At 45.8% G+C, this 144179-nt stretch overlaps 1 protein-coding gene across 7 annotated transcripts; it reads right to left on the bottom strand.

The window, feature by feature from the left end:
• Window positions 1–39626: 39626 nt before the first annotated feature.
• NR4A2 (nuclear receptor subfamily 4 group A member 2) lies at window positions 39627–101125 on the bottom strand. Of its 7 annotated transcripts, none has more exons than XM_069225158.1 (8): window positions 100821–101125; window positions 54051–54171; window positions 52484–53334; window positions 50096–50225; window positions 46292–46455; window positions 43822–44024; window positions 42693–42871; window positions 39627–41022 (listed from the first exon to the last, which is right to left on the bottom strand). In XM_069225158.1, the coding sequence occupies exons 3-8, from the start codon at window positions 53330–53332 to the stop codon at window positions 40766–40768; spliced, it is 1782 nt and encodes a 593-aa protein (XP_069081259.1). In that variant the 5' UTR covers window positions 53333–53334; window positions 54051–54171; window positions 100821–101125; the 3' UTR covers window positions 39627–40765. The 7 variants fall into 7 exon arrangements, with proteins under 7 accessions (XP_069081259.1, XP_069081260.1, XP_069081263.1 ...); XM_069225159.1 differs by lacking the exon at window positions 100821–101125 and adding an exon at window positions 61672–61774; XM_069225162.1 differs by lacking the exon at window positions 100821–101125 and adding an exon at window positions 61672–61774 and having other exon boundaries at window positions 52484–53317.
• Between the last annotated feature and the right edge of the window lie 43054 nt (window positions 101126–144179).

Below are 144179 nucleotides of genomic sequence, written 5' to 3'. Positions count from 1 at the left end.
GGGGCCACCTGGCTCACACCCCCCAGACCCGGGGACCACCACCTCCCCAGGTCTCCCCAGGTCTCCCCAGGTCTCTATTCAAATACATTACAGGGGGGCCGCCCGGCCACCCACCCCGGCCACCCCGAGGACTGCCACATTCCAAAGGCCCTAATGAAAACCAATGTGGGGGGTTGTCTGGACCTCCTGCAGCCTTGGAGCCCACCACCTCCCTGGGACTCTATTGAAATACATTGCAGAGGGGCCACCCAGCACCCCCACAGCCCCTGGGCCCACCACTTTCCAGGGGCTCAAATAAAATAGAGTGCTGTGCCTGCATGGCCACCTGCAATCCCAGGGACCACCACCTCAACGGGGTTATTTCATGTTGGAAGGGGGCTGCGCGGTCTCCCTCAAGAAGACATTAATGACCCTGGGGACTGCCACTCCCCAGGGCAAGCTCCTGCTATGTCTTGGGATGCCCACCCCCCCCCAGACATAGCTGTCTGCTGAGACTTGGTGGGAGCTGGCAGCTCCCACCAAATCAGAGTAAACACTTCACTCGGATGAAGTGAGAGCTTTCAAACAGCTCTCACTTCATCCGAGCTGAGATGCAGGCAGCGAAATAGAGGGCACTGCTCTCACAGAGGGAGAGCTGCTTTAGCAGGTCCCTCTCTGTAACAGCAATGTCAGCTCTCACAGGAGGTGGGGAGCCGGCTGGGACCATGGAGGCCTTTAGGTTCCCCTGCGGTCCCCATCCTTGTCACTGGGTGCCCAGCAGTAAACCATGGTTGGATTAACATGTAGTAATGAAAATGACTTTTCATTAAAAGACATAGAAAGTCAATAAAAAAGCCAAAGGTTACAGAGATGTTATAGTTAGGAAATACAATTTTGAAAAAAACATAGAAATTCACTTAAAAAAGCAAAGGTTACAGGGACATCATAGTTAGGCTCACATTTTAAATGTACAAAGCCATAGAAATTTGCCTGTTATAGTTAGAGTTATCTCAAGTGACTATGACTCAAGCCCAAAGGTAGCTATACCTGGTGCCCTCACCATGCACTGCTAATTACCCCACAAATAACAGCACGCATGACATCTTTGATAACATCATAGATAATATCAACGTAGTATCTGCAGTAAAATTTCTGACAAAAAAACTGTGCATGGTGGGGGTGCGAGTTATAGTTACCTTAAGGCACAAGTTATAGTTACTTGAGACAACTATGTAACAGGTGAATTTCTATGGTTTTGTACGTTTAAAATGTGAGCCTAACTATAAAGTCCCTGTATCTTTGGTTTTTAAGTGAATATATAAACATATAAACATGCATATATATGTGACCTACTGGCGTTTTTTTTATAGTTACGACATAATTTCTATAGGGAAAGCATGTTTTGTTTTGTCAAGAATTTTGGTGCTGTTTGACAAATCTTCCCGAAATTATAAAAACTGGTTTGTCACTTATTTCAGCTGCTGTCTTGAAAGTTTTGGGGTGCTTCATCAACTGGGGGCTGAAAAAAGTGGGGGTCCCAAAACGTGTTTTCCCCATTTATTTTCCCATAGGGTCCTTAGACATGACTACAGCCCGATACGCTGAACGGAATTAAACCAAAATTTGCAGAAAGGTAGATTTTGGTACACAGATTGTGCTTTTTGTGATTTTAGGTAAATCTTTTTGGCAGTTTTATGAATAATAAAGGGAAAGGAAATTTGTATATCTAGGGACAAAGATCCTTCGCATGTCCAATGCAGCTGATTCGTGAATCCATGTACCAAAGAAAGGGCCTTATTGGCTGGCCGCACCCTGATAGAAAAGTTGAGGTTGCCATTTTGTTGGACGGCTCTGTATGGTGTGGGCAAAATAACAGTGAAAAATGAGATAAGGGGTCAGGACAGAGGTATCCTGACCCCATTGAACATTGCCCAAATTTTATTTCAGTCGATTTGTGGATGTGCGGATCTGCCGCGGGGCTCAGAGAGATGCCCCCATGTAAGTCCACCACAGAAGCGTAGACCCACTCTGGAACCATGAATCCGGAGCAGATCCACAAATCTGGATCCCAATGGAAAAGAAATCACACACACTCCCTCAACCAACCCCATATGGGGTTGGCAGCACTTGGGGGCTTGGGCGCAGGGCATGGCCACAGGCCAGTCTTGTCCTCTATGGCGTGGGGTTGGCAGTACATGGGGGGGTAGGGACAAGCACTGGCAGTAGGCCAGGCCATGCGGGCAAGCCCCCACTGCATTTTTTTTTTTAAATCACTGAAAAAAAACAAAGGTTACAGGAAAATTATAGTTAGGAATTAGCATTTTTTTAAAACATCAAAATTCCCTGGAAAAAAACAAAGGTTAATGAGACGTTATAGTTAGGTTCAGAATTTACATGCATAAAACCATAGAAATTCAGCAGTTATAGTTACAGTTATTTCAAGTAACTATAACTCGTGCCCTGAGGTAACTATATATCGTGCCACATCAATTATGACACGTGTTATAGTTACTTGAACTAACTCTAACTATAACAGCTGAATTTCAATGGTTTTGTGCATGTAAATTCTGAACCTATCTATAATGTCCCTGTAACCTTTGTTGTTTTCAGTAAAAAAATATATATATATAAATATGTGTAAAAATCACTACAGAAATACATAGATGTAGGTAGAATTCCAAGAAGCCTTAGGAACTTCACCATCCCCACCTATGAAGACCCAAACCCTGAAATGCTGCATGAATGATACAATACCAGTAATTGCTCAATGGTCTTGATGCACATTTTAATAAAATATGCATTACAGGAAAGGACACGACTATTGGAGGAGATTGACAAACTGGGGGATGAACTGTTCAAGGATGATTCCAAAGAAGACAATGACCTCTACATCACAAAGATGCAAAAACGAAATGGTAAGTCAGAGGAAGAAATTAAATTGAAAAAGCAGCACAAGTTTGCATGAGACTTTAAATACTACCAGGCTGGTAGAATTCTTACATTCAACAAAAAACATGACTACATACGCAAGGAGGATCTGGGGAAGGGTGTTACATCCTGTAGCATTGGTGGAAGCAAACTAAAGTTAGACACCTTTACAGGGAGCAATGCATCTAGCAGCAATTTATCAGGAACATCAGATGTCACACTTACTAGTGAACAACCTGCAATGGGGATACATTTTCTTCGGGAAGTTCAACTCCTCAACAGAGGGAGGACAGAGCTGAAAAGAGGGCAAGGCTCTCAAAGAGAAAGAGGTTCAAACAGATCACAAAAAACAAACTGTAAGACAAACAAACCCTGTCGGAATGCAAACATGGGGCAGGAAGAAGGCATCATGAATTTAAAACATACAAATGTGATAAATCTTTCCAAATGTGTTTTAATTGATGATGAGATTCAGGCTTTATCCTTGGGTCTGTCTTTCTGCCCCTCCTCTAGCCTTGACTATATCCAAAGTAGAATAGACTTATTCCACTTCACTTGTAAACTGAAGTTTTAAAAAAGGGTGTGAACAGAAACCTCATATGCAGGAAAATGCATATGTGCAACAACCATTAGGAACTCTATGCATTGGAGACATTGAGTTACTTCATACTTTATCTTCTCAAGACTCAGAGTGCTTGCACCGCGAAGATCCTTTCATGAGTCTTCATAATTTGAATATTTATGTTGGAGCTAGTTGTGACAGTGGTTTTAAACCCAAATGTGTGCTCACCCCAAACATTTATTATGATGTTATTGAGTTATTTGAGAAGGGGGTTGTCCAGATTCTTGTGAAAATTAGGTTTAAGCCCACCTCCTATAAAAACAATCTGAACCAAGGTCAATTGGCAGCCTTAAAATGTCTTAACTCTGATAATTGAATTGTGATCTGCCATTCAGAAAAAGGTGGAAATGTGGTGGTATTACCCATTGATTTTTATACCCAGGAAGGCATGAGACAACTGAGTCTGACTAAAGTCTGAGATCCTTGAGTCTAACCATAGGTATTTGGGTAAACTAGTTCATTGGAAGGACCAGGGCCTTTTGGAATGGGATGATTACTTATTTTTAAATGTTACCATCCAAAGATCTATGTCCTTTACCTATTACCTAAGTTACATAAGGTCATGGTAAGTCCTCCCCAGGAGATCAATTGTTCTGTGATTGGGTCTCTGTTGGAAAAGCCTTATAAATACATTTATTATTATCTACGCCCCATTGTGACTGTCTTACCTGTGTACTTACAGAACATATACCATTTTCTGTCCATTAATGTCCCTGCAATAAGCTTTTTGTGGGTAGTATGATCCATAAAGCAAAAAGAAGTGTATATTGGAACATATGAGAGTCATTAGTCACAATGATAAGCAACATGTATAAGACATGATCAAGGGGTTGCAGCTTGCAGATATTTTTAAGAGGTAGACCTCTGTTTCTTCTCATACACACTGAGGTGATCTTAGATATAATAACATTTTGGCTGAAGAATAATTTTTCATTTTCAATGGTGACTTTTTCAGACAACATCAAGGTACAGCAATGGGCATCTGCTTCACCTCCAGCTATGGAAATCTATTTGTGGGCTGGTGGGAGGAGCAGATGGTCCAGAACTCAGCCATGTGTGATGAACACATTATACTATGGTTGAGATACATTGACGATATTTTCATTATTTGGAGAGAGAGTGAACATTGTACAAGGTCATTCATTGATGATTTAAATAGGAATTAGTACAATCTGAAATTTCCTGCCTGTATCAGTGACAATCAGATGAAGTTCTTAGATGTACATTAGTGTCTGCAAAAACACCTTAGCCACTAAGCTTTTCTAGAAGAGTACTGCCGGAAACAGATTATTACAAGCTTCTAGCGCCAAGCCAGCCACCTTGATATACAGTATCCCCTTTGGTGAACTTATTAGAGCCAGGAAAATATGCAACACTGAGGCAGACTTCAATCGCGATTGTAAGGTGATGGTGAAGAGATTTGAGGAAAGAGGTTTTATCCAGAATACTATTCGTTCTGCTGTAGATAAGGTTTACAACCTTGAGAGATCCACCCTTCTCAAAATGGATAAGAAAAGGGAGATGCAGGAGGATTGTGTCAGATTTATAACTACATTTTCTAACAAACAGGAACAGGTCAGGAAAATCTTAATGAAACACTGGCATGTTCTTAATACTGATCCCATACTTGCTAAAAATGTCGGTGAACACCCGAAAATTACCTTTGGTAGAAGCAAACCATTGAAGGATACTTTTTATCTTAATTTGTTGCACAGCAAGACAATAACTAATGTTATTTGCAATGTTCAGGGATTCTTTAGATGTTTGAGGTGCACGGCATGTAGATTCAGCAAAATTGTTTCCAACTTTGTAATTCCATTTATTGGTAGGACTTTTATTATAAAGAAATACTTATCATGTAATTCAGATTACTGTGTATATTGTATCAAATGTCCTTGCAACAAACCTTTTGTGGGTAGTACAATCCATAAAGCGAAGAAACGTATATTGGAACAAGTGAGAGTCATTAGTCACAATGATCAGCCATATCCGGTGGCTAGACACTTCATTGAATTGCATCAACAGAACATTGACTGTTTACAGTTGTTTGTGATTGATTGTATTGACATCAATATCAGGGGTGGCAATAGAACTCATGTAAAGTGTACATTGGAATCTAAATACACTTTGAACTTTGATACTCTGATTCTCAACGGCCTCAATCCCAGTGAAGAGATGGCAGTCCCTCTAGGATAAAGAATGTGTACCAATAAGTTGTTCCTATTTAACTGATTGTGTTTGTACTTTCCTTCTAGGTTTTTATTGGCATAATATTGTTTATGGCTTGATACAATTCATATTTTATCTTTTATGCAGGTGTGTGGGGTGCACTGCAGACCTGTTTCTAAGAGCAGCTGAAGCTAAGATTTCAATTTTCTTACTTTACTACATAGTTGTGTTACTTATTGACACTGACTGCATGTTGTTGTTATTTCTTTTTATTTTCAATTCATGCATGCCCTGTATGTTGCCCATTTGGGTTTGTGTAATAATTTATTTATTTTATATTTTTTGTTTAGTTTTGGTTTGTCAAGCTGTGTATATTGTCCATTTGGGTTTCGTTGTTACTTTTTCCTGGGGTCTACCTTACTTTCTAGTAAGGGTTATCAGCATATGACTGGCATCAATTGCTAGTAAAATTCTTTAGTATTATCAATTAGCATCACATTATCAGACTATTAACATGAAGGGAGTGTAACGCTGATGTCAAACTTTTTTCTAATGGTTACGCTTTATTACTGCCTATGTTTATAAACTCATTGTCCAGTTCTATTTGATTAATCTATTTGGGGTTTACTGTCTCCTGTTGAGTTAGAACCATCGGTATGCAACTGGCATCAATTACTCACAATTATTTCATCAATCAGCATGGCATTATTAGCCACAGCTCCTGCCAAGCAAAAGCAAACAGCTATCTCCTGAGGGTGTGCACTTTGGGAGCTAGAAGAAGCTGGCTTTGGGTGGTGTTTCCCAGTGTCATTTATGGCTCCAGGAGGGGTGTTACGCAGCCTCCCTTCTTTTCTCTGCATGTGCCAGCCCTAGGGAGGTGGTCGTCCCCGGGCAGTATATGACCCTGGAGGGTCAGACATGCAGTCCCCCTCTCTGTTTTTAAAAATGTTTATGGTCAAGGGAGGTGCTGATGACTTACTCTGGTTTATATGTGTAAAATCTGAACAGAACTATAATGCCCCTTTAACCTTTGGCTTTTTCAGTGATTTTTTTATTTCCTAACTATAACATCCCTGTGACCTTACTTTCTAGTAAGGGTTATCAGCATATGAGTGGCATCAATTGCTAGTACAATTCTTTAGTATTATCAATTAGCATCACATTATCAGACTATTAACATGAAGGGAGTGCAATGATTATATCAAACTTTTTTCTAATGGTTACGCTTGATTGCTGCCTGTGTTTATAAACTCATTGTCCAGTTCTACTTGATTAATCTATTTGGGGTTTACTGCTGTCTTCTGTTGAGTTAGAACCATCAGTATGCAACTGGCATCAATTACTCAAAATTATTTCATCAATCAGCATGGCATTATTAGCCACAGCTCCTGCCAAGCAAAAGCAAACAGCTATCTCCTTAGGGTGGGCACTTTGGGAGGTAGAAGGAGCTGGCGTTGGGGTGGTGTTTCCCAGCGTCATTTATGGCTCCAGGAGGGGGCAACGCAGCCTCCCTTCTTTTCTCTGCATGTGCCAGCCCTAGGGAGGTGGTCGTCCCCAGGTAGTATATGACCCTGGAGGGTGGGACATGCAGTCCCCCTCTATGTTTTTTAAAATGTTTATGGTCAAGGGAGGTGCTGATGACTTACTCTGGTTTATATGTGTAAGATCTGAACCTAACTATAATGCTCCTTTAACCTTTGGCTTTTTCAGTGATTTTTTTATTTCCTAACTATAACATCCCTGTGACCTTTTTTTTTTTACAATTAATTTCTATGTTTTTTAAGGATATTTCTTAACTATTACATCCCTGTAACCTGTGTGTGTCAGAAGTTGTGTGGGTGTGTAAGTGGGTGTGTGAGTGGCTGTGTGAATGTGTATGTGTGAGTATGTGGTGGGTATGTGAGCACATGTATGACTGGCTATGTGGAACTGGTAGTGGCTGTGGGAGTGGCTGTGTGGTTGTGTGAGTAGCTATGTGGGTCTGTGAGTAGTTTTGTGGGTCTATGAGTGGGTGCGTGAGTGGCTGTATGGTTGTGTGAGTAGTTGTGAGGGTGTGTAAGTGGGTGTGCGAGTTCGTGTGTGAGAAGATGTGTGGGTCTGTGAGTGGCTATCTGTGTTTTTTTTAAATGAGGTCTGGATCCACTGATGTACCTGAATGGACCCAAATCTGTGAGCATCCACAGATTGTGAGCAATACACCATGGCAGCTGTCATGGGTCACAATTACCTGATTTATGGGTCCTGTACCATGCCAATTTTTTAGTGGGGGTGTAGAATTTACAATGATCAGGTGGAAGCTCAGGTCAGGAAGCCAATGACCTCGACTGTTGGGTAATGGCAGGTGTGACAGGTCCACAAGAAGGATATATCTAAGGCTTTCTTGCAGGCCTAAAATGACAGTATTTTAGGTGAGTTAGCCAAGGACATAATCAGTGAGATTAAATGAGGAACATTGCCTGAGGGGAGGCATTAGCTCCCTTCTTCAGAGGAAGGCAATGGTTCCAGTGACACACAAAGAACAGGTTTAAAGTCATTTTGCTTGTGCTCAGTTTTTCTGGCTGGAGGGGCAGACTTTTTTTTAATATAAAGAAAATCAATACATGGATTTAAATGATCTAATTCTGGAAAGACTGTCTAAAGGGAATCATCCCTGTGATTCAAGCACGAGAATTTATAGCAACTCTGGATCTGCAGCCTGCCTTCTTGTAGTTTCTGATTCAGGAGACACACCTGAAACCTACAGCAGACGTCATTATTGAGATACATACATCCTAAATGGGACTGGTGCACGGCCATGGTATCCCACTTCATCAATACTTCAGGGTCTGGCTAATTCATCTTATTATAGAAATAAAACAATAAAACATGAATTGGAAATGCACTTATTCCAGGCACATTGGTCCCTTGTAAAATGGAGTCCATCACTCATTCTAGAATTCCTTGTGGCCAGGTTAGAGCATTCCTAATAGATCCTTGAGCCAGCCATATTCATGAGCATGTTGCCTACCTTCAGTTTCTGGTAGCTCCTGAGTACTAAAATGGATGCAGAAACTAATGGGCATGGCAGCAGGTGGCAGCAGTTCTGCCCTATTTTCCTTTGGTCAGGTGGCATGTGTGGATTGTTGTTTGCATAGATAAAGAGATTTTAGAGATTATAACCATAGTAATTTGAGAGAAGGATTACAGTCACTCCAGTACTGCATGGCATACCTGAATCTGCTCAAAGGGATCTCACTGAGTCCACATGCTTGAGTGACACTGATAATCAGTGTCAGTTGCCAAAGATGGACAGCAAGCATAAGGGAACACGTATTGCAAGGATTGTGATCAGGATGGGGCCAGAAATACTATTTAGATCGACTAATTACAATTACGTGAACTGCGTCACATTAGCCCAGCATCTCTTGGAATCATCAATCCTCCTTCAGACAGGCAGCAGTACAGCAAAGAAGCAAGAAGATGTGCAAGACATGGGGTATTTTGCTAATGGGTCTGTCTGTGAGACATGATAATGCTCTGCTTCTTTGTTTCTGTACCAGCACGCTGGATAAAGGGGTGAGGGCAATACCGACTATGTCCTTTCTTTGCCAGAAGGCTTGTGGTACGCATTTCCAGTCTTATCTAGTGTCACCAACGTTTTGGAGAGGACTAGGAGCGAGGTTTGACAGTTAAAGACGATTGTGCCTTCCAGGCAAAACTGCAGTTTTCCTTCTGCATCTTTTGACAAGGGAAGCAGAAGAACTACTAAGATTACAAGTAACTGGACTCACAGTCCTATCATGCATCTTTTCTACTTATAGCCCTGGTGGCCTAAAGAGTAACATTACAACAGAAAGGGTTACCTCTGCACACATCTATGGGTGTTCAGGAGCCCAGAAAGCTGTATACTCTTTACTCATAGGCACAACATTAGGCAGTGTTTCATAGGTGGTTGTATAATGTGGCCTTAATCCTAAATTGTGTCAGGAAATTAACACATCCATCCTCCTCCCCTCCCTTATCCTCCAGTTGTCATCTCCTTTCTTGAGGTTTTCATTTGTGTGCAGTGGGGAAGTGACAACTATCAAACTGTATGCTCTCAGGCTGTTAGAAGTTTTTTACTGTATGTCAACTTTCATGTAGGGTGTTGGTGCTTAGCTGGGATCTACCTCTGGTGTTGAGAACTCTCCAGGGAGCTCTCATTAAAAAAAAGAAAATCACTTTGAATTATCTGGCCTTACAGTTTTTTCTTGTCAATTAATGTAAACCGTGAGATTAGGAGAGTTCACTGTTGTGAGTCCTTCTTGGGACACTCTTGTTTTCCATCTTAGCTTAGATATTGTTCTGGGAAGACCCCATACATGTTGCTTGTTTTCAGAAAGCTTTTCTCAATATGTAATCTGTACTGTCTGTTCAAGGCTAGGAACCAAGAACAAGATATCCTAGTGCTTGTGTTGCCTGTTCGGAGACAGCTTCTAACATCTAGACTTATCATTGCATCACTGTTGTGCCTCTAACACTGTGTGGCTTTTATTATATAAATGGTGCACTGCTCTAGAGGGTCAGGGGAGCACTGCGACCACTACTGCCTTGAACAAATCCTGTGTTCAACATGCAGCTCTGCTGACACTGATAGTCCATCTTGCATAGAAGCATTGCCAACTCCTCTCTAAACTCCCTGGCTCAGCTCTTCAGGTATGGGGTCACAGACTATCCACCCAAATCAGGCAGATAGTACACCTGCTATGCTCTCAGAGTGTAGGTAGTGATAGGTAAGAAGATATAGATCTAAAATTACCATGGTTGGACTGTTTATTCTTTTGACCATGTTGGAGATGCTCTTTACAAAGCTCTGTTTCATCTGCCTAATAATCACAACTTTTTCTATCTATGCAAGAATATGACTTTTTCAATAAATGTTTGAAAACCTTTAGTCATATCTTTCTTGTGTTTATCCTGGCATGCATGAGTAAAACAATGAAAGAATAAGATAAGTTTTTACAATTTCCTTGGGAGTCAGAGTGTCATGATCAAGGTTGCCAAAATCATCTGTTACCCTGGTAAGTTTTGGGGTTCAGGTGAGGCACTGTGACCTACCTAGGAATTCAGTCTATAGTTTCTGATGGTGTAGATGGACTAAGTCATCTCGTCCTTAAGTTCTGTCACCCTAATATGCAGTCCTACATTTTTAGCGGGAACCGTATAATAGTGCTCTTCATTGTATAATGCTGCCACAATGAGGGTTTTTCTAGTCAAGTAGGCTTTGAGAGTGGACTTATCCTTTATAGCTTCACCACTTGTTTTGGAGGATATGACATTGTTAACAAAATTATTCCTCTTCAGAAAAAGAGGCATTGTATACTCTTGAGGTCAAAAGGTTTGATCCGAATTATTTGACATGGTTGCATTATTATAGGCCAATCGGGCATAGATTATGCCCTCTACTCCAATTGAGCCTGCAGATGGTATCTGGTTCCTCACATTTTTTCTAAGGTATGAGGTATCCTGTGCCAGCAGGGCCTTAGGCCAAATCAAGCGAGGGCTTTTTAGCCTAATGTTTCTGAGGCTCAAGAGGCTCCTCTGGCTGAGGTCTGAAAGAAAGCCTCATGGGCAGGCTAGTTTAATTTTGTGCTTTATTACTGGCCTTAGCTAGATTGGTCAGATATAAGGAATTTTGTTTAAGAGTTTTATTCTGCGTTGAAACATGAGTATAAAGGTTTGCATCTGGTTCTTTTTAACACAGTAAAAATCAACATTGGGTCACATTGCGTTTCATGTCACTGTGTTCCGTTTATTATGTATTTTCTGAAGGACTAACAGATTAGTTCAGTAGTTTTTCTTGTGTATACTACATTGAGTTACTGAATGGGATGAGCAAGAACAAAAGGAGGTAACAATCATTCAATTACTTTATGATAAATCTATTACTTTGAATGCAGTCTTCCTTCTTACACTCATTCTATGCCTCCATTTTTTAACTTTCTTTTCAAGCCTACCATTTTCGGCTTCACAACAATGTATGCTGTCTGGGTAGATTGTCCTTTATTGTGCTTCCTGAGGCTAAACAATATGGCAAAGGGTGCATGTTTTGGAGGGGTGCAGACCTAAATCAATCTTGTAATAGTTGTAAAAATGAGATGAGACTCAGATTAATGGGATTAATGGTAAGTAGTCAAAGAAGTACTCTTAGTCTTAGTCTGCCTCATCACGGTCCTAAAAATAGGACAATACTTGTCTAATATAAGAAGGGGTCGCTTTGGACCACTAGAGGCTTTTTAGCCATGGCCAGTTCTGAAGGGGAAACCAAGCCTACTGTCAGATTTTAGCATTGTGGACCCACTAAAGCCCCTGCCGTCCTTTGTTATCTATGTTGATGAATAAGGTGGAATGTTAACACAAAAAGAGGGACTGGGAGAGTTATGGTCCAGTGTACAGTCTCCCTGTGATAATAACTATATATAGGTACACTGTTCCATACAGAAAAAGAAGGAGGAAGCAGGGAAGCACCTGTACTCTCAGGAGGTGGAATGTATCACCAGACAAAGCAAGTGGGGGGGTGGGAGAGAATGTCTTGACTGGTGCCCACTCTTTAAGGTTTTGAGATGACCCGACTCTGCCTGAATGTCACCAAAGGTAGTAGATATGACCAGCTGGGAGACAGAGGACATACAGTAAGTATACTATGTCACCTGAACAGCAATAACAAATAATTGAAACAAGGCAACCAATGTTGCTATGATGACTCAGGAGTCGACTTGGAATCCAGTCCAGACCCTTGGACGTTATGAACAGACACAGCTAAGGCTCTACATGAAATGGACAAGAGACAGCATAACCAATACTACAAAGCAGGGAACCTACTAAGGGAACACAAGGGACTGAATAGGGGGGAAACAATAAATAGTGAAGGAATGCAAAAATCGGTGCATATTGAGTGAAAATCTGAAAACCAACTCAACCACACAACACATTCCAAACCACAGGACTGAGTTCCCAGGAAGACTAAATATGGCTCTACCCTTCATGCCTCGGAAATTATCCCACCCCATGAAGAATGTGACAGGAAGCCACCAACAGTTAGTGAACTAGGGCTAGATGTGTGACTTTTTGCTTTGCGACTTGCAATTCAAGATTTGTTTGTGGATCACAAATTGCAAGTCATAAAACAAAATGTACAACAGTGTTAACCACACTGTTTGCGATTCCCAAATGGGTTGTAAGGGACCTGCCTCATTAATATTCACGAGACAGGTCACACTTCGTGAACCATTTAGAAATAGCTGCATTCACATGGATGGTGGCCTGCTGGGCACAGCAGACAACCAGTTTATGACTACTTTTTCAATAAAGCAGTTTTTTTTTAAATGTAGCACATTTTCCTTAAAGGAAAACAGGATGCATCTCAAAAATGAAAATGAAAGTTTCACTTTTATTTTTTCAGAGCAGGCAGTGGTCCATGGGACCACTGCCTGCTCTGAAAAAAACATTTACACTACCATTCACAAAGGGCAAGGTTTGCGAATGGGTAAACTCCAATTTAAAATTGGTGTTAACGGAGATTATTTACGACTTCATTCACAGTCACAAAACAATCAGACATGGGCCTGTGAGTTGCAAATAGGAAGGGACGCCCTTGGAACACCCCTTCCTAATTGTGAGTTGCAATCCTATTTCGCAAGTCAGTAAGTGGATACCGACATGCCAAATAAAGATGGTATATTGTAAAGATCATTTTGTGGTCGCAAACGGTGATTTTCGCCTTTTGCAACCGCAAAATCGAGTCGTACATCTGCACCTTAGAGTTCCTTACATAGCCTCGATTGAACGGTTCTCCAGCAGCTACAGCCTCTGCTGGCTTGTGGTCTCGCATTGCACCTCTGTTCGTTTCAATGTTTTAAAGGGGCTTGTTGGTCCAGTTCTGCTTAAATGCCTCACTTGCACGATAGAATGGCTTGGGCTACTTAAGAGTATATGGGGATAGATAGCTAGTCAGCAAAAATGGACATGTTTATCACACCCCTCCGCATCCACAAAAAACAGCAGGGGTATCTAGTAACACTCTTACTACAACAAAAGACAAATAGTGTAAACTTCCATTACAAGATAAGTAAGAGAACGAACTGAGTAAAACAGTGAAATGAGAAGAATTAGAACATATATTTTAATAGTGGCTTGCAGAGACAGCTCCTCCGCTAGGGCAGAGGAGTGGCACCCCCCCGACCCCGCCAGCAGCAGCAGCTGCAAAGCTTTTACTATAAAACGATAATAAACTAAGTTTAGGGGGAGGGGGAGTGCACGCCACTCCCCCTCAGTCCGTATGTATGTTTGGCTGGCCATCTTGGGCCGGCCAAACACACATGCGTAATGGGCTCTCTCCAACGCAGCAACGCAGGTACTGCGTTGCTGGGTTGGAGACAGCAGGCAGAGACTTTCACTCTGCCTGAGAGCGTCCTGGCTGGGCGTTCCTTCCAATCCTAACGCTGCTCTCATGCGCCCAGCAACATAAAAGGAGCGTAGGGACTGGACGCAGGGCAGGCTGGTAGCCTGTGCCTGCAGCCCAGTCCAGTAGCGGATCAGAGAGTTGAGGCTTTGCGCAAAAGGTAAGTTTTATTTTTTTATTATTATATATATATATATGTGTGTGTGTATATATAAATATATTTATATATATGTATATATATATATATACTTCTCTTTGTTGTGCCCCCCTATGCCATGTGCTGCGCCACCCTGCCGCTTTTCCCTCCCACGATCCGCCACTGGTGGCTTGTACGTTTTTTTCCTGCTGAGAGGCCATTCCTAACCTGCTGCATTATTTGAAAAATAGATCAAGAAAAAGAAAAGAAAAGTAATGTTGCATCATGACATTGGGTAAAATAAATGACATGCATTGGATCATCCTGCTTCATTCAAAAATATTCATGTGCATGTAGATGGATGTATATGTCAGCATTTTGCCTTCTGTAGGAATCTACGAGTAACGAGCTGAACATTATTTTGAATCCCAGAAGAGGGAACTCAATATTTTATCCTTCTGAGAGTGATAAAATGAGTATTTCTGAGCTGACTAGTAGAAACATATGTTATTTACTGTGCTACAAAATATCAAAATATGTTGTGGCAAACTACATATTTTTAAAATAAAATAAACTATGGTTCCCATGGAAGTTCCAATTACAACGTTGTACGTTGTAACACATAAAACAAGCACGAGAAAGTCAATAGGTCTAATTTTAGTATGCTAATGCATGAAAACATAGGCATACATGCATGTTGCGTGCATGTGTTAGAAAGCTATAACTATTACCTTTGCCAGTGCTTGTGTTTTAATGTATCAATTACCTTTGACTTCACATGTCGCCTAAATTATCAACTTGATAACTTCAAAACGATTGAAAGGAGCTTAAATAATGCACAAACTTCTTAAAATAATTTCTGCGATTCCTAGTATATAAAATTGCACCGCAGCTTGGCACAGTTATTCATTGTTTCATAGTATATAAATGATTAAATAATGTATCGGTGCCGGCATTATCTTTAAATGTTAACTTATTATATTCACAGACCATTATACATGAATATGTGTGTATTTTGAGGCAGGAATACAAAATATTTACATATGTTTATACGCTAAATACACTCGTTCGTTTTCAAGTTAGCCATATGACGTCATAATAAAATACGTCCGGGGGGTTTACGACCCATATCCCAAACTATGTGTACATTATTGCCTATATGAAAACGGGGGAACGTTGGAGGGGGGTTGATTGTGGAATTGGGAGAACTGCCTCGACAGCACCGGACAATATGACATGACAGTAAGGTGACATCACTTCAGAAGTTACTACTTTGTGTTGTCACATATTTCCTTATTGCCAATGTTTATTTTAATTCTCTGGTTTTAATGCTAAATTTATATAAACGCTTTATTCAGTCAGTTCCTACCATAAAAGTTTGCATAAAAAACTTTAATAAAACTTTTACACCTTTACAATAAAATGCAGAGTATAGTGTGCAAAGCAGCAATTCTAATACAGACTTTGGAATAGGAAGGAGATGATTTAAACAAAGGGGGCGAGGATGATTATTATCCCATAAACTATGCAGCTGAAGTCCACCATCAAGGAGCTCAGGTAGTGTCCATTTGTAATCTCATAAAAATACACATAAAACACAGAGGAAATAAAAATCCATTACATATATGCCGACGTAGCACAGGGTGTGATGAGCTAAAAAAATGGTGGCACAAACGTTATAGTACAGGTGGAATTTGGATTACTAGGCAGAAGTAGACAAACGGGCTTCTATCCAGCAGAATAATGTGCACACGCCTGTCAACAAAAACCTCTGAAAATGAGTCTGCTATGCTCACAGGGGAGTTTACATCCACCTTATAGACCACCATGTGTTTCACTGGGTATATCTATTTCGTTTGCGTTGAAACATCTGCATTATCAGACCATCATGGGACAGTTCTTCCTGGTTTCCTGTATGCCTAATTACTCTTGGGACCACTGGGACTACAGAACTTATGTCTCAGCATTCATGCCTTCTGCAAATATTTGGCCACTGCACACACATATAGTTAATTACTATCTGTTCTTAATATCCTGAGAGCTACTTCAAAATTCTTCACACCAATGTTCCTACACACAGGTGTCAGCCAAGATCTCCTAATGCCAACATAAACTGAACAAAAGAACATCAAATGAGCTACTGTTTCACAGGGGAAAGCACAATCAGGACTTGTCGGTGATACTCATAGCAAGAGACACCACCTGCTTTGGAACTTGTTGACAGGAAGAATGCTTTATCGGAAACTCAAGTATAAAGCTTTTGCTTCAGGTAGCTCAATCTTATCAAGAAACTAAAAAGTGGTAAGCATTTTACAGCAAGAATTTTTTCTGTCAAACTACCCTCAAGGCACTCCATGTAACACTCTTTGTTTATAAAGCCCAGTACCTGGTCTTCAGATGTTCAACCATCCCTATACTACTTGAAAGCGGATTGTCCTATAGTGAGCTCATATCTAAATTGTTAAGCCATGCCCTATTGTGTTTGAACCAGGGTAACTTACAACCTGCATCTAAATCTTTTAGCTTGATGAAGGCCTCTTATACTGATCTAGCTCTTGCTTGCTAGACCCGAAGTTTACCCTATACCAAAAGGGTTTAAGATTCACAATATGCACGGTTTTCTTGCACCGGTTCTAATCATAATTGAATCAAATGGGCATTTTGTGGGAGCTCAAATGTATCTATTTTCGATTATTAACAGTTGTGATAAATTACCAAGACCCCAAACATCAGAGCTATACAGGGCTGCACTAACTGCTTTATCTCGGTAGAACTCCAAAGCTGTCAATAGCGGTAGATAAAAATAGTTTTTTAATGCCCTCACTATGGCTCCAGCTCCGTGCTGTAAAAGTACATTGCTTTTCTTAATCTGCGCTGTCCAAGACAATGTTTTTTTTTTCAGCCAAACACTCAAACATTTGAACTCCTTCTCTCCCTCAAGGGGACACTTAGGGTCTAGCAAGCAAGACCTATATCAGTATAAGAGGCCTTCATCAAGCTAAAAGATTTAGATGCAGGAGGTAAGTTACCCTGGTTCAAACACAACAGTTAAAATTAGCAATGTTGATGCTCCTTGGAGGATTGCACTCTTGAACTTTCTAATGTAGTTCTCAATATAAAGAATACTCAACAAGGGAGAATTATGAATGTACAGAATGCAGATAATACACTGTAAAGACCACTATATGAAGTTTGTGTGGGAAGATAAAATGTCAAAATGATGGCTGATTTGGGTTCCCATCAAAATTGTGTCTGACATTTGTTTTTTCAACAATTGGGGCAAGAGCACAAAATTGGAAAAACCTAACATAACACCAAAAGCATTTGGTGAACAGCACGTTGATTTATTGGGGCATTTCCATGATTCTGTAAGCTGTTTCGGCAGAACTACCAATACTAAAATATATGTTGCAAGTAAAGGGAGAAATCTGGTAGTCTGGGATGATCTTGCCAAACTAGAACTAATTCTGATACCAGGAGCACAAACACCCATTGTGGCCATTGAGAACTTTATAACCAGCATTCAGGAAAATGTACCATTGGTGAACAACTCTATGACCCGTGCTTTTCAGTCAGTTGTAGGTTCCTGACAAACACCTCTTATCAGTATGCAAGGTGGTAATAATGGGTTTGACAAAAATAGTAACACAAAAAGTGCAACGTTAATTGACAGATTCACATAGATGTTTAAAGATGGAATAGGGACCATTAAAAATATTTAGCACAAAATTAAATTTAAGGCAGACACCCTACCTGTCATTCATAAAGTGAGGTCAGTGCCCCTCAATGTCATAGATGACCTTAACAAATTAACACATTTCTACAAAAATGTGTGTCTGACCAGGTAGTTGATCCCACAGAATCTGCAGAATGGGTCAGTCCCATTGTGATCATACAGAAGAAATCCGGAGAGATCAGAATGTGTGTGGACCTGCGCACTCTCAACAAAAATATTGTTATTGACTGTCACCCCCTTCCCAAAGTTCAGGACATGATCCTAACATAGGTAAAGCTAAATGTTTCAGTTTGATTGATCTCCGTTCAGCCTACCATGAGATTCCTGTATCAGAGGACTATCGAGACCTAACTATATTTGTTACACCTTTTGGAGCATTTAATCTTTTACATTTAGCTTTTGGGGTGGCCTCAGCTGCCAGTGTTTTTCAAAGGTTTATGGATATAATTTTGGAAAAGGTAGCTGGGGCACAAGCTTTTCAGGATGGTGTGTGGATGGTGTGATATGTGGAGACTGCAGATACACACATCTTATCTGGATCACTGCATAACGCCTGAACATATTATGCTCAAGTTTTCACCAGTGCAAGCAATTCAAGAGGCATTTCCACAAAAGGATAAAGATACACTTCGCTCAGTTCTTGGATTTAGTGAATATTATTCACGGTTCATTAAAGAATACACTTTTGTTGTTCAACCTCTCTGTGCTCTTCTCAAAAAAAGAACAACTTTCAAGTGAGATACTGTGGCTGACAATACATTCAAAATCATTACGGAAAAAATAATGTCACACCTGCTTTGTCCCCTTTTTAGATACAATGGTAAATGCCTATTAACTGTGGATGCAAGTCAGATAGGAATGGGAGCAGGTTTTTCTCAGTGGGCTAGGACAAAGAACACACTAGCTTTTGCTTCTTGTTGTCTTAAGCTGAGAATAACTATTTCACGATTGAGAGAGAGGCTTTAGCTTGTTGTAGGGTGGTAGAGAAGCTTAAAACTTTTTTGTGTGGCAACAGATCACAAGCCACTTATATACATGTTAGATGGGAGTAGAACTGGTAAAGTGTCCTCTGGATTAGTTAGATTGCTGCCATGTTTACAAGAGATTGCCTTTATTGTTAAATATATCACTGGTGGGAAAAACAGCAGAGCAAAGTATTTATCTAGAGCACCCATGCAGGAAGCAGGTAGCATAGATTTTAAGAAGGATGTTGAATGTGTTGTACATCTTGCTCTTGTGGATAAAGTGTTACAGGGCAAGGAAGGTGTTAGGATTTCAAATAACTCCAAATGGGAGGATCAGATAAGTAAGAGCGCCTTTATCAGGCAACGTAGATCAGGTGCTATTCTGTGGTTGCATAAGAGCACTGGTTCAAGGGCTGTATCCCCCGGCCTTGAAGATTTATACAGTGTTGGACTTTTGCTTATGCAGGGTCATCCCCAGACTTTTTTGCCTCCTGCCTCCTATTTTTTTCTGACATGTTGCTGTTGGCTTTTCAACTCTGAGCACTTTACCACTGCTAACCAGTGCTAAAGTGCATATGCTCTCCTGTTTAAATTGTATGTAAGTGGTTTATCCATGATTGGCATATTTGAATTACTAGTAAGTCCCTAGTAAAGTGCACTAGAGGTGCCAGGGCCTGTAAATCAAATGCTACTAGTGGGCCTGCAGCACTGGTTGTGCCACCCACATAAGTAGCTCTGTAATCATGTCTCAGACCTGCCACTGCAGTGTCTGTGTGTGTATTTTTACACTGTAAATTCGACTTGGCAAGTGTACCCACTTGCCAGGCCTAAACCTTCCCTTTCCTTACATGTAAGGCACCCCTAAGGTAGGCCCTAGGTAGCCCCAAGGGCAGGGTGCAGTGTATGGATAAGGTAGGACATATAGTAATGTGGTTTATATGTCCTAACAGTGAAATACTACCAATTTCGTTTTCACTGTTGCAAGGTCTGTCTCTCTCATAGGATAATATGGGGGCTACCTTTAAATATGATTAAAGTGTAGATTCCCCTAGAGAGTAGATGGACAGGTGGAGTTTGGGATCCCTGAACTCACAATTTAAAAATGCATCTTTTAGTAAAGTTGATTTTGAGATTGTGCGTTTGAAAATGCCACTTTTAGAAAGTGAGCATTTTCTTGCTTAAACCATTCTGTGACTCTGCCTTGTTTGTGGATTCCCTGTCTGGGTCAGTTTGACAGTTGGGTTGTTTTTCACCTCACACCAGACAGTGACACAAAGGGAGCTGGGGTGTAATCTGCATTCCTGATTAGCCATCTCTGCTAGGAGGGAGGGGTGGAGTGGTCACTCTCATCTGAAAGGACTGTGCCTGCCTCTGACAATGCTGTCTCCAACCCCCTGGTGTGTGTCTGAAGCCTTGCCTGGGCAAGGCAGGATTTCACAAGAAGGTGTGAGTCCCCTTTGAAGGAAGGTGACTTCAAAGACTAAAATGGGTATAAGAAGGGCACCCAAACTTACAAACTTTAGAAACACTTCTGGAATCAAGGGGAACCTCTGCCTGGAGAAGAGCTGATCGCTGAGGAACAAGTGCTGCCCTGCCTGTGACTGTGCTTTGTGGAGCTTTCCTGCAGTGCTGCTTCTGCCAGAGTAAGAGGGCAAAGACTGGACTTTGTGTGCCTTCCATCTTGAAGAAGAAATCTCCAAGGGCTTGATGTAGAGCTTGCCTCCTGTTATTGAAGTCTCAGGGATAGCAAAGACTTCTTCCTGCCAGCACCTGGAGTCTCTGGAGAGACCCCTACTCTGCTCTGTGGTGCCCTTCCAGTTCCTGGGACCCTGAAAGGAGAGGCTGGCAGCCTAAGGACAAAAATACACGCACCGAGCGCCGTGCGGAGAAAAGATCGACGCGAATCCGATCGCGGCTGAGAAAACGACGCGACGCCGGCTCCGCAGCTGAGAAACGACGCCGCAGGAAACGCGACCGGAGAATCGACGCCCGGAGCAGGAGAAACGACGCGCAGCATCGCTGACGAAGGCTGAGAGATCGCAACCTGCGCCGCGGGACTTTCGGACAGTCGCGTGGCTGGCTGTTTCGACGCGCATCGCCGTGCCGAGTTGTTTTCGACGCATATAACCGTGCAGGGTTATTTTCGACGCGCACAGCCCGTGCGGGGTTATTTTTGACGCAAACCAGGTACATTTACACGCTAGCAGCGCTAGTGTGTTGTTACAACTACCTAAAGACTCTTTTTATTTTAAACCTTTAAAAAATCATAACTTGACTTGTGTATGTTGGATTTTTGTCGTTTTGGTCTTGTTTTGTCTAGATAAATATTTCCTATTTTTCTAAACTGGTGTTGTGTCATTTTGTAGTGTTTTCATTAAGTTACTGTGTGTGTTGGTACAAATACTTTGCGCCCAGCACTCTGAGGTTAAGCCTACAGCTCTGCCAAGCTACCAAGGGGGTAAGCAGGGGTTAGCTGAGGGTGATTCTCTTTTATCCTAACTAGAGTGAGGGTCCTTGCTTGAAAAGGGGGTAACCTGACTGTCAACCAAAGACCCCATTTCTAACATTGGTGGCAGCGGTCGGGATTTGGACTTGTATTTGTGCTTGACATACAGTAATTAAGTGTACACTACTGTTTTGATCTCAGACCACTACGTGACCACATACTACTTGTCTTGTGATTCTGCTTTTTGATCTCTGATGTCCTCCTGGAAGTATTGATAATATTTTTGGACTTTGTTTTTGGTTGTGAAGCCTTTGCAGAAATGGAAGTCAATTTCTGGCACCTATCTATGTATAAAAAGTGGCAGCTTAAAGCATTCTGCATGGAAAGGGGACTGGCTGTGAACAAGGAATCCAGAAGGGAGGATCTTGAGTCAGCCCTGTTTCAGGATGAATTGAAACGTTGTCAGGCAACACCACCAAATGAGTCTGAGGAGGATAACTACTCTGAGGAGGAGGACTACTCCAAAGAGGAGGGCAGTGGCCCTGAGGAGGGAACAGAAAGAGATGATAGGCTCCTAGCTCGAATCCGGAGTCTGGAAGAGCTAGAGGCAGAGCTTAAGAGGGCCGAGGAGAAGAGAGCCTTAGTCCTGGCAGAAAGGAGGAGGGACTTAGAGATTAAAAAAATGATTTATGCTTACGAGCTTAAATTGAAAGAGCTGGAAGTCATGAGGGCTGAGTCCAGCTGGAATGGTGGCAGCAACAATTGTATATCCAGTGATGCTGCAGAAGTACACATGCCCAGAGAGGTGGTGCCCTACTTGAAGGAGGGAGTTAACACACGCCAGGAGGTTCAGGGGTATGAGGTAGCTCCAGTGATGCACAGGGTCTCTGAGGTGGATTGGGGAACTGGCATGGGGAGTCATATTCCTACTGGTGGGAGGGACACTCTACTGACTCTAGTTGAGAGTGACAGGGAGAGGGGTTCCCCCCAGGTAGAAGTCCTGGTTATGGAGTGTGAAGACATCCCAGAAGAGTGTGGGTTGAATGTCAGGGACAGTCAGGTACTGTCTCACCAGTCTCAGGAGGGTGATGTGGGGTGCTTTTTCAAAGCAGAGTCACTGGATGGTTGGGTGAAGGGTACTTTGGTTAATTCATGTGAGGGGCTGAGTGATGTAATTGCTGGAGAGCATATGTCTAGTCCTTATTTTCCAGAGCTATGCCAACACCAGGTGGAGTGTGAGTTCTCTGACCCCAGGGAGCTTACAATGGAGGCAGACTTCTGGGTGAGTACCAGAGAGTCTGAAGAGGCATTTGGGGGTGCTCCTGAGAGGAGTGGTCTAGGTAGTTCCCAACCAGGTGAGGTAGGGAAGGATTGTAGTGTCCCAGGTAGGTCCCAGTGTAGTGGGATGGGTGAGGGACCCCATGTCCAGTCTCAGAGGAGAGGGAATGGGGATGGGTTGAGGCCCAAGGTGCCCAAGATCCGGTCCCAGGTCCTGGAGGGTTCCCTGCGGGAACACCAGGAGGGGAGCCTAGCCTGTACCATAGGGCCATCTGTTGAGGGAGACCCCACAGTGTCAGGAGAACTTGGGGGGGCGGCTGTAGCCAGCGTCCCACCAGTTCTGGTGTCTGGCAGTACCACTCCTAGTGAGGGGGTGCAGAAGTCCAGACAGAGGGTTGCGAGGGGGTTGCGGACCCCAGTGGAGAACCTGGAGGGTCAGGGGTCAGCTCTGAGTGCAGAGCCCCCCAGGAATGACCTTGGTGAGACCATTTCTGGGCTGGGGGGAATCCAGACTCTGTCAGATGGGCAGAGGTCAGGAGACCTGCGCCAGCCAGACTCTTGTAGGGCCCTTGGGGAAAGTGTTTCCCTTGTGGGGGGTAGGTGTGCCCCCCAGGAAGTCCTGGTGCGCCAGGCAATGATTCAACCGCAGGATGGTGACTCTGGGTTGAATGATCAGGTTCAGGGGGTAAACTCTGACCTGATGGGGAGTACGTGTGCTCCCAAGGAAGTCCTGGTGCGCCAGGTAGTGGTTCAACCGCAGGGTAGTGACTCTGGGTTGGATTGCCAGATTCAGGGGGTAAGCTCTGATCTGGTAGGGGGTAGGTGTGCTCCCCTGGAAGTCCTGGTGTGCCAGGCAATGGTTCAACCGCAGGGTGGTGACTCTGGGTTGAATGATCAGGTTCAGGGGGTAAACTCTGACCTGATGGGGGGTAAGTGTGCTCCCAAGGAAGTCCTGGTGTGCCAGGCAGTGGTTCAACCGCAGGGTGGTGACCCTGGGTTGGATGACCAGGTTCAGAGGGTAAACTCTGACCTGGTAGGGGGTAGGTATGCCCCCCAAGAAGTCCTGGTTTGCCAGGCAATGATCCAGTCTGTGGGTACAGGCCCTGGATTGGGAGGCCAGGTTAAGGGTGTCCCCCCTGACCTGGAGGAAGGGGCTACTGCTAACAGTGCCCCTACCATGTTGTCTTCTGGGGGGGCCGCTCCTAGTTGGGTGGTTCAGGACCCCAGAAGAGAGGGCAGGGGGAGGGAAGCCTCACCCCTGGCCCTGGTCCAACCTGAAGGTACAGACCCCAGGTTGGAGGATCAGTTGCAGGTTAACATCCCTGCACTGATGGAAGAATTGTGCAGGACTGCTTCTACAAGCACCCTGACAGTTTTTGACTCTGGGGGTGCCGCTTCTGCAGGGAGGGTACAGAGCCCCAGAGGGGAGGACCAGGGTCAGGTTGTCATCCCTGACCTGGTGGAAGAGAGAGTGGTCAAAGGGTGCCAGGCACCTGGGGTTACCACCCCCCACTCTCCACAGTCACAGTGGTTAGAGAGGCCTGAGGTCGGGCTCTCATCCCTGACAGTTGTCTGGGGCCACTGTGGCTTGCTGTCCTGGTGGACAGAGTTGCCCCTGGGGGGGGGGAGGACGAGAGTCACACCCCGGGGGTGGAGTGGGCAACACCACTGTGTTGGCCCTGGTGGTACTATCTGCCCATTGCAATTCATCTGTGAGCAAAGTAAAGTTAGGTGCTGCACAGATGGTGTCTGTAGATGTGGAGAAGGGTTCCCCATGGGTTAGCTTAGTGGGCCCTGAGAGTATGGACAGAGGGATCCAACTGGAGTCAGGAAGGCGTAGAACTGGAACATGCCCCTGCTGTTGTGGGCCTGGGTCCTTGTTCTATCGCCCCAATCAGGGAAGTACATCAAGGTATTGATTGTTCTCCCCTGGCTTTAGGCTGGTAGGGGGTCGTGTTGGACTTTTGCTTATGCAGGGTCATCCCCAGACTTTTTTGCCTCCTGCCTCCTATTTTTTTCTGACATGTTGCTGTTGGCTTTTCAACTCTGAGCACTTTACCACTGCTAACCAGTGCTAAAGTGCATATGCTCTCCTGTTTAAATTGTATGTAAGTGGTTTATCCATGATTGGCATATTTGAATTACTAGTAAGTCCCTAGTAAAGTGCACTAGAGGTGCCAGGGCCTGTAAATCAAATGCTACTAGTGGGCCTGCAGCACTGGTTGTGCCACCCACATAAGTAGCTCTGTAATCATGTCTCAGACCTGCCACTGCAGTGTCTGTGTGTGTATTTTTACACTGTAAATTCGACTTGGCAAGTGTACCCACTTGCCAGGCCTAAACCTTCCCTTTCCTTACATGTAAGGCACCCCTAAGGTAGGCCCTAGGTAGCCCCAAGGGCAGGGTGCAGTGTATGGATAAGGTAGGACATATAGTAATGTGGTTTATATGTCCTAACAGTGAAATACTACCAATTTCGTTTTCACTGTTGCAAGGTCTGTCTCTCTCATAGGATAATATGGGGGCTACCTTTAAATATGATTAAAGTGTAGATTCCCCTAGAGAGTAGATGGACAGGTGGAGTTTGGGATCCCTGAACTCACAATTTAAAAATGCATCTTTTAGTAAAGTTGATTTTGAGATTGTGCGTTTGAAAATGCCACTTTTAGAAAGTGAGCATTTTCTTGCTTAAACCATTCTGTGACTCTGCCTTGTTTGTGGATTCCCTGTCTGGGTCAGTTTGACAGTTGGGTTGTTTTTCACCTCACACCAGACAGTGACACAAAGGGAGCTGGGGTGTAATCTGCATTCCTGATTAGCCATCTCTGCTAGGAGGGAGGGGTGGAGTGGTCACTCTCATCTGAAAGGACTGTGCCTGCCTCTGACAATGCTGTCTCCAACCCCCTGGTGTGTGTCTGAAGCCTTGCCTGGGCAAGGCAGGATTTCACAAGAAGGTGTGAGTCCCCTTTGAAGGAAGGTGACTTCAAAGACTAAAATGGGTATAAGAAGGGCACCCAAACTTACAAACTTTAGAAACACTTCTGGAATCAAGGGGAACCTCTGCCTGGAGAAGAGCTGATCGCTGAGGAACAAGTGCTGCCCTGCCTGTGACTGTGCTTTGTGGAGCTTTCCTGCAGTGCTGCTTCTGCCAGAGTAAGAGGGCAAAGACTGGACTTTGTGTGCCTTCCATCTTGAAGAAGAAATCTCCAAGGGCTTGATGTAGAGCTTGCCTCCTGTTATTGAAGTCTCAGGGATAGCAAAGACTTCTTCCTGCCAGCACCTGGAGTCTCTGGAGAGACCCCTACTCTGCTCTGTGGTGCCCTTCCAGTTCCTGGGACCCTGAAAGGAGAGGCTGGCAGCCTAAGGACAAAAATACACGCACCGAGCGCCGTGCGGAGAAAAGATCGACGCGAATCCGATCGCGGCTGAGAAAACGACGCGACGCCGGCTCCGCAGCTGAGAAACGACGCCGCAGGAAACGCGACCGGAGAATCGACGCCCGGAGCAGGAGAAACGACGCGCAGCATCGCTGACGAAGGCTGAGAGATCGCAACCTGCGCCGCGGGACTTTCGGACCGTCGCGTGGCTGGCTGTTTCGACGCGCATCGCCGTGCCGAGTTGTTTTCGACGCATATAACCGTGCAGGGTTATTTTCGACGCGCACAGCCCGTGCGGGGTTATTTTTGACGCAAACCAGGTACATTTACACGCTAGCAGCGCTAGTGTGTTGTTACAACTACCTAAAGACTCTTTTTATTTTAAACCTTTAAAAAAATCATAACTTGACTTGTGTATGTTGGATTTTTGTCGTTTTGGTCTTGTTTTGTCTAGATAAATATTTCCTATTTTTCTAAACTGGTGTTGTGTCATTTTGTAGTGTTTTCATTAAGTTACTGTGTGTGTTGGTACAAATACTTTGCGCCCAGCACTCTGAGGTTAAGCCTACTGCTCTGCCAAGCTACCAAGGGGGTAAGCAGGGGTTAGCTGAGGGTGATTCTCTTTTATCCTAACTAGAGTGAGGGTCCTTGCTTGAACAGGGGGTAACCTGACTGTCAACCAAAGACCCCATTTCTAACATACAGCTAAAGTGCAGAATGTTGCTACCTATGGTGCAGAGGTGTGGGGTTATTGTGAGGCTCAAAGATTGTGTGTTTGCGAGATAGTTTTGCTAGAGGATTACTTGCATGCCCACACAGCACTCCTTTTGTTCCCATTTACCTTGATCTTGGTCTTAATCGGATTTTAGATATAATAGTTTTGAAATCCTTGTTATATTGGATAAGTATATGGACAACGCTGGAACTTAGTACCTATAGAAATTAACTTACTGCCTTTTCAAATGAACCTAATGCAGCTTCTATCACATGGTTTAAGCATGTGTCAAACTGGTTTTGTATCTTGGGTCTTTGGAGCTTTTGGGAGAATCCTCGGGATTAAGGAAAGCCCAAATGGTATTGTTGAAATCAGTTTATTGGGCTTATGTTAGGTGCAAACAGTTTTTTATTACAACTCATGGGCGACTGACCAATCAATTTCTTGACCATAAGTGGTATCCTCAATATTTGCCTTTCCTAAATATTATTCTTGATCCCCTTGCCAAAAGCTTATATATTCGTTTTCATTATGGGTCTTTGACAAGTAGTTGGAGGGCAACGCCTGTATCAAATACATGCCCAGCTTGTGATGTAGACCCTGAGACCGCTGAAATTTTTTTGCTCTTTTGCACAGCTTATGTTCTCCCTCGACGCAAATGGATAAAACCCATCTGCCGGAACCTGGGCACTCGACAATATGTTAATGCTTTTAGGATCCTAAAAAGTGATACTGTTGTGGAGAAGTGTGGCTCAATGGTTAGAGCGGCAGACCCTAAAGCAGAGATCTGGCTCAAGACCAGGGTTCAAGTCCCGCTTCGGCAGGTCGGCAGGTCTTGGGCTCAATTCCCCTTGACCAGATAATTCTCGCCTCGGTGCCTAATCTAATTCATGGGTCCCACTCTGCAACTCTGGGCAATAGCTTGCTTAATCTCCACAACGGCCCTAACAGCGCTTGGATGCCTGGCTTCACCCTGGGGGTGCTCAGGAGTGGGCGCCTCACAGGGAAAAGCCAGGAGGGGTTCCATAGTGGTATGAGTACAGTGCCTTGAGACCCTAACGGGTGAGTAGTGCGCTATACAAGTGCTAATTTACATACTTCTTCTGTTGTGATACTGGCAGCTGACAAGTTCCTTGTGGCTGCATGGCATATACACACACCCCTCTTAAAAGACTGTATATGAACTCTGTTAACAAATAGTGCTAATCTCTTATGTACGGTGCACACATGCTAGTTTTTTTTTGTTTTTTTTATCGCAATCAATCATGTTATTAAGTATGGAACTATGTATGCTTAGCACCCTGGGATTGCAGTTTGACAGGGTTTTATTTTCTTTCCTTGTGTTTTTATCTTGGCTTTTATTCACTGTATTTATTTCTGTATTTATATGTGCTTTTTGCTTGTTGCTTTGATGGTTTTATGACTGAATAAAGCTTGTTGTAACGGAAGGAAGCATTTTCTAAAAGAAAATGGATTGATGCAGTTGGATCTAATCAGGTTTTGAAAAATGTCATTAAATTTATTAAGAAGGGTTGGCCAGAAGAAAGGAAACTGCAGGATGAATTCAAACCTAACAGGAAGGTGTGAGAGGAACTTTCGGTAGTTAATGGTCTTTTGTTCAGAAATTATTTATGTGTTCCTTCTATTGTTTTTCGAGACAAGATTGTTTGTTTTGCTCATGAGGGTCATTTGTGCATAGCTGCCCCATGCAGAAAACTAAAGCAGAATTATTGGTGGCCCTCTTTGGATGCTCAGGATGTTTAACTAGCCAATTCATAGAGTATTTGTCTTCACTCAGACAAACACTGGAAGACATCTGAATCACCTTTACATGTTACCCAAAAAATTGCATTGGGTTTTGCTGGGCCTTTTGAATTGCTGCCATATGAAAAGAGGTTTCTCATAGTGCTGGTTGATTATTATTCAAAATGGGTGCAAATGTTATTGAGTTTTTGAAGAAAATGTTTTGCACTGAAGGTGTGCCCTCAGTTTTAGTGAGTGACAGTGGGACACACTTCACATCATCTATGATGAGGGATTTCATCATAGTTAATCACATTTCATCTAAGAGTGGTGTTATATTCTCCAGTGGCTAGTGGTTTAGTTGAAATAATGAATAGGTTCCTAAAGGGGTGCATACAAACCGATTGCCAATGGGTTGGATGTGGAAGAGTTTCTTAAACAAAAAACATGGACATATTTAATCTCACCCCATAGCAATGGTGTGTCACCTTTTAGACTGTTGAGGAAATGTGATCCAAGATCATACCACTTTCCTGATTGGCTGCAAGCTGAAGAAAGTTCTGATGGGGATATTCATAAATAGGTATTCATATCTGTGCAAAAATGTCAGGACGTGCAAAGAGGATGTTCGATAGAAAGAAAGGGGTCAAACAGTTAGTATTTGTTAGAAATGAGGTCTTTGGTTGACAGTCAGGTTACCCTCTGTTCAAGCAAGGACCCTCACTCTAGTCAGGGTAAAAAAGAATCACCCTCAGCTAACCCCTGCTTTCCCCCTTGGTAGCTTGGCAGAGCAGTAGGCTTAACTTCAGAGTGCTATGTGTAAAGTATTTGTATCAACACACACAGTAACTTAATGAAAACACTACAAAATGACACAACACCAGTTTAGAAAAATAGGAAATATATATCTAAACAAAAGAAGACCAAGATGACAAAAATCCACAATACACAAGTCAAGTTATCAATTAAAAATCAAAAAGAGTCTTTAAGTAGTTTTAAACACACACTAACGCTGTCAGCGTGAAAAATTACCTTGGCCGCGTCAAAAATAACACTGCACGGGCAAGTGCGCGTCAAAAAGGGCTTGCGAGGCGTTGATTCCACTCACGAGCGGGACCGTGCGTTGTTTCTCCTTTCGCCGGGTCGGGCGCGTTGTTTCTTCTCTCTGCAGGAGAGCGATGCGTCGATACGGTCAGCACTCTCGGGTCCGGGCAATCCTTGCGTTGTTTTTCCACACACAGCGGTACTTGAGTCGGAAATCCAGCCGCACGATGATCCGAAAACCCTACAGCGCGGGTTGTGATCTCCCAGCCTCCGTCAGCGATGCTGCGCGTCGTTTCTCCTGCTCCCTGCATTGATTCTTTAGTCGCGTTCCCTGTGAGTGTCGTTTCTCAGCTGCGGTGCAGGTGGCGCGTCGTTTCTTCAGCCGCAGATCAGAGTCGCGTCAATCTTTTCCCCGCACGCCACTCTGTGCGTGGATTTCCTTGTCTTAAGGCTGCCAGCTTCTCCTTTCAGTGTCCCAGAAACTGGATGGGCACCACAGGGCAGAGTTGGAGTCTCTCCAGAGACTCCAGGTGTTGGCAGAGAGAAGTCTTTGCTGTCCCTGAGACTTCAAACAACAGGAGGCAAGCTCTAAATCTAGCCCTTGTAGATTTGTTCTCAAGATGGAAGGCACACAAAGTCCAGTCTTTGCCCGCTTACTCTGGTAGAAGCAGCAACTGCAGGATAGCTCCACCAAGCACAGTCACAGGCAGGGCAGCTCTTCTTCCTCGGCTCTTCACTTCTTCTCCAGGCAGAGGTTCCTCTTGTTTCCAGAAGGGTTTCTAAAGTCTGTGGTTTTGGGTGCCCTTCTTATACCCAATTTCTCCTTTGAAGTAGGCCTACTTCAAAGTAAAGTCTCTTTTGAATGTGAAATCCTGCCTTGCCCAGGCCAGGCCCGAGACACTCACCAGGGGGTTGGAGACTGCACTGTTTGAGGGCGGGCACAGCCCTTTCAGGTGTGAGTGACCACTCCTACCCTCCCTCCTACACAGACGGCTCATCAGGAAATGCAGACTACACCCCCTTTGTGTCACTGTCTAGTGTGAGGTGCAACCAGCCCAACTGCCAAACTGACGCAGACAGGGAATCCACAAACAGGCAGAGTCACAGAAATAGTATAAGCAAGAAAATGCTCACTTTCTAAAAGTGGCATTTTCAAACACACAATCTTAAAATCAACTTTACAAAAAGATGTATTTTTAAATTGTGAGCTCAGAGACCCCAAACTCCACATGTCTATCTTCTCCCAAAGGGAATCTACACTTTAATCAGATTTAAAGGTGTCCCCCATGTTAACCTTTGAGAGGTACAGGCCTTGCAACAGTGAAAAACGAATTTAGCAATAGTTCACTGTCAGGACATATAAAACACATTACTATAAGTCCTACCTTAACCATACACTGCACCCTGCCCTTGGGGCTACCTATGGCCTACCTTAGGGGTGTCTGACATGTAAGAAAAGGGAAGATTTAGGCTTGGCAAGTGGGTACACTTGCCAAGTCGAATTTACAGTTAAAACTGCACACACAGACACTGCAATGGCAGGTCTGAGACATGATTACAGAGCTACTTATGTGGGTGGCACAATCAGTGCTGCAGGCCCATTAGTAGCATTTGATTTACAGGCCCTGGGCACCTCTAGTGCACTGTACTAGGGACTTACTAATGAATCAAATATGACAATCATGGATAAGCCAATTACATACACATTTTGTAAAGGAGCTAGCAGTGGTAAAGTGCCCAGAGTAACAAAACCAGTAAAATCAGAGTCTGGCACACATCAACAACCTGGGGAACAGAAGCAAAGCGTTAAGGGAGACCACGCCAAGGATGAAAAGTCGAACAGTATTCAATGTTAATGACTGAGTACTGAGCAAGAAGCCACAAAAACTTTGCAAGGGAGCATCACAATTTTCGCTACCAGCGAAAGTTGTTGAAGTATCAAAAGGTGCAGTTTTAATTGAGGGGAAGGGTTAGTGGAGCAGAAGACAATTAGTCAAAATCTCTGAGGGACAAGCAGAGATCTTACTAAGAAGCAGGCCTAAAGACTCATTAAATGGGTCTTGGTGGCTTACTCTTTATGATTGTGCTTACAATTCAAATCCTACAGCTTCTGGAGGTGATCAGGGAGGGGTGACTGAGACAGATATGGTCATGGTTAAGGGTAGCTTAGAAAATACTCAACGCAGAGCACGTCACACTGTTGATTATTCATCCAAATTTAAATATTTCTATTTGTATTAACTTAGGACTGTGATTTTACTCAATATTATATACATATTGTTTTCTATTTATTTATTTATGTTTGTTTCATTTTGGAAAAAAGGGTAGATGATGTAGTCATAGCTTTGTGCTTTCTTAGGTAGTGTGCTGTAGTGCTGGGGCCGGCATGCTCATCTGAGAGTGTTTGTCCTTGCGATCAAAGCCTTATTCAAATTGCAGAACTGTGTGTGCTTCAACTTGCTGTTATTTGTATTGCAACTCGTGTTCAGCCACGAACTGACGGGAGAGATAGTCACTGTTGGTTGCAGTTGTCTGAGCGCTCCCGAAGGTGTTAGGCTGCATTCATGGGCTCTGAAGAATAAACATGTAAACTCTATGCATCGGTGTTTGGATGTTTTATTTACACCTTTACAAGCGGTCCTATCCATCTGACAAACGTTGCCAAAGACATATAATCACGGCTGCTTAGACATGACAAAACTGGACAGATGTCAGTGTCTAAAACAGAAGCTTTCTGGATAACCTTTGCTGGTTTTTGCCAGCTGCCTCGTGCATGTTCATGGTCTACCTATGGATCCTCAAGACTCTGATATCTAGAATCCTAAAGCAAGGCCTGCTTTTATCGCTTCATAGGTAGGAGGCCGAGCCAAGAGGTGTGTGTTTTACTTCTTTACCAAGTGACTGTGGTTTCTGTCATGGGGATGCCCAGCTCAGCGAGAAAGTCCACTCTGCTACCCCAGAAGCTCTGCCATCATATTCAAGTAGGCAGGGGCGTGAGGCACAGTCGAAGACCACTGCAGCTTTGGGACAATGAATCTATCTGAATATATCTGTGAAATTTGGGAGTCTAAGGGAGCCTTCAACACATTCTGCAGGGGGCGTCATTAATTTATCCTACACTACTGTAGACACAAGGTCGGACTAGTTATGGAAGATGAATACGTCCCACTTGTAATCCTCGAATTATTAAGCAATCCCGTTTCCGTGACGTGTTTACTCTTTGAAACCACTGCCCAACCTCCCAAAAACCAGCCTACGAAATTGTGGACACCTGGGCGTTTCAGGCAGTGCATCTGGAATCATGCAGCGAGGGAAGTCCAAATTATTAGGCAGGGTTGATTAAATTATGCAGCAACAAAAGACGAGTTATGTTGAGTACAGCGGCAATTTTTATGATAGTATTACTTCATTTTTTTATTATAACACCTGCTATTGCCATCTGAACAGTTGTATTACCCAATTATGACCAGTTTGCCACCAAACTAGAGCAATAAGCAATGGAAAGGTGACAGGTGAACTTTTGAAAAGGACCTTCCACTGCGTGGCAGCCCGTGCCCATGCGTCTTCAGAAATTTTTGATCGGTATGAACTAGAAACAACATATTTGTCAAAATCTGCAGCTTATTTTGCAGATGATGGAAAGTGTGGCATATGCGGCAAAACCATAATTATGCGGGAAAAGTCGCGGCTTGAATATTGCATAATTTAAGTGGCCTTGCTTTCAAGGCTGCGTCTCTCAGCAGGAAAGGGCGTTACTCATGCGCCTGTTAATGTAATATACTGCTAAATTGTAACATTGTAGCCTCGCCTACACGAATACTTGCAGGTGAAATGCAGACCGCCATGATACTCCGCTTCCAAACGTGTTTATAAATATTGGCAGCGAGGCGCTAAAGCGGATCTATTGAGAAACCTATTTTTGATAAGGTCATGGGCTTTGTTTTCTAAATAACAAACAAGCAGTTCTTAAATCTGCAGCCGCGAAGCCCGAATGTGTGGAGCCGCATCCACGTTCAGACAGGCACATGAAAAATTCCAATTAGACCAATGAGCTGTCTGTCACCCATTACTGACAATCTATTAAAGGAGCCGGCTTCCCTCCTTTAATAACTCCGAAGCAAAACAAATGTGCGCGCGGTTTATTGGCTGGCTCCAGGCACGTTTTGTGCGCGAGCGTGTGCTTCCTGTGGGGTGGAGGGTGTTTGCAGTGATGCTCTCGGAATCCACCGTGAAAGCTTTTCATCCCCACAGCTCACCTGAGGGGTGTTAAAGGCAGTGAGCTTAGTGCCCATCTTGGCACTTGGCCCTTCGCTGGCTCGGGATAAAGTCGAGATCAAAAGGCCATTCAGTGCAAGGGTGGCGAGTGGACTTGCTAAAACTGTAAAGGGAAGGGAGGGGCTGAAGTATGTGACTAGAAACGGGTGGGCAGCGAGAGAAAATGGTGAAAGGGGTAATGGATGAGGGAATGAGGGAGGGGAAAGAAAATGGAAAAGAGAAGTCGTTATGAGATAAAGGGGAGAAAGTGAGTTGAGGGGAGGCAAAGAGAAAAAATGCAAACGGGAAAAGAGGTGAAAAAGAGAAAGGAAAGAGATAATAGAAAGAAAATGACAAGAGTTAAGAAAAGACTGGGCAAAGGTAACTGACTCGGATTGAAAAAAAACAGGTGGTGTAAGGAGGGAATAGGAAAGGAGTAAGAGAACAGAAAGCAAACATGAGAAGTGAAAAGAGGCAGAGAGAGAAATTGCAGAGAGAATGAGAATAGAGGGCGAACGTCCAGAGATTGAGAAAGGTACCGGTGGAAAGGGATTTTAAAATACTTAAGCAAAAGGGGATGCAGAGAACTTGTTAGAGGGTAAGGAACGCGACAGAGAGTAGGAAAGTAAAAGAGAAGGGCAGAAAGTCGAAGAGAGCGGGATTAAATGGAACTGAAACTCTACGTTTTTCTTACTCATATCCCATGCCGCGACTTTTACAATCACTGTCACAGTACTTACATGGAGGTCCGTTCGGCGAAGTACTCACAGGTACTACCTATGAGGGTACTTTGAGACCCAACGTGACCTGATCCTACCATTCAGGAGACACAAAGTCAGCGCCAGGAATAGCAAGTGAACCGAGTCAACGTGCCTGTGTGTGCCACTCACTCCCTGCCCCTATCTTAACCCCTCCATAGCAATGAGGGGGCTGTTGAGGGACCTGCAGTGGAACAGGCCAGCTCATTGATGACACCAGTGGTCAAAGGGCTTGTGATGTCATTTCCTCTCAACTTGGTATTTTGGTAAATCTGCACCCATGCGTAATTTTTCTTTCAGCAATTGAACCGTGCATCTATACTTTTAGTTGGTAATGGACGCTCTTCCAGGTAAAGTATTTTACCTGTGCTCCTGACGATTTAAGAAGCGGTTAATCGCGCCCCCCCCACCCCCTCAAAAAAAAAAAAACACAAACACTCATCCAGCGCCACCCTGGAGACAACAGTTTTACTGAACTTTGAGCTCTGGAGGGAAATGAGACTGGGGAAGACTGTAACAGAGAGAAGGGAAGAAGGAGCAGAGAGATGGAAGAACATGAATGTGCTGTTATTTAGGGCAAAAAGAAGCAAAGAGGAATAAGGTGGCATGAAAGAAAGAAAACTGATGGAGGAGTCGAAAAGTGAAAGGGACCCTACATAAAGGAAGAAAACTAAGAAAGCGATAGTTGAGAAAGAGAGATAAAAAACAATTTAGGAAAACTCAAAAGAAAACAAAAAGGCAAGAAAAAGAGGAAGAGTGAGAGTGAGAGAAAGTAAAGAACGAGGAGGGGAAATTTAACATAAACAAAAGGTGAAAATGACATGTGAAAAGAAAGTAACGAGAGGAATGGAGGGAAAGAAATTAAAGAAAGGGAAAGGAACCAACTAAAAAAGAAGGGGGAAGAAAGAAAGAAAGAAAGAAAGAAAGAAAGAAAGAAAGAAAGAAAGAAAGAAAGAAAGAAAGAAAGAAAGAAAAGGTAATCAAGTGTGAAAAGAGAAACTGAGGCAGATAGAAAATCACAAATAAAAAGAAGCGGAATGGCAGCTGGCTGAAAGAAACCAAAGAGAGAGAGGGTTGACGAGGCATGAAGAAATAAAAACAAATAAGAAAGGGGGAAGGAGACAGAGAAAAAGAAGCCAGGTTTCCAAAAAAGGAAAGGAAACAGTGAAAAAAAATACGAAGAAACGTTTAGGGACGAAATCTAGCGCGAAGGAAATCAATTTATTAAAAAAAGGAAGTGAAGAAAGAAAGGCAGAACTAAAAGTTGCAGAGAAGAAAGTTAAAGGTGGAAACAAGAGATAGAGAAAGACACTAAAGAAAAGGGAGACAAAAATGGATCAGAGAGAAAAACAGCTAAAAAGAGGAAGCGAAAAGAGTGAAGAGTGCTTGAAAAAGAAGGTGTTTACTGGAAAGGAAAGGAAAAGGCGACAGAAAAATGTATATGTGTGCTCAGCCAGTGAAAGCCATCGCTGTTGCCTTGCACGTTCCAGATGTGAGCAGTTGCGGAAAGCCGGCAGCCAATAGGAGAACGCAAACCTATCGGGCTTTGAAAGCTGAGTATCGTGCACATTAGAAGAAAATACCCAGGTAGCAACGGCGCCTGGAGCTGCACGCTTCAAGAGCGCAGGTACAGGGCCGCCTCTAAACAAATGTGATGCAGATAGATGCCGTGCGAAGTCAAGGATAGGAGCCCTCTGGTACCCACCCGGCCAGTGGCTGGATGCGCAACATGTGTGAGGAATCAAGACAGGTCACCGCTTCTAGTTAGGGACTCTAGGCGGAAGTTCCGGGTCACCGCATCCGAACTTTAGTCAGAACCTAGTAATAGTACAGTATTGTAATAGTATTTATGTAGCGCAGACCCTAGTAATAGTATAGTATTGTAATAGTATTTATATAGCGCTTACTAGTAATGCAATGAAGTGGTTGCGGGGCCCACCTAGTGACAGCGTCCTTCCCCGGGCCACACCATGAACATGTAATACAGTGTGCGTATGCGCGGGTCACCGTGTTCAGACTGACACACTGCGCGAACGGGATCTCTCTGGGCACTGCAACCAACCACAGCGTAGGGTAGCTCGAGTCACAAGACCCTCGGGGTTCTCAGGTGACCACGTCCAGACACAGCCTGCGGGTGCGCGGGTCACCGCCGCCTCTGGACGGACACAATGGGCGGTCCCTCCCGTTAAGAGACAAAGTGCGGGATTCCCAAGTCACCAAATCCTATCATTGGATGCGGAGGCCTTGTGGCCACCTAGCCACGACAGATGACGAGTGAGTGCCCCATGGGTCACAAGACACTGCGGGATTCTAGTGTTACACAGACTACAAAAACACAGTCTGCGGACCCCTCCTGTCACAAGATACCGTGCAGCACAACGTTCAGACAGTCACAATGTCCGAGCCCCCTTTGGTGACCGCCCCCAGTAGGTAGGTGTGTGGGACCCTCAGCTGACCACTTGTGCAACCTGACCCAGCCACACAGAATGAGGGGCCCTACGCTAATTATGTCCAACCAGATACATTTTGTGGGACATCGTAACCAGGTCCGGCCAGACACACTATGTGGGTACATATGGTCACAATACACGGTGTACGGGGTCGCAGTGGTCACAATACGTGGTGTGCGGGGCCTCTCGGTAAACTCGACCAGCAAGACAGTGCGAGGGGCCGCCAACCGCCTCATCCAACCTTTGGGCAGACCCTAGATATGGAGATACAAGCCATTGTGTGCAGCCCTTTGGTCATTTTACACACTGTGTGGGGCCCCATTAGTCACAACAATTGGTGTGTGGGGCCCCGCCGGTCACAAAACACATGGAGTGCGAGTCCTCCTCTGGTAAACCAGTCCAGCCAGACAGTGGGCGGGGATCGCCAAACTCTGGTGAGACCCTAAGATTATAAAACACGTTGTGCGGGCCCTTCTGGTCACGATACACAGTGTGCGTGCCCCTATGGTCACCATGCACGGTGTGCGGGGACCACTGTTTATAATTACGTGGTGCTGGCCCCAGCTGGTCACCATATACAGATTAGGATTGGCTAGTCTCTATGCGGGATCCCGCGGGACACAATACACAGTGCGGGTCCCTCCGGTCACAATACAAGGTGCGCGGGGCCACACTGGTCACAGTCCATATCACGCGCCCCTCCCATCACATGACAGTGTGGGTAGGACGCTCGGGTCATAAAGTCCTGCCACTGGCCACATCCTAAACATACAAACACTGAACATAGCAAGATATGAGCACTTTCCAAAATTCGTCGTCGAGTTTTATTTGATAAGAAGGAACACGCCGTGATAATAACAGGATGAAATAAGGCCCGGTCTGCTGGAACAGCCATCAACGAGCAGCCGTACAGCAGCAAAGGGAATATCCGTAATGGGTTTAATGCGTGCGTATCCGCAGAGTGCTTAAGCAATATTGGCTCTCTCCACACGTGCTTATTCCACGTCTCAAAGGGGCCCCGCATTTGCATAAATATAATATGTGTGCGTTTATCCAACATGAGCATCCTTTAAAAGCGTCTTCGATGTACTTTAAATGAGTCCCATAGTCTGGAGAAAAAAATACCCGACATAAAAGGAACAGCGTGAGTTTAAATATCACCCGGCTACGCTGAAATATATGTTCGAAACACACTGTATTTCGAACTGTTCATGCAGGGTGCTTTTAGCAGATATGTTTTCAGAAGGGAAACTGCTGCAAACACTACACTTCTTTCTTTGGGGCGCTACAGTTCCTGCTTTCCTAGCATTAAGAACAACGCGTTTCTTTGTATTAAGACTTTGTACGGCCAGAAACCCTCTACCCCCTTTAAAAACTCAACTTCTTATTTTAAAAAAAAACATATTTTTCTGTTACTCCAGTTTAAAAAAAATGACTGAGCGCCTTTCCGTTTTGGAAACTCGAAATGGAAGGAAACCAGTATAATGTGCTTCTATACATAGCTTAGAAAGTTTAAGCGATTGAGGGGGGTTCGCGTGCGATGGGTTTTCGATCCCGTGAAGGTCGCTTCCTTGATTAAGTTATTCAGATAATCTCTCTGGGCTTCATAACGGGGTTTTCCCCTTTAATTTGTAGGTGGGATCGTGCCCTCCGTTCACCTTGAAGCCTGGCAAGGAGCAGGTGCGTTTTCTGGAGGAAGTATTCTTCGAACACAAGCGCCGATACGTTTACCTGTTCATGGTGTTTTGATCACTTTGTAAACGCCGTTATTCATAACGGAGAGGCGCCGTTCTTAGATAGAATAAAGCCCTTCACCCGGGGGGTGTGGCGGCCTCTGGGTAAGATGAGAAAAGCCTCAGACCTCAGCGAGGTGGCTGGCGGATACCCGAATAAACCGCGGCACCTCGCCTTTAATACACACAGATTCCCCCTTCGTTCCTTCTCTGCCCGAAGGAGAGTAAAAATAAAAAATAAATACAATAAAAGACAGTCGATCCGCAGATAAAAACGAAAGCTCTCAAACCGTTCGGTGAACTTCAGTTTGTCTTTGTTCTGACAAAGTTACTACTGCGTGAAATATAAGTCTCGGTCATATAAAATTAATAACAGGCTCTGACCAGTGGCATTAGCCGTCTGTATTATTTATGTCAATGTATGCAGAGCGACAGACTTTACAATTCCGATTTCGCACACGTTCGGGGGCAAAAACGCAGACATTAACGCAATGCAATGGCTGTTAAAATGATATGCCATAATCTCAATTGTGTTTTTGGGAGGCACGTTTTACTCTCTTGAAATGAAGTTGGAAAAAATAGAATAATTCGATTAAATATTCGGTCGTTTGAAAGTTCATTTAACCACAAATAGATACATTTTAGCACTAGCATGAATTTTAAAGACCTGTAATATGAGTAACAAACTATTCGATTTAATTTTCCCTTCTCTGTGATCAACATGAAATATATTTTTTCTCAGAACCTCATTTCACCCGCATTCTTCTCACCCTACCCCTGTAAAAATTCTACGTGCGCAGAATTTATATTGAATTTGTTTTCAACTCTGCAATGTGTCGTATAATCGCGTGAGCATTCAAGCCAGAGAGGCGACTTCGTTTACATGGTTTTATTGTTGTAAACATTAAAATCGTCTTTCTTTTAAAGAAAGAATTGTCAGGGGAGGAAAGGTCCGCGACTCTAGTTTGTCATACACCATAGAAAAAAAGGCAGCGACTTGTATATTGTGCCATACTGAAATGTACAAAGGAAAAAAACTACTGGGTATGGCAATATTAAAAATGCTCACTTAAGCGAGAAATCATATTTTAAACCGACATATTTTAAACATGAAAAAATAAAACCAAATGTACCGAGAAGGTTCCAGGGAAATCTGTATAAATACAAGGACTCTGGAAACAGTCAAGGGCTGCTGCATGCAAGGTTAGCGCTAAACAACGAAATATTCCAGATATAAACGCTTGGTTTCCATTGACAATAATACGTACAACACTTACAAACGAGGAATGTCTGACCGGTGTTACAAACACTACTGCTTCACTTTTCAGGAGTTAGCATTTCCGTAATACATGTGCCCGCCTTTTTATTATTATGTACAGCTGAGAAAATGTTTAACCTCAGATATCTAACAATCTTTATTTTAAAAAATTCTAGCAGACTACACAGTGTCTGAAATACTATTTATATAATACAGGCACGAGTGCCTATAACCCTTCAAGCCTATATCATCATGCTATCCTCTTATACACGTTTTCGTAATTATTTATTTTTTTGTACAAATACACCCTCCAGTGTTAAACATGTATTCATAAATAGGCACAAAATAACTTAAAAAGCCAAAATGCATATGTTAAATTTACAAGCATGTTGCCTTCTTAGGGGTGTAGGCCTCTCTCCGCTTCGGTTTATATATTTTAAATCACAGCTTCTGTCCGTTGCAGAACATATCAAGCGTTTTGAGAGAGGAGTGGGGTTTCGATAATACTTTATAAACAGTCTGCAGATGCGACTGGCCTGATCTGTTTTCGAGAGCAGGCCCGGGCCTCGCTGGGCACTCGGAGTGCAGTCCATGCTTCTGTGCCAAGGTGCCAGCCTGCCCCGGTCACTCTGTTCACTGCTGGGCACAGCCCGCAGCCTCAGGGGCAGCTGGGCCCAAGGTGGCCCTGGAGGCGCCTGGAAGTCCAGCAGCCAGCCCCTGTCCCTTATGGTCCATTCGAGCCCCCTCTAGGAGCCTTAAAACGGAAGCGTGTCCAGGAAGAGCTTGTCAATAATGGCGGGGGGCGGGACCAGGTCTTCAAGCTTCAGGTAGAATATTCGCTGCAGGCCCTGTGTGCACAGCGTGCGGAGCTCGGGCAGCTTGCCCAGGAGCTTGGACAGGTAGTTGGGGCGGTTCAGCCCCCCATTATTGAAAGTCACATGGTCCTTCAGGCAGTTGACGATCTTGTTCTGGAGTTCCTCCACTCGCTTCGGTTCCTTCAGCCCGTGCCTCTCTAAACGGGGGAAAAGAAACAGGAAATACGCATTAGCCTCTTCCGTACAGCAGGACTCTACCCCGTGTGCCCGCTGAACTCTGTGCCATGCACTCACTTAACATCGAGCAGAGGACGTGGGTCTTCCTAAGTCAGGTGTGAGTGGCACATCAAAAGTTGTTTATTTTCTATTCTGGGACTTGCATTCCACAGTTGCAACCGAAAAGCAAAATTACAAGTTTTCGGGTGCAAAAACAAACACTAGTTTTTCCTGGCTGTACGAGATATCAACCTGCGTGCCCGACCTCGTGGACTCTTGAAATCTGTAACTGCTTCACCCGGGCCCTCTAAGCCCTATAAGAAGGCGTGGCTACTAGCCACACGTTCTAGCCCACCCCTTTCAATCCTCCCTTCTAAGGGAATCTTCGAATAACAGAGCCCAGATCTCGAGGTCGGCACTTCTGTCCTTGACATCCCGAGATCGCTGCATTGAAACACTCTAGCCACTCGTTGTGACTCCACACTTGGACCTCCTAGGAACTCAGTCCAGTCGATAATGGTCTAGGGCTACCTGAGAGGCCAGCGCTGAGAGGCTATGGGCACTTGTGACCTCTGACCTGAGACCCACATGTCTATACTGAAACGCTAGTGGGGGACTAGTGACAATGGGCCTGGGTCTCCCTGCAGAAGTCTGCAGGGAGAATCATGGGACACAAGTGACTAAAATATGATGGTGTTTCTTAGATCCGCTAGACAAATCTGACCAGATACCCACGAGGCCTCGACCCACAAACCTCTGGTTCCAGATCAACTGAGATGACCACGTTGAAAGGCTATTGAGAAGCTGTGGGTATGTGAGACATCTCCTGTGCACTCATGAGGTCTCGAGCTTCTCACCCCTGGCATCTTTCTCCCAGGCCTCAAGCTTCTCACTCTCGGACCAGCCCCCATGAGACTTTGTACTTCTCACTCTAGCCCAGCCCACCACAGACCTCAAAGGTCTCACCCTTGGCCAATCTCCCATGAGATCTTGAACTTCTCAACATTGGCCCAGCCCCATGAGACCTCAAGCTTCTCATACTTGGCCCAACTCCACTGAGACTTCGAACTTCTCACCCTGAGCCAGTCCACCTCAGACCTCGAGCTTCTCACCCTTGGCCCCTTTCCCTAGCCCTTAAGCTTCTCACCCTGGCCCAGCTCACCTCAGACCTTGAGGGTCTCACCTTTGGCCCATCCCCTATAAGATCTTGAACTTCTCATCCTTGGCTCCCTCAGCCCCCCTCCCTCTCAAGGGCCTCACCTGAGAACCCTCCCTCAGCCCCCTGAGACCTGGAACTGTTACACCTAATCGGTTGGGTAAGAGGCCAAGGCCAGTAGGGAAAGGGTGTACAAGTGAGCTGGCCTGGGTCACCCTGAGATGCCCACATCAACAAGTTGTGGGTACTTGCTCCAGTAGATGTGGTGCACAAAGGTCTAGAACAGTTCACCCCGGTCACCTGGCTGTGAGACCCGAGTGAGAGGCTCTGGGTAAGAGCGACTCTGATATGGGAAACTCCAATTTCCTTCTCTCCCGCCCAGGCTTTGGTGTTTGAGGTGCCTGGGTCAGACCCTGCAGATCTCGAACTGCTACCCCCCACCCTCCTGCCCAGGGAGCCCTGAGACACTCGCACGAAGCCCGCCAAGGCACGGACCTGTCACCATGGCCAGGGCGGCGATGCAGGAGAAAGCTGAGATGTCGATGTTCATGCTCTGAAGGTTGGAAGAAAACTCCACGATGGCGTCGATCCACTCCCCGAAGCCTCGCACACACTGCAGCCGGTGCAGCACCACGGCATTGCAGAAGATGAGCTTCCCCTCCACAGGGTTGGACCTGAGGGAACACAACAACACACTTGGCACTTAGGACCGTCTAGCGAGGGGTGGTGATTTATACTGGCATATGTGCACATGTATACTGTGTACTTGAGGCCTGTTATGCCCAACTAATAATCCGAACACCACAGGAGGCCACACCCTTTACGGGGGTGGGGGGATCTGTGGTGTGTGTGTCTGTGGTTTTGTGCTGGTGTTAGTGATAATAACCCATGCCACGGTAAAGGTCTGAGTGTGCCAAAGACTGTAGGTGTGGGGGCAGGCAGGCAGTGCATGGCCTGGGGCATTGCGTGTACTTCAGGTGTGGCTTCCTGCAATAACATAGCTGACTCTCACTCAGCAAGGGCTCTGGGTGGGTAAAGGAGTGGTGCAATATGGTATGTCACTAGAAGGCATCCAGCAGGCCCCAAATCTCTTACACTTAAGTGTAAAGTAGATCTGTCTGCAGAAGGGTTCCTGATCTGAAAGCTCTCACACATGTGTAAATTGGTTGTAACTGCCAAAGGGTTGTTTGTGGGCATGAATCTCACACACACATGCAAGGAGGTTGTGTCTGTTGAACGGTTTTGGTGGGCCTTTGTGTCTGCTGGAGGGTGCATGGTGGGCCGGAAAGATCCCCACTAGGTGTAATCTGGTTCTTTCTTGGGTGACCAGAACGCTAAGAAGTAGTGCAAGGTGGTTGTGTTTGCTGAAGGGTACTTGATCAGTCGGAAAGCTCACACGCACGTGTACAGTGTTTGTGCTTGCTGAAGGATTCTTGGTGGGCCTTAAAGTCTCACGCATGTTTTTTTCTGCAGAAGTGCCCATAGTGAGCTTCAATGCTCACATGCACATGTACGGTGGCTGCGCCTGCGGGAGGCCTTGTAAACCCCTGTAACATCTCTATGGGTCCGACGGAAGGCACCGCGACCCCACAGAAGCAGTTGAGATGCCTCCACCCTTCCTTACCTGTAGGCCAGCCGCAGCACGAAGAGCTCCAAAAAGGCAGACTCGAAAAGCAGGTCCTGGTCGTGCTTGGGCAGCTCGAGAAAGCCCGGGATCTTCTCGGCCCAGCCCCGGATGATCTCCATGGAGCCGGTCAGCAGATCGTAGAACTGCTGGATGTGCTGCGTGTCGTCGCCGTTCAGGTGGTAGTCGGGGTTGGCTTGGAACTGCGTGGAGATAAAAAAAAAAGCGCACGCACACTTAATGAGGTTGGCTCAATTATATCACCCGTGAAATTGCCAACCCCCTCCTTTCGAAGAGGGGAGCATAGTCTTAGGCTCAATTAAAGCCATCCCTGACCAGTGAGGAAATTAGACGTTACGGTACAATTAATTCAATTAGGGACAGGGCCATGAGGCCGCAGCGCCAGATATGCAACATGACATTTCCTAAAACAATTGGAACACAGTCCTGGCCAGCTTTATTAGAGCACCACCGTGCACTCCCAGATTGTCAATTTACTGGTCGCCGCATTTAAGAGGGTACCTGTCCCTGCACCAGGCCCGCTCTGGGTATTCACCTCGTTAAATGTGTTCACAGTGCGCATCAGTGGGCAGGGTAATGCCGCTTTCTGCCGAAGTTGGTTAGCTAGGCATGCGGCCTAACTCCCACCAACAAGGGGTAGTCGCTGGCACACTAAACTCTCCACCGACTTCTTATATTTTGGTGGCAGGTGGCTTCAAATTTTACAAAAATGGTGGTTATATATTTTAAATAGCCATGTATGTACGCCATGCTACGGCTGTGAGCACAGCTGTGTCCTCATGAATAATGTTGACACACATTGGTAAGGAAAAACGGACATTTCACATAACGAGTCATTAGTTGCTTGGTCCTCGGGTGCTCTGCGGGACTCCCAGTTGTTGTACCCCAAGACACTGTTTGCTTGTATTGCGTTGATGGGGTTTATGACAAAAGTGCCTGTCAGCTTAGTTTGAAACCTTATACTTGCAAATCGTATGGGTCTTCGAAGTAACTCTAGCACCCACCACCCCTACCTAGACAAATTACCACATATGGATTCTACTTGTGGGCAGTGGACATCACTAGGTGTTGTGCGCAGCAGTGTGTACTGTTCTACCCTTATTGGCAGCCGGTGATGTACGCGTTGTGTGTGGGCACAGTGGTACCTCTTTTTGCATCGTGCCTCCCCAGGTACTGGGCTACGTGTTAGCAAGATGTGCTTAGTGATGTGTGCTAAACTTGTTGGGCACAGAGGCTTCGAGTAGCCTGCTATTCTTGCAGGCAACGGGTGAGCCATGTGCAATGATAACCGGGGCGAGCTAGAATTGTGGTCAATGAGTGCCCAAGTGGTGGGATATATTTATGGATATTTGGCGCCCGGTGGGTTTTCATATACTTGAAGGTAGGATTTTCCACAGGTGGGCAGGGATGGCCGTGCTATATGTTACGTTTGTTGTGCAGGGTGGTCCGTGCAGAATAATGCGCTTGTGTGCATGGGTTAGTCTGTACAGAGTGCTAGACATGTGGACTTGGCGTGTCACATGCAGTGTTCTGTACTGGTGGCCACGAGTCCTCAGTGAGGGGTGTCATACTTGTGGTCAGAGGTGCATTGCATGCTGTGTTACATACCTGGGCAGGGTTTGCAACATTTGGTGTGCTGCAGTGGTGGACACGGTGCCCAGAGTGTTGTTTTATACTCATAAGGATTTATCGTATGCTGTGTTATAATTGCGGGCACGAGTGTCCAGTGTGGTGTGATATACTCGGGCAGAGAGTGTTACCCTTGGCGTGCTGTATTTTTTGGCACGGGTGCCCAGTGTAGCATGTTATACTTGAGGTCGGGGTGTCCCACGGATGTGCTATAACTGAGGGCAAGGGTGACATCATGTGGACTGCCATACTTGTGGGGTCAGAAGGCATATTATGTACTATACTTGTCAGGCAAGAAGAACCCTGAGTGGTGTTAGAGCAATGGACAGTTGTGCCCCGTGTCACACGAGTGTACCAAGCGTTGTAACATACCTGTGGGCAGGCAGTGTGCCCGTGTGGAATACTGTACTAGTGGGCATGGGTGTACTGCGAGGTTTGATATATTTATGATGTGCTATTCCTGTAGGGTCATGAGGCATGTCGTGTACTATACTTGTAGGGCATATGGTAGGTACCCTGATAGACAAGTGTTGTGTGGTAAGCTCCACTTATGGACGCTAGGTTGTTTGCACAGGATGCTATGCTGGTGGGAGTGCTGCCACGCGTGGTATTTCCTGGCAGAGATGCCCGTGTGGGCATGGAGACTCGCGCGGAGTGCTATAATGTTGGAAATGGATGCCACTTGTGGGCATGGGTGCCCCGTGTGGAGTTCTAACTGTATGACAGGGATGCCACTTGTGGGCAGGGGTGCCCCGTATTGTGTGCTCTACCCGTCGGACAAGGGTGCTGTCCAGCTCTGCCCATTATGGCTCCCACTTACCCTGGAATAGTCCAGGCTGCTCATGGCTGGGTTGGAGTCGACGTGGGCTCTCACCAGGGCACTGATCAGACTCACCGGGGGAGAGGGGGGAGACGGCTCCTGCGGGCTCTTCGGCTTGGAAGGCAAGCGACCCCTTCGACCTTTCAAACTGTCGGTGCGAACCACTGCAAGGCAATGAGAAAGGACGCGTCAGCTGAATATTTTTGTTGTGGCGCATTCTAAGCCACGCAGCAGCCCCGCGCTGACCTCTGTGGTAGGTTCGTTTATGTTGGACTACATGGCGATCGCGTTTAAATATGATGTGTAGGACACGATGCAGTGACCACACGGCATCGAATGACAAGGCATTAAAATGTACACACAGATTTTGCAAAGAACGGTGTGGAGAAGTGAGCGTGTTATTGTTTAGGTCAGTGTGCGGTGGGGCAACGTAGTGCAATGTGTCAGAAGAGGGTTGGGAGCTAGGTCGCGCATGTGGAAAACTATGCGGCATTCTTGAATGATCTAGAAGAGTTAGTTCCTTTGGGAAACCTAGGCCTTGCATATTAGCATGTCGCTACTGTCTTCAGAATACAGGATGTGACGCGTGTTAGAAAATAACGTATCTATTAGAAAGACCAGCGGACACTTGGCACTAGATGGCACTTGGTAACAAACCATTAATCTATCAGGCATGACCTGGTCCCGCAATAGCAGTGGGGTGGGCGTGTGTGTGGGAGGGGTGTGTAAAATATGAACACTTGGTGTGGTGTTTTAGCAGTAGTGGCGTCATACTTCAGGAGAGATTGTACGTATTCAATGGGGTGCCGCATGCATGTGGTAAATGTTATCAGGAATACACATTTCCGTGCGTGCATTAGACACATCTGTTAACACACGGTAATTGGCGCTGTTTGGATACCGCGGTTCGGCACACGTTGGAACGTGGTGTTGTGTGTTATCAAAGCTGGGGTTACGCGTCCGCACGGGGCATAGTCTGTTGTGAATACCGCAGCGCGGCCGGTCGAGTGAGCTGACTGTGCGTGTGTGCCACGAGCAATGAGTGGCTAAAACGTGCGTGTTGTATTGTGACGGCCAAAAAGGAGGTGTAAGGCTTTAGCAAATAAGGGGGTTCGTTAAGAGGAGGAGTGGGTGTCCACAATCAACAGGTACATGTATTATATCAGAGAAAGGGACTGACAGGCATCTCAGTAGGCCGGGGGGATGGGGGGTGGGTTGGGGGCAGATACTAGGTGGGCCAGTAGTGAGGGGTGGGTGTGCAGTATATTTGCAAAAGAGGTATTGAAGCAATAGACATTGGAGACTCGTGCGACTGGAATAGCAAGTACCACGCAGGAGTGTGGGGTGCCAGAATTATGGCGACATATTTATTATGTATCAAGCCGGGGGCCCTGGTAATAGAGTGATGCGTTCTGAATTGGGAACACGGTGCTAAGATTTAGGAGGACAAAAGGAATGCATTATGAAGTGAGTTTCGGGTATTTAAGTGCTACAGTTTAGATCACATGTTTTATGTGAGTGGTATCTGTTAGAAGAGATGTTTATGTGAGGTGGTCTGTACCAGGAGAACCTTTTAGGTGAGTGTTATGTATTAGCACAGGTGATTAATGTGAGGCATTGCGTATTAGGAGAGATGCTCTGTGTGAGGTGGTCTGTGTTAGGGCAGATGGTTTATGTGTGTTATGTGTTTGGATGGATGTGTTATTTGAGTGTTATGTATTAGTACAGGTGTTTTACCTGAGGCGTGATGTATTAGGAGATGTGCTCTATTTAGGGTGGTCTGCACTAGGAGAAAGGTTTTATGTAAGTGGTGTGTATTAGTAGAGATATGTGAGGCGTTATGTATTAGGAGAGGTTTTATGTCTGAGGGTCTGTGGTGGTCTGTATAAGCACAAGTATTTTATGTGACCGTCGTCTATTTGGACGGATGTTTTACGTGAGTGTTATGCATTAGTACATACTATTTTTTATGTAAGGCGTTATGTGCGAGCTAAGAATTTCTGTGTGAGGTTGTCAGTATTACGACAGATGCTATATGTGAGTATTATGTGATAAGAGGCATGCCTTATGTGGGATGGTCTGCATTAGAACAGATGTTTATGTGTGAATAATATATTAGGAGATATGTTTTACGTGAGAGTTATGAATTAGGAGGTATGTTATATGTGAATTGATGGGTATTGGGAGAGATTTTTAATGTGAGCAGTTCTGCATTAGAAGACGTTTGGTGAGTTTTTTATGTTAGGAGATGTGTTTATGAGAGGCGTTATGTACGAGGACAGATGTTTTATTTGAATCGTATGTGTGAGGAGAGATGTAAGGTGTTATGTATTAGGAGAGGTATTTTACGTCAGGTGTTCTGTAATGGGAGAGATTGTGTATGTGATGTGAAGGACAGATGTTTGATTTGAACCATATGTGTTAGGAGAGATGTTTTATGTGTTATGTATTAGAAGAGATGTTTTAGGTGATGTATTGTGTATTAGAAGAGATGTTTTATTTTAGTGTTATATATTAGAAGATATTTTTATGTAAGGTGTTATATATTAGGAGAGGTGTTTTATGTCAGGTGTTCTCTATGGGGAGAGATGATTTATATGCGGTGTTATGTACTGGGAGAGCGATTTTAATTGAGTCATATGTGTTACGAGAGAAAGTTGATGTGCTGTGTTCTCTATTAGGAGAGATGTTTTGTGTGGGGTATAATGTATTAGTAAGGAGGTTTCATTTGAGTGTTACCCATTAGAAAATACCTTTTATTTCAATCAAAAGTACTAGGAGAAATATTTTATGTTGGGAGTTATGTATTAGGAGCGAGCTTTATGTGAGGTGTTCTAGATTAGGAGAGATGTTTTGTGTGAATGTTCTGTATTAGGGAAGGCGTTTTACGAGAGGTGTCATTATAAGGTCAGATGTTTTATTTGACTCATGTATTAGGAGAGATGCTTTATGTGAGGTGTTCCGTATTAAGAGGGATGTTATTATGCAGTGTTCTGCATACGGAGTGAGCCCAGTGCATTAGAAAGGCAGTGCACGCGTGTAAGGTGAGGTGTTATGTGTTAGGAAGAGGGTGTCAGGGTTTACAGTAGGACACTTTGCATTAGTAAGCTGGTGTCAGGCACTGGAGGGAGGGATAATGTATTAAAAGGACGAAGGTCAAGTTCTGGGGCGAGGGATTGTACGTCAGGAAGACGAGTCTGAGCTTAGAGTGAGCTGTTATGGATTGGAAAGTTGACTGTCAGTATTTACTGGAAGGTGTCAGATATTAGGAGGAGTGAGGGTTGTGTATAAGGAAGATGGTGTTCTGCATTCAAGATATGGCAATTTGGGTTTAGAGTGAAATGTGTGTTAGGAAGAGCAGTGGTGGGTTAAGATTGAGTTGTTATGTGTTGAGGGGGGGGGGGGCGGTGCTTGTTAGAGAGGGGTGGCAGAAAGATTGTATGCATTGGGAAGTAAGGTGCCTGAGTTAAAAATGTTGTATAATCCGTTCAGAAGACGACATCCGGGTTCGGAAGTGGGCCCTTTGTGTTCGGAAGATGGTGCCTTGCTTGAAAGTTAGGAATTATGTGTGACTTGCCGAGATGCCTTCAATAGCGAGAGGTACAATGTGCTCAGAGTTTGGGTGCATTGTTTGAGACAGAGATGTCATGCTTTAGGACATGGAGCGTTAGGTTTAGAGACATGTTACATGCCATGAAGAGTGGTGCCCGGCCTAAAATTTAGGTTCTGTTCCCCGCCAGGTGGAGAGGTGATCCTGGGTATAAAAGTCAACGCAAGGTGCCTAAAGCACGCGCCGAGCTGTACCTTCTTTCACCATGCCCACGGCCAGACACTTCTGAAACCGGCAGTACTGACATCTGTTTCTGCGACGTTTGTCAACCGGGCAGTTTTTATTCGCTAAACAAACGTATTTAGCATTTTTCTGCACAGTGCGCTGCAATAAGGAGAAAAGGAGAGGTCGTTAGAGTGGCCGTGTTCATTCCCATTAGTTCGCCGTCACATCTGACCAAGATAAAGCGTCTGGGCCGGCTGTAATTTTTGCAGGGCATTTAGCGCGGGGAAATGCAGAGCGGTAACACGTGAGCAACCCCCCAGCCCCGAGCCCTGCTTTATATGCCAAGAGGAGCAGAAGACACTCAGTAAATACAAATCCGTGGGCATTCATATTATTTACATTCCTTGGAGACTGCCTCCATTTAAAATGATAAGATTATTCAATCAGGATGGTGAAATAAAGAGATCACTTAATTTCACCATAGGGAATTCGGTTCCACTTGGTTAGCTCAGACACGGCTCTCTGTCCTAACCAATTTAAATCTGAAGGGGAAGGCAGCTTCCAGCACATGCAAATTACCCGTGTTCGCGTTAAGGCAACTCACAAGCTGCAAAAGACCCTGAGCGACTGTGTGAAAGCGCCAAGAGCCGGGACCTCGCTGATCACGCGGGGAGGGGTGGGGGTGTATTTATTCTTTAGCAGAAATAACACCAACCAATAGTTTTTACCAGATAATAAGTACGCATTGCAAGATTGCCGGGATAGTATACCAGCCCCGCAGCTGCCAAGAGGTCTGTAACATTCAGCGCATCAGTGCGCCTCAGAAAGACAATTTGTAGCAGAAAGTGGGAGGGATTTTTTACCCACTGACTTGAGCTGGAGCGTAAGACCGGGGGGGGGGGGGGGGGGTATATTTGGGACGGGCACAATTAAGTTGAGAAATATCTACATTTTCGAGCTGGAAGAAAAGATGCCCCTCTGGAAAGGGAGATTTGTTTTGCATGCTTTAATCATGAAATAAGATTCTCACTTGTTTATATCACCAACTTCCCACATTTCCACAAGTGCAATGTCTACCAATTACAGCATGGCACCTAGGGGACATTCCAGTTGACCTAGTTACACACGGTTTCTACGTGATCGAGCTACTGGCACTATATATTCTGTACATACGTTGAAATGCTATGAACAAAACTCTGGCTTGTTCTTGCTGCATCTTAATAAAGCCCAATTGCATTAATTCACTCGAGACGGTATATTACACAACCAATTCAATCTCGCTTGTTATTTTCCTGTCCGAAGCCCATATGCCACAGCTGAAAACCACTTACAACCGGTCAATTGTAATTTCCACAGTTTACGTATGTACAAAAATATTTCCATCTCACCATATTCAACGCGACCATATGACTGCGTGTCAACGAGAGGCAATATTCCAGTCATGGACATTGTGTGTGTTTTAACAAAAGCACTCGTCAGTGGTTATCTGCACTGTGACACGAAGCCAAATATTAACCTGTCTGCTAGTGATATGGATCCTCCTAGGTACATGTTATGTGGGGGTGAAAGTATGGACGTAGGGATGAAGATGTCAAGGGGAAGCCATGTTTCAAATGAAACCAGCTTATCCAGGGCGGGTGGCCTTCATTGTAGTGTCCTAGCACCAGGTGGTCACCATATATGTAGAGCAGTGTGATAGTGCACCTGTAAGTCAGGTGACAATGTGCTTTCAAGCCTATGTGGTTTTGCTTAATCAGTGCATCATGTGGCCTTCGAAAATTAAGTGTCCTGACCCTGATCTCTATTGCACAAAGTACACTTGCATTAAGTGTACTTTGAGCGATAGAGATCAGGGTCGAAGCCCTGCCTCCTATTGCCATGATCATCATATACGTGACATTTGTGTGGGGTGACCATGTACTTGCATAGCAGTGAAACCATTTTTCAGGCACAGTATATTTGTTTTGTGTACCAATCAGTGGTTCAGTGCATAGTAGCTCTAAAGTCTCACTGCACTCTGCTGCGCAATAGAGCCGGGGCCTAGAGGCACTTTCCAAGATCATGCAGTGTCACTATACCCAGAGCAAGGTGACCCTAGACGGGTGGCCTGTACCCCTTGACATGATTATACACTAGCTTGTCAGGGGGCACCTTGTGTCTTCTAAAGTCGCAGTGCGTTGAGTGCAAGGGGGACGGAACCAGTGGTTTGCCTTCTAGTAACCTAAACATTACATAGGTGCCCTTTGTGTGAGATGTCCTTGTACATGTGTTCCAGGAGAGAAATCCTATTTCCAGTGGCACCCAAGTGTCTTAAATGTAAGTGGACTTGGTGCCTTGTGGCTCATACCTGGTGGCATGCCTGTCACTGACACGACCTCACAGGGTCACCGTATACTACGAGGTGGTTCTGCTCTTACCTTGAAGAAGCCTTTGCAGCCCTCACAGGTGCGCACCCCGTAGTGCTGGCAGGCGGCATTGTCCCCACACACTGCGCACAGGCCCTCGTTGGATGGAGAGCCCCGGGAGGGCGGCGACGGCGCCTGACTGTCCATCAGCTGTGAGGCGTGGCCCAGCTGCAGGCCGGGGAAGCCCATGGAGGCCTGCTTCCGGAGAGGGTTGGGCACGGCGAAGGCCTGCTCGTGGTGGGCCCCGGAGGCCTCGGCGCTCAGGGGCACGTGCAGGGCGCTATCGAAGCGCATTTGGCAGCTGGAGACGGGGGTCCCTGGAGGGGACTGCTTGAAGGAGAAGAGCGACAGGCGCGGGGGCGCTTTGCGCGGCTCCAACATGTGTGCGCCATAGCCCTGGTGGAAACCGTGCAGGGGGCCTGGCTCGTCCCACATGGCACCGCCACCGTGCTGCCCATGGAAGCCGGGCCCCGAGGGAGGCGAGGAGGGCTTGTAGTACCCCCCGTGGGGAGGGGGAGGCGGCAGCAGGTCGTCGGCAGGAGCCAGGTGGCTGTGCTGCTGGTAGCCGTGCATCTGAAGCTCCTCCACCTTGATGGCGGTCTGCTGGCCGGACAACGGCATCTGGTAGAGGCAGGGCGGCTTCACGTCGTAGCCGCCAGCGCTGTAGTTGTCCATGAACGTGCTGAAGCTGGGCAGCGAGGTGGTGGCCGAGATCTCCGTATTGGTCAGGTCCATGCTAAACTTGACGAACTCGGGCGTCAGGAAGTCGGAGCTGTACTCGGCTGAGTGGTAACTGTAGCTCTGCGAAGCGGGGCTGGCTCCTTGAGGCGACGACCCATACTGAGCCTGAACACAGGGCATGGCTGTAAATGAGACAGTTTAATGGATACCCATACTGTGCAAGCACACTCAGCCCCATTTCACTTCCAAACACCACATCCCAGTCGGTTATACCAGCAGGCCATACACACTGTTGGGGTTACTTCGATAACTGCCTCCTCCTGGTATGGGGAGAGGGGCCACCTCTCGGAATTTGCATATTGGCGTTCTAATGATATCTAAGATAGAGGCATGCATGTCTAGTGTGATTGGATATGGGTCTGGAGCAGGCCCTCCTTGTGTTAGCAACAGAGGGTCCTCCACACCATATCTGAAAAGCAGCCCCACAGTTAACTCACCCCACACCCCAAACTGCTGTGGTACCCAGTGTTAGCATTCTTATTTCGGGACGTGCTAAAGTGAACACAACACGGAACAACTCAACGCTGCCATACATTACTAGCACGCAGACTCTAACCTTCATAGTGACGCTGCATAACCGTAAAACATATTCACTATTCCTCCCGAAACGCACTCGCACAATTAGACAGAGCAAAGGTTAAATGTAAGGACAGAAAGCTATAGAGACCAGGACAGTAATACAGAGGCGCACTGACAGAGTGGTAGGAATTGTGATCACGATGAATTATATGAAGACAACAGCCTTTTACACATAAGATAGAAACGCCTCCATAAACACAAAGATAGATTATTATTTACAATGTAAATGGTATTACTTTCAAATGTAACCATCACCTACCTTCAGCCGAGTCACTGGAGTTCTCGAGGAAACTAAATGTGGACAGTGTTGTAATTGTGGCAGCGTCCGCGTCGGTAAGAGTTGGCACTTATCGCAGGCTCCTGTCCGTCGTGCCAGGTATCTGAAAGAAGCACACAATGCGCTTTATGTCTTTGCGAGTGTAATATCACTGTATCGCACCTCGGGTTACAACTCAAACACGCAGACGCCTTTATCATCCCCTACCACACGACTCCCGTGTTTAAGAACACAATTGCGCCTTTTTTAGAACAGGACCCACCACTTTTTTGAAAGACTCATCTACGTGGCCTACTGCAAGGTTTAAAGTTTATTATACCGTTTTGGCACGGAGCCCCGACAGAGTTCTTATTGCGCTGATATGAGGCCTATTCGCGCACGTTGTTAATTGCGCACTTATCATTTTGACTAAAAAGATCCGAAACAAATAATGTTAATTTCTAGGAACAGAGTTAAGCCCTTTGGATGAGGTAAAGGGCACATTTATTGGGGAAACCGCCAAGCCCTCCAGTATTATCGGGCAAGGGCAAAGCACAGGAAGGGAAGGAGGCAGGTATACAAATAAAATGGCACGCAGTGCAACGGGGAGTTTCTTGCTCTGACAACAGACACCAACAACCTCGTGTGGAACTTCTCACAGGTAGTTTATAGAAAGGGAGCCACTGAGAAAGCGAAACAAAGTGGCGTAGCCTTCCTGCAACTTACAACCACATGCGAGCTCTCCTGGGTGACAACAGCAGTGTTCATATTCGTGTGTACTACGTGTGAAGCTTGCTGGGCACGTGAGTTCTGATGCTTCTAGACAACAACTGAATTCAAACTTTGTTAAGGGGCAGCTCAGAAGAGCAGATTCCTTCTGTCAACAAATGTAATGTAAACACCTAGATTTGAAATAACAGGCAGTGAGAGGTCGGCGGATACAACCACAGGCACTTCCGGGGGCCCCGCACACCAGGCACCTTGCAGCAGAGTAAGGCATCCATTTAACCGAGAGGGAGCGTTTCTAACGAGCTTGGAGCTAAGCACGCAGCACGCGCTCGCTTGCCGGCTAATTGGCTGCCTCGCGCCTGTTGGTTGACGGCCGGAGCGCTGTAGCTAGGAGACGGAGACACCGCCGCCCCCCGAGCCAGCCGGAGGACTGCGGGAGGCAAGCCCGCAGCAGGGACCAGCCGCTCCCGGCCCACACCGCGGGGACACCGGCAGCCCCCTCCACCGGCCTGCTCTGGGCCTGGGCTCCGGAGACAGGTGTTGGCTAGAGAGAAGGAGTCAGCTGCAGAGCATAGGAGAGGGCCGCAGACAGAAAGGATGGGCAGAGAAAGAGTGAGCTACAGAGAGGCTGCCAAATACAGAGGAGTAACCTGCAAAGCACAAGAGAGACGCAGAAAAGGAAGGAGCTACAGAGAAAGAGTGACCTACAGAGAGGCTGCCAACTACAGAGTGAGCTGAAAGCCCAGGAGCTGAGATAAGAAGTAGCTACAGAGAAAGAATGAGCTACAAAGAGAGGCTACCAACTACAGAGGAGTGAGCTTCAAAGCACAAGCGAGAGCTACAAATAGGGATGAGCGTCACAGAAAGAGTGAACTACTGAGAAAGAGGCTGCCACCTATAGAACAGTGAGTTGCAAAGGAGTGAGCTACAAAGAGGAATGAGCTACAGGAAATGAGCGAGGGACAGGGAAAGAGTGAGCTACAGAAGAGAATGGGGGCTACTGAGAGGAAGGAGCTTCAAATAAGTGATCTATGGGGAAGGAGTGAACTACAGGGAGAGGTAGCCATCTACAGAGTATTGATGTGCAGGGCAAAGAGGAAGATTCAGAGAAGCAGCGAACTACGGAGAGGAGTGAGGGGCTGAGGAATAAGCTAAAGAGGAGTGAGCTACAGAGAAAGGCAACCAACTGCAGAGATGGAGTGAGCTGGAGAGCCAAAATGAAGTACAAATACGAACTAACTAGGGAGAAGGAGTGTGCTGCAGGGAGAAGGGTGAGGTACAGAGGAGTGAGTTTAACAGAGGCGTGAACTACAGAGAAGAAATGAGCAACGGAGACAAGAGAACCACAGAGAGACGGAGTGAGCTTCAGAGATAAGCAGTGAATAACAGAGAAAGAGTGAACTCCATCGGGGGTGGGTGGCAGGGGTACGGTTTGTCGGTGCATAAGAGATTGAGACCGAGGCAGCACGTACTGATTGAAATAAACAGAAAGAGGGCCGTAGGAGCAGGTGCAGGTAGAGGGGGTATTTGCAGCAACAGAGCGAGCTCCGATAGCTATGCTTCATGTGACAAGTACAAAGCAATAAGTTAGGGGTGGGAGAACAGGTCTGGGTAAAACCCGAACAGCAGGTGCAAGCTGAACTCACAAAGAGTTGCAGAGTCAATCCGATGCAGAAGGTGCAGCGAGAGCCCACAAACAATAGGTAAATAGTGTGAAAGAGTCCATAACAGCGGCACTGAGTAAACCCTGGACAGCAGAAACATTAGGGCGGGGAGGGAGGGGATTCCAAACGTCGTTTACACGGAGCTCTTGGAACGGCTGGTCCAGAGGAAGCGGATGAGTCAGTGCGGTAGAACTGAGTAAACCCGGAACAGCATGGAGAGCGTGAGCTCGAGCCTGCAATGACATGTGCACAGTGGCCCCTCTACACCAGTAGACAGTGGCCAGGTTACACCAGTACAGACTGGCCCCGTTACACCAGAACATAATGGCCCAGTTACACCAGCACAGAATGGCCGCATTACAACAGTACAGACCGGCCCCGTTACACCAGTACATAAGGGTCCCGTTACACCAGCAGAGTGATCCTGGGACACCAGTACAGAGTGGCCCCGTTACAGCAGCAGAGTGGCCCCGTTATAGCAGCACAGAGTGGCCCCGTTATGGCCCCGTTATAGCAGTACAGAGTGAACCTGTTACAGCAGTGCAGAGTGGCCCCGTTACAGCAGTAGAGTGGCCCTGTTATAGCAGCACAGAGTGGCCCCGTTATGGCCCCGTTATAGCAGTACAGAGTGGCCCTGTTACAGCAGTATAGAGTGGCCTCGTTACATCAGTGCAGAGTGGTCCAGTTACACCAGTACAGACTGGCCCTTTTACACCAGTACAGAGTGGTCCCCCTACACCAGCACAGAGAGGACCCGTTAGATCAGTACAGAGTGGTTCCGTTACACAAGTACAGACTGGCCCCGTTACACCAGTACAAAGTGGTGCAGGTAGGTCAGTATAGAGTGGCCCGGGTTACACCAGTACAGAGTGGCCCGGTTACGCCAGCACAGTGTAGTCCCGTTAGATCAGTGCAGAGTGGCCCCGTTACACCAGTACAGAGTGGCCCCGTTACACCAGTACGGAATAAGTCCGTTTAGCTGAGCAGATCTAACACTAGGCAGCTGTACAGACTGAGCCAGGAGCCACAGTACAGACAGTAACGCAGACACCCAGTGCAGGTACGGCCAAGTAAAGGACGACAGGCCCAATGAGGTAGCAGAGTACAGGGTAGGCTGGGGACAGGACAACCCTGGTACAGTCGCACAAAGGGTGAGCTTGGGACAGCAGCACATGGAGTGTGCTCATGGCAGCAACACAGAAAGTGAAGGCAGAGCGAGACAGTGAGTGTGAGACAGCAGTAGATGGAGTAAATATGTGACAGCAGCAAGGAGAGTGAGCCCTGAACCGCAACATAGAATACGAGACTAAGGCAGGGAGAGGGTGACCAGGCGAGACAACCGCACAGAGCGCCCACCAAGTCGCAGGCACAGCCTCCCGCCAGTATGAGTTCATAGGAGTAGAGAAGTGGCCCTCCTGTGGATGATCGCTGTCGAGGAACTAGACTCCAAACTTCCAAAATATAACATCCTACAGCCGCAGGAGGTGTATCTGGTACAGGAGTCAGTCCTCGGAGTGCGAGCCACATGGAGGGCTCCACGCGCCTGTTGAAGTACTCCGCGTTGATGGTTCAGTTTCCTGTCACTCCTCTTCTGCCTCTCAGCACTTAGTATACAACCTGTCAGTGCTTAGCATACAGTCTGTCAGTTTATAACGTACAGAACGTCAGTGTTTACTATATAGAATGCCACTGGTCAATGTGGAGACTGACAGTGCTTAGTGTATAGACTGACAGATTGCAATGTACAAGCTGTCGTAGAAGGAGAAACAGAATTACACTTTTCAAACTACGTGTTGTCAAAGCATAGAACACAGACGGACACTTGAATCTGCAGATTGCCAGTGCTTAGAACATAAACTGTCAGCTTTCAATGTAACGCCTGTCAGTGCTTAGAAGCTAGTCGGCCTGCTCTCGATGGACAGACTTTCAATTCGCTGCACACAATTAAGGCACTCTGTAAAGACGGTCGCTGCCCAGTGTAGACTGTGCAAAATGTGTAGCCTCCTCAGCTCCATGCACAGGATGACCAGACACAGAATTAATGACACCTGCCCTTATTAAAAAGCACAGACTGTCAAATGGAATCCTGCCGATGTCGAAGGCAGGGAACGACAAATCAAAATGCGCATACTATCAGCTCACAGGTACAGAACTCAAGACCCCTCTACTCGTCCTACTTGAGTCATCAATAGTTTGAAGTGTACGCCTACCATTCCAACATCTGGTCCCCAGTAACTTGCCCCAGTACTGCTGCACTGAAGTGCCCCTTTGGCATAAAACAAGAGTATGCCCTGCAATCTGTGTGCACTCTTAGCGCTGGAGACGGGGCCGCCTAGGAGCGGTGGCAGATAACGGAAACGGTACTTACTGTGGTGCCGGGGGCTCTGCTCATCGCCTGCTCTTACATCTCCAGGGAGCAGTGGAACGGGGGGCGCAGCTAATGCTGAGGACGGTGCATAGAGGGCAGCACAGGGAGCGCGCGCCGGGCGGACTGGCTCTGCCGCCTCCAATGTGCCTTTGTTTATGTGCGCTCCCTATTCACGGTTAACAGGCACCCCAGCCCTGCAGGCGTCAGGCGACGTCAGCGCAGCCAGCCAATCCCAGCACAGGAGACCCGCTCGAGCCCTGCCGTTGGGCAGCTCTGGCTTTGGTAAATTTCCGACGTGACGTCACGGTCAAAGCGGCTCTTAAGGTGGGAGCGGCTCAGGGCGTCCTGTGCAGTCCTTCCCCTAAAATGTGTGCGTTGTGAGCCCCTTGAACCTATCTGTGTGTACAGAGGACACCTCTGTGGGCTCTGTAACACCACCACTCAGTCAGGTGCAAGGAGACACATATTGCACCGCCAAATATGAAAACACAGAGGCGTGCGGAGGGCCCAACAAGACCTTTGAAGCCTACGCAAAAGTGCACTGCTGAGAGTGACAGGTGGCGACATGGATACTCGTGAACTCGAATTTAGGCATGACAGACGGCACAGGCACACTTATTGCGGCAATTAGGTGTATGTATTCGCATGCACTCACGTGCAGAGGTTCTTACACGTGCACCTGTAATGATACTACAGGCACATCTGCACTGGGAGTTTGACACTGAGAGTGATAATACAGACATACTGGGAGCGAGGTGTACACATCTGCACGGGGAGTTTGACACTGAGGGTGATAATACAGACATACTGGGAGCGAAGAGTACACGCGGGCCCTTACAGACTTACTGACAGGCAAATACACACGGGGACTAACAGACAGGTGGTGCTGGCGGACACTTGTATTGGGCGTTATGTACTGCCAATCACCAAGGGATGCACTTACAATGGCAAGCAGGGATAGTCACATACTAACAGGGCCTACAAACAAATGGGGTCTGACATAAGAGACACACTTGAATGGACAGATAAACTGGACCTCACTGACACAACATAAAAACGCATACACTGACAGACAGCAGACAAACATGAATGGGACAGATATACACATAAGGGGTCTACCTACCTACACATTAGTACTGATTGGCAGGTTGGCAAACAAGGTCTTACTACCAGACACTCAAACGCACCTGTACTCACAGACCGGTATAGATGGAGGATGTCACAGACAGCTAGATACAGGTAGATATTTTAGACACAAACCTGTATTGCCAGGGAGCCTTCTATGTACAGAATCTCAGGCAGGCGCTGTAAGGCACACCTGCAATCGCCGACAGGTTGACTAACATGATATCTATGACAGGCATCATAGGTACACCTGCACTGAAAGACAGGTTTACACACCGGATCTCACAAAGCGATAGCTGCTGATCGGTCCGAAGACACATGCAATGGAAGCACAGAGAGCAGATGCTTACAGAAACTGATGGACAGACCGGGAATATCTGCAATGAAGTATATACACAGAATCTGAAAGTGGAAATGACAGGCACTTCTGAACGGGTACATAGCTTCGCACAGTTATTGATAGACACCACATACACATCTCAGTTGACAGGTGTAGAAGCAGGACCCTCTAGCTCGACACGTTCTTAGACAGTAACTCTGAGTGGCCTTGCACACACAAGCTTTGACTGACACAACTGCTACAAGCCACACTTGAAATATAAGGGGTGGCATGTACTGGACCTAAAGCCACCAGTATTGACCTATACGCTGAGACGGACCTATTCTACCAGACATGGTATGTAAACAGAAAGGCACGTACTGACAAAAGCTCTATACAGATGTTGAACACGACAGATGGGTGCAGTGCAGAGTACGGGCATGCAGTACAATGCCTACAGGATGAACGTACTGCAAGTAGTGACAGACAGACATTTACTGACAGCCTCTGCCTCAAAATACTGAGAGGGAGTAATTTAATGTAGCTTGCTGTAACGAGGATCCTACAGACAAAGTCTAGATACATCCATAAGTTATAGAGGTGATGACAGACTTGCTAAAAGGCAGGAGAGGCACACAATACAGTGTAACATTCAGTGTGGACATAATGTACTAACAAACATGGCAGGCGGGCTTCATAAACAGACACTGTTTTACCAGCGTGTTGCGAGACACACACGACAAGCAAGCTCTGTACTAGCAGGTCCTCTAAACGCGCACTGACACTCAGGCACTTCTAATACGGGCAGGAAGACATATGGACAAAAACTGACTATCAAACACCCCTGCCAGGCCTACATCGGCGATTGTGGTAGATGTCAACAAACAGACCCGCATTCACAAAACGATGCCAGCGGGCATTGCCAGACCATGTACAGACAGCACTGCGCTGGCAGACTTGCCACAAACTGGCACATACAGACACTACAGCCAAACCACCGCTAACAGAAACTATATAGTGACCAGTAAAGAAAAAGCTGACAACCATTGCTAGATGCTAGCAGATACAGATAAGCGATACACACAGCTTCAGGCTGTATCAGTGAGAGATTATTCACATCAGTCCAGCGAAATGGCATGCACTGGTATCGTGGTGATACTGACAATACCGAAGTACACTCAGCTCCACAATACCTGCAGTGAAGTGCTACAGATTCTGAGAGAAATACACTACATATATGAGTTAGCTTCTACACAACACGTACAAAAAGAAGAGCACATCAACCAGACTGGGAGCGCAAGACACCGATGACTGCCAAACACAACAGAGGGGAATGTAATAGATAGTGTCTGCAGCTTAAAATTCAGAAAGATGTGCTTGTGCACCTGCAAGCTCTAGACACTGCAGACAGACACGTACCTCAGAAATGCACTGTTACTGCAGACACACCGCTCCACATGGCTGAAACGTCACACCTGACTGCTGCTTCTCTTCTGATTGCCTCGGTGTTCTCGCCAGTCTTACAGACGCGATGGATGTCCCTTCCCCTAACTCCTCCCACAATTGTCAGGCTCATTGTACTCTTCGAGCACCCTCGTGCGCATGGTTCACTCGGGAGCATGCACCCAGAGCTATGTCTCTGTTTTTACTTGGATACATATAATTAGGTGTTTAAAACGGGGCCTGGCTGTCTCTAACATACCCGTCACATTTTCCATTTCCTTGCTGTATTATAAACCAGACGATATAATAATAATACAAATATTACACCGTTGTCCTTTTTCTTCTTGGTATCATTATACAGGTGGTTTTAAAAATCGCTTTTTAACCCACGTGTGTCCTTTATAAGCTGCCTACATCCTTTAGCTACCTCTCAGACACCATGCTTATGTCAAAGGTTGCGCAGTCCCAGCCACTGACGCACCTTGCAAACAAATCTATGGACTTGAAATGGCTTATTTTCCAGAACAGTTAAAAGCTCCAGGTGCAGGATAGTGTGCAACCTGTTCGAAGACACGGGCCATGCTGCGAAGAAAATTTACATAATTGGGAATTCCTACGCTCCGCAGTGTACGGTTGGACGGTGTGAGGTTACATGAGTGCTCGGACAATACAACCTCCAGCAGCATTTAATGAAGCAAACGCAGCCAGCACATAGAAGGAGCTTTGTTTAATGAAGAGACAAAGTAGGTTGAGGGAGAAATCACGGTGGGGGTCATTCCCACCACAGAAAGTGGGATTTTGTGTACAACCGAATATGTTTATGTGACCGCTTTTAAACTATTTAAAATTCCACCTAGTACAAGTGACTGTGGACACAAGCAGACTGGCAAAAATAAATCTGCACAGTAACCATGAAATAACCGTACAGGCACCTAGGTTGCTGCCTAAGTTCATTTACAGACAGCCTCTTTCAACAACAGGTGACCTTGTGTTTCTGAACACAGGGGCCAGAGCACGTGAAAGTCACCGTTCTCCACGTTTCTCTGGAGAGGAAAGCTATTGGCAGATCATACAAAATGGCGAATGCTACAGTGTTGGGCTCAAGGGGATGTTTCTCCTCAAGATGAAAGAGATCGGAAGGCGAGGCCTCAGAGGAGAGAGCCTTTCTTGTATGTGTTGATGTCGGAATGTGATCAAACTGGATGGAAACCCAACATCCCCAGGCAGTGAATACCACAGCCTGGGAGCGGCCTGACATCGTCATTACAATGAGTCTGAAAATGCACGTAAGCAGACGATTTTGGTCGCTTGCACGCCAATCCTTCTTCTACAGTTGTACATGTATTTCCGAATACAGACACTTGTAAGAGAGTACAGTAGACCTTACGGAAAAATATCTCTTAAATTTCTATATAGACAACACGATAAAGGGAGCCCACCCTCATGGTTCAGTGAACATATCATGCTAGATCACGGACGTTTTTGGTACAGAATGAAAATGTTTTTAGTCTTTCAGATAGTTCATGAATGAGGCTGAAGAAGGGGATGGAGAAGTGTCATATCTGTGCCTGATCACGAGGTTGCTATTTGGCGAATTTTAGTTTCACCATAAGAATGTTTGTGGGTCATCAGAAAAGGTGGTTCTTCAAACTTCTCAGGAATCTTCGGAAAATGTCAAGTCTTGAACCTACAGGAACCCTCCTCTGGACCGCCTCTTACAATTATGTGGTATGATGGGAAGCAGTTTTTGAGATGCCAACACTAGTAGCTTATACCGCTGTAATGTCTGCAAAACCCTGGCTCTAGCAACCTGGTCCTTTTATGTAGGGTCCTGTGGATGATGTATAATGATTTGAAATGAGTTCTAATCCAAACTTGTAGCCAGTTTCTGGCCTTCGGTGCTGGGTTGATGTGGACACAATGGTAAAGTCTGAAGCTGAGGCAAGAAGTGGTCCTCTGACTTTTTAGTAGTTTGGTGATCACTTTGGCTCATGGCACAGGATATGGAGCAGACACATTATCTCGAGATCAGACAGACCTGCAATATTCACAAAGTAGTTTTATGTTTCATCTGGTCAGTCTCTCAAGCTGTGACAACATATTTGGCCATTGTTTGGGTCTGTAGTCATGCCACCTGTTGTGCAGGCTGTTTCAAACTTCATGAGGGCACAACTTCATAAGGGATCATAGCACTACAAAGTTCAACCAGTTTGCATACTTCTAAGCCTCGAACAAAGGTTGTTAATTCTACTTGTCCTTTCATGGATGCCAACTGCACAGACAGGGTGTTATGTTGGGTCATCCTTCGCTCATTTGTGTACTACCACTGTTGTGAAGAAAGATACGGTAATGGTTAGATGTTTAGAGAAAGACTCACCTGGAGAGGTTTCGGTGTGGTGGACTGCCAAACAGCTGTTTTGGGGATTCCCCTTAGGCTTTGTCTGCCATGTGGGAAAAAGGTTCAGACTGAACAGGAGCCAAAAAATAAATCTCTCTGGCTGCAAAAGGAATGGTAGAGGAACTAGCATCCTAGAAGATAAGACAATCACTCTCTCTTTGACCACTATCCCAAGCAAAAACACAAGCTTTGTTTGTTATGAATTTCATGGCAGTATACCCTTTGTTAAGTGTTCTGAATGTCACATCATACTTGGAGGGTTTCTTGATGAACTTCTCTTCAAAAAGGAGGCCATTGGTGCCCTCATTAAATACTTCAGAAGAGACAGTAACAAGTTTAGAGTCCCCGGACACTTGTTCCTTGGTTCCCTTGGGAAATCAGAGATTAAAGAACTTCAATGGTGTCAATTGCAGCCCTTTACCTCGGCTTCCCTGGAGCCACCTTACTATTAGACACAAAACTGAACACTAAGTAGCCCTTTAGGACTTGGCCCTCAATGTAATAAGGCAGAGCACCCCAAGACTTACTCAGAGAGGTGTGTGTGCTAGAAAAGAAAAACTAATTTAATCTACACATTATTAAATACCACACATAAAACTATAAATGCACACAGAGAAAAAAACATGACATGTAAAACAAGCATTTGCAATGGAACGGGTCTCGCATTTCTCCGAGTTAGAGCTATTAGCAGTTGTAAACTCCCAACTGGACTTTTCTTTCCATTGACATTAAATGGACATTAAATGGAAAAAAAGAGTGTGATCGCGCTGCTATAGTTCACTCATAGTGAAACCTATCAGCAAGAGTGCAATTATCTACGTAACTGGCAAAAGTGCAATTAACTATGTATTAGGGTCGATGTCACAGAAAGCACTCGACTTCTTCAAAGCAAGATCGCGCTGCGAAAAAAGATAAAAGTAGTCCACAAACCGGACGGAAAACAGCGAGCCTCGCATGTTTTCAGTACTTGATTGCTGTGCTCGAGGAGGGCTAACCACCGGAAAATGCATGACATATGCATGCCTTCCACTAATGAAAGCAAGCATAATTTAACAGGCAAGCCCACGAACCAATGAAAGACACTGATGTGACATGGATGGGGCTCCGAACCCTTTTCTAACTACTAAAATGTCTTGCAAGCGCATGCAACGCAGGCTCGACCCTAAAAAGGGTCTTCACAATACCCATACTCTTCCAATTGACGTTGACACAAGGTCTGCACAATCATTTTAAATGTATTTTTCTTTGGCAGTACATACAAAAGCCAATATCCATAACGAAAATCAAACAATTACATGGAATTGACAAGAAATATTAAACAGTATATATGTTTACCAGGTCTATTATTTTCAGTCTGAATTCAAACTATAATCAAAATTTTTATTGAAGTTCCTGTCACGTTTGTGATTGAAGAAACAAATAAGCATCTGAAACATCTCAACTTATATGAATAAATAAGTTTTCCAAAAATATCATAACCATACATCTCATTACCATACAGCATTGTACCCCCAAAAATTACCTGCCTTTGAAAGTGCAATCAAAATGTTGATTTAAACAAATAACTCTCCCATATTTTAACATATTTTGGCTAGCCCCAAACTCAAATAGTTTGCCATACAATTCTTCCTGTTTTTGTACTCTAGACTTTTACTGAGAAAATCTTTAAATAACAGGATCAAATGGGTTCGCCAATTTTTTTTAAATATTAGTGAGTGAGCTACCAGCATTGTATTATAATTCAATGGTTAATATATCCTTGCTGTACCAAAAAATGGATAATACCTAACAAAAGAATCATCAGGGTTCAGGGAATTTGTATAAAGAAAACACTTTCAATGTATAATAACATAGAGGTCCAGACATTATTTAATCTTGCACATTGTCCTATGATATGAGACCAATGAGCAACATGTACATAATGGCATCTAAAGCTATTTACCAAATTTTCCATCTAAATTTTATTTAAATGCATTGGAGTATAGAATAAAATGTTTTTTTCTTTTTTTAAATTGTCTCATCTTACACTGTCTTAAACACATTACTTCTTTTCCACATCTCAGTTGTTAAAACACTATTTTACTACTGGGTCAACCCAAATGAAATTATGAGAAATGTATTTACTTGTTTGGTCTGTGTCAAAATTGTTACAATGACCCTGCTTTCTTTAATACTCCCTTCTCTTTTAAATTTACGACTAATTCATCCTGATCAAATATCAATTTTGGGGAGATCCCCTTAAGGGTCAGGTCATGACATTTTAAGACCATTGTAAGTAACTCCATTAGATTCTAATTTTTATCTTTATTTATTTCCATGTTTTCCACATATTACCAATGAAGACTTCAGTGATTTTATGAAAACCATTTATTGTCCATCTGGTTAATACTGCACTATTGATAACATCTTGACTTCTAAAACCTAGAACTTCAAAGGGGGTTGTGAAAGAAACCTATGGAATAGCAACATTTTTATAAAATTGGGTTTCCTTTTTTAAATTCATTAGTGAATCTTATATCACACTGTTTTATGGTGATTTTGCAAGTCAAAGAATATTCTTACTATTATCCTTCAACATGATTTCTATTTAAATAACCATGATTAAATCTTAGATATTGCACTGTTATAAACCTAGTGGAGTACTGTGCAAAGTAGTACTTTTAAAATTAATTTGGCAAAGAGAGCCCACCATTATTTTAAGTCAGTACAAAGTGCTAGTGTAGGACAAGAGTCTTGCCACAAAAAAGATGAGATCATGGACTCTACTTTTGTAATGGCAATTGCGTAACAAAGCCAAAAGGTGCAGGGCAAAACTAATTACACATAGGTAATACTGTCATCTTAACTAAAGCTGCAATACCAATCAATATCAGTGGCAAATAATTCTATTTTAATATCAGTAATTTAGTTTGGACTAAAAAAGGCTAACATTAAATTTACAGATATCCTCTATCTTATTTGTCAACTTATTACCCAGAGAGAATTTAGGATGGACAATATAACAAGTCTAAAAATTGGGCTATAATTGTTCGGTAAACAATTTCATAATATTACACCCATTTTTAATTTATTAATCCTATAGCCATCCAGTGTCTAAAAGAAAGAAAGACAATCAAATATTCCTTGCTGACAAATGCTATCAGGGTTTAAAAGTAACATTATGTCATCTGCATACAATGATATGTAGGCAGTTTGTGGTAACAGTGGAGAAATTGCACTATCTCCTCTTATGGCATTGGCCAACAGCTCTATAAAAGGGGAACTAAACTGGGCAAAAGGAGACATCCCTGCCTTGTGCCTCTTTGAACTTTAAAATTACTAGTATCTCTCAAATTTATAATCAACTTGGGTTCAGTTACCCCAATATAAATTGTGTGTCTCTCATATAACTTGAGTGGGGGAACCAAATGCCCCCAAAATCTATAAAAAAACAAATGCGCATTCCAGGCCACAAGTTCAAAAGCCTTTTCAGCATTGAGTAAAAAAAGGATTGCAGAAATTTGTTTGCGGTTGAAAATTATTTGTACGAAGTTACCTCCAAGGAATAAATCCATTTGGATGGAAATGAATGAATCAATAGAGTACCTTATTAAACCTGTTAGTAGTTAATTTAGTAGAGATGTTATAATCTGAGTTTGACTTCGATGGGTCAGTATGAAGTCAGTTTGGGGGAATATGGCCGTTTTAAAAGATACTGACAATAACCCCATTATTAAAAGAAGGAGTAATTGCACCACCTATAGGTCTGGTCATTAAATAAATCATTACCAATTAGCTTTAAAAAAACGTTTTAAGTGTGCAAATAAAGGAGTGTACGATGTTTCTAAAGGGCAGCCAGGTCCACGTGATGGCACTGTTACAATGTTTCTTTGCTTTTTAACTGAAATTTTGAAAGTCTAGAAACAAATTAATGATGACGTACGTTGATCCTTCCCTGTCCCAGAGGCTAGAACTGTGCAAACTCACACAATTCTGTCCCTCAAGGAGGTCTTGCATTCAGGTGTGGGTCACGGTTGGGTACAGAGTGGGTGCTTCTGTGGGTCTGTCTCTCCTGGACACCTCATGCTGCTCTTCAGTACAGATAGGGCAATCTTTTCAACTGCTCAACTTCCTCAGACCAGTCACCCTCACACTTATGAAGAGAAGAGTCCACCCAACTCCAAGAGTACCAGTCCTCTCTTGCAGGGGCACAACAGATGGGCAAGATTTCTTGATGGGTAAAATAAATATATGTCTAATGGCCACACACTGAAATCCCAGGACAAGTGAGTGAAAAAAGGAACAAGTTATGAATTTCTCAGAAACTAATCAATGCAGTAAAAAATGATAAACATGGCAATAATTTTTGCTGATATCAAATGACCCACCGAAGACAGTCTGCTATCCTTTAAAATGCTCATTATCTTCAAACGCACTGAAGTGGTTCACTTTCTTTTCTAGACAGTCCTTTCCTATGCATGGGTGCACTCTTACTCTCCCCTTCCACAGTAGCTGGTTATCTCCCATAAGGACATTGTGAAGCAGCCCTTCTATCAGAGTTTAGGATCACCACGTTCGTTCCTGATTTGTAAAAGGAGCTTAGAGTTGGACACTTCCAACCTAGAACTCAGCAGGTAGAGTAGGCACACCGTTGTTGGCCTTCTTCCCTAGTTATGTGTGTTCTAGCACACTGACCAAGGATTCCTTCCAAGTATTTCCATGGTTTGCACATGAAGTGTGAATTCCAGGGCCCTTCTATGCATTGGGGTATCTCTAGCATTTGGGGGGATGGGGTATTTGCATACATACTGTCCCTACCAAAGTCTTCTGATCTGAAATATGAGCATGAATACGTAGCCAATTTGAGTCAGCCTTAAGGGGGTATGCGAAGCAAAAGAGAGATTTTCCTATCCAGCCACTACACAAAACAGTCTTCTGCATCAGCTCTATAGGGAAGGGGAGGCAGTAAGATGCAAAGTGTGGCTTTGTACTTCAAAGGAAGGTGACCAGTCACACATTTGCTAATGCATGAGGAGGCAATAGAAAGTCTCAGTCTTCCCACAATCAACAAAGAACCTGTCTAGGCTCCCATCTGGTCTCTATTTTGCCAGGCTTCCGTAGACGTTCCAATGGGTTCGCCCCATATTGTAAAGTACAACACACACTCCATGTTTACTCTACCTCATACATGCAAAGTAAACATGCACTCTGAACTGGTGTCCCACAGGATGGAATGAAGAACCTAGCTGAGTGGGAACTACACATACCTTTTAGCAGAAAAGACCAGGAGCATTCCTTCTTCTGAAGAAAAGAGGCAAAATAGGCCTGTCCATTCTTCTATAATATATGCTGCCAACACTGCCAGTACCTCTCAGTTGAGGGAGAGGAACGCAGTCACTACCAAAAGGATGAATGGACTTGGGCACAGCTCCTGACATCAGAGCCGTGACCTGCACTTAAAGCATTACACAGTGGCCTTCAGTGAATACACAGGATTGTCAGGTTCAGTGAGCCATTGCATCTGAAACCTGCAATCATAGCCCGACTTTCCTAGCAGGCTAACATAGTACAAGGTGAGTACTCTCCAGAGCCATTCAGAGGACACAGAACTCGGAGACCAACAGACGGCCCTCACCCCTACACCTGCTAAACGCAGACCGACAAACTCATTTTTGTTGGAAGAATTTTTATTCATAACTTTTTACAATTACTTCACAAAATACCGTCAGTAATAATTCAATTCAAAAAGGAATCTTCAAATCATATTTACAATCATTTATAGAACCATTTCAATAAGATTAATTCAATAACCATAAATCAATGTGACAGGATCCCTTCTTGTCCTGAACCTCCTTTGGACCACACAGGTGAACCGTACCTCACCTATATCCCCAGGGGGGGCGGCTCCCCCAACTTCACCGTTCCTTGTCCTCATGCCCAGGGTTCCACCCCCTCCCCCAAACATCAATCTGCCAAGGGGGTGTAACGGGGCGGCCAGGAGCAGGAGCCCAATGGCCACCCCAGCGATCTGGGCTCCCTATCCCCTAAGCTGGTGTGTTCATCTGCAGGTTGGTTCAGGACTTCAGGATCCTACCTCTGGTGTTATCCCGGGGACCCAGCCTTGGGGACCCCTCTGTTGGTTATGGTTACTTTAGTACCTCTTCTCCTGCCACAAGAGCGACCAGGGGCCCAAAGGTCCTTCGCCCTCCCCACCCGCAAACAAGCTGTGAGAGAAGAACCACATATCTGCAATAAATTGATCCGTCCCGCATCGGACAAATGTACCATGTCTCTGTGGAACATATCTGGACCCTTTAAAATTTTATGCAGAATGTTCCATAAGCGTTCGGGACCTGGGCATAGTCTTGCCATTTCAGCGTTGAGCCTCCGAACGGACACATTGATTGTCCTTGATTTAATGTTTGGACCCCAATTGCGGCGAGGTACCATATGCGACCATGCGATGGCCGCGTTCGAGAATTTGTTAGATAACTTGGATATTTCCACAAAAATCGTTTCTCTGAGTGTCTTAAGTCCCATGCGCACCAAGTCATTGCCTCCAATATGTATAATAATGAGATCCGGGAATTGAAGTCCCTCGCATCTCCTTGTCAATTCGACGAGTTGCTGTAGCTGCGTGACTCCTATTCCACCAACCCCACACCAGTAAAAAGCCACATCCTGGATCGCCACCGGCTTACGGTGCAGTTGCAACCTGTAGGCCGCCCACCAAACAAAAGAATGTCCCAAGACCCAAACCACGTGAGGAGCCATTGAACTGCAACAAAAGAAAATTGTATGAGAAACCAACACGCATTTTTTAAACTCAGAGTGAGGGAGCACCCATCATTGCAATTCAGGTCTAATGTAGCGCTTGTAACAATTAGATGACCATCTCCCGATGGACTTTACATCTGCTACAGACACCCCCGAGCCGGCTGCTAGAATAGCTGCCCGCCCCAATCCTAAATGAATGTGAAGAGTACCCCTGTGGGTCCACACCCGCGGCCCTAAGTATCACCCTTAGGACTGCTAAAAATTGGTAGCGTGGTTGGCATTCCCCGTTTGCATGTAGAAAAAGGGCAGATGAACCCGAGGAAGGACGGGCCACCATGTAAGATCACAAGCGTTCCACCGGACATAACGGAGACCTCGGTGCAGCTCTAAGCTCAATGCGAGAGCCCTTACTCAATTGATCAGTTTTGGGCTTACGCAGTTGAATTGTCACCATTCCCAGAGTGATACGTACGTCAGCCCACTGAAGGCCTCCTGAGTGGTCACTCTTGGAAGACCCAACTAATTCTCCAACACGAAAAGTGCCATAGAAAGCTGTAGTGAATACTGCGGTGAATAACGTCGCCTCAAAAGGCGTGGAACACACATTGGGGATTCTGTCCAAGAGCAGCCCTAGTGAGGAAGCATTTATGTGGTGCCCAGTGTCTTTGTTTGGGCCCTCTAGTCGAGCCCAACCAGCCACCGCCCTTTTAATGATAAAGGTGTTCAAATGGGACTCCTGTTTATGAAGCTTCGCGAAGAAACGAATAGCGGATAAGTAAGCCTTGGTGCATGAAACTGGTCTGCCCCTTTCTTTTAAATGATTTTAAAAAACACAAATGGCCTGTGTAAAAAACAATTCAGAAATTTGTTTTGAATTCAGAAAATGTCTGTATTGCTGGAATGATTTCTCATAAGCCCCCCTTGTGCGGGCCGCTAGGGATGTTGCTACTAAAGTGGGAAGGGCAGGGCTCCAATCTTCCACAGATACGCTGGGAACTCCATCATCTTCTCCGCCGCCTGGGGCTGGAACCTCAGAAAGTCCTGCATCAATGAGCGAGATAGAACGTCAGCAGCATTGTTATGGACCCCAGCACATGTTTCGCACGAAAGGTAATGACATTTCAAGCAGCTTAAAACCAAGTGTTTCAGGAGGCGGAGCACCATTCTGCATGATGCCTTTTGTCTATTAATCCCCTCTACCACAGCCATGTTATCTGACCAGAATATAACTGACCTATCTTTAAATGTCAGGGCCCAGATGGTGACAGTGACAATAATAGGGAATAGTTCTAAAAATGCTACATTCTTAGTAAACCCCTTCTCAACCCAGTCCACTGGCCAGTTGGCCCTGCACCAGCAGGTGCCCAGGATGGCGCCAAAACCTACACTGCCGGCTGCATCAGTGAATAGCCCCAGGGTAGGACTAGGAACTGGAGGATGAGGCCAAATGACTGTCCCGTTAAAATCCTGTAAAAAGGCATCCCATATTTTTAAATCGTCCCTAACCTCAAGCGACAGCCTAGTGTGATGGTGTTTCTCAGTCAAACCCACCATCGCTCTAGCGATGGACCTGGGAAAGGGGCGAGCCATGGGAATAATCCGTAAGGCGAAGTTCAGTTGACCTACCAAAATCTGAAGCTGGTGCAGAGTGACTTTCTTTTGAGGCAATACAGAGCTAATGGAATCCTTAAATACCTGTAATTTGGCCCAGGGTAAGCGACACTCACCCGCTATGGAATCTATCTCAAGCCCCAGAAATGTGATGCAGGTAGAGGGACCTTCTGTTTTGTCACGAGCTAGGGGGACCCCAAATTCATCAAACATAGCAGTCAAAGACTGGAGGGCCCACAAGCACATCGCCGATCCCGTAGGGCCCAGTACCAAGAAATCATCCAAGTAATGTATCACCTCTGTGTCCTGTGCGCTTGGTAAAAATCCATTGCAACAAGGTGCTAAATTGTTCAAAGTTACTGCAGACTACATCCCAAAGGCATGCATTTATCATGGAAGTATGACCCCCCAAATTGAAACCCTAATAAATGATAGTCATCAGGGTGAATTAGGAGAAGCCTGAAGGCGGATTCAATGTCAGTCTTTGCTAGAAGTGCCCCATGACCTAAGGCGCGTAATTTCACTAGGACCTGGTCCACAGTGGCATAGCGGACTGAGCATAGTTGGGGGTCAATCGTCTCATTTACAGATGATCCCCCCCGGGTCTGATAGATTATGTATTAACCTGAACTGGCCTGGCTCTTTCTTGGGGACTACACCCAAAGGAGAGCAAACAAAATGTGTTGCTGGAGGGGAAGAAAAGGGGCCCGCCAACCTACCTAATTGCCTTTCTTCCTCTATCTTTCTTGTCACCACCCGGGTTCCTCAAGGCTGATAACACATTTTTGCAATATGGAACAGGAGGTACTTGTAGAGCAGGGATTCTAAAACCAACAAAGAAGTCATTAACTAGGAGTTCAGCAGAATCTTTATCCGGATAGGCCTGTAACCATGGGAGCAATGCGTTCATCTGTATAGTCGATGGCAAAGTAGATTTAATTTGAGGGCTTACCCCCCTCCTTAACCTTCTCTCTGGATTTTTTTAATGCACTTGAACTCTGGATGAGAAGGGTGCCCGCAGAAGGAACAAGTATGTTTGAATTTGCAAGATCCTGGGGGGTGAGACCATACCTTTATTAAATGCCCAGCACAAACCTTTTTTATCACTGTAATATTGCGAGCAAAAGGGCTGTTTCCCAGGCAATTTGCTATTTACACATTCTAACCATACGTTCACTTCAGTTTGGTCCCAACCAATTCCTGGGTCTTCAACCTTCGCCCACCTGAAGTCTCTATCATATTCTAACCAGGAGTTGCCACCGTACATATGGTGTGCTTTCACTATCTTATTTGCATAGCAGATCATTGAAATGCCCAACACAGGCTTCTTCTCAAGCATGACAGACATAAAGATATTAAACCCAAACAACCAATTAGTTATACTTTCTTCTACTTTGGGTTTTTTATCACTAGAAGACGCTGCCTTCACCTCCTTGTCTTTAACTTCCATCTCCCTTCTTTTGGCTCTATGAGGGGAAAAAATGTTCACAAATTATCCTTTCCAAATCTTTTCTTTAACCTCTGAACCAACATGAGCAGCGAGCTTACCTGGTCTTTATAATAGTGTGTTTTGTCTGGCCCCCACCGCCGTAGTATTATTGATTTCAGTAACCATACTTTTTTCTGTGGCGGTAGGGGCAAGAGCCTGGACGTCCGGTGCTAGGGTGACACACGGACACACTGCCTCAGAGTGGGCTGATGTAACACTGCGAGCTGCCGCAATCACCTTAACCTGATGTTTAAGCTCTGCTAGAGAGTTCTGTAGAGCATCATTTGAGGCCTATGGAGTTATAGGTGGGGTGGGGGTAGCTGAGGTATTAATATTGGCCAATAGTTGAGACACCGACAAGAGCGCTTGCGTGGTTGCGTCCTTCAAAGTTACCTGGGCAGCGGAACTACCTGGCCTTGCACCACTGGAGGAGAGACAATTGGAGCTGCAGCCTGAGCTGGAGTGGCCAGATGGACAACTGGCACAGTAAATGGTGCTGACCAAGTTGACAATGACTTCCGGATGTCGGATAGGATTGTTACTACCCCAGGCTCAGGTGTGGGTACTGCTCTTTGTTCCACTAGAGGAACCTCAGAAGTAGCGCCTCCTGATACTATTAAAGTATCTAGCGTAGGGGTCTGCGCAGGGGTGGTGGTTGTTGACGGAGAAGTAGAAGGCTGCTGTGCACTTGGAACCTGCCTCTTATTTCTGCGCTTAACAGGAGGGAATGCTTTGCGGGGGAACATGTGACCGTCACGGGTGGTCATTGTCTGCACAATTGTTTTCTCTGTCCGATGCGGAGTTTCCGCTGTCAGAATCCCCACTACCCAGTTTAGCCAAAACCAACTTCAATATCTGAGACAGTCCAAGGTCCCTGCCCTTCCTCTTACCAACCTTATTGCGATTACAAGCCATGACTCCGTGCGATTAAATTAACACAACAATGCTCAATATACACTATGCAACTTTGTAAATGAGCAAACAAAATTATAACACTGTATTGACAGTTATTTTGAAACATGAAATACCCTGTAACATATACTGTAACAGTTTGTAATTGAGAGCAATTTAAATTACAGACTTTATTTTACATCCAACTCCTCCCCCCAATGACCCCATTTTCCCTGGATGATGAACGTTCCTGGCCCAGACCAGGCCGACGTTGTGTGATACCAAACGAGGCATCACCAAGCTACGTCAGGAAGGCCTAACAAAAGCACCAAATTGCGCACCAGGGAGCAAGGGCCCAGGGATCTTTGGGGGAGAGGGAGCCCCTGAGAAAGACTGATAATTACTAGAGGGAGCAAAAATCATCAATATAAATCAAATGTAATCCTTTAATTCCTGGCCCCTTAACACTGTCTGAGTGGGCTACTGTATCTCACTGCGTGCAAGTCACAAAACAAGTTAGACATGCACTTAAGATGCTCAAACACTTTAAATTTGGCTAAAACTCCTAAAATTATTGTATGTACCGCGTGTAACCTTTAAAACAGCCATAAACCAACAACACTGTAATTGCTCTAATCTTTGTTCCACGCAAAGCAAGCTACACCGAGAAATCTATGGGTGCGACGCGAGGCTGAGGCTACACAGTTAAAAATTAATTTAATCCACAAGCGCAATGCGCTCAAATTGCAACAAATGCGTGCAAACTCAAAGCTACACAGTTTACAATAATTTTATCCTTGTGCACGATGCACTCAAATTGTAGCAGGGTCACGAATGTGACAGAGGAAAGCCCACGAAATGGGGAGACCCTGGGGGAAGAACAAAACCTGCATGGTGGCGCTCCAAAGACCAGCGCAACCTCAGAGGGAACAATGCGGCATGCTGCTGAAGGTCCCGACCGTAGATCAGACGGGTCAGGGGCTAGGGCAGAAATCCACGTTGGCTCCAGGGGACCACACGCCGACACAGCAGAAAAGGCTGAGCCTTTTTGGGGAGGCGCTTAAATAGCCTCCCCCAACTGGTGCGCAGCGGCTGGGGCCAGAGCCAACGTCGCCCCAACTCATCCTCAATTAACTTCTGCCCTCACATCTTGTGAGGGCGGAAGTACCCTGTCCAGCCCGACGCACAACTAGGGCGAAGGGTAAGGCCACGGCGGCCCCGATTCCTAAGGCCCGCATTCCCCCCCATCATGGGGGGTGGGAGGGGTTGCTTTACCATTTTCATCCCAATAGAGCTCACTCATGCTCAGAATGATCTCCTTGCAGTACTCCATGAACACATTTGAGTGCACTATTCACAGGAAGGTCAGAACACGATGGGCCGCACTTGAGCAGCAGTGCTGCCCTTATTTTGTTACCAAGGCATGGTAGAGAGCGTGAAATGGCTCACACCCTGTCCTGGCAACATGCTCTGCAAATAATGCTTACCACGTTGTCTTTAACAAAATCGGAGTTTTTCCTGCACTAAAATTGGAAAATCCCAAGTATTAGGTAAAAGTACCTGGCCATAATGTAAAGTATATCCGTGAAACATTGGAGAAAACAAAGAAACCATGTATGTCTTCTATTTCAATGTGATAGATCCAACATTCGTTTGTTAGGACAGTACTGAAGACACGTGTGTTCCACTGCAGTTCTTACCGCTGTGCAAACAATGTCATAATATAAGGTACATGTGCAGCATGTATGAAAATGAATAATTGACCAGAGTAACATATTGCTGTTGTAAAAGGATGTTACTATTTTTTAATACTTTCACCGATTTCACAGTTAAGTTCAATCTGCTGTTTTATTGATTTGTTAATGTCTATTTCCAGAGCAGGTGCATGTTTTCTATGTGGGAAGAGGAGCACTAGGGGTTAATGACCTATCTATTAATTTATATGCTTTTGTGTGTCATTACAGGAGTACCTATTCTGTTTCTACAAGGCTTTGTGCAAGTACAGAATACGTTAATATTGCTCCTGTTTTCAAGTGTGATGCTGGCTTTTTCCTGATGACAATTTGTTGATTAGATGAAGTTGCCTATTTGCAGGAACTACATTTGTAGACTTGCTGATTTGTGTGAGCAGTCATATTCGTCTATGCACATTGTTGCTTCTTCTACCCTAGGAGGGGCGAAGTGGTGGTGCAATAAGAGAATGTACTGCCCGACAGGAGATTCTCCATTATGCCTGGAGGAAGAACATAGGGTCAGGTGTAGTAAGCCGTTTGCATGGTGCAAACTGCGAAAATCGCAGTTTGCACCATGCAAACAGCCTTCTGCGATGCACATTCACAATTTGCGAGTCGGTACCGACTCGCAAATTGTGAATGCGACTCGCAAATAGGAAGGGGTGTTCCCTTCCTATTTGCGACTCGCATCGCAATGCAGAATTGCTTTGTGACAGCGAATGCGGTCGCAAAGCAATTCGCAGTTACCACCAGTGTCACACTGGTGGTAACTCATTCGCAAAAGCGAAGGGGTCCCCAGGGGACCCCTTCCCCTTTGTGAATGTTGCCCAAAAGGTTTTTCAGAGCAGGCAGTGGTCCAATGGACCACTGCCTGCTCTGAAAAAACTAAACCAAATGGTTTCGTTATTTTTTTTATTTTGCAACTCGTTTTCCTTTAAGGAAAACGGGCTGCAAAATAAATTTAAAAACTGCTTTATTTAATAAGCAGTCACAGACATGGAGGTCTGCTGACTTCAGCAGGCCACCATCCCTGTGAGTGCAAGGACTCGCTATGGGGTCGCAAAATGCGACCCACCTCATTAATATTTATGAGGTGGGTCTTTGCGACCCCATAGCGAGTCGCAGACAGTGTCTGAGACACCGTTCTGCATCCACATTTGCGATTCGGAAATTGCGAGTCGCACAGACTCGCAATTTCCGAATCCCAAATGCCGAAGTTGCTACATCTGGCCCATAATTCCACCAGCTGAAATGACCATTGTGGATTTCTGCAAAATTAAGGGCGGGAAAAATGAATTCATTGAGTTTATTGCCTATTATTGTACATTGCGGGGAAAGCTATTGCACTTTCACATAGGGGGATGCCCGATTTTCTCATAACTGTGGACGGGGAACAGATTTCTGCAGGAGATACATTTCCACAGCTTTGTATTCCAGGTTTGCTTTGCTGTATTGTGAGGAGGAAATGTGTACAATTACTTTATTATACCTGTTTTCCTCTGTAATGTATTAACAGATGGAATCCTGTGAAAAATGTGTTGTGTTTGGTGCATGTTATGTGGTTCTGTTCTGGTTGGTGAGATCATGAGTCGGAGGATATGGTGTGTTTTATTAGATTTGGCCTTTTGCAGTAATTGTGATTTTTGTCAATCTGTTGATTTGAAATACACAAGTGAGTTCACTTTTTTTTTTTTTTTTTTTACTTGCATCCCTCTAGCTGGCACGTCTGACTCTGTAGAATGCACCAATGTGAGGGTTCCATTTGGATGAGGACAGCGGTAGGTAGTCTTGCCTTGCGCACTGAGTGCCTCTTTGATGCATGTCCCTCAAGACCGGAAGTCAGGTCCTGGAGCGATCGTGGAAGTTTCCTCATTACTCACCATAATCATCATTACTCAGAGTCTAAGTCTGCCTCGCCAGAGTCCCTACTGAAAATCGTAAGCAACTATTTGCAAACCACCTCAAAGCACAAATGGCTATACTAGCTTTCTATCCTTCCAATATGGCTGGCTGACTGACTCTTCCCCCAACATTAGCATAAAGAGGCACTTGTCCATCCCACTTCCTGTAATACCAAGTCTCAAACATACAGTCCGGAGCTGCACACCCCTCTGGGTTGGGAGGGAGGGATAGGATACCTTCTTGCAAGGAAGACCTGAACTCGGAGCAATGAAGATGACTGGTAAGTATCCAGAGAATTACCTCTTTGTAGGTCTTCTTCACCTCAGGCATTAGTGAATGAACTGATACCAAATGAAACACTGGCCTCACAAACAAAAATAATATAACCACATGATGACACAACAAAACCTGCTTGCTGCTGTTCTATTGATAAATAAAACAAATTACATTAATATGACACTTATCAAGCAACCATTACCGAACTGAATGCAGAGTAGACAAAATATGTTGACACGTTACCCCTCCCCACAATCTGTAACCTATAATTGTTCATGAAGGTGTGAGGGGTAAGCCCAAGTAGTTGAAATGCAAAAATCTTCAATTGGTGCACACTTAAGGAATGCAGAGGAAGCAGCCATTCCCATGGTAGACCTTCTTTCCACTTGATCAACCAAAGTTATACCATGAACATTATAAACTGTAAGAAATGACTGCTCCATTCACCTGCTGCAGGTAGAGTTAGAGAGCTTCATCCCCTGACCTGCTAGCCAAAAGTCAAAGTATACATTTTTCTGAAAGCCTCTTTTCTATACAAATAAACCACAAGATCTCTTCCAAAAAGGAAAAGTTTCTTCTTCCAACGTTTCAGGGTCAAGGAATAACACAAGGATCACTAACTCCTGGGCACAAAATCCAGGCTGGGTCTAAAAGTGCCAGACAAAATTGTTGTAATAAGGCTCTGGGAGCGTGCCATTAGCAGGGTAGACAGGTCTGGCTGGTTAGTTGATAAAGACAGATAGTAATAGACACGGATCTCAAAGTCAGTTGGGAGCAGGCTATGATAAAGACACTGTGTCCAATGAGCTGCTATGGTGTAGAAGCAGAATCAAAATTCTATCAATGTCAATGAGATAGATTCACTGTCAATGACATGAGATTCAAGGTTTAATGACATTGCTAAAGTAATTCAGGGGTTGTCTACCTGGTTGAGAGCCAGTAATGAAAGTTCATCAGAGGTCACAAGTGGCAAGTGCAGTCTAGCACGTCTTCAGGCTGCTCTGTTGAAGAGCCCTTTTGAGTAGGCAGTGGGTGCTAAGGGTGTTGGCTCCCTTGGCAGCAAAAGGCCAGTACATGTTTTTTGGGCTGGATACGTCTGCAGTACTAAACTCTTGCTTATGTGCTAACTGACTTAGCTGACACCTCATCAACGCAGGGTCATGGAGTGCAACAGATGGAACCATTGGTTCAAGCAGTCCCAGATCTTGTGAGGGATGAGAGTTCCTGGAGAGAGGCTAAAGCACAAGGGTCCAACACAGCAAGTGTAGCTAGCCTCGAGAAGCAACCTGAGGAGAGTGGTTTCCAAAGAAGTACAAGAATACAAAACAGAAGGATTCAGAGAAGATGGATAGTGAGAAAAAGCTCTGCCATTGTGGAAGACAAAAGAATGTGACAAGTTTAAAGGAAAGGTTGCACCCAACAGGAGATGTGGTATGACAAGGACACATCGTTCAAGCCAGGAAAGTTGAGAATCCATGTCTCATCTGAGGTTAATAAGATTTGGTGGGGAGATTTCTAGGAGAGGTTTTCCAAATTAAGGCAAAGAGGATAGAGGTGGCCCCAAAAGAATCCAACAAGGATTCTAGCAATGTTAAGAAACCCAAGGTCGAGAAGAAAAGTGCTATGTGGATATTCAAGTTTTATGTTCACCATACAATCATACTTGAGAAGGAGCCTGAGCTCACCGGTGAGTAGGTGCTATACACAAAGAAGGTATAGAAACCAGCTCTTTAACCAACACCAGCCGGGTGGTGGGTGGACAAGAAGGGACCTGCTTGGCTTTCAGGAGGAAGACATACACCCACTCAGGTTATTAAAGTTGAAACGTGTCTGCTCCTTGTGTGGCCAAAGCCACAAACCAGAGGTTAAGTTTATCAATCTACCATGCCTGCAAGTTTTTGGGGTTTGGGTGACGGTGGAAAGGAACTGGCCATGGAATCCTCAGCTGTCCTTTTCAAAGGGCTGACAATGCTGAACTTCATCTGTTCACCCTCGGGTGTCATGCCTGAAAACAGCCAGGGGACTTGTGGGTGACTAGCAATCTTTCAGCTCCTAAGAAAGCTTCAGTCATTGACAACTGACTACGTTGCTTTTGACCAGAATCTTTGAAAGCTCAGGCATTTGGGCCCAGGGGGCGCTATTAGCAAAGGCCCACACTGAAGCAGGCTTAAAGGCTCTTACTTGTTCACCTCGAAGACCAGTTTTGGGGGGTTTCAACTTGCTGGCTGCTGTTGTTTTGACAAATGGTTGCCAATGGAATGTGCCATATTCTGAACTTACTGAAAAGTCTGCTCTTTCCTGGCAATGATCTTTTGCAAGATATCAGGGTTGCAGGATGTCATTAATTACCTCAATGACTTCCTATTTACTACCCCCCCCCCCCCCCCCCCCCCCCCCACTTAACTTGGAGGAGCAACACCAGGTTTTTGTTTTTTTGTCAAGAGATATTGTGGTCCCCTTGGCTAAAGATAATACTGTGGGCCCACACACTTACATTGCTCTTCGGGCATAGAATTTGACTCTGTGACAGGAGTATAGGCTTCAAAGAGAAGAAACCCAAGCTTTCATTCATGCAATTGATAGCTGCGTGTGCAACTAGAAAACCATTTTGCATCAAATTCAGGTGCTAACAGGTCGGCTCATCTTTGCTTTAATCATAACCCGAATGGACCATCCAGTTTCCAAATTTATAGCTAGTTTAATTATGTCCCATACTGTAGTCGCACTGTCAACCTGTACCACTAGATTCAGAAACAGAAATGTTATATTTTGGTCAGACAGCATGGTGGCAACTGAGGGTATTAACAGGCAGGGACATCTTGTAGGTTTGTGTTGAAATTACTCAAGTGTTAAGTCTGAAAGCGTATCCATAGTAATATTTGTTTTCTGGTAAGACAAATGTGTGTTGAATGCAACCAATGCTTTGTCTCTTTAAGGTGCAGTACTTCAGAAGATTCCACCCACAGGTGGCTGAGTAGATGACTGAGTTCCTGAAAGACCTTTGGAGGATTGGTGCTCAGCTCTGAAATTACTGCATCCATGGCAAAGAAAACATGCAGCAATTATGAGAGGGTTTATCAGACCTATAGAGACCCAATACTCACAAAAGGGAAGAAAGATCTCTTTTCTTTAGAACCATAACACGTTCTGGAATAAATGAGATCAAGGGATAAAAATACATCCTTCATGAGGGCTCACATTACTACTTTGGGTTTCTTTGTTACGCTAACTGGGGCTCAAGATCAGTTTTCCCACTTTCTAGAAAGGAGAGCAGTCTTTAGCTTGGTCCCCCACATCACAAAACCGAGCTGACTGGAGGAGCTATTAGAACACAGGAAAAATGACAAGTTAAGTTTCTCAAACATGGTCTGCGTGTCGATTTTTTTTTTCCTTAAATAAAATGACTTGTGGCAGCATTTACTCTTACATTTTACAGGGCATTCCACATCAGTGAGCTGGTGGGAAAGACAAAAAGCTGATCATAAAGGAGGGCTTCAATCACAGAACATCAGTTTATGTGGTGATCATCAGGATCACCTATTCTACGGGGGTGGTCATCTTGCTCAAGGAAGCCCCTAGTAGGTCAGGTTGCTCTTAGTCTTTTGTCTGGAGTGTGCACCCCGGAAGCGATCTTCTGCTCTCTTCTTACACAAGATCAGTCTTTACTATCTAGATAAGTCTGCAAAAGGTTTTTTCAAGGACCCTGACAACATCAGCTATTGACCCTGCAGGTCATTCATCAGGTTTGTTCAGGATTGGGGTAGCAACTATAGCAGCAGAAGCATGCCTTAGTGAGGCATTGGTTAAGGAGCACTGGGCAATGGTCAACATATTACAAATACAATACTCCTCCTGACTTCTTGTGAAATCTAATATTAGTGTGTGTAGGTATTCAGTCGTTGATTGATTGATTCAATGTGTCGCAGCTCATCTGTGGCAAACAAGGAAGGCGAATCCAGAGGAGCTGCGGGTAATCCACTTCAGGTGGCTTGGCGTTGGGTGGCCTGCGCTTAGCTCAGCTACGTGAAATGTTGGAACAAAAAAAGTGGCAGGGTCAACAGGTTCCAGACTTGATAATAGTTCACGTAGGAGGAAATGACATGGCCAGGAAATGGGTATGGGAAGATATCTTAGCTGAATGTGCTTGGTTGGGGGGTGGGGGTCTTTCCTGCGGCCCTCATATTCTGGCTACACATTATTCCACTGGGGGTGGGGTCTGGTCAACAACCGTCACTGTTTCAATGAGGCACCTAAATGCTGCCCTTAGAAAAGCTGGGGGCAGGCCAGGATTTTCTTAGGAACAGCTCTGATAAATTGCTGTGGGGGAATGTAATGTTTCACAAAGATGAGGGGCATCTCTCTAAAGATGGAACAGAGCTCTTTATTCATAGGTTATGTACAATTGCTTTGTCTTTCCTCTGTGTTGAGGAGGGTTACGGATGTGGAGAACCAGAATGCCCTTGTGGCAGAGAGAATTAAATGTTGTCATTGTGAGCACTGTCACTCCGTTTCAGTCTATTAAGGGATGGGGTGGTTCCTATCTAAAAAGAAAAGCTCTGGCTTGCTGAACAGCAGTCCAGACACTGTTTAATTTAAAAACTATGGGTCATTTTAAGTGTTTATGTGCAAATATCATTTTCCTTGGAGAGGAGTCCTCAATTCCATCTGGACTGCTGAATGCAGGGACCTTAGATGCCTGTTGTACACAAACACTGTCTTATCACCATCTTAGATTCAACAGAGAATAATTTTAAAAATAAATCAGCAACTTCCAAATACAGCTAAATGCCATCTTCTCACATGTGCTCTTGGCTGACCTCCAATCCTATTAAGGTATACCTATCAGTAACATCTCCTCGCACAATTTTTGTCAGACAGATCATGCCCAAAAAGAGATCACATTGTTCTTACTTGGGCAACATGGGCTTTCTATGTTATGAGATGGCAGTACCCACTAAATACGTGTGACATTAATTAAGGGCAGCTTCAGTAATCAATAGGGGTTGGAAACTTCTTTAGTGGAATTGCATTTGGAGAGCACTTACTACCCCTGGCACTGCATTGAAATAGTTATGGGTTGATATTAAGCAGCAGGTAGTTGTGGTGGAGCCCTTAATCAAATTAGACTTAGATGGGGCATATACTGTTTTCTCCAACAGTCAAATTTTCATCCAACCTGTCGCAGAATAAGGCGATATAGGTGTATGAAACCAACAATAAAGCATGACAATTTGTACTGCAGCAGTAGACACAAACCCACACAGCAAAAGCCTTGGTAAGCCTAGAACTTCAAGACCACTTTATCTGGGGAAATGCCATACACCGGAGGATGTTTAGGCACTGAAGTGAAGGTCCCAGGGATCACTATCTCTGTTGAATGGGCACAGTCTGAATACTCCGCAGTCCCCAAGAAATGGGAAACCCCTAACCCACTGAGGCAAAGTCCATAGTGAAAGAGGGGACATTGCTGGTTGACCAGGTAGAAAACTTTCAATTCCAATTTGCATAGGATACAACATTCTACTATGAAGTAATGTTTATTCTTCTTCAGGATAGACTGTGAATCAGGCCCGATTCCAGCGGGTGGGCAAGGCCCACCCAAACACGACCTTTGGCACTCCCAGTAACAGCAAAAGAGGCCACCTGTTAAGTGCCTCCTCCATGTCGGCAAATGTGATTTTTTTTGTTTCCCTTTTGTTTACTTTAATTATCCATCAGTAGACAATGATAAATCTCTAGAATACATTTTATAGTGCATTGTTTTTAATAATAGCTGTTTTACTTGTGTACTAACAGGGTGAAAAACACTGGCTTTAGATGACTTTCCCTATTTTTTTTTTACTATCGGAGACAAAACTCTGGTCATGCCCGTAAAAAGAAAAACAGCCTGGTGGCAAGCTTACCTCGTCTGAGGAAAGCTGCAGTGGGGAGGTGTTGAGGAAGAGGAGACAGGGGTTTGTTTGCCTGCCAATGATGCAGCAGATGGAGTGGTATCTGAACCCAGGTTGTAGGCTACACCCAGAATTGTCGAAAATTGGGCACACACTGGCCCACTAAAACGCACCCTTGGGCCCATCCAGATATACAGTCCTGGAACTGGGCCTGCTGAGAATGCTAAAACGAACAGTCAACACGTTTCATCCCTCTCTCCGGCGCAGGCCTGAGGCTTTCTCAAGACGAGGTATTACAGTAAGTGGTTCTCTGTTAGATCCTATAGTGGAGCGTTGCAAATCAGATTAACCTTTAATCGGACGAAGAAGAGAAAAATAATAAAAAAATAATAATAATAAGTCCTATTGTGATACAGGTGGGGTCGTGGGTAATACCCAAAACGCTGGTCGAGCGTTCTGGTAAAAAAAAAAAAAAAAAAAAAAACAGACCCTATGCTGGAAGTCCGAATCAAAGCGTCCTTCTCCCCGTTCCGACGGTCAACAAGCATTGTCCCCTATTCCTCCATGGACTCGGAGGATGTTCTAATGTCAACGTAAACGCACAGTATCGGAGACTGCCTACAAAAATCTATTTGCTCTTAATTAGACTCAGAGGCGTGCCTTCTTTCTTCACCATATGACTGTTTTTACAGTTACAATTACTTAATAAAAAGGCTGGATATAAAAATAGACTGTCTACGGCTACTATATGGGGAAGCCTTACAACTGTTAACGGAGCAGATAGAAAAAAAGAAAAAGCGAAGAGCGTGGGTGTAAGGGTGGCGTTGAACCCAAGGTAACCCTCCTTGAGTTTCCTTTTGGCAAGAAAGCGAGCAGCTGAGGCACTTAAAGCGGCCACGTATGTTGAAAACCCTTCGCCTTCGAGGACAGCAAACAGAGGGAGGCGCACATCGCCTCGAGGGCAGCGCGTCAGCCACAGGCCGGGGGAGGAAAAGGGCGGGGCGCCTTACGCTCTAACGAAAGGGAAAAAGTGAGAGGGGTAGACGGAAGAATGGCGTGTGACGCAGGCTACGCCGCCACTGACGCAGCCAGACGTCCCTGCCAAAAATAGCATGGCATGCACCCGTCGCTCTTCCCTCTGGACTTTACTGCATTGGGTTCCAGTCTACGCCCGAGGGCTCTAGGCCGTTTTTCAACTGCTATTTTTAAAGCGGAAAGTGAAGTTCCTTTTTCAGACATGCCTGTGCCGGCCATTTTTTAGGGGGGTTTTGCTCACGCGACAAGAACGAATACAATTTCTTTACCTTAAATCGAAAAAAATCAACATTTTAGATGTCAAGCACAGTATAGCTTCAAGATACGAGAACACTAATAAGGAATAGTAGCCGGGCCGCACGAACAAGACCACGTCTTACAGGCATAAAGACAGGGCAGTCATTCCCCCCACCTTTAAACAGTACCGAACAACCATTCCACATGTTTTACTTTTAACGTAATTTAAAAATGTTTTTAATGCATACATCTACCTATTTCAGAGGCGAAACCAGCAGGTTTACTTATTAACGATGCAGCATTTTCCATACACGTAACCAAAAACAAAAACCCAACAGATCTCGCATTTGCTCGAGTTAAAGCTATTAACGTTGTAAATTCCTAATCTGATTTTTCTTGCCACACAAATTGAGAAGAAAAAAAAAAAAAGCGCGATCGTGCTACGTAAAATCCAGCGCGATCGCATTTGCTGGAAAATAAGATGAAGTACTGCAGAAACCAGACTGAAAACATCAAGCCTCGTAAGTTTTCAGTAGTTGGCTGGTGCGCTAAGGAGGAATAAACACCAGAAAAGGCAGGACGGATGCATGCCTTTCACTAATGAAAGCAAGCAGATTTTAAAAGGCAAGACCACGAACCAATGAAAGTGACAGGCGTGACATGGGTGTGGTTACAAGCCCAAAGAGAGGTTACAAAAGGGACATAGCGCCTGTGCGCTCGACCCTAAATACGGTCGTTCCAAAGACCCTACTCCCTACCCCATCCCGAATTGCCTTAGTTGAATTCTTGATGCCACTGTTCAAGCTGTTAGAAAGTCAGCCTTCGACACAAACCCTCCAAAGCAAACCTTTATGAAAATAGCTTTGCAAAAGCAGTCTCTCGCTAGGAATGTACGTTTTCACCATAATTTGAAAAGAAGATATGCAACAACTTTTGTCAAGGGTCCAGGTAAGACCTTTACTGACTCACAACATGAGATAATTATACTAAGACAAGCATTTGCAATGCAACAGGTCTCACATATGCTGGAGTTAGAGCTATTGGCCTCGTAAATTCATAACTAAACTTTTCTTGCCACATAAGATAGTCAATTTTGCTCATAATTTCATCTTTTCCTGCAATATAATTCCAGTGGCCCTACATTTAACTAAAGCACTTCCATTTACCTTCTTCCTCAATCTGCAGCACAAAATTAAATGTTGCCATTTAGCACCCTAATCTAAATTTGCCATGCTAATTCCAATAGAAAACCACTTTCACCATCCCACCATCAGAGTTGCTGAATGGCTAACACAATTCCCCATAAAGACACACCAGACAGCCACAGAGGAGAAATAAACTATAAGGGTAACCCTAACATATCAAGAGTGTTCAAACAGTTATAGTGTAATCATGATATTAAGTTTGCATGAGTCATGGTCATAACTGTAATAAGGAGAGATTATTAAAACACATACAATCATATAAATCATTATCAGAAATAAACGTTTGGCATTAGACTATTGCTCAAAACAGCCCCTATATGGCACCATAACAAAAATATAACTTGTAAGAAACATGGTCCTGTAACCATATGCGTAGCCCTTAGAGGGCTTTTTAGGGCTAGCAGGACTACTGCAATGATATTACAAACAAGGACATTAAAACAAAACTTCTCTCAACTGTAAAACAAAGGTTTTAGCCAAAAGTAAGCTTGAAAATCAATGAATGGTGGAAGGGGTTATTCTGGGTTCCCCACTAACCTAGTGTGGGGACCCAAAGATGATGTAGACAGAGCGTTCTGGTGGTGGTCGTATTGTCCCAGGACCACCACAGGCTGAGTTATAACCAAAAATGTTTTGTAAAAGTAATGTCTTGCAAAACATTGTGCCGAGTTTCCGTGCTGCAAATATTTTAGTATGTTGACTGCAATGCTCAGAATAGCCCCTAGAGGGCACCACAATAAAAATAGCATGTGGAAGAAACATGGTCATGTAACCATAAAGTCAGCCCTTAGAGAACATAACCACATGAAAAAGAGAATGGGGGAAAAGTAATGCAGTGTAACCATATATTTGGCCCCTAGAGAGCTTAATGAATTGCACATTTTCAAGGTTAGCAGGACTATTGTAATATTACAAATAAGGTCCATAAAACATAACCTCTCCTAGCTGTAAAACAAAAGTTCCAGCCATGAGAGACCTTAAAACGATAATGAATGCTGGTAGGGGTTATTATTTTTGGAGTCCTCACTAACAGTGTGGGGACCCAGAGATGATGTAGACAGAAAGAGCACATTGTGGGCAATGTTTTGAAGGTGGTCCCATTGTCCTAAGACCAAGTTTTCATGCCACAAACATTTTGCTAGAACAGTCCCTAGAGGACACCACAGTGAAAATAGCATTTGTATGAAACAAGGTAATGTAACAATATAGTTAGCCCCTAGAGGGCATAACCACACAAAAGAACGGCATTAAATAATGCAGTATAACCATATATTTAGCCCTTAGTAGGCATAGTGCATTACACATTTTCAGGGGTAGCAGGCCTATAGCAAACAAGGCTGTTAAAACACAAGCTATTCCCAGCTGTAAAACAAAAGTTTCAGCCATGAGAGTGCTTAAAAAGACACTGAATGTTTTGGGGGGGGGGGGGAGGGGGTGTTTATTATTTTGGGACCCCCACTAACCTAGTGTTTGGACCAGAGATGCTATAGATAGAAAGAACACATTATGCTGAATGTTTTGTAGGTGGTCCCTTTGTCCTAAAATCACCACAGGCTGAGTTCTCAGCAAACATGTTTTGCAAAAGTAATGCCCTGCAAAGCATTATGGGGTGAGTTTCCCAGAGTGCAGTAAATACAGTATCAGCTCTCTTGCTCTGCCGGGAAAGCCACTTCGCTTTGAGGATTTCTGTTTTACGTAAAGCATTTACCAATTTCACAAGTTTTAAGGGGAGAGCCACAAGAAATGACTGATTAGGTAACTGAACAATATGACAAGAGCTTCAATACCGCCGACAGAGTTCATGCTGTGAGCGCCATGCAGCAGTCTTGCCGCAGTCACCCCCCAGCCACCACCAGGACGACGGAGCACAAAATTTGCAGAAATACTTTCAACAAATTGTAAGACCAACAATATACAATGAGTAGTGATTTTTTGTTCAGCAGGTGTGTCACTGTCAATTATGTCACATATTTAACACAAAAATAGTTGTCTATATATCAATTATTGTAAGAGACCCATCTAATTAGTGTGCAAAATATATTTCTCTAATGCTGCTAAAATATTGACATCAGGTTTTAATTTTCAATAGGATTTTGATTTGAGCATTCATTTGAGGATTTTTTTCCCTTCAAATATAAAGTGGCATATTGGGATTACTGGTAATCAGATTTAAGACTCCAGTTTTAGTCCAAACGGCGGTTCACAAGAACACAACGAGGTATACCACATGGGTACATGGTTGCATTTAACAAAACCAATGCAATTCGAAAAGAAGCTTTAAAGCCATCGCGAAAATATGCCCATATTGCAGGCAAAATATGTTGGATGAGGTCAAAGACAGTTTTGGTTAGGATGAACACTACCACACGCTCTTGTATAATATAAAATATGTATAATATATGTATAATATTAACACAAGAAACATTAGCTCACAACTTACACACTTAGGCCCATATTTACTCTGTTTGTGCCGCATTTGCGTCATTTTTTTTTGACGCAAAAGCAGTGCAAACTTACAAAACAAAGTTGTATTTTGTAAGTTTGTGCTGCTTTAGCGTAAAAAAAATGATGCAAATGCGGCGCTAAAAAAAGGAATAAATATGGGCCTTAGTGGGCAGTCTTTTATTTAACTGAGGTATAAATGTTGCCCTATTGGTAAATATGTTACTAGACTATTATACTTTTGCAGAAAGCTTTTTACCAAAGTAGTCTTAAACACGAATGGAAAACAAACATTACCCATCACAAGGAAAGTTTCTCAATGATTTTAGGGTTAAGGGCTTTAAATGTGTCCACATTTTGGTGTTGGACAGACTGGCAAGACAGCAGGTTTTGGTGGGCAGGCAGTTCACACAAGCCAGAGAGACTGGGGACAAGTCAACAATGTGGTATTGTTGCCTTTATGGAAGATGCATGCCATCTTTGCATGGGTATGAATGATTGAGAAGTATACGTACTTCTTGTTTCATGAAAATTATAATGAATTTTATAAGCGTTTTCACGGTTCAAAGAAAAATTATATTCTTGGATTAATGTCATTATAAGGCAGGCAAAAAAATAGTTATGACTTCGAGGTGGATATACTCGAGTATGGTCTGTCAAAAGGCAAGATTCTTAAGCACAGCAACCTACCAAATCGTACAGATAGTCAAAATCGTCAACACTAGTCAGGAATGTAGCAACATGCAATACAATGCAAAATAATGAATATGATAAAAATGCATTTCAGTGCGGAAGATTAAAATAGATGACAGAACTGGCTGCCTCTGAAGGATGAAAAAAGCATAAATACGTATACATACACACACACACCCTGTTGACAGAGCTAATGCTTCCAATCCTCAACCTTACTCTAAATGAAATACACATACACCGGTAGATACTATACCATCGTAGTTTATTTTCTAAAATATCAAACTGTTAATTTGTGAGACAACATACAGCAACTTTCGTAATTGAATAAAAACACTTTTGTGGAAGACATTAACATTACATTTTATCTATGACTAATTTCAGTAGGAAATGAATCATGAGGCACAATAACTTGCACAGGTCACCGCAGCATATATTACGTGTGTTTGTCCCGTTCTGTGGGGTACACTTAGATCACTGGAACATGTTTTTACACGAAGGCACACAAAAATGGAAACCTAAATAAAGAAGCAAACAGGACAGAGAAAATACCTCCATTAATAAAGCATGCACCACAAAAGGACATTAGGTTGAATACAGCACTGAATTAGCATTCACCAGTCAAATGTGGAGGGGGGGGTGTAATAGGAAGAAGAGGGACAGACAGACACCAAGAAGCAGCTTTCACCCACAATATTTTTAAAAAGTCTAACTTCTGGAAATAAAATAAATGAGCTACATTTGTCAATATTCAGCCTTATTATACAGAAATTCAATTAAATATATCAATTTATAAGAGTTACACAATGGTTAAATGGGACACTGGTTAAACAGCACAAATATTGTGACCTGTAATGTCACAGTCAGGCATTGTGCATCTGCTTAAGTTAACAGTGCAAACTTGAGGTTTACGTGCTGTTCAGACAGACAGGATTTAAACTCGAGTCTTTATTGCCTTGCAAATAAAACATGTACGTTCACAAAGACAACCACTTACCAAATAAATGAATGCCACGACTGGTTGCTTCATATAGTGTTTCCATTCTACTAGCTGAGTTAAGTACAAAGAGATGTATCTTTCCTACAACTGATTAAAATAATCTAGGTTTTATTTTGATATAAAATATAGAAAACTAACACAATTAAGCCGCTGCACAATGAATATTATTAAATTGCCTTTATACATTCAATTGGTAAAATAAACTATGTTTTGCCCATCTAACTGCTTCGGTAGGCAATAGAAAAACGGACTGACTGCAATGTCCGGAATTGTCACACACATACAAAAAACATACACGTTAATGCTGCAGTGGCTTTACTACAGCTATCAGATCAAAACTATCTTGGTACAGGACCAGGACTGAAGCAAATAGCGTATGGACTTTAAGGATTTACAATATTAAAAGCACCTTTAGACATGCAACCTTGAAACAATGCTGCTGCCTATATACAAATATAATATTGCGTTCAATCGATGAAACGTTATATAAAAACAGCAAATGCTGCTAGTAGAGGGGCATGCAAAGAAAAATAACTGCAGATATGAACTGGACATGAACACGGTATGCCCTAATGTCTAACAAGTGACTACATAAGTAGGGTATGGGGTAGCATAACCCAAAGAAGAAATGGTTTTGCCACGTACGGAGATCCGAAGGTGCTCACTGAATCACTTCTCAAGTTAACATGTAAACCCTAGCAGATGAATCTACAGATCACATTGACAGAAGCACAATTAATGCACAGCTGAGGAAAGTGGACAGGCCGAGTAGCACAAAGAAGGCCTCATAAGGAGGGAATGTCTGCACAATGGCAGAAAAGCCAATTGGAAACGGATTTATAGTGCTAGATGACTGAATTGGAAGGATAATATACTTGCTGTGTTTAGTAGAGTAATATTTAAAACGTCAAAGTTCTGTCAACGTTTACAGCTGCAGAGTTGAATTAGCATCCTCTTTTGGCATTCAGTTCGTAAAACCTTAATTCTCTCTGCTGAGTGGAGAACAGGTCACACAGCAGTAGGATCATCACTTCTCATATCGGTGTCTTAGTGCAACTGTGAGCATTATTAACGGACCCGGGTTAATCTCCAAATTAGATTACCCGATTCTGCTACCCAGAACTATCCCAGCACACCTCACTTGCTAACTTAGAAAAAAATGAATATTTGACAGTAATGAGTGATTTTAAAAACAAGTTAACCAAATATTGGCACAGCAATAAGTCTCATCGCATTGGTCGATTAGTTTTGCCAATGCCATGAAGCAGCAGCCAGAGAGGGAAGAAAGAAAAAAAAAAAAAAAAAAACCAAGGACAAGGGCGTGCATTCACACGCATTTTGATTCTACTGGTGACATTACTCCACGCATTGTGCATGCATGATGACGATGACTTGTGCACACCTGTGGAAAGGCATGAGTGCCATTTTAGTTAGCCGTTTTTTTTGTTGCTTTTTTTTACCTTTCAAGATGGGTGACCTTGCTTTCTGCTAAAGCACTTAAAAAAAAAAGAAAAGAAAAAAAAAAAAAAAAAAAAAAACTGAGAAGCCTAAGAGCAAACAACACTGGCTGGCCTATAAAATGTTATAACCATAATATTTTAAGGCACTCAAGGAGGTGGCAGAGCAGTGGACGCGCTTGAGGGGGTGGGAATAACAAACAAGCCATGATGTGGGAAGCAAAGGACAACGTAGGGCTGTATCACAAAGCGCATAGAATGGGGGGCAAGGTATTCGCGGGGGCTGTGCAATCCGAAAGACAATGCATGGTGCAGAGGAACCAAACACATGCACTCATATGGAATACCACCAGCAAAAGTAAAAGTATTTCCCTGGATGCGAGCATGGAAGGGTACGAGTCATCCAATCAAAAGGACTGGAAAGAAGTCATGCTCCTGATAAACAGAAAAGGGAAAAAAAAAAAAAACATCAAACGAATAATAAACAAACAAATGAGTGACAAAAAAGGCAACCAATGGTAAGCAATAGGCTGGCATAAGGTCCAAGTTTTTGATATAGTCCAGAATAGGTATTTTGCAAACAGGCCACTAAAATCTACCTGCAGACGAGACATAAAAATTGCAAGAACATCTACTAGGAAAAAATGGTATAATCAAGACCACTGTTAAAAGACCCTCATTCCTTGTGCAATAGCTTGTGTTATAAAAATGGATGAACGATTTGCACAAGCAAATTATACCTATTGGGATTTGATCCTTTTATAACTTTTCTTCGTCATTTTTCTTCCACGGGAAGCAAAGAGGTTTTTTAAAGCAAGTGCCTATCTTCAAACTTTAGAGGCACGTTTTCTAGTTTTTGAGAACTGGAAGATGTCGAACTATTTCAGCATTGTAATAAGCAAAGGTAAAACAGCCTTGTTGCCTGGGCAGTGCATTTAACTGTTAGCAACGACTTTCTACAGCTTAACATTATTCCATACAATGCTAAATGTGCATTAGCAAACTATTTACAATGCCTCAGTACTTATTACATTAATACAGCTTTTCACCGGAAAATGTATCAGATTACTTCCGGACCAACTGAAAACAGAAGGGATTTTCAATGTGCAGTTGGTGGGATATAGCAAGACAGAGCAAAAAAAAAAAAAAAAAAAAAAAAAAAAAAAAAACATGTTGTCCTCATCTTCATGTATTACTAGATCTTGCAAGGAAAGCTCATTCCATAATTATTTACCTGTTGGAACAGTCCAAAAACTATAGAAACAAGAAGCTGGTGCACATTCCACTTTATAACCGCCATTTTAATGGCAACATCAGAAAGGAAAAAACAAAGGTGGCTGGTGACCAATGAAAAGGCATACCCCATGGTTTGCCTCAAGATTCACTGACAATAGATTCAGTCGTAGCCAATCCCACACGGACAACAACATGGCATGGCGTAAGACAAGGGAGAATAATGTCAGGAGTCCAGAATTTAAGTTTACCAGGCAACCTTTCTTCGTACCGGTGATATTATATAGCACGAATTGCCTGGATTTACCGCATCAAGAACTAGTGACTTTCCAAGGCCTGCAGCACTAACATAGCCTTACTCTTCCTCAACATAAGTTGTACTGTTCAAATGTACATCTGCTGTCGGCTTACAATAAACATCTGTGCAATATATGAATCTTTTTTTAAATGTGAAGAAGAAATGCTACCTTGTGTCTGAATTGGATTTTCTTACTGTTGTCCAATGCACAACGTGATGTGAGCTGGCAGTAATTGCCTCCTCAGTCACATTTCAAAACTGAGGAAAAAGACACACAGTTTTGCTTCTCGCTCTAGCCTCAGGGACCAAGGCTGGGTTGTTTTTATGTGGAACATGATCCGGCTGAAGGATGTATAACTAGCACACACACACACACACACAGGACAATATTAAGAACAGGCATTGGCAAAGCCAATAGGTCTCATGTACGCAAGATACTGGCTTTGTCATGTTTAAGCCATGCTGTACAGCAGTAGGGAAGAAAATTAAAAAATAAAAAGTGCCATGACACCGTTGGTGCTTGCCACATCAGTGCTTTCTTTTTTATTGCTGGCAGGAAAGAGGGATGGGTCAAAATGGAGGACGGGTGCAAGAAAGTGCTATGATGCGGGTGGAGGCCAACAGGGGGAGGGGATGGGTGGGAGGACAAGCAACACAATGGAAGGAGGGAGGGTAGGTAGAAGGAAGCAACATGACCAACAATGGAAGGAGAAGGGTGGGTGGAAGCAACGCAAGGAGGTGCTCTGGTAGTGGCAAGCAACACAAACAGCTACTGAAAGCGGGGACTTGGTGAAAGCAAGCAACACAGGCAACAATGGATGGGGATAAGACGGCAATAGAGGGGGTGAAGTACATGAAGAAGCCAGCTAAAAAAATGCACTCTAGTAGAGTGCCACATCATAAAGAAAACCGTAGTGCTTACAAAAAGGAGTTGTGGAATTACCCAAGTAATGCATCCATGCTTCAGGATAGGGACAAACACACAGAGGAAGAAAGCTGATCAATAAGAAGCAAGCAAATGAGTGCCAATGAAGCCAACAAGTGGTAAACAATGGGCAGTCTGTAAGCCCACTGATAGCAAACAAAACATCTTGAAGAGACAGCGCATGTTGTCTTGGCAGGGCACAAAAAGGGAGGTGGATAAGTTACTAAAGGCCACCATCAACAAAGGATACTTAATTGAGGATATCAGTTTCCGAGACAGGGGGAATGTATATTAAGTCCAGAATGTTGCTTCATAGAGCAAAGTACATTTTTTATAAACAAAAAGAAAACAAACAAAAATACATTTAGTCTGACCTGGAATATCATGTCGAGTTCTGGGAGTCTCAGCAAACAGAAACACTGAGGACAGCTACAATAAGGACCAGCAAGATGTGCTACAATAGGATTGCCAGTCATTACTGCACACCTTACAAAGTCAGTAGCTCACTGCCAGAGAGCTTAATCTTTGCAGGGGGTTGTCTTGCAGCAGATGCTGGTATTGGTGGGGGGGGAAATAGTGTAGAAACAGTAAAATAATTAACTGGTTTTAGGAAGTAAAGTGGTGGGTAGTATACACATGTGATCAAAAAGGAAGCCCTTAAGACACAATATTAAACACACAGGGACATAAGAAACCTATATACGCATGGTGTTCCTAGCCACTGTTATTTCCTTTAAAAGGAGAATGGCTTCTGGGTCATACGGAAACAGAGGTCAGATTACAATTAGTGACTGCATTGCAAATCAACAAAGGCATATTTATGTCAGTGCAAGTTTCAAATCTCAGCATGTCCGATTCAGGATTTCCTGGGGTTGATAAATACAAAAAGGGTTACTTTAAATTAATAAAGTAAAAATATTGATAGACATAGACCAGGAATACCATGGTGTTCATTTCAATCGTTTATTGAAGTGCTCCAGCAGTCCTACAACAGAATGAAAATTACCAAAATTATTAGACAACTGCAAAATGGTATTTTAAACAGCTGCCCCCTCGCCCCATAAACATGGACATACCAATTGATGGAACGACTTGCATCACAATGCCATTTAACGATTTCAGCTCACTACGGCATTTTGTTTTGGATTGCTCTTATACATTTCTAGCACACAAGTCAACATAACTGCAGATAAAATTATGTGAAGCACTGCTAAGTTTAACACACTGTCAATATACCTCAATCATATGCTAGATTACAATTAAAATTATGCTTTAAAATGGATAATGGTGAAAATATTTGTCACACAAACATTCACTGAATTAAACATTTATTTGTGTGTCACTAAATTGGTGGCTTGTCAGTCATGGGATAATGTTCACGTAAACATGGCTTTAGCCGCTGAAGAAACAAAAAAACTCATTACTAAAGTAATAACACAATCATGGCAACATACTGTACTTGTTAACACAGACTTATAATAATTGTGCTAGAGATGCAACTTCAAATTGTCATATACTTTAAATAAATTCAAAATGAATACTATTTACAAGTTCAAAATTCTAAAAGCCAACAGTGTAAGTTCGAAGTTAAGAAATAAGTAATCCTTATATAGACACTTATTAAAGTATTTATACATATCTTAAATCTACATCTATCATTTTGCCAATTAAAATTAGGACCCTAATTGCAATTAAGTCATTTAATTGGCAACTCAAGAGCAAAAATTGCAAAGTGGCTAATTTTAATGCCTACTTTAATTACCAATCATGACTGGGGAGGGAGCTAATCAAGTTACATCGAGCAGTACCTGAGTAATGACGAGAAAAATTTAGAACACTGATTTTTTTTTTTTTTTTTTTTTTTAAGTTACACGGTGAGCCCAATTGCAAGCAAAGGCTTAGATGTGGAAGGGAAAGATACAAAATTAGGAATTCTAATGTATATTTTAAGGGTACACCCTATAACAAAAAAAATGCAAATGAATCATTAAGACATACCATTGAGCACTAAAATGTTAAAACGCAACACCGTGCATGTAGCATCAATATTACACTGAGAAGTCATAGTTGATTCAGGCTCATAATATTTAAACTACTATACGCACCCAAGTCGATCACAATGGCCCGTTACACAAGAATATCCAATCCTGTTTGTTTTCAGCCGTGTTAAGATCTAAAATGAATGTAGAGGACATTAAAGTCAAAACCTATCCGTTCATAACAAAGGAATACCTGAAATGTGATTAGATTGTCTTTATTTGACAAGTAAGTACAATATACTTATAATTCTTTAGTAGCTCAAACAAATTGGAGATAGGTGGTTGACTCAAACCAAGTTAACCTGCAATTTTCAATGTGTCATAACAAATTTGTCAATCTAAATATTCTCAAATATATACACACCAAAGAAGATAATAAAAAACATAATTGCGGACCTCAAAATCATCATTCATTAACAGTTTTGTTAATTTCTCTAAAATTATTTTTGGCTAGAACATTATTAAAATACATGTATCACAAACAAGGCCAATGTTCAATAAACTAGCTCATGTCAAACCAGAAACTGGGTCAGTGGTGCTTCATGGGTGCCTTGTCTCTTGCACAGGTTCAGTCAATCGTACTGCATGTAATTAAAAGGGAAACATGTAACAAACTGGTATAAATCTATTGTATGCATGACAGGAATATCACACAAATTAAAACACTTGTAAAGAAGATTAGAAAGGTAAATACTAAAAGTTGTGAAAGAACACCAGGTAGGTATTTGTTTAAGAAAGAACTAAAGCAACTGCCTTGTGCCCAGGAAAAAACACATTTTAACTACGCAATGTTAAGGTCAAGGTATATCCAAACCCTATGTAAACACTGCAAATTTACTTTGCCTTTTATTGCTCAGTTGTTTTTTTACCGGATCTGGTTTTGTTTATAGCTGTGTCCCAACATTCATTAGTGATGGATGCTAGACCTACATACAGTTGCATTTCATTTTAAATATAATTAAATTGTCAAATACAATTTAATATTTTCCATCTATATCTTGTTGAATCCAAGAAATAGAATCACGTGGCCAAAATCCTTCCTAGGAACACAAAAAAGTCAAAACTGGGCAACGTTTCGCTATGTTGTCAAAGGTATATGAACACATGAAAACAGTTAAAGTTATGAAAAGTTATTTGTAATGGGTTACAACCAAGTATATCTACTGATCAGAAAAAAACGATGCTTCGGTGTACCCATGAACGGGATGTGTTAATCTCGGCATATTAGACCACTGTTCAATTTATATACAGAGGAACTGTTTCATACTGTTAAAAAGGGCATCGCAGGAAACAAATGTATAGTCGTGAATGTAGATCACTGTTATCACTAACCAGTTACCTTTTAATTACACTGCTCTACGTAGGCCGGTAGGCATGAAAAGACTAACACGCTGTTTATGATTCGAGCTCCCGTGCAAAAACAAACACTCTTAGTCCATGCTCCGTGATTGATTTTCCACCCTGTTAGATAGTATCAGTGTAAGAACCATAAATCGCATACAAAGCGATTCATCTTACTATAAAGAGACATTTAATTTAGCCCTTAACATAGATGATTGATAGTCATGAAGGTGAAAGGCTAAATGGGCCATATGGCAACATGCTGTATTCCATATGTTGTCTGCCCATGCGTGTTTTAACAGACATTAAACATCTGTATCAAGGGGAATACAGCTGTGCGTTTACACTAACCATTTAAAGGGTAGTAATGGATTAGTGAATAATCTGGCACCAGTAATTTAGTACCACACAACGCACATCACAAGACACAAATGAAATACGTAATGAGGGTGTAGTAGTAGTAGTACACGACCGGTGAACAAATTATAACGTCCTGGGAGGAAGGGTGAACCTCTGCCAATTTCAAAATCATAGAAAGTTAAGGTGAAATAAAAAAATACAAATAAAATGTTCGCAGCGTTCTAGGGAGAAAAGCATGATATGAATAGGCAAACGTGAACAATGGCCCCAGACTGATTAATTAGCCTTGTCGTTCGTTCCAAGTATTCAGCCACACAAACGCTCCAAGTCCGTTACAACTGGTACATTTCAAGGAAGTTTCTTACTTAAAATTCAATTTGTATTCAATCATCTATGAGAAAATATCACACGCTATTTTGTTGTGACTAAAGAATGGTCAGGAAGAGGTGTTAAATTGCACAATGGCTGTATTTGATTAGTTAATTGAGGAGGAACAGATGCTAATGTCAGCTAAGCCAGCATTCAGCACACATTGCTGAACCGAGGACACGAGTCAGGAAGCGATATCGAAGGCTGTTTCAAGCCAACCACAAAGACAGCTCAGTGCCATGAAGAGTGGATACCATTAGGAGCTTACTAACATGGTCAGGGAGCGCCATGTCTGGGTCCTAGTGGTGCAAGGTGACACCCATGACCAAGGAGCGTCTATGGTACATTATAACAGACTCTAAAGCATTGCAAGCGAGAGGTGGGGGTAGCATACATAACTTGCTATCAGTGGGAGTAAACAACTAATAACACTCACAACCGAGGTTTGAGGACGTAGCCTGAGAGTGACACGCTTTGCCCAATTGAACGGCCGAGTTCAAAGGACAGGATTCTTGTTACGGCTCATATAATGGCAAGAGGAGAGGTGTAGGGGAACCATGTAGAACCAGATACCGTAACAAATGCTCAGCCATGATTTATCACAGATTATATTTACAAGCTTAGTTAGAATTAACTATTTACCGTGGTTGGCGCAGCGTCATTAACAGCATGCTTCCATGTTAAACTGATGATCTGAGGGTGGGAGCAGTGGTCTCAATGCAAGCACGACAACTGGATCCCCTATGCCAGTATTAGGTAGAAAGTAATGTGGCACTGCTAATCTATTTGCATAATGTACAGCCATGATTTGAGTGTGTAGGGTCCCTTAAACCACCGGGTCCTGATGCCACTCCAATCACGACACTATTGATTGTTACGCCACTGAACACAGATAAGGTTAACTAGATGAAATAAGAACAGGTTCACTACTACGAATCAAAACTAAGTGTCATGACCAGGGGGTCGTTTTGGATCACCACCCAGAGGTCATTTTTCTAAGGAAGGGGCAGTCGAAGGTAAGTAGTGGAATATACTTTAATGGAATACGGCATCAAGGGAATATCATGAAAAGATAAATACAATGGTACGCAGCAGCTGACGGTACCATGGAGCCTCAACTTTTGAAGTAATTGCCAGAAAGGGAGTACTATACGGATGCACCTACCAACCTCGTGCAAATTTAGTCATGGGATTCCGTGTATGAAACTAGAACTTTCACGCTAAGTAATAAGCTAACGTTAAGACAATATTAACGATCGGGGCGCAATATACCAACCTAGCTCCCAGTCCACTCAAATGGTGTACGTTTGCTAAATTGGCCTGGGCAATGGGCAGGGTTTGCTGTGCTGTCAATGTAAGGGGCAGCATGCAGGGCGCCTACCCTGGTAAGCGAAAGCCTATTGGCTTTCTGTACTTGGCAACCACTGCCAAAGAGCAGCTGGTGGACAAACGGATAGTCAGCGGGATATATGTTATGTTTGCCTCGAAAACGTTCGTGGTTGTTGGCTTCCCCTTACCTAAAACTGCTCACAGAGCGTGCACGTTACCTGCTATCCACGCTGTCTCTCCCAGATACAGATGCTGCAGTCTCCCCGCTCCTACTTACTCTCCCACGGCAGAGATGGGCGGTTAGTGAAAACCCTCCGTGTCCTTAGAGGGGCTCTCTAGGCTTCACCTTTGCTCCCCGCCTGACCCGGTTCGAGAGTGTTTTTTTTCCATGGCGCTTGCCTTCCTCCGCTCAGCAGCTGCAGACAGTGCTCCATTGTGCCCAGCCCGCGCTGGGCTCACAGCCGCGAACTCACTCTGCACTAGCCAAGCACGTCACAGACAACGTCAGCGTATTCAAGACTCCGTGACGTCAGCGAGAACTAAAAATAACCCACGAGCACCCAGCGTAGCTACGCCGTGGAAACAGACAAAGGACGACAATGACAAACGCACTCACCCCGTATCTCTCCCGCCCACGGACCTCGGCAGCCATCTCTGAGTGGGCAGGGTGCCAATTTAATGTGAAGGCGCAGTTCAGTCTGTTACATCGGGGTGTTGGTTTCATAGGGTTTCGCTAAGGTAGTATCGAAAGCATTTAGTTTTCATGGGTTACTGAAACAAAAATCAGAGCCACATATGTTTGAACTCAAAACAGATGGGAGGGAGGGGTGTATCCCAGCACGAGAGTTTTCTCCTCCACTGACGTAAGGCAGGCAGGCTAGCAATCTGAAGCCATTACGCAGGCCGTGGCGTGGAACGGCCCCCACAGCCTGGAGCAGCAGCCCATGATGCTTATGTAATACCCCTTCAAGAGTTTCCATGAGCGGAGTTAGCTTATATTTAGAAGGGCTTCCGGAAGGGACTCTCTCGCTTGAGGCGTGCTGAATAGGGAGAGCTCCAAATAACCTGCAGGGTTGTATGCCAAGCGCGTGACCCCCAGCACCTCGACATCGCTCGCACGTGTTATTTGATATCTGCACAATACCCGCCTTCAGGAAGCTTTATTACAAGATCAAACGCTTTTATTGATCCCCAAGACCAAGAGAAATTCAAGAACTATGATCCCAGAGACTGATACACTGTGCACGGTGAAGGTTCAGCCGTTAGTCTGGAGAATGTTTACCGAAGGATCGCTGAGGTGGAAAAACATGTTTAAGTAAAAGGAACTTTTAATACACATTTTGGGTTAACACGTTTTATAAATATATTGCCACGTTTCATGTCGGCGACCTCCCAGAGGGCAGCACGCATTTTTTCGCCTTAAAAAGCACTCCCGAGTGATTTGAAAAAAATATCAATGGACCACCGCACATACGCGCAAACGAGGACGTTTAAGTACAATTTATATGCCGAAAAAGTACTCTTAGCGTATTACTATATAAACTATGTTTACGGAAACTTCAGGAGAACCTCTTCTGGAAAGTTTAATACCGAGAAAGTATGTAACGCAGGTGCCAGTAAAAAGCGCAGTAAAAGCCAATAGGTCTGGCTGTGGTTGCTCACCTTTTTAGCTCAGTCAATGCTTTTGTTTTTCATGGTATTTCCAAAACTTTGTTGTGGAAGCTGCAGAACCTGTCATTCTGAAAAACAGGGTTAAAGCAAAAGTATTTTTTTTGTTTCAAAAAGCATATATTGTCTTAGTCCCTGTCAGTCAAGGGAAATACCTGCTTTTTGCGTGTGGACTTGTGAAGGGGTAGAATGCAGTCCCTCACAGTGAAGTTAGCCACTGCTGCAGTGGGCTGATCCATTGCCACATGATGTATGCTGCAGTAAGCAGACTAAAGCTAAGAATGACATTACAGAGCAATGGCAGAAGTATATAATGCATATAATTTTAGTAAACTGAAAAGGTCTTGGCGAATGCCATAACTAAAAAAAAAAAAACAAGCATGCAATCGGTCTCACATTTGCTCAAGTTAAAGCTATTAGCATTGTAAACTCCTAACCAGACTTTTCTTGCCACATAAACTGAAAAGTAAATCAGTTTCACATAACTAATCAGAATTTTCTTGCCACATAAAGTGAAAGTGAAAAGTAAAACAGTTTCACATATGCAAGCCGATGGCTGCCATGAGTGCAAAGTAGACACACAAAAGGAAACAGAAGTTCGCTCGCGGTGGAATGTATCAGCAATAGTGCAATTACCCATGTAACCGACAAAAGTGCAATTATTCATGTAAAAAAGTTGATGTCATGCAAAGCGCTCGACTACTGCCCAGCGAGATCACGCTGCCTGCAAAATAAAGAGAATAAGTAGTCCAGAAACCAAATAGTAAAACACCGAGCTTTGCATGTTTTCAGTAGTTGGCTGGTGTGTAGAGGAGGGCTAAACATCAGAAAAGGCATGATGTATGTCTGCCTATTACTAATTAAATCAAGCAAATTTTAAAATGCATGCCTATGTTGAAGCAGATACGCTAATTAAGAAAATTATTAATGATGTTTATGTGCTTAATAATGAAAAATATTGTAGAGAAATTAATCGTAGAGAAAATAAGGTGCATGTTTGAAAATGTGCCTTCAGGGTATGGCAGCCATGTGTACGGGATTGTACTAATATAACAAACTGTATGAAATAATGAAAATATATGAGAAAATGTCGTAATCTGTCATATTGAAATGTATAACCTATGTTTTACTTCAATCTATAGTGTTAACACAGCCGAACTTAAAGGCCTAGTCTCCCTAGGCCTCACACGCGAAGAGCCGAAATAATAACCGCTTTTGCAAGAGGCTGCTATGAATTGGCCTTAACTCACACGATGTTCAAGTTGCTCAGCTAGAATTTTCTGCAATGTACCGGCGGACAGGAGATGATGAAGACAATTTGATACAATTATGTGTAGAGTAGGCTAAATGTACTTTCCCAGGACTTGAACAATGGAGGCACTGACTGAAGAGGAACTTGCAACAACTTCGATACCTGAAGAGCCGAATGATGAGGACATTGGATAGCGGACCAATCCACATCTTGTGAACGAACTAATATTAAAATTGGTAGATTTGGTAAACAAATACTATAGGTTAAAGTCATATCTGCTGACTGACTGACCAATTAGGAATTAGGGGGATGGACTGGGAGACCTCAATAAAAAGTCATGACAAGGAGCTGAAGGGAGAGATGCGAGGGGAGAATTGATGACATCAGGAGACGCTGTCCGAGGTTCTATCATTGGGCTCATACTTTGTGAGCCTGATGCATGGCTGACTAATTGATGACCTGAAGACGAAGACTGACTTGTTGCTGATCCATCCTGGATAGGTAGCTATGAAAATGTGACTGACAACTTGTGCCTTTTCTTCTAGGTGCCAACTGCGCTGATTATAGAATTCTCACTTAGATAGATTTTTTCCAAATTAATGTTTTTCGTTAAAATATTTTTGCATGAAGGCCCACATGCTGATGCTAACCTTGGTTAGGTAGGCTGTTAAGGGAGATGTTGACAGCGAGACTTAACTGACAAGCTATTTGCTGAACTCTGCTATTAATGATGGTATTCTTGGCTGATGTAGATGCATTTATGAATATGTTTTCCTTCAAGTTATGTTATGATGTTTCTCATTAACGAATTAATATTTGAGTGGACTGAATAAAGATTGAACTAACGGATGATTTAGAATTGTAATCAATAAGGAAATAAAAATTGATTAACTCATTACCAAGTTGTGGTTATTCATGAGTAAATGGTTTTAAGCTGTTTTTCCATAGAATGGATTCTGATTATTGATGTTAGTTATTGATTCAGTAGTCACTGCATGTAGGAGGCTGGCCTGGCTTATAGTGGGTACCTTGTGGTACTTGCACCTTGTGCCAGGTCCAGTTATCCCTTATTAGTAGATTAGAGGTGTTCTAGAATCTTAGGCTGTTAGAGGTAGCTATAGCATAGCAGCTTAGGCCGAACTAGGAGACATGCAAAGCTCCTACTATACCACTTATATCATATAGCACTATATCATAAGAAAACACAATACTCAGAGTTACTAAAAATAAAGGTACTTTATTTTAGTGACAATATGCCAAAAGTATTTCAGAGGATATACTCCCTTAGCAGGTAAGTAATATACACAAAATATATAGACACAAACCAAAATCAGGTAAGTAACAGTTAGAAAAGTAGTGCAAACAATGTAGAACACAATAGAATGCAATAGGGAGAAATAGGCCTAGGGGCAACACAAACCATATACTCCAAAAGTGGAATGCGAACCACAAATGGACCCCTGGCCTAGTGTAGTGTGTAGAGGGTCGCTGGGAGTGTAAGAAAACACTAAGGGTGTCCAAGATACCCCACCCCAAGACCCTGAAAAGTAGGAGTAAAGTTACCCTACTAACCCAGAAAGACAGTAAAGTCAAGATAGGGGATTCTGCAAGGACAACAACTGACTGCAAAACGCTGAAGACGGATTCCTGGACCTGAGGACCTGTAAAGGAAGGGGACCAAGTCAAAGAGTCACGCAAGTGTCCAGGGGGGGCAGGAGCCCACTAAACCCTGGATGAAGGTGCAAAAGGGCTGCCTCTGGGTGGAAGAAGCTGAAGATTCTGCAACAACCGAAGGTGCCAGGAACTTCTCCTTTGGTCAGAAGATGTCCCATGGCATGCTGGAGGAGGCAGAGTTGTTTCCACGCAGAAGGACCGCAACCAAGCCTTGCTATCTGCAAGAGTCACGGTTGAGGATTTTGGGTGCTGCTAGGGCCCAGGAAGGACCAGGAGGTCGCCCCTTGGAGGAGGAGACAGAGGGGGCGCTCAGCAACACAGAGAGCCCACGCAGAAGCAGGCAGCACCCGCAGAAGCACCTGAACAGGCACTTAGAAGATCTGAGGACAGCGGTTGACTCAGAGACACAAAAGAGGGTCCCACGACGTCGGGGTCCAACTCAGTGAGTTGGGCAATGCAGGACGGAGTGCTGGGGACCTGGGCTAGGCTGTGCACAAAGGAAGTCTTGCAAAAGTGCACAGAAGCCCAAGCAGCTGCAGTTTCTCACAGTACACAGGATTACTGTCTGGCGTGGGGAGGCAAGGACTTACCTCCACCAAATTTGGACAGAAGGGCCACTGGACTGTCGAAGACACTTGGACTCAGCTCCTCTGTTCCAGGGACCACGCTCGTCAGGATGAGAGGGGACCCAGAGGACCGGTGATGCAGAAGTTTGGTGCCTGCATTCGCAGGGGGAAGATTCCGTAGACCCACGGGAGATTTCTTCTTGGCTTCGAGTGCAGGGGGAAGGCAGACAGCCCTCAGAGCATGCCCCACCAGGAAACAGTTGAGAAAGCCGGCAGGATGAGGTGCTACAATGTTGCTGGTAGTCTTCTTGCTACTTTGTTGCAGTTATGCAGGCGTCCTGGAGCAGTCAGCGGTCGATCCTTGGCAGAAGTTGAAGAGGGAAGTGCAGAGGAACTCTGGTGAGGTCTTGTATTCGTTATCTGGTGAGATACCCACAGGAGAGACCCTAAATAGCCCACCGAGGAGGATTGGCTACTGAGAAAGGTAAGCACCTATCAAGAGGGGTCTCTGACGTCACCTGCTGGCACTGGCCATTCAGAGCTGTCCATTGTGCACTCACACCTCTGCATCCAAGATGGCAGAGGTCTCGGACACCCTGGAGGAGCTCTGGGCACCTCCCCTGGGAGGTGCTGGTCAGGGGAGTGGTTACTCCCCTTTCCTTTGTCCAATTTTACGCCAGAGCAGGGCTGGGGGGGATCCCTGAACCGGTGTAGACTGGCTTATGTAGAGAGGGCACCATTTGTGCCCTTCAAAGCATTTCCAGAGGCCAGGCTACTCCTCCCAGGCTCTTCACACCTATTGAAATCCTTTGTTCTGCCTTCCTGGGACCAGTCTGCCCAGGCCCTAGGGGGGAAGAAACCTGTCTGAGGGGTTAGCAGCAGCAGTAGCTGCAGTGGAGACCCCGGAAAGTTAGTTTGGCAGTACCCAGGCTCTATGCTGGAGACCCGGGGATGCATGGAATTGTCCCCCCAATACCAGAGTGGTATTGGGGTGACAATTCCATGATCATAGACATGTTACATGGCCATGTTCGGTGTAACCATTTTGACGCTACATATAGGGATTGACCTATTTGTAGTGCACATGTGTAATGGTGTCCCCGTACTCACAAAGTGTGTGGAATTTGCCCTGAACAATGTGGGGGCACCTTGGCTAGTGCCAGGGTGCCCACACACTAAGTAACTTTGCACCTAACCATCTCCAAGTGAGGGTTAGACATATAGGTGACTTATAAGTTACTTAAGTGCAGTGTAAAATGGCTGTGAAATAACGTGGACGGTATTTCACTCAGGCTGCAGTGGCAGTCCTGTGTAACAATTGTCTGAGCTCCCTATGGGTGGCAAAAGAAAGGCTGCAGCCCATAGTGATACCCTGGGTACCTAGGTACCATATACACGGGAATTATAAGGGTGTTCCAGTGTGCCAATGAGAATAGCCTGCAGTGACAATTTTAAAAGCAGAGAGAGCATAAACACTGAGGTTCTGGTTAGCAGAGCCTCATTGATACAGTTAGGCACCAAACAGGGAACACATACAGGGCATACTTTATGAGAACTGGGGTCCTGACACATAGGCAAAAACAAACATACCTACAGTAAAAAATGGGGGTAACATGCCAGGCAAGATGGTACTTTCCTATACAACCCCCTCCAAACGAGGGACAATAAGGCTAACCTTGCCCAGATGAGTCTTCATTGTCTAAGTGGAAATATCTGGAGAGTCCATCTGCATTGGAGTGGGTACTCCCAGGTCTATGTTCCACTGTATAATCCATTCCCTGTAGGGATATGGACCACCTCAACAATTTAGGGTTTTCACCTTTCATTTGTTTTAGCCAAAGTAGAGGTTTGTGGTCTGTCTGAACAATGAAGTGAGTACCAAACAGGTATGGTCTCAACTTTTTCAGTGCCCAGGCCACAGCAAAGGCCTCCCTCTCTGGCAGACCAACACTTTTCTCTAGGGGGTCAACCTCCTGCTAATAAAAGCAACAGGTTGATCCTGGCCCTCAGTATTCAGCTGTGATAGCACTGCCCCAACCCCTAATTCAGAAGCATCAGTCTGGACTATGAATTTCTTGGAGTAGCAAGGGCTTTTTAGGACAGGTGCAGAGCGCATGGCCTGTTTGAGCTCATCAAAAGCTTTTTGACAGCTAGCTGTCTACAATACCTTTTTAGGCATCTTTTTGCTAGTTAGATCATTAAGAGGAGCTGCTATAGAGCCATAATTCTTGATAAATCTCCCATAGTACCCTGTAAGGCCTAAAAAGGCTCTCACCTGGGTTTGAGTTGTAGGGGGAGTCCATTCCATAATGGTCTGGATCTTCCCCTGCAGTGGTGCAATCTGTTCCCCACCTACCAGGTGGCCCAGATAAACCACTTTCCCCTGCCCTATCTGGCACTTTGAGGCCTTGATAGTGAGGCCTGCCTTTTGCAAGGCCTCCAAAACTTTCCATAGGTGGACCAGGTGATCATCCCAGGTTGAGCTAAAGACAGCTATATCATCTATATATGCTGCAATAAAAGCTTCCAACCCTTGCAGGACTGTGTTCACCAACCTTTGAAAAGTGGCAGGTGCATTTTTCAGACCAAAGGGCATTACTGTAAACTGATCGTGCCCTCCAATGGTTGAAAATGCAGTATTTGATTTAGCATTTTCTGGTAACCTAATCTGCCAATACCCTGCCGTTAGATCAAAAGTGCTTGGATACTTGGCAGAAGCCAGTGTATCTATGAGCTCACCTGCCCTGGGTATAGGGTGAGCATATGTCTTGGTTACTTGGTTGAGCCCTCTATAGTCAACACAAAACCTCATCTCTCTTTTTCCATCTTTACTGTGAGGTTTAGGGACAAGCACCACTGGGCTAGCCCATGGGCTTTCTGAAGGCTCAATCACTCCTAAGTCTAGCATTTTCTAAACCTCTTGTTTAATGCAGTCCCTGACATGGCCAGGCTGCCTATAAATCTTACTTTTGACAGGTAAACTGTCTCCAGTATCAATTGTATGCTCACACCAAGTAGTGGTACCTGGTATCAGTTAGAAGAGTTCAGAAATCTGACTTAAAAGATTTATACAGTTATCTTTCTGCTCTGCAGTAAGGCAATCTGCAAGTACTACTCCCTCCACTAAGCCATCAGCTTCAGTGGTGGAGAAGAGGTCAGGGAGAGGGTCACTCTCTGCTTCCTGTCCCTCATCAGTTTCCATGAGCAGGATGAGATCAGCCCTGTCATAGTAGGGTTTCAGGCGGTTGACATGGAGCACCCTAAGGGGACTCCTGGCAGTGCCAAGGTCTACCAAATAGGTAACCTCACCCTTTTTCTCAACAGTTAGATGGGGTCCACTCCATTTGTCCTGGAGTGCTCTTGGGGCCACAGGCTCCAATACCCACATCTTCTGTCGTGGGTGGTACTGAGTCAGGACAGCCTTCTGGTCATGCCATTGCTTTTGCAGCTCCTGGCTGGCCTGAAGGTTTTTACTGGCCTTTTTCATATACTCAGCCATTCTTGATCTTAGGCCAAGTACATAGTCCACAATGTCCTGTTTAGGAGCTTTTAAAGGTTGTTCCCAACCCTCCTTAACAAGAGCAAGGGGACCTCTCACAGGGTGCCCAAAGAGGAGTTCAAAGGGGCTGAAGCCCACTCATTTTTGGGGTACCTCCCTGTAAGCAAAAAGGAGGCAAGGTAACAGGACACCCCATCTCCTTCTGAGTTTTTCAGGGAGTCCCATTATCATACCTTTGAGAGTTTAATTAAACCTCTCAACCAGACCATTTGTTTGTGGATGATAAGGGGTAGTGAACTTGTAAGTTACACCACATTCCTTCCACATTGATTTGAGGTATGCAGGCATGAAGTTACTACCTCTGTCTGACACCACTTCCTTAGGGAAACCCACTCTGGAAAAGATTCCCAGGAGGGCCTTTGCCACTGCAAGAGCTGTAGTAGTCCTTAGGGGATGGCTTCAGGGTACCTAGTTGCATGGTCCACTACCACCAGGATAAACCTATTGCCTGAAGCTGTTGGAGGGTCAAGGGGGCCAACTATGTCAATCCCTACCCTTTCAAAGGGCACCCCAACCAGTGGAAGTGGAATTAAGGGGGCATTTGGGGTGCCACCAGTCTTGCCACTGGCTTGGCAGGTCACATAAGAGCGACAAAACTCTTTGGTGTCCTCTGACATATGAGGTCAGTGAAACAGGGGAACAAGTCTGTCCCAAGTCTTACTTTGGCCCAAATGCCCAGCCAAAGGAATGTCATGTGCCAAGGTAAGAAGAAACTCTCTGTATTGCAAGGGAATGACCAATCTCCGGGCAGCTCCAGGTTTAGGGTCCCTTGACTCAGTATACAAGAGGTTGTCTTCCCAATACACCTTATGGCTATCAATGACATCCCCATTCTGCTGCTTGACAGCTTGCTGTCTTACACCCTCTAGTGTGGGACAGGTCTGCTGTGCCACACTCAGCTCTTCCCTAGCAGGCCCCCCTGCACCCTAAAGCTCAGCAGTGTCTGCTGCCAGCTCATCTGGTGTAGGTTCTGCACAGGGAGAGGGTTCCTCTTCCTCACAAGGGGAATCTTCTGGAGAGGGAGGGATAGTGAGCAAGGATTTACCCTTCCTACTCCTAGCTTTTGGGAGCACTTGGTCCATTGTTCCAGGATCCAAGTTTCCCTGTCCTTTTTGCCTTTTGGCCTGAGCCCTTGTCAAAGCAAAAATATTCCCAGGAATGCCTAGCATTGCTGCATGAGCCTCCAACTCCACTTCAGCCCAAGCTGATGTCTCCAAATCATTGCCTAGTAAGCAATCTACAGGTAATTCAGTAGCTACCACAAATTTCTTTGGACCAGTAAACCCCCCCAGTTGAGATTCACAACAGCCATGGGGTGGCTAAGTGTGTTATTATGAGCATCAGTCACTTGGTACTGCTAACCAAGTAGGTGTTGATCAGGGTGAACCAGTTTCTCTATCACCATAGTTAAACTGGCTCCTGTGTCCCTGTAGGCCTCAACCTCAACACCGTTGATTAGGGGTAGTTGCTTGTACTTACCCATATTATGGGGGCAAGCAAACAAGGAAACAAAGTCAATGCCACCACCAGAGACTAAAACAGCCTCTGTGATATGCCTAACAAGACCAACCCCAACTACACTGCCAATAGTGAGCTCAGCTACACCCTTGGATTGGCTATTTGTAGTAGACTTCCCACCACCACTGCTATTACTAGGGGCACTAGAGGTTGCAGTTAGGGTTGTGGTGGTGGGAGGTTTGGTGTTTTTCTTTGGACAAGTGGAATCACTTGCCCAATGGCCTTTTACTTTACATAAATAACACCAAGGCTTTTTATGATTGTTAAAAGAGGATTTAGACCTACCACCCCCCAGAGGATTTTTGTGGGCCTGATGAAGACTCAGAATGTTTTTTATCTTTGTCTCCACCCTTGTCAGAAGACTTATCATCCTTCTTCTTGCCATCCTTGTCACCCCCTGTATGAACTTTTCTGTTCACTCTTGTTCTGACTTATTTGTCTGCCTTCTTTCCCAATTCTTGGGGAGAGGTCAGATCTGAATCTACCAAGTACTGGTGCAACAAATCAGACACACAATTGTTAAGAATATGCTCGATCAGGATCAGATTATACAGGCTTTCATAGTCAGTCACCTTACTGCCATGCAACCAACCCTCCAAGGCCTTCAATGAACAGTCTACAAAGTCTGCCCAGTCTTGAGAGGACTCTTTTCTGGTGTCTCTGAACGTAATCCTGTATTGTTCAGTGGCTAAGCCAAATCCATCCAAGAGTGCATCCTTCAAAACATTGTAATTATTAGCATCACTTTCTCTGACAGTAAGGAGCCTATCCCTATCCTTACCAGTGAAAGATAGCTGCAAGATTGCAGCCCACTACCTTTGAGGGACCAACTGTACCATACAGGCCCTCTCAAATGCAGCAAACCACTTGTTAATGTCATCCCCCTCCTTGTAAGGGGGGACTATCTTATGCAGGTTTCTGGAATCTTGCTCTCTAACAGGATTGCTTTAAAAAACACTGCTGCTGCCACCATGAGGAACTAACCCCAATCTCTGCCTTTCCCTCTCTACGTCCATAGATTCCCTGTCTAAGGCCAGCTGCTGCTGTTTAAGCTTCAGCCTGGCCTCTTCCAACCTCAGCTTTCTGAGTTCCCTTTCCATTAAGTTATCCTCAGGGCGGGAGGCTTGGGAATGGTGAGATACAGAGGAAATTTGGGAATTGGCAGAGAGAGACCTGTCCCTAACTGGCTGGACCCCAGTAACCTGGCCTTAAGAGTGAAAGGTGCCCTACTAATGTGTGACCCACTCCCACTACCAGTGTTACTAGGTGGCCTGCTAGGTGGCAGGTCTTTGTAAGAACCCTCCCCAATCTCTTCAGGGAACTCCTCTGAGTCTGACTGGGTACCTTCCCCTCCTACCTCATGTTCCTGGGATGGGCCAGACTGGTTCTGGACATTTTCTATGAGAAGGTTGAAGAGAAAGTCTTTGGTAGGATTCTTACCAATGCTTAAACCTCTTTCTATGCAGAGACCCCTCAAACTTTTAAAGTTTAAACTCTCATCAGTTGCTTGAACAATTTTGGGAGTGAGCTCTACTGCAGACATGATAGAAAAGGTTTAGGACAGAGAGAGAAAAAGTTTTAGAACTTTTGAAAGTACAGAGAAAAAAGTTTTTCAAACTTTTTGAAAACTTTAAAAAGTTTTCAGAACTTTTTAGAAACTTTGTAGAAAGGTTTAGAGCAGAACAGTAAACTGTTTTGGTTCAATGTGTATATATTGAAATATTTGGTATATGTTTGTCTCATGAACAGCACCAATGACAAAGTGGTAAGACAGTTACAAGTACTTATCCCACCGCTGCATCACCAATGTAGGAGGCTGGCCTGGCTTACAGTGGGTATCTTGCGGTACTTACACCTTGTGCCAGGTCCAGTTATCCCTTATTAGTAGATTAGAGGTGTTCTAGCGGCTTAGGCTGTTAGAGGTAGCTATAGCAGAGCAGCTTAGGCTGAACTAGTACATACTGTAAGAAAACACAATACAATACAGAGTTACTAAAAATAAAGGTACTTTATTTTAGTGACAATATGCCAAAGTATCTCAGAGGATATACTCCCTTAGGAGGTACGTAATATACCCAAAATATATAGACACAAACCAAAATCAGGTAAGTAACAGTTAGAAAAGTAGAGCAAACAATGTAGAACACAATAGAATGCAATAGGGAGAAATAGGCCTAGGGGCAACACAAACCATATACTCCAAAAGTGGAATGCGAACCACGAATGGACCCCAGGCCTAGTGTAGTGTGTAGAGGGTCGCTGGGAGTGTAAGAAAACACTAAGGGTGTCCAAGATACCCCACCTCAAGACCCTGAAAAGTAGGAGTAAAGTTACCCTACTACCCCAGAAAGACAGTGAAGTCGAGATAGGGGATTCTGCAAGGACAACAACCGACTTCAAAACACTGAAGACGGATTCCTGGACCTGTAAAGGAAGGGGACCAAGTCCAAGAGTCACGCTAGTGTCCAGGGGGGGCAGGAGCCCATTATCCCCTGAATGAAGGTGCAAAAGGGCTCCCTCCGGGTGGAAGAAGCCGAAGATTCTGCAACAACGGAAGGTGCCAGGAACTTCTCCTTTGGTCAGAAGATGTCCTACGGCGTGCTGGAGGATGCATAATTGTTTCCACGCAGAAGGACCTCAACCAAGCCTTGCTAGCTGCAGGAGTTGCGGTTGAAGATTTTGGGTGCTGCTAGGGCCCAGGAAGAACCAGGAGGTCGCCCCTTGGAGGAGGAGACAGAAGGAGCCCACGCAGAAGCAGGCAGCACCCGCAGAAGCACCTGAACATACTTTATGAGCACTGGAGTCCTGACTAGCAGGGTCCCAGTGACACATAGGCAAAAACAAACATACATACAGTAAAAAATGATGGTAACATGCCAGGCAAGATGGTACTTTCCTACACTGCATGACCAGGATACTCCATGCAATTCAAAAGGTTCATCGACCTATATGCGTCCCCTTGTAAGTTTACTTACTAAGGACCAGGCGCGCTAGCACCCACGAACCAACAAAGCTGATGGGCTTCCCGTGGGCATGGCTAATAGCCCACAGAGAGATTACACCAGGGACAGAGCGCTTTGCGCTCGGCCCTAAAAACACTATTAGCAGGGTAAGCGGACAACAAATCTTTGTTAATTTCAAAACAGTATGCTTTATTTAGTGGATCATAGATATGCTTAAAAAAAAAAAAGACACTGCTGAGGTTCAAACTCAATATTTCCTGTTTACTAGGCAGGCACTTGAACCAACTAAGCCACAGCGCCAAGCACACTCCTGCCCTTTCACTATTCTCACTGTCATGGTGTAAAAGGTACACAGTATTTAGTATTGAAAGTCTTGATATTTTTTACCTGCTAACAAAAAAGAAGACGGAGAAGAAAACCTGATATAGGAATGGAAAAAAGTACAAAATAGGTCATAAAAAATGAAAATCATTCTACGTCCCTATTTGTTCTTATTTTGTAATGTTGACACATGTGAACTACATACAGGGGTGGACAAAGTGCTCAAAACATACATTAAACAAAACAATACTAAAGTGTAATGATGATTAAGGTTACCAATGTAAACAATATAATTAAACTAATTCTTACATAACCCATATGCTCCTTCCTACACCTCTCGTGACCTCTGGCCACCCCACCTAAAACTTGGCACTCTCGGAGAGAAAGTGCCTATTGTCGAGCAGTCCGGATTCAAACAGCGCTTCAAAATTGCACTGTGAGAGCCCCATGAAAGCATGGTGGAGGCGTGTGTCACAGTAAGAGGATGGGTCCTGTTAGCCATCAATGGCCGCTGTATATAAAGTGTTCCTGGTACAAACATCAGCCACTAGAGCTCAGTTACTTACCAGAATGAACAGCAGCCCTATATGGTTTTACTTTAAACTGTTAAGTTGTATACATGAATGCTCTAATATAATGAGCTACAGAGATAACGAGCTCACGGCCACCTTGAAGCGTGACGGAGACACACAAAAGGAAACAGAAGTTTGCTCCCAGTGAAACATACTGGCAAAAGTGCAATTATCATGTTACCGGCAAAAGTGCAACTATCCATGTACCCGGCAAAAGTAAAATTATCCATGTAGCAGGGTCGATGTCATGCAAAGCGCACGACTACTTCCCAGCCAGATCTTGCTGCCTGCGAAATAAAGAGAAAAAGTAGTCCAGATGCCATACGGAAAACAAGGCGCCTCATATGTTTTCAGTGGTATACCAGTGCACTTGAGGAGGGCTAAACACCGGGAAAGGCATGGCGTGTGCATGCCTTCCACTAATCAAATCAAGCGAATTGTGAAACACAAATCCACGAACCAACCAAACTTATGGGCTTGACATGGGTGTGGTTACAAGCCCATAGAGAGATTATACCAGGGACAGAGCACTTTGTGCTCAACCCTAAAAAAGGTACTGAGACTGATTTTCCTTGCAAAAGCAGTTAATTGGGGTGCGATGTGGGGTGTAGCTAGTCAGATCTTCTCTGATTTTATTTTTGACTTGTGTTGGACCAAACATTTACTTGATGTGTTTCCTGTGGTAATTTTATATGTTTTCTTAACAATCATAGACCTTGCGTTATGAGTTGGGAGGATAGAGTGGGCATTTCTCATGGGCTCGACATTTCCTAAAAGTACACATCCATAGCAGGATTCAAAAGGCCAATTAAAGCGGCATTACAATCGTCTTAGTGAATTATTCTGTTTTGGCTTCTCACTCCAAGGCTGCTATAGTTGCTGTTTTCAGTGGCAGACTTCATGTATCGGAGGAGCAGGAAGTCGGAAGGCGAGAGGGCGGCTCCTCAGGCGTCTTCCGGCGTTCTCTGGTTCCGGTTCCGGGTCAGTCAGCGCGGAGCGGAGCATGGAGCACGGAGCGGAGCACACGGCTCGCCACCCGCAAAACCGCACCAGTGAGCTCCTAGTGCTCCTAGCCGCCTAGCCTCCTAGTACGGGCAGCGGAACCGAGTCCGTAGCTCATCTGACACCCGAGCCGCCGCCGGTGCCCGCAGCACCCAGACAGCGCGGAGTGCACAGAGGACAGCGTCCCCCCCCTGCGGACCCCCACGGAAGCGGCCCGATCACATTTTTTTTTTGTACACATTTTTTGGTGGCAAGAAAGGAGGGGCCCTTCAAGGACGGCACACCGGGCACCAGGCTTCGGGACATCAGCTACCGGCCCTCTGCTCCATGTGCTGTCAGTGACGTGACCCCCAGCAAGATGCAAGTGAGCAGGTGAGCAACAGAGGGCAAAGGGGCAAAGGGGCTAAGGGGGGGCAAGGAGGGCAACAGGGCGGGGGGAAGCTGGTCCAGGGTCTGGTTCCACCGCCAGGGCGTGCAGCACCCCTCACCCCGACCCACCCTGGTAGACCCACCAGGCAGTTCGTGGCCTCACCACCCCCTTGCCCTGCTCCCCCCGCCCCTGCACCTTGCCCAGGGTTGCCAGGAGCGGAAGGGACCAACACGGCCCAACAAGGACTGGCACCGTAGGGGTGCTGAAGGAGATACTGAACACCAGGAGGGACACTGTGGCACTCCAAGGGGCCCCTGACACTAGCATGGACAATGAACTGCCCACCACCTCCGCCGGCGCTAGTGGACAGGAGGCACCGCCACAGGACCACCACACCAGCACCCCCCCCTGCAGACGGAGAACCACCCCGCAAGCGGTCCCTGAGAACCAGGAACAAGACAGAGCACGATGCCAAGAAACCCGCCAAGAAATAAGACCACCCTGATTGTCATCCTACTGTCCCACTTTGTAACCCTGTCCATATTGGAACTGCCCCAGCTCCACTTCCTATGCCCATATGGGCAATGCACCTGTGAGACTAATAGACTGGACTCTGCCATGGACATTCCTCCACCACCACCCCTCACCATTTTACAACCCCCCTCCAATATTTAGCACTGCAATAAACACCCTTGAAGCACAAAACAATCTGGAGTCAGTCTGTGATTTTGAAAATGTGTATTAGCAATGACAGTGACAAAAAGCGTTTTCAAATGTAATGTCGACATACCTATGTCACACATCTCAAGTCCATGAGGAATCTAAGCAGATGACACACGTTGGAAACCACACCTGTGAAACCGTAATGGAAATGTACAACTCAGTTACCATATACTGGTTGAAATTGACAGATAGGATAGAGGATAGAAGTGTGAAAGTACTTGTAGTAGGCAGGAATGTATTCTCACCTGTGGGTCACTGGAAATATTGCTGGATAACTGAGTCCCTCTGCTTCCTCCTCATCGCTGTCCACAGGCTCCACGGCTGCCACAACACCGTCATCTGGACCATCCTCCTGCAGAGAAGGCACCTGTCGTCGGAAAGCCAAATTGTGAAGCATACAGCAGGCCACGATGATCTGGCACACCTTCCTTGGTGAGTAGAATAGGGAACCACCTGTCATATGGAGGCGCCTGAAGGTGTGTTCAATCACCCTCCTAGTCCGCCCAAGCACCTCATTGTAGCGTTCCTCTGCCCTGGTCCTGGGATTCCTCACTGGGGTCAGTAGCCATGACAGGTTGGGGTAACCAGAGTCCCCTAATAGCCACACCCGGTGCCTCTGGAGTTGACCCATTACATAAGGGATGCTGATATTCCACAGGATGTAGGCGTCATGCACTGAGCCAGGGAACATAGCATTTACCTGGGAGATGTACTGGTCTGCCAAACATACCATCTGTACATTCATCGAATGATAACTCTTCCGGTTCCTGTACACCTGTTCACTCCTGTGGGGGGTAACCAGAGCTACATGGGTCCCATCAATGGCACCTATGATGTTGGGGATATGTCCAAGGGCATAGAAGACACCTTTAACTGTAGGCAAATCCTCCACCTGAGGGAAAACGATGTAGCTCTGCATGTGTTTCAGCAGGGCAGACAACACTCTGGACAACACGTTGGAAAACATAGGCTGGGACATCCCTGATGCCATGGCCACAGTTGTTTGAAATGACCCACTTGCATGGAAATGGAGCACTGATAGCACCTGCACTTGAGGGGGGATTCCTGTGGGATGGCGGATTGCTGACATCAGGTCAGGCTCCAACTGGGTACACAGTTCCTGGATTGTGGCACGGTCAAACCTGTAGGTGATGATCAAATGTCGCTCCTCCATTGTCAACAGGTCCACCAGCGGTCGGTACAACGGAGGATTCCACCATCTCCTCACATGTCCCAGCGGACGGTGCCTAGGAAGGACAACAGCAACCACACAGTCAAACAACTCAGAGGTATGTACCCACAGTCTACACAGAACACGAATCATAATCCAAAAAGTTGCCTGTATGTGTGTTGAGTCTAGGCCTAGGTATGTGTGACGCACTTAAAAATGAAGCCATGTGGGCCCCTGAAATGGCGGCTGCCTGACCTCTAAAGTGGGACAATGGGATGTGAGGTAACTGCGCTGGCGTTGTACACCGTCGCGGTAGGCGGTCGAAGACCACAGCGCAATGCTGCATTGGTTAACATTGAACTCTATGGGTCCCAGGAGCCAATGACGAAGTGCGCTGGCGGTGATGGTACGCACCGCCGCGGACGTCACAGCCGCGGACGTGACCGCCATGTTCTATCTGTTCAATCACTCGATACCTGATCTTCGACAGGAGAGGCCCTACACTGCAAGTGCTGCTGTGACCTCGGTCTGGAAGAGAGAATGGCTCGTGCGTCTGGGGAAAGGGCCCCTGCCTTCACTGAAGAGGAGTTGGAGAAGCTTGTGGACGGGGTCCTCCCCAGTACACGCTACTCTACGGTCCTCCAGACCAACAGGTAAGTACACAGGGAGCACGTTGCATGGGCTATGCCTGAGTGGAGAGGGCTGGTTGTAAGAATGAAGGGGGCACAGTTCTGCGTGCATGAAGTACTGTGAATGCATGTGCCACATGGCAAGGGTATGGATGTGGGCCACTCACTTCGACGGTGCAGTTGGTAATTACTTCTCTTCTTCCCCTGTACATTTCATTTAGGTCAACGCCCACCAGAAGAAGGATATTTGGCGTGCCATCGCCAAGGACGTCCGGCCCCTTCGGTCCACCACAGACGGAGCACCCACTGCCGGAAAAGATGGGAGGACATTCGCCGCTGGAGCAAGAAGACGGCGGAGGCTCAGCTGGGGATGGCCTCCCATTGTGGGAGGGGTGCCCGTCGCACCATGACCCCCCTGATGTTCCAGATCCTGGCGGTGGCATACCCTGAGTTGGATGGGCGCTTGAGGGCATCACAGCAGACACAAGGGGGTGAGTACAACATCATTCTGCATACTTTGCGTGCAGTGAAGGTGTCTGGGTGGGGGAGGAGGGCTGTGGGTTTCCCTAGGCAATTGCGAGTTCCGTAGGCTAGGCCCCTCCGTAATGCAGGCCAAGTGGCACTCCACCCCACCTCTGTAGAGTGCCAAGTACAGGTATACATGCCCCTGTGTCATCTATGTGTGCAGATGTCGACCATAGCCATGTAGGCCATATCCCAGGAACTGCATCTGTAGAGCCCAACAGCGCGGGGTAGTGCAGGGGGCTGCTGTGTCTGTATTGTCCGCCAACGGTAGCGGTAAGCCATGCACTCAACCTGTCTTTCTTCTGTCGTCCCCCCCCTTTTTGTGGTCTCCCTGTTCTTGTGTGCATCAGCATTATCTGGCGGAGGTACAGTGGCACCGGAGCACGAGGGAGCTGCATCCCACATGGCCATGGAGGGCCACACCACGGACTCTGAAAACACCAGTGGGACGGAAGGCGAGGAGAGCTTCACGGCGGTCACAGGATCTGCAACCAGCGACACAGACTCGTCCTCCGATAGGAGCTCCCTTGTGGTGGCGGCAAAATCTGTGCCCCCTACTTCTACAGGTACAGCCGCCACCCCCCCTACCAGCACCGCCCTCCCAGCAGCCCTTCAGCCTTCGCCCCGTGCCCGCTCACCCATGAGGGTGGGCATCACCTTCGCCCCAGGCACCTCAGCCCCTGCCCCTGTCACCTCTGCTGCCCTCAGTGAGGAGGCCATTAATCTCCTCAGGTCCCTCACTGTTGGGCAGTCTACCATTTTGAATGCCATCCAGGGTGTAGAAAGGGAATTGCAACACACAAATGCATTCCTGGAGGGCATTCATTCTGGTCAGGCTGCCCTTCATCGAACCCTGCAAACTCTGGCCTCAGCACTGATGGCAGCCATTGTCCCTGTCTCTAGCCTCCCCCCTCCAACTTCCTCCACCCAGACCCAATCCCCTGTGCCCCAGCCTATCCCAAGCACACCATCAGACCAGCATGCACACACCTCACCACACAAGGGAAGCTCAGGCAAACATAAGCACCACACATCCCACAGGCACTCACGCAAGCATCACACACATACAGACACACCAACATCCACTGCCTCCACTGTGTCCCCCTCGTCGTCGTCTCCCTACTCCCTCCCAGTCTCGTCTACATTCTCACCTGCATGCACTACCACAACAGCCACTAGGTCCCACACCAGCACACCCACCACCACACCCCGCTCACGTGCAGTCACCTCCCCCACTACCAATTACACGTCCCCTGTGTCCACTCCCAGTGTGTCTGTGACGCCCGCTCCCAAAGTACACAAACGCAGGCACACACCCACCCAACATACATCCACCTCACAACAGCCTCCTGCGCATGCACCTGCACCCAAAGCCACAAAAGTTACACCTCCTACAACCACCTCCTCTTCCTCCACTCCCAAAACCCCCTCCAGCTACCCGTCCCAGTGTTCCTAAGAAACTTTTCCTGACCAAGCTTGACCTCTTTACCACCCCCCCTCCAATTCATAGGTCCCGTACTAGCACCTCAGCCAAAAAATCTCCGGGACCAGTGGTGCCTGTTGTTACAGGTATGTGGAGTGCACCGGGCACCAGGGCAGCCAGTGTGACACAGAGCCACAGCACAGCCAGTCCCCCCCCTGTGAAGCACCAGAAGTTGGACAGTGCCCGGCGGGAGAGGGGGAAGACTCCAGCCAGCAAAGCCACTCACAAGGGTCCCGGGGGGAGTGTCGACTCAGCTGTGACTCCTCCCAAGGTGGGGAAGGGGCAGGAGAAATCTCCAAAGTCTGGGAGGAGCAGCACAGCGGAGAAGACCGCCATCATCCCCGCTGCCCAGGAGGCCACCGCCAGAGTCAGTGCCCAGGAGGGCAGCCCGATTGTCACTGGCCAGGAGGCCACCGCCAGAGTCAGTGCCCAGGAGGGCAGCCCGATCGTCAGTGGCCTGGAGGCCACCACCAGAGTCAGTGCCCAGGAGGGCAGCCCGATCGTCACTGGCCAGGAGGCCACCACCAGAGTCAGTGGCCAGGAGGCCACCAGCAGCCACAGCCCAGCTGCCCAGGAGGGTCCCGGCAGCCACAGCCCAGCTGCCCAATGAAGGACCGCCAGCCCCAGCCCAGCTGGGCAATGAAGGACCGCCATGGCAAGCACCGCTGAACAGGGAAAGCACCGCTGAACAGGTCAGAAACTGCAAACTCAAGCCCCTCTGAACAGGGCAAGCACCGCCAAGTCAAGCACCGCTGAACAGGGCAAACAACGCTGAACAGGTCAGAAACTGCAAACTCAAGCACCGCTGAACAGGGCAAAGACCGCCATGGCAAGCTCCGCTGAACAGGGCAAGCACCGCCGAACAGGGCAAGCACCGCCGAACAGGGCAAGGACCGCCAACTCAAGCACCGCTAGCCCATGAGCGGCAAGGGCAGTGACGCAACTGGGACCGTCAACCAGTGGAGACCTGCATCCACTCCGTCTGTCCTGCACAGGATGAAGCACTCTGGGCACCAGTCCCCCTCCAGAACCAGTGGAGACTGTCATCCACTCCGTCTATCCTGCACAGGATGAAGCACTCTGGGCACCAGTCCCCCTCCAGAACCAGTGGAGACATGCATCCACTCCGTCTGTCCTGCACAGGATGAAGCACTCTGGGCACCAGGCCCCCTCCAGAACCAGTGGAGAGATACATCCACTACAGCAGTCCTTGACAGGATGAAGCACTCTGGGCACCAGTCCCCCTCCAGAACCAGTGGAGAGATACATCCACTACCTCAGTCCTTGGCAGGATGAAGCACTCTGGGCACCAGGCCCTCTCCAGAACCAGTGGAGACTCTTATCCACTTGAGAGACTGTGGCTTTGCACTCCCCATGATAATGCAGTGGGCAACCTCCCACTGTAGAGACTTGAGAGACTGTGGCTTTGTACTCCCCAGGATGGTACAGTGGGCAACCCACCCACTGTAGAGACTTGAGAGACTGTGGCTTTGCACTCCCCAGGATGGTACAGTGGGCAACCCACCCACTGTAGAGACTTGAGAGACTGTGGCTTTACACTCCCCAGGATACATCAATGGGCATGGAGCCCCCTCGTGGATCTGGCGTGGTGCACTCATCTGGCTGAGGTGCCCCCCTTCCCTTCCCCCTGAGGTGCCTGTTGTATTTCTATCTGATGCCCCAGCAGTGTTCTCTCCGTTTTGATCAGGTATCGTGTGTGGGCCTCGCCCATGCATTTTGGGCCCAGTGGTCCACGGACAATGACTTGTGCATTACCTGCACTACTTATCATGGTGTATATTTTGTTTTATGTGTATATATTATATGTAGATATTTGGTTACTGTATTTTGATATATTAAAATGGTTCCACTCATTTCCTTTGGTCTTTGCATTCTTCCAGGGGTGTTGGGGGTTGTTACTGTGATGTTTGGATATGCATTGGTGTGTGTGTTGTAGTGGGTGAGGGTCGGGGTGGGGGTGGGGGTGTTGCGTGTGTGTGTCCCTGTCTTTTGCCTCCCTCTCCCCTATGTCGTAGGTGCAGTACTCACCGTTGTCTTCGCCGGCGGAGTTGATGATCGTCGTATAGGAGCAGGAAGACTAGTGCAGGAAGTATATGGAGTTCCGGCTCCATGGTGCCCTCCTTCCTTGTGGAGTGTGTAGAGGTGAGCGTTTTCCCTTTGAAATGGCTGTTTCCGCCGTGTTTTTATCCGCGGTGAATCCGCCCCGGAAAAGGTGGCGGATTGGTAGGTTGTGATACTGTGGGCGGTACTTTGTCTCCCGCCTGTCTGTTGGCCGTGACCGCCGCGCTGTTTGTCTGTACCGCCGTGGCAGTCGGAGTGTTAAAGTGGCTGTCATTGTTGGCGGTTTCCGCCACGGTCATAATTCCCATTTGTTTACCGCCGGCCTGTTGGCGGTCTTACCGCCGCTTTAACACCGTCCACCAGGGTTGGAATGACCACCTAAATTTTGCATATTTTGACTTTTGTTACAGGCCTCTTCTCCTGATAAATTTTGCAAGGTTTGACCTTCATGAATCTGATAATTAACTTGCAACTCGTAACTGTCACTCCCTTGCATAATCCTGTTTGCAAAGGGATTAGAAGGTAGCCCTTGTGTTGAGAGCCATAGAGTCAAATCAGAGGCAAGTCAGATTTTCATTTCTTTTTTCAGACAAGAATAAAGGAGTAGCACTGAGTTGGTTCAAAATAACGTTTTATTGATGTGTCTAGTTAGCTGTTGATGTACGCAGCTGATTTTGGCAGCTACTTCTGCAACATTAAGCTAATAGTAGGCCCTGGTGGCGGATTCCAATTAGAATGTTGAGGTTTTGCTTAGCTTTCATGAAAAGATTGCCAACTAAACAATTGGCAGCTGTAGCAAATGACAATCTTTTGCACAGGATAAGTGTTGTCTTATTTGTTTTGCTGGTATTATAACTCTGTGCTGTTTACCCTGCAAAACAAGTGAAATACCTGTGCTCCGCTTTTATAAAAATGGCTTAACCCTGATTGGTGCAATTAACATGTCTGGAAGTCCCTAGTTTATGGTGTTGAAAGTGCACCCATGGCCTTGAAGTAAAATGCTACTGGTGAACTGCAGCACCTATTATGCCATCTATTAGACCTGGCAGCCTTAGGGTGGTGTTCCCCCAAACATTGTTCCTGCTTGTCTCACGTTGTTTGCCATAGGACTCCGGGCACTTTACCAGTGCTAAAGTGCACGTGCTCTCTCCCTAAAACATGGTTTAATTGGTAAATACCTAATTGCCATATTTAGTTTATTTGTAAGTCCCTAGTTAAAGTGCACTTCATGTGCCCAGGGCCTGTAATTGAATGCTACTAGTGGGCCTACTGCACTGCTTGTGCTACCCACTTAAGTAGCACTATTTAAAACCTGTCCGAGGCCTGCCATTGCAGCCTGAATGTAGTGTTATACTGCCATGTCGACTTGGCATTTTAAACCCCCTGCGAAGCCTTAAACTCCCCTTTTATTACATATCAATCACCCCTAGGGTAGGCATACATAGCACATGGGCAGGGTGCTGTGTAACTAAAAGGCAGGACATATACTTTTTAGTTTTATATGTCCTGGTAGTGAAGCACTCTCAAATTAAGTTTTCACTAATGAGAGGCCTCCCCCTCTCATAGGATAATATGGGGGATTCCTTATTACATATAATAAGGTGTAATTCCTGTTTCGAATGGGGAAGACCCCTCATGTTTAGTACATACGGAATTGTAATGATAAATCCTCTTTCATGGTAAAGTTGGATCCTTTGTTACAATTTTGAAAGCGCCACTTTTAGAAAGTTGGCATTTTCCTGCTCTTAACCCTGTGTGCCTGCAGCCTGTCTCAGGGACACACCTGAGGTGGGGTGACATCTGGGCTTGTGCTTTCCCTCTAGACAGCTACACACAAAGGGAGCTTAGGTGTGACTTATGGGCAATCATCATCCTGATGGGCCATCCTGGTAAGGACAGGAGAGTGGAGTTAGCCACAGCCTCACACATGCATTTGAATAGGCTCTGTCCTGTCCCCACACGAAGGGCTGTGTATCCCTCTGTAGTAAGTCTGGAGCCAGTGCAGGAAGGGCAGGGATTTTGTGCATTTCAGAGGCCTGTCTTTGAAGTCTCCACTTTCAAAGTACAACAGGATATAAATACTGGACCTCTGACAACGCCAACACAGTCCTCTTCCGGACCTATAGATACTCTGCCAGGAATAAGGACTGCTGTGCTGCTACAAGAACTGCTGCTCTGGAATACCTGATTTCTTGCTGTGCTGACCTGCTGCTCTCCTTGCCTGGATGAAAAGGGCTGGACCTACATCACTTGAACCCAGAACCAGAGTGACTCCACAAGCTTGCCTGCCTCCTGTTCCTCTGAAGCCTCAGGGACACAGAGGACCTCCAACTCATCCCTTACAGCACCTGGACTCTGCAACCTGTGAGTCTTGCCCTGCCAAGTATTGCCAAACCCTTCATGGCCCTTGGAAATGGGTATAAATTGCTGGTCCAGTCCAAAATCCACACATCACCCCTGTTGCGCCACTTTAAACTGGCGCATCAACACCGATGCATCGCTTCGAGGATCAAGGACACTATATTGCTATCAATGCCAGCACATGACTGCTGCTGCGAAGACCAGGAACATTGTGTTGCCGACTGCGTGGCTCAGAGCAAACTCATCGCCTACATCCACAGGATTGATGCCAACGCATCCCCTCCTTTGCTCCTGGCATCTTATTTTCGACATTGATGCAGCTCTGAACCAAGGTACTTTTTCAGCAGGCCAAGGTTGGTTCCTGTATCCGACCAAGGCTCCATCACATTCGGCCTGGCTTTTCAGATGTCACCCGGTCCAGCATGATCAAAGAGACCAGGTTGGCGCTTTATGCTTTTAAGCACTACATTTTAGTTCATTCTTTACAAATTCATATCTTGTGTTCTGCTAATTGGATTTTTGTCGTTTTGGCCTTATTTTGACCAGTTGTGGTATCTTTTTTTTGTGGTGTTTCACTATTTTAATGATTTAGTATAACTGAAAGAGAAAGGACATGAACACGGATAAGAGAGAGTTTCCTCTCATTGGCTCTACGCAGCACCTCGAGCTGAAGTGTGAACCGCTTCTGTTTGTTGCACACATTGATGCAGCCATCTTGGAATATAGCCTGTGTGGAAGTAATGACTGCATAGGGATGAAATCAAGGAGCCACCTTCAACTGAAAGGCAAAAGACTGACTTGTAATTTTGCAAAAAGAGGACACTGAAATTGAATGTCTGCCAGTGGGGGCATTACAGAAGACACTGGCGAGGGACTGCATGTCCCAGCTCTGCCTGCGCCAGCAGGCTCTACCATTGGACCCCGGGGAGGAGCCTGCCTCACCAGCACTAGCGTAACAAAAGTGCGTCATGGGCTCTCGCTGTGTGGGGGTATTAAGGAGAACGCTGTCGAGAGACTGCAAGTCCCTGCGCTTGGAGGCACTACCATCGGACCCCTGGGAGGACCCTAACTTGCCAGCACTAGCACCATAAAAGCACATTGCAGGCTTCTGCTGCTGGATTCGTCTGAGCCAAGTCGAGGCCCTTCGTACCCCAGAAGAGGCTGGGCAGGGCCACTCCTCGTGGACACCTAATCGTTATCCTTTTTATGTCTCACAGATTGTCTTTGGATCCTTATTTTCCTCAAGGACAGCTGCAAGCCTCTTTCCCGCCATAATTATTGACTGTGTTTTGATTTGGGTATATATTGTTTGACTGTGACTCAAGTTCAAATATTTCACTGTGCGGGGGGGCATGGTCTGGCCATCCTGAAAGATGGTCACCACTCCGTGAGGCTCTGCAGGGCAGGGGCATAAATCTTCTCAAATCCGAGGAAGTCAGACACCGGGGATGCTTGCTATTATTAGCCTCAAGGACTCGATCATCAGCGAGGCAAGGGCTGGAGATGTGGACCCGGCCTGACGACGGTAGCAGCTTCTGAGATGTGCGATCGGCCGTTGGGGAGGGCCCGACGGTTAGGCCTCGCCTCGTGTACGGCCGGGAAAGACCAGCTGTGATGACGAGCAGCGCAGGGGGTGCTGGATGCTCCCCCCTCTCCCCTACCCTCTGGATGCTGTGACTGGGGACCAGGAGCGGTGATGGTCCTGCAACGCACGCACAGGCCGGGCGCTGGATGCCTGCGCAGCTGAGGCAGATGGCGACAGGAGTTGGGCTGCGGGCCCTGCAGGTGAGCAAACAGTGCAACAGGCTGGAGGGACAGGTGTGGCTCCAGAACTGGAACGTAGCAGCAGCAGACAACGAGGGGGGTACTGAGTGCCCCCTGGATAACGATGGTTGCAGGCGAAGAGGTGACACCCCTGAGCCCCCCGCACGAGTTGGGAAGTGCGCGGCAGCAGGGCCAAGATAATCAGCGGCAGGGATCGGGCCGCGGGCCCCCACGGGGAGGTGCAACACGTGGCTGGATCTAAAATGTTCACGGCGGCTGCCACCTCACTGAACGCTTCTGTCTGGGGAGAGGTACGTCTGACTGAGGTCAGAGACCCGGCGCTTGCCCGCAGTTGAGGAGGATCAGTGGCTGAGCACTATTAATCGCAAGGTAGGACATGACTTTTGCCCCCTGCTGTGAAGAAATGGGGGCAGTCTGAGGGGGGGCAACAGATGGTGTGAGAGAGCACCCTGCGGCTGCTGGCAGTATTAGATGGGCTTTCCACGAAAGTTGACACTGTACAGGAGCATGGGCCCCAAAAGATGACACAACTGAAGATCCGTGGTGCCCAGGCGTGCCAGTGGGCTGCCGGGAGCAGGTGACGCACCTGGCAGTCTGCTGGAGGTAATTCCGGGGCCGGGGCGTGCTGCCACTTTTCCCAGATTGGGTGGAGGAGCCTGCAGTGTCGGCTTCAGATTGGGAGACCATAAGCAATCAAAGCTCTCCTTCTAGGGCAAAAAAAAGTGCAGCCAAGTGGGCAGGTCGACGGACAATCTGTCTCAGGAGAAGGATCCACAGCCGGCTTCAGTGAACTCCATGTTTCTAGACCTTAAGCATAGCCTGGCGGGTATCGATGGATCTGCAGATGGAGCGGGTGCTGGAAGTCATCTGGAATAAAAATAAAGACCTTGAAGCCCGCTCTAGACGAAATAACATTCATATTGTAGGTCTCCTAGAGTCGACAGACATGGGGAGCATGGAAGACTATGTTGAGGCAATGCTGGCTGCCCTTTTCCCTGGTGAGCTCTCCCCATTATTGGTGGTGGAGTGAGCACATAGGTCACTCGGGCCGCGGCTGCCTCCTGGGACAGAGGCCCGTCCTGTGATTGCGCGCTTGCTAAACTACAAAGACAAAGACATGGTGCTTCGCCTGGCTCACGAATGTCGCCCCCTAGTCTAGCCCGCTCTAGACAAAATAACATTCGTATTGTAGGTCTCCCGGAGTCGACAGACATGGGGCGCATGGAAGACTATGTTGAGGCAATGCTGGCTGCCCCTTTCCCTGGTGAGCTCTCCCCATTACTGGTGGTGGAGTGAGCACATAGGTCGCTCGAGCGCGGCCGCCTCCTGGAACGGCGGCCCGCCCTGTGATTGCACGCTTGCTAAACTACAGAGACATGGTGCTTCGCCTGGCTCGCGAATGTCATCCCTTAGTCTATAATAATAATGAGCTCAGCATTTTTCCTGACTACACTCCAGGAGTGTAGGCAGCACGTAGAGCGTTTCTCCCGGTCAATTGCACACTGAGTCACACGGATGCTAAATACTCCCTCATTTACTCAGCGAAGTTGCGGGTGCAACACAAGGGCAAATTGCATTTTTTCACAGATCCGAAACAAGCAGAAAAATTTGTGGAAACCATCCCCAAAAAAGTAGATCCGAACGGTCCTCTGGACAATGGAGAGGGCATTGATACCCTCAGTGACAATGACTGAGAGCGGCTGATGCCTAGGTGTGACGGTGGTGCGTGACGGCTGGCTGTTGCCTACTGGGATACACAAGTTAAATGCGCCTTGGTCATGATTGACCTTGTAGTTCTTTAGGGACATGGAGGCTCCTGCCCACCCACCAACACAAGGTGGTATCAGATGGCTGCACCTGCGCCCCCTTGGATGAGTCTAACGCAGTTGTTTGTTGAAATGAGATGGGGCATGATCTTGGGTGGGGGTGGGTTGGGGGATCTGGCCCAGTTGGGGAGTTGGAGTGAGCGTGGGGTGGCAGGTGCTTTGTTAACTATTATGTTGAATGTTCTTCATCTGTTCCTTCTTCTATGTTCCTACTTGTCCTTGCAGATAATTCAAAGTAGGGCTGGGTGCGGGAAGGCTGTGGAGCACTTGTGTTCTCTGCTACGATGCTTGCTAGGGATGTGACACTCATAAAGTGCTTGACCTGGAATGTTCCAGGGTTGAATGATGGTCGCAAGATGAGATTAGTGTCGGCTTATATGCAGCGACATGCTATAGATGTCTGCATGCTTCAGGAGACCCATTTGACTAGTGCCCAAAACACAGGATGAGAGCAGGATGGATTGGTAAAGGCCATGTGGCGACATACTCGGGGTATGCCAGGGGGCTGTCCATACTGATTAGAAAGGGGCTTAAGTGGCGTACAGAGAAAGTGATTATAGATACGCAGGTCAGCTATGTTATGATGCAAGGCACATTACAGGATAGGCCTTTTCGTCTGGTGTCAGTGCATGGCCGTAATGTGGATGACCCTGTGTTCTTTGAGGAGGTGTGGCATCTGGTGTGCTCCGTGGGATTGGGGTCTCTGCTGTGGGGGTGAGACTTTAATGTGGTACTGGATCGTGAGAGCAGAGCGCTGCCTCAGCATGTAGCGGCTGCGAAGGCTCTCTCCCTGATTATGGCGGAGGGCGCTATGGCGGATATATGGAGGGCAAAGCATGGCGCGAAAGGGTATATGTTACAACATGGTGCACAACAGCTGTTCACGCATTGATAAATGGCTTGGAACCAGAGATGTAGAGCTCTGGACGGATTGCATTGAGCATATGCCTCGTACCCTGTCGGACCACTCACCAGTCCTTTTGAAGGTGGGGATTCCTGGGGGTTCGTGACGCGACTTCCTGTGGAGGCTGCCTCGCAGGGTGCTTAAGGATCAGATCTTTAGGGAGGAGGTGCGAACTTCTATAATGGAATACTTCACTATCAATAAGAGATCAGTATTAACGGCAGGTACCCTGTGGGAGGCCTTTAAGGTGGTGATCCAAGGGGTGTGTTTGGCGAAACACGATGGTGTACTTTGAGCGATCCGCCGTGAGTTGACAGACCTAGAAGCCCAGCTGGCCATAATGGAAAAGCATATGTGTGAGGGCATGTCCCATGCTCTCCTGGCTGAGGTGAGAGAGAAATTATTATAGAATGAGGAGATGGCACTACGGGAGGTTTGCTTTCTAGATAAGGAGGCAAAGGTAAGGTGATATCCGGAGGGCGAGCGAGCCGGTAGAACATTGGCGGCAATGCTCTGTCGGCTGTGGGCCGGGAACTATATTGTAGAATTGCGAAATAATGCAGGCGTCCACCATGTGGGTACAGACAGAGTCACGCAGGTGCCAACTGATTTTTACGCTTCCCTTTACTCTGCGTCGCAGAGGCCACTGCCGGAGGAGTATACAGAATATTTCGATGGCATTAGTTTTCTATGGCTTGAGAACGCAGTTAGGCAGTAGCTAGACTTACCATTCTCGGTTGAGGACATTCTACAAGTTATCTGGAGTTTACCCGGCGATAAGGCCCCCGGTTTAAATGGCCTCATGGCAGCCTTCTATAAGGAATACGCGAAACTACTGACGCCGCACCTACTAGATGTATACACAATGGCACTTGAAAATGGGCTTCAGCTGCCATCGCTGTGCGAGGCTCCAATTGTGACAATATTGAAGCCGGGTAAGGACCCAGATCTCTGCGACTCGTAAAGGCCTCTGTCGCTTATAAATATGGATAATAAGATACTAGCAAAGTTAATAGCAACACAGCTGCAACCACTGATCCCATCCCTGGTGCTTCTGGATCAATCTGGTTATGTGCTGGGTCGTTCGACTTTGTATAATCTCCGTTCCTTCTTTGCAGTGATCTGTATGGTGAACCCTGACGATCACGCTGCGGCTGTGTTCTTCGATGCAACAAAGGCGTTTGACTCTCTTGAGTGGACATATATGTTTGGCTTGCTGTCAAGGGTGGGTCTGAGCCATAGGTTCATCCAGTTAATCCGTTTATTGTATTCAGCTCCAGTGGCGAGATTGAGAATAAATGGAACGATAACAGAACCCTTCTCGGTGTGTAGGGGAACTCAGTAGCAACGGCGATGGAGCTACTTGCTGTGTACCTGAGGCAACATCATAACCACAGGGGCTTGGCATTCAGACAGCGACACGTTCTGGTCTCTATCTAGCTGACGATGTTGCTTTCTATGTACAGGATCCACAGACTCATCTTGAGCTACTGATTGATGAGCTAGCACGATTTGGTCAGATCTCTGGGATTACAATAAACTGGGCTAAATCTGTGGTTTTGCCACTGTAGGCTGCTATGGCGCCGTTCTGCTCGAGGTACCCCCTGAGCTGGGCTGATTGTCCAGTGCGTTACCTGGGTGTTTGGGTCAGTAGGGAAGCAAACGGGTTGTGGTCGGCCAACTATGGTAAGGGCCTTACGTGGTTAGAAGATAAGGTTGCGGCTTGGCGCTCACTTCCGTTCTCCTTGATGGGCCGTATAGCCATTGCTAAGATGGTAGTCCTCCCCAGGTTTCTATATCTGTTTACCAATATCCCTCTCATACTGACGGCTAATTTACTGAGGCGTCTTAGGTCCCTGCTTATAACGCCAGTCTGGGCCGGTTAACAACACAGAATTGCATGGGAGGTGCTGACACAGCCGTTTGAGCTGGGAGGCCTGGCTGCGCCGGATCTTGAGTTTTACTGTAACTGCACACAGGTGCATTTTGCACACTACTGGGTGCATCCCATAAAATATCTACCACAAGTGGCCCCAGAATATGACTCTGTTTGGCCTGATCAACTCTCTAGGGTGCTACATGGCCCACCCAGAGCAAGGACTCAGAATGTTGACACAGTGGTGTGTATGACGTGGGCCTGGTGGGCGCTCTTGCGGCAAGCTAAGACTGAGCAGCCCTTTGCGCCTTTGGTTCCGTTGCGGGACATCGTTAATCCACGAACACCGGAGGGCGGACGGATGGACGAACATCTGCTTGCTCTGGAGATGACGACCCTGGGATCTTGGTATCCGGAGGGCTCTTTTGTCTCCCCTGAAGCTGTGCTCAGTGAACCGCATGATACTCTAAATAATTGGTTTGCTTTTCTATGAATACGGGCACTTATGAGGGCTCAATACCCCTGCTTCCCCGTGGCGCCACCGTTAAGCCACACTCTGGAGCTGGTGTACAGGTTCCTGTCGCCCCACAGCCTCATTACATGCCTTTACAGGTGCATGCAAAAGATGGCGCCTTCGGTGACACCTGGAGCCAGGACGCGATGGGAGTTGGATCTCGGGGAGGCCCTTTTCGGAAGATGTGTGGCAATATTGCTGCATGCATAAGCGTGTACTCTCCCCCAATTACAGAATGCGCTTAATCCATTTTAAATTCCTGCATCGTTTGTATTATACGCGCATCGCCTCAAAAGGATGGGTGTCCAATGGGACGCCAGCTGAACTAACTGCTCAGCATCGGAGGCAGATTTTCTGCACCTGGCATGGAATTGTGCACCACTGCAGAGCTACTGGAACAATGTGTTGGATGCACTGGAAGACATAGCTGAAGTAGAGTTGCAGAGGTCCCCCAAATTGCACTCTCAGGGTATGTCAAAGAGATTCCTGTGACCGGCGGAGATTGGTGTGACTGTTGTTGGTGCTGGCAAAGCGCAGAGTGGCGATGTGCTGGAGCAGGGGACAGGCACCCCGCTGCCGGGATTGGCTGCGTGATGCGGCGTACTGCCAGGAGCATCTTATGGCATACTGGGATTTAATGCCACCTTAGTCTCGGCCACTGGATATATGGCTTCCCCTACAGACCTATCTTGAGGCCCAGCCGTAGCAGTGTGTAACTGTCGCATGCATATAAAGCCAGCTTTGGCAGGGAAGATTCCTCCCCCGAGATGGCGAGCCTGTGCTTTATACTATTAGACTTGATGGTACGAATGCAGGGACTCCCTCTCCCTACCTCCCCCTTTCTCTTTTCCCCCTTTCTCTCTTCCTGTTGTTCTCTCTGTTTTACTGTTCCTGGTGCAGGGGGTCACATGAGCGGCCGGACTACCTGCTTATTTTTCAGCCAAACTGTGCTCACATGTCCGTGCGCCCAATGCATTTTATTTAAGCAAGACATGATAGACAATAGAACTTCACGGCGTTTACAATTCATGGGCATATGGGGCATCTACGGTAATGAGTTTATTGTTTGCTCTGCCAGCTATACCGGGGCTGTTCTGTTATGTGTTAACTTTTGAAACTGAAGCAATAAAAACATTTACAAAAAAAAATTTGACTGTGCAATGGAGAAACAGAAAGTTGGTATTAGCACTACTTATGACTCCGCTCGCACCTCTATACATCAGTGGCGGCCGGCAGCTTTGGGAGGGAGGGGGGCAGGCGGGGCACACACACACACACACAAACACACACACACACAGACTCATTCTTTCACACACACAGACACGCATGCACGCACGCTCATCCATTAACAACACTCATTCCATTCAAACATGCACGCACGCACCAAACATTCATTTGACAAGATCACACACATTCATTCTTTCACACACGCATGCACGCACATCCATTAACAACACTCATTCCATTCAAACATGCACGCACGCACCAAACATTCATTTTACAAGATCACACACATTCATTCTTTCACACACACACACGCACGCACATCCATTAACAACACTCATAACACTCAAACATGTACGCGCGCACCAAACATTCAGGGGGTGATTCTAACTCTGGCGGGCGGCGGAGGCCGCCCGCCAGAGTTCCCCCCTCCAGAATACCGCAACGCGGTCGTAAGACCGCTGCGGTGATTCTGGGTTTTCCACTGGGCTGGCGGGCGACCGCCAAAAGGCCGCCCGCCAGCCCAGTGGAAAACAACCTTCCCACGAGGACGCCGGCTCTGAATGGAGCCGGCGGAGTGGGAAGGTGCGACGGGTGCAGTTGCACCCGTCGCGAATTTCACTGTCTGCAATGCAGACAGTGAAATTCAAAGTGGGGCCCTCTTACGGGGGCCCCACGACACCCCATACCGCCATCCTGTTCCTGGCGGCAGAGCCGCCAGGAACAGGATGGCGGTATGGGGTGTCAGAATCCCCATGGCGGCGCAGCGAGCTGCGCCGCCATGGAGGATTCTTTTGGGCAGCGGAAAACCGGCGGGAGACCGCCGGTTTTCCTCTTCTGACCGCGGCCAAACCGCCGCGGTCAGAATGCCCTGCGGGGCACCGCCAGCCTGTTGGCGGTGCTCCCGCCAACCCTGGCCCAATGTAAAACATAACACACATACATACACACACTTACCTTTAGCCTCCAGGTCCCAGGAGGGTTGGGACTGCTGCCTTCCCTCATTGGCTGACCTGATGTCAGCCAATGAGGGAAGGCAGCAGTCCCAGCCTCGTCACAGAGTGGGATGGGGTCAGTGAGACTGCTGACCCCACCCCACTCTGTGACAAAGTGTCACTGATTGACATTTGCCCTGGGCACTTCAGGGCTTAAACTGAAGCGCCCAGGGAGAGTTTCAATTGGTGACGCTTTCCTCATCACCCAGGGGAGGGCCTCGAGGCACCTTTGCTGGGTCGAGGAGGTCACGCCCATAGGAGCTGTGATCACCTCAGCCCAGCAAAGTTCAGCTCAGGCAGCCAGGAGTCTGCGCAAATCGTGCATGTCTGCTCCTGGCTGCCTGACCTGAGCATGAAGAGTGTTTGTCAGGCTGACCTTTGTTCAGCCTGACAGACACTCTTCATGGGGTGGGGGGCATGGCCCCTCCGCCCTAAAGGACGGGCTGCCACTGCTATACATAGATTTCTGGTGAGGGCAATGGATATCATAGCAAAAGAGATTGATCTCGCTGAACATGGGCTTTACTTTTCTGCAGAAGTTTTGAGTGCCCAGTCCTTGTTTCCTGTTACCTACTTGGATGTCTGCCCTGGTGCAAGTCAGTTTCAGGACAGCCCCGGGAATAGTCATGGGGATAGTCCTGGTTTGGTCTCAGCGTCAAAAGCTGGAGTAGTCTCTGAGCATGACGAACCTAAAGAGGAGGAGAAGGATGAGGGGAAGGAAGCCCCCTTACTAATGGCGGATGATGACACGTGCTCCCCCTCCTGCACTCGGCCAGCTAAGAGGCAGAAAACCTCAGGCAGAAGTAGAAATGCTCGCCACAAAACTGTTCCTCTAGGGAATACCACTAACTATCTGATATGGATATTGGTGCCCCCGAATCGGCTTCGCTTTGGGATAGTATTAGCGTGCAGATGAGCGACCTACTGGAGGCTAAGCCTCGCCCGATGTTTGTCTATTTGCCATTGAAGCATGGGTATCTTCTATATGTAAAAGGGTGCAGGAAAGGAAAACCGACTGTGACGGGGTAAACCCGATCACCGCGAGACGGGAGGCCGGAGATGATGTATCGGACTCCTCTAACACGTCATCTCCGCGTCTCCCTGTTACCGGGGAGACGCGTCCCGATGGAGGCCGGGGTCAGGACGTTGCCAGGGAAACCTGGATAGGTTTCCCGGCCACGGATTGGCCACGGAAAGACGTCGCCCATGAAAAGCCGGTGGAGCCGGCAAGGAGGGGGAGAGAGAAGGAGGAGGTGGAAGGAGACGGAGACGAGGAGGAAGAAGACGGAGACGACGAAGAACGGAGGGAGACCGAGGCAAGGGATCCGACGGCAAGCGCGACGAGAGACCAAGAGAGGGAACACCACCTGGAGGACGGAGAACTGGAGCCAGGAAGCCGTGTTGAAACCTACCTCAGGGAGGACCACCTCAACGCCAGCCACGGCCCCGGAGGGTCGTGGCTCACGAAGGTACGGTCCTTCTGGGCCAATAGAGGGTGCACGGCAGGGAAGGGGACTGGGGAAGGGAACTAGGGAAGGGGTAGAGTGTGAATGGGGAGAAGAGGTGGGAGGGCACAAAGAAGCACTAGGGACACAATAACACGCTAGTAAATTAGTAATAAGCACTTCCCTCTGTTCCACACAGACACCACCCCTCCCCTTTGTTGTCTACCCCAGTCTGATAAATTTAATAAGAAAGACGTATCTCTTAACGTCCCACTTACCCTCGTTTTCCTTATTTCTTTTCCTGATATCCACATGGGACGTCCGAGAGACTGACAGTGCCTCCACCTAAAGAGAAGAAAGGGGAAAGATACATCATTTCCAAGAAGAACTTCACGAGAGACTAAGAGTAACAGCAGAACGGACTCACACTTGATTTATCCTTTTGTTTAGAGAACAATAAAACACTTACCTGAGCACCACAACTTCTTGTTTCAGTTGTCCTCATCCTGTTCGGTCTGTCACAGTGGTGTCAGAAGTGGGATCCTTAGGGGCCCTACGACAACCGAACAGGGAACACAATGAGTGACAACCCTTCCCTCGAGGATATGATCAAACAGCTAGCAGAAGGACAAAGACATTTGCAGCTGGTATGGGAGGCTCACCAACGGGAAGCAAAAGAGGACAGAGAAGCTTTACAATCGGCCTTGAAAAGCCAGGCCACCATTCTTGCAAATAACCAGCTGGTACACGAAACGGCCATGACAAAATTAACCGAGACCATTGCCGCTAGTAAAGTCCACCCGAACGTTCCCAGCTCAGTATTGCAGAAATATCAAGAGGGAGAAGACCCGGAGTCTTTCTTTACTAACTTTGAAAGGGTGGCGTCGTCAGCTCAATGGCCTGAAGAACGCTGGGGACAATATGTTGCTCCGTTACTGACTGGCCTCTTACAAGCAGCCTATCAGGCTGCTAATCCCGGAGGTCTCACACCCTACAAGGATATAAAATCCAGTATTTTGGAACGTGTCGGGCATGATACTGAATACTACCGGGTGAAATTCTGCAAGGTCAAGTGGGGACCAAATGAGGACCCCCGTACATTTTATTTCCGGGTAAAAGATTTGGCCTTAAAATGGTTGGGGCCTATTGGCGATAGCCGTGAAGAAGTGATACAAATAATTATATTGGAACAATACTTGGATGCTCTACCCTTAGCCACAAAACACTGGATACGGCAGCATCCAAAAGTAGACACTAACACGGCAATTGATTTGGCCTGCGCGTATCATCGCTCCACCGACATAAGAAATATACCACCACGGCCCAACATAAAACCTGTCTTGCCACCTATAAAAACCCTCCCAAAGAATCCACTGGACAATACAGTTTCCCATAGAATACCGGAAGGCCCCCCTGGACAGGGACCCCAATGTTACCACTGCGGGGAATGGGGACATATCGCCCGTATGTGTCCTCAGAAACACGAAGGAGGTGAGCCGATGGAAATAGGGGTTACAAGGCGTAGGGTCCTATGTACAGGGAAGGGTAACCACAAGTTCAAGCAGACTGTAAAAATCAATGGACGTTATGTGTGTGCCCTCGTCGACTCCGGGTGCAGCCAGTCTGTGATAAGAGAAGACCTGATAACCACTTTGGGTTCAGAGACAAGACAGTGGGTACATATTTGTTGTATTCACGGGGACAAGGAGCAATACCCGTTAAAAATACTACAGATAGAATGGGGGCCCTACCGGGATAGTCTCCCGATGGGGATAATGCCAAAATTGATCGAGGATTGTATCGTGGGAACAGATTACCTTCATTTTCAAGAACTATTGGATCAGGTTAGAGACTCTAAAATCTCACAGGACTGGTGGGGTGAAGCCCCGTTTTCAGAAAGTACAATTGAATGTCCAATAACCCGTAGAAAACTGACCCGAAGGGACAAAAGAATAGAAAGAGAACAGTTCCGAAATAGTACTAGTCAGAACACCATAAGAGGATTGGTAGCAGAAATCCACGAAGCACCTGTCAGTTTTGCTCAACAACAGAGAGAAGATCCCTCCCTGTCTCACGCCTGGAGAGCTGCAGTGTCAGAGGAAATGGATGAGGTGGGTCCCTACTTCCTAATCAAAAATAATCTCCTATATCGGGTAAACACCACACGTACAGGGGAAAAAAGAAAACAACTCATAGTACCTGAATACTATAGGGATCACATCCTTACGCTCGCTCATAATCATCCGGGAGGGGGACACTTTGGGAGGGACAAAACAGAAGAATATCTCCTCAGGCGATTTTATTGGCCCGGTGTCTTTGCCAACATAAGAAAATATTGTGCCCAATGTCCCAGGTGTCAACTGACTGAACCAGGTAAACCAAAAAAAGCACCACTCATACCCCTCCCCATTATAGATATTCCGTTTAGACGGATAGGGATGGATTTGGTTGGACCCTTGGTTCCTTCTTCAAAAGGACACACTTACATACTGGTCATAGTTGATTATGCTACCCGATACCCCGAGGCTATTCCCCTGACCAGTATGACAACAAAGACCGTAGCCCAGGCGATGATAACGGTGTTTTCGCGTCTGGGATTCCCTCAGGAAATACTCACCGATCAGGGCACTCCCTTTACGTCCACCTTGATGAAACAAGTGTGTAAAACTTTAGGCATATCTCAGATCAAAACATCCGTTTACCATCCTCAAACGGATGGTTTGGTCGAACGATATAATCGTACTATCAAAACGTTACTTCGAAAAATTGTGCACGACACAGGGAGAGACTGGGATCAGAAATTACCATTGGTGTTATACGCGATCCGAACGCACGAACAGGCTTCCACGGGGCATAGTCCATTCGAGCTAGTGTTCGGGCGACAACCGCGTTCCCTTCTGGACATGGCGGTGGAGGCCTGGGAGGAAGAAGCCATGGAGGGAGGGACTCCATTGTTGGAATATGCTCATAACTTGAGAACGCATTTACAGGGATTATGGGACGAAGTACGAGACAATATGGAACAGGCTCAAAGAACCCAAAAGCATTATTATGATAAGGGGAGTAAGTTAAGAGTTTTCCAACCCGATGAACAGGTCTTAATCATGCGACCCACATCCGAACATAAATTGCTTGCGAAATGGCAAGGCCCCCATAGAATCATCCGAGCCGTCTCCCCTGTAACTTACCTAGTGGAAATAACGACCAACCCCAGGAAAACCCAAATATATCATGTAAATCTTTTAAAGAAGTGGGAGACACCCGAGACACCCGACACTGCCCCAAGATTGGTTAGCCTTCTGTGCCCGAGTAAGGAATTGAAAATTGAATTTTGCCCTACCACACTAGCCAAGGGGACAACCCTACCCACTATAGACGAAGCATTAACGGAAGCGGAAAAGAGGCAGGTATACCGCTTGTTGCAGCAATACCACCAATTGTTTTCAGAAGACCCCGGTAGAACCACACTAATCCGTCATAAAATACGAACAAAACCCGACACAGTAGTCAGGGTCAGACCCTATCGCATCCCAGCAGCAAGGAAGCAGGTTATAGAAGATGAAATACAGAAAATGTTGACCCTAGGAGTAATAGAGCCCTCTACCAGTCCCTGGTGTTCGCCCGTAGTTCTTGTACCAAAACCTGACGGTACGGTCAGGTTTTGCATAGACTTCCGAAAACTTAATGAGAATTCGTTATTTGACACGTATCCAATCCCTAGGGTGGACGATGTCCTAGAGAAACTAGGAAAGGCGAAATATATGTCCACAATAGATTTAACCAAAGGATATTGGCAAATACCCTTAGCCCCCGAAGATAAAGAAAAAACGGCATTTTCCACCCAGTCCGGGCTGTATCATTTTACTGTATTACCTTTTGGACTACATGGTGCACCAGCCACTTTCCAAAGGTTAATGGATAATATATTAAAACCATACCCTGCTTTTTCAGCAGCCTACTTAGATGATGTAGTTGTTTTTAGCGATACCTGGGTAAACCATTTAGACCATCTAAGCCAAGTTTTTAATGCACTCACCGAGGCTGGTTTGACAGCCAATCCCAAGAAATGCGTTATCGGGAAAACCGACATTTCATATCTGGGATACAGAATCAGTCAGGGAACACTTCAACCCCAAGCTCAGAAGGTGGACGCGATCTTACATGCCCCTCTCCCGAAAACTAAAAAAGACTTGCGCTCTTTCTTGGGCCTAGTAGGATATTATCAGCGTTTCATACCTCACTATTCCACTCTAGCCGCTCCCCTTACGGACCTCCTGTCCAAATCACATCCAAATCAACTATTACCTTTCTCTGCTATTCAAACTTCTAGTTTTGAACGCTTGAGGAACTCTTTAACCAAAGAACCCATATTGTTATGCCCGGATTTTTCGAAACCCTTTCACCTTTACACTGATGCCTCCGATGTGGGGCTCGGGGGGGTTCTGACGCAACCTGGAGCAGAGGGACTCGATCATCCCGTTGTGTATATCAGCCGCAAACTGGGCCTTCGGGAACGTCGTTTCCCCATAATAGAAAGGGAGTGTTTGGCCATTAAATGGGCCGTGGATTGTCTACAGTATTACCTGTTGGGCCGGCCTTTTGTACTTTTTACGGATCACGCCCCCCTCACTTGGCTGGCCGCTCATAAAGATACGAATGCCCGGATTCTCAGATGGTTCCTTGAACTTCAACCATTCTCCTTTCAGGTCCGACATGTTCCTGGGAATTTGCAAATCCCTGCTGATTATCTCTCTCGCTTCCCTGTTTCCGATTCGGTCCTGGAGCAGGACCTGTCTTGGGAAGGGGTATGTGACGGGGTAAACCCGATCACCGCGAGACGGGAGGCCGGAGATGACGTATCGGACTCCTCTAACACGTCATCTCCGCGTCTCCCTGTTACCGGGGAGACGCGTCCCGATGGAGGCCGGCGTCAGGACGTTGCCAGGGAAACCTGGATAGGTTTCCCGGCCACGGATTGGCCACGGAAAGACGTCGCCCATGAAAAGCCGGTGGAGCCGGCAAGGAGGGGGAGAGAGAAGGAGGAGGAGGAAGGAGACGGAGACGAGGAGGAAGAAGACGGAGACGACGAAGAACGGAGGGAGACCGAGGCAAGGGATCCGACGGCAAGCGCGACGAGAGACCAAGAGAGGGAACACCACCTGGAGGACGGAGAACTGGAGCCAGGAAGCCGTGTTGAAACCTACCTCAGGGAGGACCACCTCAACGCCAGCCACGGCCCCGGAGGGTCGTGGCTCACGAAGGTACGGTCCTTCTGGGCCAATAGAGGGTGCACGGCAGGGAAGGGGACTGGGGAAGGGAACTAGGGAAGGGGTAGAGTGTGAATGGGGAGAAGAGGTGGGAGGGCACAAAGAAGCACTAGGGACACAATAACACGCTAGTAAATTAGTAATAAGCACTTCCCTCTGTTCCACACAGACACCACCCCTCCCCTTTGTTGTCTACCCCAGTCTGATAAATTTAATAAGAAAGACGTATCTCTTAACGTCCCACTTACCCTCGTTTTCCTTATTTCTTTTCCTGATATCCACATGGGACGTCCGAGAGACTGACAGTGCCTCCACCTAAAGAGAAGAAAGGGGAAAGATACATCATTTCCAAGAAGAACTTCACGAGAGACTAAGAGTAACAGCAGAACGGACTCACACTTGATTTATCCTTTTGTTTAGAGAACAATAAAACACTTACCTGAGCACCACAACTTCTTGTTTCAGTTGTCCTCATCCTGTTCGGTCTGTCACACCGACCTCCCCACTTCTGCTACTAAAACTCTAATCGTAATACCCGAGGACGAACAATTACATCTGCAGGACAATGACCAATCGGCCCGTAGGGGAATTTGCAGGCACCCAAAGACTAGTGGGACCTCTGTTGGTGACTGTCTGCCCCCTCTATGAAGTCACTTGTTTGTACACTAGGCTGGTGACCTTCAATCTGATCACTGCTATCCCATTGCAACCCTGCGATCCTATCACTACTTTAGAGTCAGGGGAAGGGTCTTTTATAGACTACATTTTCTATACTAGGAATCTATGTGATATGCTTTCTGATGGGAGGATAATTCCTTACTTACATAGTGATTACAACCCCCTTGCAATTTCGATCAATATAGGCATTAAGGGGGTGGACTCCAAAAGCACAAATTTAACATTGACTATTAAGGATGGGGGTCTACATCTAGTTTGGCGCTCTGTTAACATGTGAAACATTCTGTGTAATCTGGAAAGGGAGTGTGCTGCTAGTGTTGCGTGGTGTTGCTTGGAGTTGAGGGAGCCATTTTGGTTCTTGAGAACTTCAGAGTCCTTACGGATTACGTTAAAGGGGCATTATCCAAACCCCTGTGTGCTATAAGGGGAAAGAGGAAGTTCTGGTTTGATAAGGCTAGTAGAGTTGCCAGGTATAAACTGCACTATGCCTTAAAGGGCAGCCAGAGCGATCAGGGGCTTATTAGAGCTTTTAGGAATGATTACAAACTTGCCCTTAAAAGAAGGAAGGTTGAGCTTCAGGGTGAGAAATGGGGCAATATGGTGGCAGCTTGTCGGGTGAAGGATATTCCAAGATTTTGGAAACTAGTCAGGGTCGCCTCAGTTATTTGGTGGGGGGAATCTCCTGGCATAGTAACTACCCACATTAGTTCTGACTCCTAGATGGAGCACTTCAGTAAGATATATTTGTCTGGGCCCAGCCAAAAGGCTGATGGGTCATGCAAAGCCATCCTGCCACTAGGTATTACTTTTTCTGAGGGGGTGGTTCTTACTGCTTCTGTAGTATTCCTGCAAGTAAGGCCAGTGGGCTGGAAGGAGTCCCTATAGATATATTTAAGGCTAAACAGGAATTTTGGTCCCCCTTATTTACCAATGTATTCCATTCTGTGTGTAAGGCTGGTATCCCTGAGTTGTGTCGAGAGTCAGTTATCGTTCCCGTATTTATGAAGGGCAAGCACTATGACCCTGTACGTTATTGTCCCATTTCACTCCTTTGTTCTGTAGCAAAGCTAATTGGGCGAGTTGTTTTAGACCGTCTACTGTACTGGGACACATGTAAGCCTGGCACAGTGTGGGATCCGAAAAGGTTTAGGAACAGTGGAACCGTGTCTTAATGTCCACTTGTTGATTGCAAAAGAACGACTCCATTTAGTTGATGTTCATGGACTTGTCTAACGCCTTTGATTACATGAATTGCTCTAAATTGTGGGCCACGTTAACAGCTGCTGGGGTAGAGGCTGATCTTGTTGCATTTCTTTGTCACCTTCATTGGGACTCGAAATCTGCTGTTAGGTCTGGAAGTGATAATGAGTGCACCCCGACCTTTGATGTTGGGCGAGGTGTGCGGTAGGGTTCGTGCTCGCACCAATCCTTTTCTTGCTATATATTAATAAGCTTGAGTCTGCCCTGGGTATTGTGGGGGCCGATGTTCCTGTTGTGAGTGGGTTGTTCTATGCAGATGACGCTGTGCTATTGGCTAGGATGGCTAATCGTCTGAAACTGTTAATAATGTCCTTTGTTAACTTTATGGGGTAGTTGGATTTGTGGACCTATTTGTCAAAGACTAATATTATGATATGTGGCCCTAAGCATAAAAAAAACACCCAATTTGTGTCAATTGTCAATATATTGCCAGGGTTTCCCATTACCCATATTTGGGGGTTGTGTTTGATGATGCCTGCTCTTGCTCCCTGTGCCTAGTGCATAGGATCATCCAGTATGCTTGTGTAATTTTCTCCCTAGCTACTCATCTTGGGGGAAAGTTATTGGCCCCACTCTTGAAATCTACAGCAAGAAATGTCTTCCTTCTTTTATGTGTGCTGCTGGGGTGTGGGGCTACCGGGACACCATGAAGGGCCAAGTTGAACAAAACAGGGTTTGCCGTTGGTTGATGAGTGACCCCCCCTTCTACTCCCCACCATACAGTGCATTAGAAACTTGGTCTGGAATATGTTGAGGATTTCATTAGTCTAGCTCTGTTAATGTTATGGTACTACATCTGGCTAAATAAAGAGGTGGTCGTTAATCAGTATATCATTATGGGTTGCCTCTTCTGCCAACATGGAGCTAAAAGCCCGTGGATCAGATATATACGCTCAGCTACCCAGGCCTTAGGCTGCTCTTACATTTTTGACAACCCTAGCAGCATTTCTATGAAGGATCAGGGATGGATGAAGGACTGGTTTTTGGTCTTTAGGAGGGACCAATTGGAGAGGATGGAGATCATGAAGCCATTGATCAAGGACTTTTGTTTTGTCTTGTTCAAACTATGGATGGTGATTCCCTATACCTGGTAATGGTTCAGAATTCTTGTGAGTGGGCCCTACTTACACAGTTTTGGATCGAATCTATCAGGTGGCAGTTATGTTTTCCCCTGGGGCAATTTTCTCCTGCTGATATTTTTTATGTCCTTGTGTTGAATCCTCTCCCAGTCCCTATTGCCTTTTGTTTTCGTCTGTAAATTTTATGCCCCGCTCACAAAACAGTTTTTAATCCCCTTATTGCGAACCCAAAAGTTTACAAGATGTAGAGCTGCGTTGATATTTCTTCAACAGCTCGAGAGGCCA

Source organism: Pleurodeles waltl, chromosome 3_1 (assembly GCF_031143425.1).
Source record: "Pleurodeles waltl isolate 20211129_DDA chromosome 3_1, aPleWal1.hap1.20221129, whole genome shotgun sequence".
Lineage (NCBI taxonomy): Eukaryota > Metazoa > Chordata > Amphibia > Caudata > Salamandridae > Pleurodeles > Pleurodeles waltl.
The sequence above is the reverse complement of the archived record's forward strand: the minus strand, read 5'-3'. Positions and strand labels throughout refer to the sequence as shown.

Bases quoted from the DNA above. Each gene is read 5' to 3' on its own strand.
- NR4A2 (XM_069225158.1), bottom strand. From the start codon at position 53,332: ATGCCCTGTGTTCAGGCTCAGTATGGGTCGTCGCCTCAAGGAGCCAGC. The intron at 42,872-43,821 runs GTAAGGAAGGGT...GTGTTCCCTCAG, and splicing joins GTGCTGCGGCTGGCCTACAG to GTCCAACCCTGTGGAGGGGA. The intron at 41,023-42,692 runs GTCCGTGCCTTG...TCCCCCGTTTAG, and splicing joins CGCCCTGGCCATGGTGACAG to AGAGGCACGGGCTGAAGGAA.